Source organism: Ictalurus punctatus, chromosome 18 (assembly GCF_001660625.3).
Source record: "Ictalurus punctatus breed USDA103 chromosome 18, Coco_2.0, whole genome shotgun sequence".
Taxonomy (NCBI): domain Eukaryota; kingdom Metazoa; phylum Chordata; class Actinopteri; order Siluriformes; family Ictaluridae; genus Ictalurus; species Ictalurus punctatus.
The window spans coordinates 13,035,849-13,180,027 of NC_030433.2; the positions used below are offsets into that span (position 1 = coordinate 13,035,849).

Consider the following 144,179-nt stretch of genomic DNA (forward strand, 5'->3'; position numbering starts at 1 on the left):
GAAATTTCAACCTTTTGGATTTTGTGATGGGGCACAGTGGCTTAGTGGGTAGCACACCTGCCTCACACCTCTGGGGTTCGGGGCTCAAATCCTGCCTCTGCCCTGTGTGCACAGAGCTTGCATTTTCTCCCCGTTTCCTCCATGTACTCTGGTTTCCTCCCCCAGTCCAAAGACATGAGTTGTAGGCTGATTGGCATCTCCAAATTGTCTGTTGTGTGTGAATGTGTGCGCGATTGTGCCCTGCGATGGGTTGGAACCCTGTCCAGTGTGTGCCCAAGTTCCCCTGGATACGCTCTATTTTCCCCCTTGACCCTGTGTAGGATAAGTGGTATGGAAAATGGATGGATTTTGTGAGGTTTTGTTCATTTTCCTGTTCAGTAGTATGGCTTTCTTGGCGAGGATTCTCGCTTTGTGATTGTATATATACAAAAGGTGCCTACAACAAAAATAGCTCGACCCACTGGGAATCAGCTTTAACTGATCAGACTCAGCGGGTAAAGCCTAGACATCCCACAGCCGAGAAAGAATCACTAAGGGAGAAATAATCTATTCTGGGAAATCTGAAAAAAAGAAAAAAGAAACGAAATCTGCTTGAATTATGAATCAGACCCTTGACAGAGAGGAAGCAGCATGCTAAATTGTAAATAAAGGAAAAGGAAAAGGATGAAGGGACCACATGGTGTATTGCGCATCTTGCCTGGCAAGAGAAACATCTAGGCAGTCATGTGATAGTCAAAAGAGGCTTAATCAAATGAAACAGGATCGTCATGCAGAGCTTGCTTTATACTTCATGTACATTATTAAACACCGGGTTTTGTGCTGACCCTTTATTTCTGCTTCCTAATAAAGGTCAGGATTTCACTATCATTTCTTCCTGTGCATCTGGAGGAAGAATAATAGATGGAAAGGCCATGTGCAGAACCTCTAGGGAGCAGGTTTTAACCCTAAAAAAAGTAATAGGGATAAATCATGTGAGCTACTGATTCAAAATCTAGCCATATTTTTGGCTTTTCTTTCATCATTACTGCTGTGCTCTTGGTAAACCCCTATAAAGGTATACTAAAATCTTTACTGTGAGAGGACACCTTGTGGTAATGACAATATTAAACACTATTTCAGTACAATAAAAATGCTTGGTCCCCTTGACTATTGCTTGAAGCTATGATTCTTTCGTTCATACGGTGCCATAGTGACAAAAAGGACAGTGCATTTCATCAGCTTTATGTCTCACATCTTCACTGTCACATATTTGCACATATTTGCTGAGGCATTTTTAGCTAATCTTATTAAGGGTCATTCTCTCTCTCTCTCTCTCTCTCTCTCTCTCTCTCTCTCTCTCGCTCACTCTCTCGCTCACTCTCTCTCGCTCACTCTCTGTCTTCTTTCTCGTTTGTGCTTTGCTTTTTTTAAATAAAAAAAAAATTAGATTCTACACTCCAGAGCATCCTCCCTCTCTCTCTCTCTATCTCTCTCTCTCTCTCTCTCTCTCTCTCTCTCTCTCTCACTTCCTCTCTCTCTCTCTCTCTCTCTCTCTCTCTCTCTCAGATTCAGATTCTACACTCCAGAGCATCCTCTCTCTCTCTCTCTCTCTCTCTCTCTCTCTCTCTCTCTCTCTCTTTCTCTCACTTCCTCTCTCTCTCTCTCAGATTCAGATTCTACACTCCAGAGCATCCTCTCTCTCTCTCTCTCTCTTCATCTCTCTCTCTCTCTCTCTCTCTCTCTCTCTCTCTCTCTCTTTCTCTCACTTCCTCTCTCTCTCTCTCAGATTCTGATTCTACACTCCAGAGCATCCTCTCTCTCTCTCTCTCTCTCTCTCTCTCTCTCTCTCTCTCGCTCACTCTCTGTCTTCTTTCTCGTTTGTGCTTTGCTTTTTTTTAAAAAAAAAAATTTGATTCTACACTCCAGAGCATCCTCTCTCTCGCTCTCTCTCTCTTTCTCTCTCTCTCAGATTCAGATTCTACACTCCAGAGCATCCTCTCTCTCGCTCTCTCTTTGTCTCTCTCTCTCTCTCTCTTTCTCTCATTTCCTCTCTCTCTCTCTCTCAGATTCTGATTCTACACTCCAGAACATCCTCTCTCTCTCTCTCTCTCTCTCTCTCTCTCTCTCTCTCTCTCTCTCTCTCTCTCTCTCTCTCTCTCTGTCTCTCTCTCTTTCTCTCTCTCTCTTTCTCTCACTTCCTCTCTCTCTCTCAGATTCAGATTCTACACTCCAGAGCATCCTCTCTCTCACTCTCTCTCTCTTTGTCTCTCTCTCTCTCTTTGTCTCACTTCCTCTCTCTCTCTCTCTCTCTCTCTCTCTCTCTCTCTCTCTCTCTCTGTCTCACTTCCTCTCTCTCTCTCAGATTCTGATTCTACACTCCAGAGCATCCCCCCCCCCTCTCTCTCTCTCTCTCTCTCTCTCTCTCTCTCTCTCTCTCTCTCAGATTCAGATTCTACACTCCAGAGCATCCAGTTTCTCTCTCTAATGAGTATTTTGCTCAGTTGTGCAGCTCATCAAGCTGTGGGGGGAATAAAACCAAGTAGGGAGCCATCTGTCAAACATTAGTTTCATAAGAACTTCCTGTTGTTTGTCCTCCTTTCAAAACCCCTCTGGAGGTAAATACACCTTCTTTTAAAACTTCAGGCTCATTAAAGATTTCCCAAAGAACCTAATGTTAATAGATACAATACATTCAGGTAAGTTCACAAAGCCTCCTGTGTGGTTTCTATTGTATGATTGTGTATATTGCTAGAATGAAAGATGAGGTGAGCAATATTCAAGTCGTCCTCACATTACAGAAGCTGCAATAAAATATCTCCTTGGAGGGGAAAACTTTGGTCTTTGTTGCTTCACCCTCTGTACACAGGAGAAAAAGAAACAAACGATGCGGACCACCATCAACATCCAACCAGGATAAGAAAGTATCTCTATATGACTGTCAATCATTTTGTATGACAATTCATAAAGCTCCCTCTTTTGCATTAGAGAACTCAGAAAAAGACCAAATTGAGTACTATAAAAAAAAACTGTTCAAAGTCTCAAGTTTTCAAAATATGAAATAGCCCGGTTCCTTTAGCAGATCCTCTGTTGTGGTTTATTCGATCACAGGCAGTTATTTGATATAAATGTCCCTTTGAATTTAACCGAGTTTAATGTTGATTTAGCCATTCTAGCTTGGGTTGAATGTGTGGATTTGTTTTGGGGGTGTGGCTTCAGAGAGAACACCACAAGGAGGAGCTGTATTTCTTTCAATTTCATAACAGCTAGCTAGCTAACTTCCATGAAATTGCTCACTACAGCTTTACCCTTAATCACCTCTAGTAACTATAGCATGATAATTCCTACAGTCCGTACAAGATTTTATGGAGTTTTTTTTGTGATTGTTGCAGCCAAAAATGCTTGATTTTGCTGTGTTTTTTTTTTTTCTTCTAAATTTATAATTGCGGAGTTTTTTTGTGCTTTTTTTGCAGAAAACTTGCGAATTGCGAAACAGCAATTGCATCTTCATTCACAGTGATGTTTGTTGGTAAATAAGACCTTTTAGCTGTATTCATGTTCGACGTGCGTGATTCAAAGTGGGCGTTGTCTGAATGGGCATTGTGATGACGTCACATGACACATCATGGCCCAAATCTGTGGAAAATTTGCGGTATTTTTGAAAATTGTAAGCGCTTGTGAATATTGCAGAGTTTGCTTGTTTTGCATTAAATTCTGAGATTGCAAAATTGTAAAATCCTGCAGGGACTGATTACTAGGATTGGTGTTTAGTGACGAGATAAAAAAAAAAAAGGAGTTATGTTTTCAAAGACAACAAGGAGAACTTTGTTGTGGCTGTATAATATACAATTTCAACTTTAATGTAGTCTTCCATAAATAAGAAACCAGTGATTATGCACTACAAACAGAGACTCGTTCTTCATTCACCTTCACGGAACAGCTTCAGTGAGTCGACACAAATTCACGCCATCCTTCCACACACACATACACACTTAATTACAGCGTTAATTGACATGAATTGTTCGTTTCTGATAATATCAATGCCTATAGCACTTTGCTGTAATCCGTTTACTCAAAATATAATTTTGTCTCCTGTGCAGTACCAATCGAACAGTAATATCATATACTGAAATTAAGAACACTTGGCATTTAAAAAAACGTCTCTTAAAGCAGTAATTTATCAAATAGTAATACATAAAAAAACAACACAAAATTGTCACTTTTTGTAATTATTTCGGTGTTGTGCTTAAAGGAATAAACCTAAATAGACAGACCCGCACTCACACACATAGAAAAGACATGCTTTAGATTTGAGGATCACGACAGCACGTGTGACAGACTGAAATACGCACAGCATACATTAGTAAACTGACGATGAAACAAGCATGCAAGGAAAGGACAACACCCATCCCTCCTATACTCGAAGGATTTGTACGCATATGTTTGAAAAGAGTATGTTTATTAGCATGTGTGTGAGGCCAGGAAACATGCTTTGGCTAAATAACGAGCATTGCGTTGTGCTTAGTCTGTGTGTCATTATAAAACATGGCTTTAGGTCAGAGGCTGCAGCGGATGAAACAGTAAGGAAGAGCAGAGATACATCAGCTGTTCTTTTTTTTTTGTCTGTGCTATTGTTTTGTCTGTTATAATACCAGTCTTGATGCAGTGTAGAGAAAGTGTACTAATCCACACACACCAGTGATCAGAGATGGCATACACACATAACTCTTTCATCTACATGCTGTTACCTCTAATTAGATGAATCTTATTTCCTGCCCTGAAGGAAGAAAGCATGTTCTAAGAATAAATTCTGAAGAATAACAACTCATGCTGAAAACTAATGTTTTATGAAGAGGCCTAACTGAGACAACTCCTTTACATTTTAAGAAATGAAAGGAGCTGTGCTGGCTTTATCTTTCTACACAAATCAATCACTATCCCGGTCCCAAAAGAGTTATCCATGTGTCGGAGGAAGAGTGCTGATCTAGGATCCTTTTTTTTTTTTTTTTTTTTTTGGCAGCGATGTCTTAATGAGCACTTTTAGGAAGGAGGACTGCTGTAAAGCTGTGTCAGCACCAGTTCTTCGTTTGTGCCGGATCATGCTGAAACAAGATCCAGTCGCGCTCACATGTTGGAGAGCTTGCGTTCTGGAACTTATTTACGTAGATCAGACTCTAGAGTTCTTTTAAAAATTGTAATAAAAATGAATCTCTTCTGAAAATAACATTTACATGATGACCAATTGGTAAGTACTCACGTTATCAGTCACATGCTCACACATTATGGGCATGGGCAAAAAAAGGGCAACTTTGTCATCATTTCTTAAAGAAGTAAGGAAAATGATGGGGCAGATTAAAGACACATCATTTCTGTTTCTGAAAATTGTTTGCCCATCACTCACAAAATTCGACCCTGTGCCATGCTTTCCTGAAGTTTGTGAAATCTTACATCAGAAGAAGAAGAAGCCTTTATTTGTTACATATACATATGCTTGTTAGGAAGTTGGGGTCAGAACGCAGGATCAGCCATGGAGCAAAGAGAGCACCCCTGGAGCAGAAAGGGTTGAGGGCCATGCTCAAGTGCCCAACAGGGGCAGCTTGGCAGTGCTGGGTCTTGAACCTCCAACTTTCTGATCAGTAACCCTTACTAGCCTTAGCCCTTGAGCCACTACTACCCTAGAAGGATTCTGTACTACATTGTGGAGTAATGTGGATAATTACGCAGGCTAAGAAAATCATTCTTCATTCATATCGGTATTCGTGTTGTTATTATTTAGAGTAAAAAATAGAGTAATAATAAATAAAAAAACTAAGAGAGCGTGCTTATGCACTCTAGCGCACTGACATCAGACAACATGACTGAAAGACAATGACTCTGTGAGATGTTGCCTAGCAACAAGAAGCATAAAAAATATTCACTCCTGCTGCTTTTTATTCCTTTCCTCTTTTTTTGTACAATTCAGGGTAAAGTACACATGTTGAACCATTCTCATGTGATGCTGGTTTCTGGAGCTTCCACAGATGATGTGGGTCTGAAAATTGAAGATATGAGAACTTTCTGGGATTTCAGTGAATAAATAAATACCTCACTATTGGTCTCTGAGACAATGAAAGTCAGCACTTTGCTTTTTTCAACCTGACATAGATGCAAAAAAATAACCAGCTCTTTAAAATGCAGAAAGCGAAGTGTGCCTTAAAACGTCTACAAGAACTAGCCGAGTGACTGCTGACAGCAAAGAGCAGGAAACCAGCCAGAGCCACAAGCATTCTGAGGATTTCCGGACGCCTGGCTGCACGTTACTAAATAAAAACAAAGCCCTATTAGCAATTATATCAAATGAATGTAATACTGCAAACTCTGCATTGGGCTCGAGATGAGTCACGGGAATAATGTATCTGAGGATGAGAAAGGAAAAGACAGACTGAGGATGTGGCGAAGGAGGCTCCTGGGTTGCTGGAACTGAACCTAGTGTCATTACTTAAGAAACAGATGGGAGTAACTGATTAGAGCATGCAAAAAAAAAATCGATTTGAAATTCAATCCAAAATGCATTAAGCAGGCGCATACAGCAAAATGAAACAGCAGTGATGCAATCGGGAAGTATCAGTGCTTTGTTAAACACAAACAGGGCTGGATTAATGGGGTGAAGATTACAGCTCCACGTTTCAAAGTTTCAATAGCAGCAAATGATCTGTGCAAACTGTTATAATGTTGTTTAAAGATCTTATTTTTTTCATTTATCACTGCCCTTCAGAAGCCACATAAAATATGTAAATGTTTCCCGGAAGACAAAATAAAAACAATTTACACCTATCATCCTGTTCAAAAGTTTACACCCCCCTGGGTCTTAATGTATCGTTTTGCTTTCTTGAGATCCTGGAAAAGCAATGAATGTGCAGGACTTGGAAGATTTTTCTGAAGAACAGTGGGCAGACAAACAAGGGACTCATGAACAACTATCACAAAACATAAAAACACTCGTTGATCCTCCAGGTAACACACAGTATTAAGAATCAAGTGTATGCAAACTTTTGAACTGGTTCATTTGTGTAAACTCCGTTATTATTGTGTCTTGTGGACTATATGTCAACATTGTTATGTGAAATAGCTTATTCAGGGCAGGACTAAATACAAAACAAAATGCCATTTTTATGATCCCTCTTATTATTATTATTATTATTATTATTATTTTAATTATTAATATTTTGTAGATTCTGCAAGGTGCATGTAAACTCATGAGCACAAGTCACAATGCTATGGAAGCAGTAAAATTTAGAGAGCCATATTCAATAACCAGCTACACCATAGTATAGAGTATGGTCCTCTTTCTTAATTCAGCATCTGGTGTGAACACACCCAGGTATCCCTGTACGCTGCACGCAATAGTACTCTGTTTCTCTATATACTCTATAGTTATAATAATGATGTCTTCATGGGGGTATATGGAAGGTCATGAGGTAATTTTGCTGTTGAATGTAATCACATGTGAACGTGACACTAGAGCAGCATTTTCAGGACTTTGTTCAAATTTAAATTCTAATTAAAAAATTATCATTCAGACATAAATGTGAAGTTTTTCCCTTATAATTGTGCAGAATTCTAGACACAAACAAGAGAATGCTGCCACAAAATTATTTTATAAATCACAAATCGATAGTCAATTTGTAAACATGTTAGGTGGCAGATTATTATTATATGTGTAGAGCTTTGACAACCACAACTCCTAGAACTTTTTCTTTCATCCCCGCCCCTTATCCATCCACCTAGCTGTGCCCACTCAACTTTGTACAGACAACCACTTCGTTTTCACATTAATATTGTAAAAATATTGTTACAGTTCATAAAATTAGGATCTTATTGAGGCATGTATGGATTTTGACAGCAAAACAACTCCATAGTAATGCGCATGTATGTATGTATGTATGTATGTACGTGCGTTTGCATTTTGTTTTGTGTGTATATAGGATTGGAGAGCAAACACACCAGTAAGCATGCTTGGCATGCTTGTACTAAACACACCAGTGTCACTTTGCTTTTTGCTCTGAATACCACAATACTTGTCCAAAACATCATCTTTCTCTCTCTCTCTCTCACTCTCTCTCTCTCACACACACACACACCCACACACACCCACACACACCTGAACACACAATATACAGGCAAGGATAATAAATAGCAATTATCTTATGAATATACATCCATGATTTTTATGAGTTTTATCTCAACAGCATGTATTTTGCTCTCTTGTGCTATACTAGTCATTTTAGTGACACCTCTTTTAAGCAAAACTGTCAAACACACTCCATGATTTGGTTTCGTTTCAGGAGTAATTTAAAAACAAAAGAACTTTCCCAACACTTGCACAAGACGAGCACTTAACAGAAGAAGGGAGTAGAAATCAAGAGTAGCTGGAGGGGTTGGAAGGAAATTATGCTGGTTTGTGCAGGTGGTTCTGTGGGGATCTTCAGAGAAGGCCAAAGAGGAGGATGGGATGGTCTGTTCTAAATGGCTGAAGAAGCTATGAAGCACATCCACACACCTGGTAAACCAGTGGGTCTATTGATAGGGAGCCTGATGTGGCGGACGGTGAAGATATCGACATAAAGAGTGAAAATGTGAAAAAAGACAGCCCCAATACTGGATAAGGTGAAGTGAGTTCTCGATTGGCTTTCCCATGTAGTCGAGATTAGCACGTGCCAATAGTGTAAACCGTGTAGTATGCAATGTCTCTGAGTTCCCTCCATTTATTAAAAAGAATCTCAAGACACTCCACAAGCACAGAGAATCCACCTCAGTGCAAGCAAGAAGGAACTGGTCCCATTCCAAAAACACTAATTATGTGCAATAACAAATGTAAACATCAATTTGAACACTTTATAGATACAGTATGTCACAACAGTAGGGAGAATAATTAGGTGGTTGCACAGGAAGGAAATCTCTTTCTCTGTCTCTCTTTCTTTCTTTTTCTATATCTCTCTCTCTCCCCCTCCCTTCCTTCTCTGTGACTCTCAGAAGCCAGGCACGTAGCAGTAGGCCTCCAGCGAAGATAGCAAGATGTAGAAGAGCCACAGGGTGAAGAAGAACAGAGCGGTGAGCAGCTTGGCGGTCCGCGGCCCCCCGAGCTCTCCGCCGGAGACCGAGGCCCGACGGCGGTACAGCAGTGTGAGCACGCAGCCCAGTGCCATTATGGTGAAGAGTGTGACAGAGAAGGCCAGCGAACCAGGTGGCACATGGAACTGCTGGCCTTTGCTGTTCCAATAGACAGCAGCGATGGTCCACGCCACGCCGATGCCCAGGAAGACGTTCACAGCATTGCTGCCTGTCACATTGCCGATGGAGGCGTCGGCGTACTGGTCCTGGATGGCGGCCACTTTGCTGGCAAAGGTGTCTGAGGAGCACATAGGAAATTTAGTTAGTGAAATGTTTTCCCAGAGCAAAAAATGATCATATCTGGTTTGGTCAGGTGACCACTTGAATCTGTTTCAAATACTATTAGGAACACTCTCTAGATTTTTTTTTCTGTATGCGATTAACTTCACCGTTTGTAATTGTTAATTCTTTTATTTTACTATGTTTTTCAAGTTTTTATCAATCACTGTAGATTGTATCATTGTGCTTTACATTAAAAGTGCTCCATAAATAAAATTTTATTTAATTAAGCATCCATCCAACCATCTGTCCATCAATTTTGTGTACCGCTTATCCTACACAGGATCATGGGGAGCCTGGGGCCTATCCCAGGGGACTTGGGGCACAAGGTGAGGGACACCCTGGAAGGGGTGCCATCCAATCACAGGGCACAATTAATTAAGTATTTATATGTAAATTATTTATTGGATGAAAATAAAGGTAAATAAATAATAACAATTCTAATACAATTAATAAAATAATAACAAAAATAAAACAATTAGAACTTGATGCCAATGGCATCATTTGGGATGCCTCTACCACTAAGAAGTCTAGTCTTTCTTTTTACAAATTTGTAGGCCTGAAATACCCTTAAAATTGACTTAAAACAGGAAGGAAGGTATCAAAGAAAAACAATTTTAAACGTTTGACCTTGCTGTGACCTTGATCCTGTTTAGACCAATTCCATAATCTGCTGGTTGCAATGACACTTCTATATAAATCCTACAAACATCCAACCGCTCATTCTTAATTCATCAGGCTAAAATATCTCAGGTGGACACACTGACAAACAGATGCACAGACAGAAAACATAATGCCTGAAGGGCATTGTTACTGATTGAACAAAGTGCAACTCTTAAAAAGTTTCACGTTTGGCTCTTTTCTATCTGTGGAGAGGCCTGTCAGAGTTTTTAGGGGGGAAAAGACATTTTGGAGCGAAAAAAAAACAGAAACTCAATTGAAGGTCAAAAGAGTATAACGTAGGCATGTTGATGACCAAAGTTTATCTAATATCTCAGCATCTGTTAGATTTTTATATAGTTGCAGCACACTTACATCATATCTGCAGTGTTGCAGAGCAATAAGAGAAGTTTGTTATTTATTTATGGTTTTTTTAAAAAAATTTATTTATTTTATTTATTTATTATTTTTTTACTAACTTTACCTACTGTACCTCAAGCAATGATGCTTTTGTCAATAGCGTCTGACCGGCCAGAGTCCATTGAAAGGTATATGTTTCTTATTGTATCTAACTGTGTAATTTATTGAATTGCTGGCTATTGATAACATCACCTGAGCATTATATAATCCTTCAGTAGTATGCAGTATGGAGTGGCATTGCTTCCTGTATGTCACCATATTGACTGATGATGAAAATTCTCGCAAACAAAAACAGAAGGAGATGTAGACAAACCTCGCAGGAGATGAGAATATCAGACTCTGGAGAAAGTCATGAATAATTCATATGTGCATATGGTTTCAACCAATCTCATGGCAACAAGCTCTTAAAACTGAAGACATCATGGAAGAATGCCAGATAGATTGAGAGGCACTTTTAAACTTCTTCCTCTGTTTTTAGTTGAAGTTTGCTGACAGCACTAAAACTGTCTCCATGTAATCTGAAACCAACACAGACCCATGCTGTGGTTGTAGACATCAGGAAAGAGCTTTTGACAAAACCAAAATAAGGCAATAAAGTGTGCTGCAAAGCCGTCGTATAACTCTCTAGCTGGTACAGCATGCAGCAACCTTGCAGCTGACAGAAAATCAAGTCGCTAGCCAGACTTGAATAATATCATTTATGTACAGTGTAAGGACTGAACACCAGATCTCGTAGCCAAATTACTGATTTAACTGACCTTTTTTGAGGATGAAAACATGATGTCCTTCATGATCATACATTGTTCATTTTTAACCACTCTATCGCTTAAAAAATTATAAACACATCAAATTCTTCTCAGACTAATTCGCGAGAATGGTCGATCACCTTCACTGTATTGTTTTTCTTTGTCATGAGTGCCCATTAGTTGTTTTTTTATATATATATCTTTTTACTAGCAAGCATCGTGAACTGCACGGGAGTTAGCTAGCATTACATACATTTCTATGAAGGTGGTTCACCCAAAGCATTACCTTGCCTAGCTCTCTAAGCAATAAAAACTTTTTATCTACTTGATTCATTATGTAAAGCTACCCTTAACCCTTTACTGCATGGTGTTGCATGGCAACAATTAATTTATCTCCAATTTTTTGATAGGCAATAATATAAAACTGCTATTTTCCTATGTAACTGGAAAAAGGAGGCTTCAACTGTGACATAACAAAAAAAAAAGCCATCTCATACATTTTGTCTTATTTTTGACCATTTGATACTTTCCACCATTGCACATCGTTGCCATATTTACTAACTACATGTAATAATTCATGCAGTAGAGGGTTAAAACAGTACAATGTTTTATCCTTGAGCAACATTGCTAATTCCACACCCATCTTCACCCGCATTGCCAGTAATAAGTTTCTCCATCTAGGAAAAGCACTACCAATGTTTGTTTAAGTTTCACTATATATTCTTATCATTGGCTTTTTTAGGAAGCATGGCATATATTTTGCTCACAGTAGAAGCATTTTGCTGAGCCGGATGTTTACCGGATTCCAACAAGTTTTCCTTTCTGAAACTTTCTGACTAAGACATGGGAAGAGTGAAGGGATATTTGGGGAGTGTTATTAAAAGTCTGACAAGAGGTTGATGTAAATACAGACAAGCAGATTTTCCAAATGACTACTGTACCTTAAATTATAAAACAATCTAGCAACAAGGTTGCAACTTGTAATTCCCCACCGACAACCGGTAAAACCCATGGAAAATGTTCCCTTAACTTGTAATTTCAACTCACCAACTTGGGGTTGTTATTAATAACCACAGTTCCTTCCCCGTTTACAGAGTGATGTCAAATATAAATGGCTGCACGCGCTGTGAACAGTTCAAATTTCCCCTTTCTCTACTTTTAAATATGTTTATAGTAGAATGGGCTTTAGATCAGTTAATATACACACAGTACTTGGTTACATCCATAATATTGGTCATACTAATCGCTGTTTTGAGAAAGTAATCATCAACATTAGAGTTTTCACCAACGTTTAGCTTTCTGCCAACACTACTCACAATGGTCCACTGTTACTGTGCTGCAATTTCAGTCCACAATGTTGCATGAATGTTTGAAGTTCACTACAGTAGAACAGTATCAATAACCACTCAGGCCTGTAACTGTAAAAGTGCGGTTAAAGTAGCTTTTTATGAGCTTTACTTGCCGTGACATAACACGCTTTCGCGACACGCTTTTGTGGAGGCGCCCATGTTGTTTTCCACTTTGCAGAATGTTATACTCTATATAGTGAGCATGTACCGTGAACACAAAGCCATTTGGAATTTGGTCTAACTACATGAAGAGAATTAAAGATGTTGGATTTCAGGTTGTATAAGGAATGTATAGTCTAGTGACTCATGTCAGTGGCACAAATCTAAAATGTAAAATGAAAATGAAAAATGGAATACATTTGTAATGCTAACATTACTGCTAATGTTCACTCTGCCTGTGGAAGTTTTTAGTTATATTCAAATGCCATTAAATATAGTTTTTAATAAATGTGGCAATCCTAGAAGGCTTTGATGTTCCTCAGAGCTTTTCAGGTTGTTTATACTTTCCCTGCTGATAGCTAAACACTTCTGTCTGGGTTAAGAATGAATGGGGACAGAACCTTATAATACTACAATAAATGCTGCTGTTGTATGTTGCCAATATTTTGTCAGTTTAGATGGTGCTTTCTCATTTGGCAAATTTGTTTGTCCACACAAGGGATTATGGGACTCAGGAATATTATAGATCCTTTAAAATGTCTTTAAAATGCTTTTTAGTGTCTCGAACAACTGAATTAGTTTATATGACTTTTTCGATTGAATTACATTACTTTTAAACTAGCATATTAGCATGTCAGAAACTAGATCCTTGAGCTAATTTTAGCCTAATACAATTATTCTCTTAGACAGCAATGAACTAATTCTAGCTAACTGTTAGCTAATGTTGGCAAAACAAAGTAGCTGGTTGATATTGCGCATTTTGTTTCACCTAACTGAACCAACCATGATAATTTCTGCTATGAGAAAACATTGCATTAACTAAAATGGATATGTACTCTGAGGAACTGAAGAAGGAGACTGAGAAAGAGAAAGAGGAAAGGACAGAAAGGTGGAAAAAGTTGTCCAATGCTACTATTCATGTAAACACTGAATTTGTCGTCACACCAGGACTTTCAGTCAAGAAAAGAATGCACACACTGACACACACTCACCAGGTACAGAGGTACCGAGCGCCACAAACACCACAGCCGTGACCGAGTCTTTCAGGCCAACGGTGCAGCCGAAATGGGAGGCCAGGTCTCCGGTGACGGCGGTCAACACGCCGATGAGCACAATGGACACAAAGAAGCAAGCCCAGCCGTTCCAGTACTCTGTAGGTGGAACGAAGGCGAACAGGACCTTCCAGAAGACGGTCAGGAAGTGCATGATGTAATCAAAGCAAGAGGGCAAGCGCTCTTCACCACTCTCTTCTTCATCATCATCACCTAGAGGGGGCAGCAGCAGAGACAGGTTATGTAACCATAAGTAAGAGACGTGTTAAAAGATGTAGGGTTGGAAAGACATGCTGCATGCCATCTCATGTATGGCCCATGGATACTGGGGTTTTTTCAATTCCAAAATTCCATTTTAATTATACTAATATTGTATTTTTAAGATAAAAAAAAAAGATTTAGATTATGCATTTTATTTTGTTATGATGTGTGTTAAAACTTTAATAAAACCCCAATTAAAGCAAATTATACAACAGCACTCTCAAATCTGTTTATTCAGATGGTGTTGATTAATTTTCTCGAACAGCAGCTCTCACAGTGGTGCCAGCTGTAATTCCAATCACAGGTTTATATTAATGTGCTCATTCTAATATGTTATTGTATCTAAAGTAATGACTTACACAGCGACTTATATGACAGATGCACCACACAATCTAAGCCTTAGAATAGCCTTAGATTCTAAGGCTAATAATGGAAAGTGTTTTTAAGATTATGTGTATATTTAACAAAGAATATTTATGGAAGGCGGTCGAGTGTAAATGCTTCACAACAGGCGGTAAGTTTTCTGCCATGGGAAGGTCTTCAGGACAGAGGACTTTGCACTTATTATGTTTCTCCGTAGCAGAACTTCAACAGAAAGAATAAAAAGAGAGGCTATAGCTGCTATAATATAATTGATAACAAGAACCAAGTTGTTTTGTGGACATTTCACAACATTGCATGTAACTATAAATGGCCAAAAACAACCAAGTAACAACGTGTCATTCATAAATAAATTTTAAAAAGTCATTATAGACAAATTGCTTCAATATTTATCCACTTCAGGGTAGTGCCAGGTAGTAATTTTACTTCTTATCAGCCCAAATCTCCAAGTTGCCTTCATGTTTATGTTTGTATCTCAAACCCTCTATCTTCCCAGTATTGTGGTAATCATGCGCTCATGTGGTGATAAGCAGATGTGAACCTGATAATGAAGCAGATGTTTCTTTGGAATAAAAATGAGATCTGAAGCAATTATACACTCATGGAATAAATTCTTTGTGGATAGAAATGTGTGTGTGCCTGACTGAGTGTGTGTGTGTGTGTGTGTGTGCATGTGTGTATAATTACCCCGTCCTCGAAAAAATACTGTGATTTTTATAACTTATTTGACGATAAAAGAGGCAAAAAAATCACACTGGTTAATGAGGTTAGGGTTGGGTTTAGGTGTGTGTGTGTGTGTGTGTGTGTGTGTGTGTGTGTGTGCGTGTTTGTGTTGGGATAGGTGAAAAGGTGCATGTTTTTCTATTTTGCTGGTGTCCAAATGTTCTCACTAGGAGAGGAATATCTGTTTGATCATTTCTAAAAAGACCACTTTTATTAAAAACAAAAAAGCAACAAGCTAAGAGCCAAAATGTTTCCTTCAGCTAGGATAGTCAAAGGTGTGTGTGTGTGTGTGTGTGTGTGTGTGAGAGAGAGAGAGAGAGAGAGAGAGAGAGAGAGTGACACTGACCTGCACTGACAGTGACAGCACTGACAAACTGCTCTCGCCAGCTACTGCTGCCCACAACTAACGCAAGGTTAGTCTTCTTTATCAGCTTATCCACTGTGTTCTGAAACACACACACACACAGACACACACACACACACACACACACACACACACACACACAGGAAAGATAAACCAACGTGTCTGTTAAAAGATTAATCTAACCTTTCAGTTACCCTAGGCAGAGAGAGACCATGGTCAAACTAATATCGCACCAGTGAGGTTGAATGATGCCAGAAAAAAAACAACCCCTCTCTCATTCTGTCCACTGAGATCTGGTCTGCTGTCACTGGATTGTGTTTTCATTGTGTAGTCCTGTAATCATTGTCTCACATCTCTCCTAAATCCCATGAGCTGCTCCACTTGAACAGAAAATGACCAAAAGGACAAATTCAAAAGACAATTTACGCATCAACAAAGAAAAGGTGACCTTAGGGGTTTGGGCCTTGATTTAAACCCGGTATGTGGATCAAAAAGGAGCAAATGTCCTTATGACATGGTCCTCATTCAAAAATGGTGTTTATTAAAACATGAAAAAGTTAAAATGCTCCAGACATTAAAAGAAAACTCCATTATGAAACACATTAAACATACTTGTAACACTTTACAATAACATTCATTCAGGTATTACAACAATTCCTGAATTCATACTTTCATAGTTTACTTAAATGTGAACTAATGATGAGTTAAGGCAAGTACTAATCATGAGCTAATGCAGAGCTAACCTTAACTACAACATGAGTCTTATGAGTTCATGCATGAATAACGACCACCTTAAGTACATGTTTGTTAATGAATGTATTAATTAACACGGTGTTGACGGGGGTATTAGCATGATTGTTGAAGCTGATCTGTTTGAGCAGAGTGTACATATAAGGAGGAGAGCACTGGACAGAATAAAAGCCTAAAGTGCTGCTGCATTGCAGTCTACAGGTAAAGATGAACTGAGGTGACACTGAATCCCACTGATTATCAGCAAATAGTCAAACTGCTTTGTGGGTCATGTACGGAACTGGTGACCAACGTGAAAATAGTCCAACATGTCAATGAAAAAAATTTAAACTGGGTAAGTCATTAAAAAATAAATCGAATAAATCTTGGATGCCAGTGAAGATCACTTGTTAATTATGAAAAGAGATGTGCAAGTTGTTCTGGGTGGATTTTTCCTTTTAAAGGGGTAGATATAGGTGTAGCCATAGCAACGGTTATGCAAATAAAAGATAATTTGAAGTAAAACTGATATGCATGTGCACTTATTAGTGAAATCCAGGGTCACAGATGCTGTATTATTCTGCAGACAATCTCGAGTTTTTTTTAGAAGTTACCTTGAATTCGTAGGACTCTTCAATCACCACTTCCAGCTTGGTGTGCTCTCCCAGACTTGGGCAGCCCATCTTGGCCACCCCTTCCTCCTCGATCCCTACTGCTGGCTTGTTATCATTGGAATCTCCTGTTGGCAAAGACATGAGATTCTGCATTTAAAACTGATTGTCATGAACATGAATGTTCCAAAACAGACCCAAGGGGTGTTTATTGCATGCAATTCATTTGAAAGGATGGTCACTAATGTTTTAGGCTTCAAGGTTTTTCTCATTGCATATTCATTCATAAGGGATTCCTTGTCAAAGCACTAACATACTAGGTGGCGATTATGGTAATGAACCACTCTTATTATACACCTTGTCATTGTCTCCCCTCTTTAACAATCTTTTTTTTTATTATGTAAACATGGCTGCAGTAGTTATTGCTCGGATGAGACAACTGACAGCTGCTATAACTGTGTTCAAGAGTTCTTTCAAAGTGATATTAATTTATGTTTACTGAGCAAAGAAGCAAATTATCTGCCAAATCTCATTATTATGGATTTATTGGAAAAGCCATAAACACTATTTGGAACCCCAAACCTGAGCCTCAAGCAGAGTTACATAATCTCTGCATTGCCAAAACACTTTATTTCTTTATTTTTCACTTTATTTCTGTGTACTGTGGTCTTGGCTGGAATGGCTTTTCTGTGAGGAAAAAAACAAAACTTTACGACAGTGAATTAGGTGAATTAGGATGATTCTAGGGGCCCTGTTCAGACAGGGGGCCCAGCAGAACCCCATACTTTCCTGTATGATTTTGGTATTTAAATGGCCTCTTTGCACAATAATCTATTAAGAAGCAGGCTATAATGAATGCCCTCAGACTGTGCCAAGTGTGTGTGTCTCCTTAAGACGTTTGAGGATTATTCAGAAACGCGTCACTTCACTGCTGTGAGTCGTTACACGCATCAGGTAGATGGCAAGAGATGGCACAGACAAAATCATGATACCAAAAGGTGAAAGAAAACATGAAAAAGAGGAGACAGCAAGATGGGGAAGACAGCTAGTCACCCAGTTTTTCAAAAAATAAAGTGATTTATGGTATCTGTTTTGTGCTATGATTCTGAAGCTATCCCATATGACGCTGTTATAATTAACATCACATAGAAATTCTGTTTCTAAAGTCAGTTACTCACCCCGAATTTTATCCTTGGAAGACGGAACACAATATTTCCTAGAATGTATGTTTTTCCACGGAATCGAGCATTAGTAGTGGGGCAATGAGCATCAAAAAGGATGGAAAAGCACCAAGCAACAATAAAACTAGTCCAGTGTTGTATATATACAAACTTTCCGAAGCCTTGTAACAGCTTTCTGTGAGGAATCGATTGAAATTTAATGTAATCATATAAATCTGTTTTAATTGTCCTGAGTGAGTTTATGAGAGAAGTGTTGTAGTGATGACCGAATCGTAAGTGAATCATTTGTTTGAGTTGGTTCATTTCAATAAATTGAAGAATCCTGTTGATAAAACCAGTCTGAATAATTCCTTCATGAATAGAACCGATTTGATGCTGTTCAACTCACTGATTCAATGATCCTGTCACTGCTTTAGCTCATTTCCACATTACTTTCTGGAGCTGCTGGTGTGTGAAACTTATTATTCACTCGATGAATAATAATAATGAAAATAATAATAATAATAATAATAATAATAATAAAGTTCATTGTTCTTGGTACTTGGGGAATAAGAAATTACAAGTTGACAGCTTATAAAAACATCCAGACAGCGTTTCTATAGTGTCTGTGTATGAGAGAGAGAGAGAATACAATGGTCTTAATTACTTGTACTGTATATATATATTTACTTGTATATAGTTATAAATGCATAATTCTGGTTAAATTTTATAAACTGTTCAAATTTAGTTCTTTATAGTCTCTTAGTGAATATGCAACAATTGTTATGCTTTTTGATGATTACTGTTTTTACACGTGGCAATAAGAAAGGATAATTCGGGGTGGGGGCTTGGAGCCGGGAGTATAAAAACCCTAGCGGTGCCCATGGTTAATACATACACTAATCCTTATCACATCAGGAAATAATGAAGCATTTACATTAACAGCCTATTGAGGCAATATATGTATAACCAGTAATAATTTTAGTAATAATAGTTACATACCATTCTGTTAATTAATACCATGACTTGCAGTATTAATAAAGGTCACTGATGCTAAGGGTGTCCCAAAACTCTCCAAACATAGGTTAAATTAACACTTTTTAGCAAAATTGAAGAATGCTTTTGACAAAAGAAGAATGAATTGAAATCATTCTCATGGATGTACCAGGAAGCTGATGTACTTTAACAGGAAACATGAGAAGCACATCACATACAACTTTCTTTCCAAACCTATTAACAAATTCAAAAAGGCTGGAAGTGTTGCAGACCAACTGAGATGTGGACGCCCATGAACATCCACTGACGAAGGCAGAACTGACATGGTGCTGGAAATATAGTCTCCTATGTATGGAGACTTTTGGGACACCCTGTATTAAGATTATTTTTGGTACCTTTTGTAGGTTAACCAAAGTAGTAGTTAGAGATTGTTAAAGGTAGTTAACCAAAGCTTTAAGAGTATTATTTAAGAGTATTATTTGGGTAACTTGAGACAATTCACAATTTACAGTTTGAAGCCAGCTCCACTAACAAGTTGCTTTGAGGTACCAGGATTAAAATCAAACCACTTGGCTTTGCTGTTATTTTAAAAAAAAAAGGTTGTGGTAACAATTTCACAGGGGGTTTATCCATTCAAACTCACGGAAAAAACTATACTATGTTATGCACAGAGGTGATTTTAGAACACTGTATACTACTACTACTACTACTACTACTACTAGTAGTAATAATAATAATAATAATAATAATAATAATAATAATAATAGGATATATTATGACCAGGATGTATGGAATAAAGGTAAACATGACATTTTCAGCATTCAAGCATTTTTTGATGTTTGCTAAAGACTGAAAATGTTTAGATTGCAAAAGACTAAACATATTCACATAATCCCATCATCTGAAAAAACAACTACTGGAATATTTGCACATCAGCCATTTGTTAATTAGGCAAGGTGCATCTGTAGTCATTTGTATGCATGTTCTTCTTAGCTCAAATACTAAACTACCCCCAGCCCCCTTATTCCCCACCACAAATGTCCGCTAAAGCTGCTGTAATTAGCGCTTCTCACCACCCCATAGTGAAGCGATACTATAGAAATCGGTGCGTTCAAATTTGAGTTTTCTGTGCTTCCCTGTACATGCCATAGCAAGTAATAACAGAGAAAGAAGTCTAGGTTTAAAAATTTTTTTACAACATCAGGAACATTGTTAATAGGATCTTACAACAGCTTGGTGAATTCAATGGCAAAGCTGATTAAATTAGAGCAGTATAATTAATATGCAGAAATGGCCTGGAGATAATGATCCAACATGGCCATGTGTTCTGTGACCAGTGATTACCCTTACTGTTGGGACTAATGCATGTTCGTGCACTGAATATTCATCAATCCATCTGCAACTCAGGTTTAAATTCTCTCATATTTTATATTTCACAGACAAGGAGGCTGCTGATTATCCTTCCTCTAAATATACTTTCAATCCCTGCTGAAGTCCGCATTATTAGAACACAACTGCATTTTATAAAATTAATACTCATTAAAGTAGTCAATCTATTTATACTATATATACTGTACATTCACCATCCAAATCAGAACCAGATTGGTTCAATCGGACAGAAAGGTTACAGTAACTCAAATGACCACTCTTTACAACCGTAGTGAGCAAAAAAAGCATCTCATTATGCTAAAGGTTTGGGCTACAACAAAAGAAGAATGTCCAGTTTCATTTTTGTATTCTAATCATACAGACTTCAACAGGACTATTAGAGAGCTAAAGATCCCTAGATATGTATAAGATGCTCATGAAGGTGAGTTAGAATATGTTTTGCAGGTTTTTGTAGTAGATTGTCTCAATAACGGTTGGTCACCATTTTGAAAGGGAGAGCAAAAAATACTGTCGATCAGTATCTCTGCATTACGATTATGAAATTATTATGGTTGGGACTAATAGTACAGGCTCTCATACATCACATCCATCCAGTTTCCGTATCCTACAAAGTGGGGGACAACCGTACACACATTCACACACTACGGACAATATGGGAATGCCAATCAGCCTACAACACGTCTTTGGATTGGGGGAGGAAATCCGAGTACCCATAGGGCAAACGCAGGATTCAAACCCCTAACCCCCGGAGGTGCGAGGCAAACCTGCTAACCACTTTTTTGTTTTGAGTCAAGTCCGTAAACATGCTACGTTTCTTCCGAATAGCTATGCTTGCACTGGCTTGTTAGCTACTTCTTCCCTTCAAACCACATAAACATACATTGTTGTTTGTATTGTTTTTACATTGTTCTATTGTTTGTACATTGACTGTAGAATTTTTGCTTAGTCTATTTACTTCTAATTTCTCCTCCAAAGGCATTTTGTGAAATCAGTTATCTAGAGAGTAAACTACTTCATTCACGTTTAGTCAATACACTTAGTGTATTGTTGAATCTTCTCAGACACTGCTGATGATGTATCAGTGAAGTAAGCTTAAACAAATTTGCCCCAGTACAAATAAAATCTAAGGGGTGTTTTATCACACGTAATCACTTGACATGAATGTCACTAATAGGCTGTGTGAATCTACATCTGGGTTAGAAAGAAATCAGACCCAGACTCGCTTCTTCATACCGTTCTGTATATTTTTACTTGGTGCTATTGTTATTGGTTTTACAACAATAAAAATTAAAAACTAATTAAAAACTAATCCACCTGAAGATATTTGTTAACAGCAAATAAGATGATGTACTGTTTTCTTATTTTTCTTTTTTCTATCACAAATTGGAAGGCCTTAGCCCTGCTAATCTATTCATACTGATCAGCCCTAGTGAGACTGTTGTAGTTCTTGTTGTTTGAGTAGTTTAATTCATTCTGGATCTGCTCAAAAGAGAACATTTCCTTACCATGCTTCTGTCCAATCTCCAGCAGGATAGGCTCCCCCAGCTGGATGGTGAAGGTCTTGTTCTTCTCGTACTCCTCATCATCAATAATCTTCACCTCAAGCATCTTCCTGTACAGGACAAAGAAGTTGAGCCATGAATGAAACAGAAATCCTAACCATGGCTGGTTGAGCGAGAAAACATTTTCACTGAAGAAGGATTAAAATATGATGAAATATTAACAAAATTAATAAAGATTCAACTAATTTTTCCTAGATGAATGCCAATTTAGTGAACGTTGTCAGATCATTTTACATCACATTTCTTTTCTTTAGAAAATTACATGCATGTGCATATTGCTTTTCATTTTCCTTGGGCTCTGAAATATTTATTGAATGGTCAAAATGATTTGCTGTTAAATATATTTGTCATTGAGTGCATTCAATCTATATGGTAAACAGCCAGCTGAGGTATGTAAATTGCTTTTAAGCTGATTTATTTTCCTAATAACTCATGGTTGAGACAGTATTGTGTGGTGTTATATTATCGTTTGACTAAAATTGTAACAGGCAGCCCGATGATGCAGCGGGTAGCACGGCTGTCGCCAGCTCTAGGGTCCCTGGTTGGATCCTGAGCTTGGGTTACTGTCTGTGTGGAGTTTGTAAAGAAACATGCAAATGGTTATTCTAAATTTCTAGGTGTGAATGCGTGTCTGTGTATGGTGCCCTCCAATGGAATAGGCTCCAGATACATTGCCACCCTGACCAGGAGAAAGTGATTACTGAATATTCATGTATGAATGAAATTGTCTACAAAAGCAGTACAGCCCAATTTCTGATCAGACTCTACTGTGGAGGTGGTGCTGCTTTAGTCACCTGCTAGCTGTACATTTGTTCTCTCAGGTGGTGCCTATTAACCTGCTAAAGTGTAGCATGTAGCCTCTCTCTGATTCCCTCTTTACCTGGCATATACCTCTACTTAGTGGGCTCATCGAGGATGGACATCAAGAAATAATTAACTGTCGTGTTTGATGTGCCTCATCCACTGAAAATGTTCATAGAGTGAGCATGGGGGATGATTCCTGCTTGTTGTAATTACTGTTTTTGTCTACTATGTGCAATAGTAACTCAATGGAGTTAAATAGGGACGTGAGCATGCTACCCCACGATTGTGCAACATCGAGAAAAAATCAAACAAATAAATGGAACATCAGAATCAGCAGAATCAGCCTCAGACATCTTCATGTTTAAATTCCACTGAATTACTAATTACAAATCAATGGAACATCAGCTTATATCCATTTAAATTGGAATAAAATAGTTGATTATTTAAAAGTGGTAATTAGTAATTCAGTGGAATTTAAAGTGTATGGCGGAGTTGTGAATGAGAACTTCATGAAGATGAGTGGCTGATTCTGTACAATGCCACTGTCTGCTAACCATAATTACATTTTTTAATGTAACATTACTACTTTGTCTAAATCTCTAAATCTCATTACATTGTGCAAAAGCTGACAGAAGGTCACTCTCATTCCCCATCAGGTGTACTTGGTAGGAGGTGAATTCCAGAATTGACATTAAGCCATTCAAAGGGCTCATCACTTCCCATGCTACCAGGCTCTCTCATAAGCTCCTGGCAGGTACACTTGGACTACCCCAGAGAACAGTGCCAGCTCTACAGGAGTCTGGGCTCTGTCTTCTCCCAGGTCAGGGAATATGTTTTAGGACTCACTTTATGTGAGCGTTGTATCTCTCATTGCTATTTGATCTGAACATTTCATCTGAATTCCATCACTAGACCCACTGCCATCTCTGAACCATCCTCAACATCACCCTTTGTTGCCACACATACTCTAATCCAAAACAACAATATTTCACAGTATAAAGGTTTACAAAATCCAACTCACCAAAAGAAAAGGCCAAACACAGTATCAGTGACTGCTTATGTCATTCTTATTGTCCACTACTGTAACAACAAATATTCATTTGAAGATTAGCACAAGCTTTTCTCAGCCATGCAAATTATTGTCTTCTCCCTATTTGCATTTTACTCTTCTCTCCTTAATTCCTCTGCTCCAGTTCCAGCTCCAGAGTATTTACTGAAAAAATGACCTTCTTCAACAATTCTCCAAGATATTTCCAATGATTTCAGACCATTTATAATTTATCATTTTAATTGTAAATGGTCTGAAATCATTGGAAAATTCTTGGAGAATTGTTGAAGAAGGTCATTTTTTTCAATTTACATACAGCCTTCATCTTTGTTCTCATTCCAGTCAAAAACTAGAATAGACAGTTTTGGAACAGTTTTTGTCTACAGTAGAACAATCTCTTGGACAAGATTCAGCATAGTTACAACGCTAGGCATTTAGCCAAATCTATCCCCTTGGCGGTCTCTTCAGCTAGGGAGAACTCATATTTTTTCAGTCCTCATTCTGCTTTTCTGTCACCTTCATCAGAAAGTGAGGTGTATAAAAGTAGGAATGTTGTTAATTTAATTTCATTCAATTTAATTGATTCTTATATCTTCAATAATCGATTTATCCTATTAATTGTGGATCCGGCGACTATCCCAGGAACACTGGGCATGAGGCAGGAAATACACCCTGGATTGGTGCACCAGTGCACACAATAATTCACAATTAGGGACAATTTAGCAAAGCCAAAACATCTACTGGGATGTTTTTGGAAGGTGGGTGGAAACTGGAGAACTGGACAAAGCCTATGCTGTCACCGGAGAACATGAACAGAAATACCACACAGTCGATCTGAGGATCAAACAGCGGACCCTGAAGCTGTGAGGATGCACCACTGTGACACCATTTTAATGGAAATGGAAGGAGATGAAGAAGACGGAAGGGAATGAGGAAGTGATTAAGAAGGAAAGAAGGAAGGGAGAAAGAAGGGAAGAAGACCAGGAAGAGAAGGAAGGGAAGGCAGAAAAAAAGAAGGGACAGACAAAAAGGAAAGGTAGGAAAAAGAAACATCCATCCATTTTCTGTACCGCTTATCCTACACAGGGTTGCGGGAGCCTGGAGCCTAACCAAGGGAACTTGGGCACAAGGCAGGGGACAGCCTGGACGGGGTTCCAACCCATCACAGGGCACAAGTGCACACCCATTTGCACACTACAGACAATTTAGAAATGTCAATCAGCCTACAACTCATGTCTTTGGACTGGGGGAGGAAACCCATGAAGCACAGGGAGAACGTGCAAACTCTGTGCAAACTCCAGAGATGCGAAGCAAACATGGTAACTACTAAGCCATCGTGCCCCCCTATGAAGAGGAAACATTTATGCAAGAATTTTAAGCAGTTACTCTCAGAGGAACTTAGCACTTTAATCTTTTTAATTGGTTTCATTTATAATCAGAGTCTTGAGTCCAAAATATTTCTGCAACAGAGAAAATCTGATGGAACAACTACACACACCATCTGCTGTATACAACAGACAGAGAGGGAGGAGGAGAAATAAAGTGGCGATGACCAGAAGACTCTACTCAACTGTGTAAGCGGTTAACGCAGCACATTTCCCCAGCATTCAGAGCTTGACATTAGGCTTAATTTCCTGAGCTGACGCTTTGCCCTGAGTAATTTTCTAGTGCATTAACACTGTGCTACCAGAAAGGTAAAGCAGGTACAGTCTAATTACAGTCACCTCATTAAAGTCCATTAGCACAACTGCATCAGCACGATCAGGAGAACAGGCCATGTCTGAGTTCTACAGACTTTATTTTAGCTGGTGCTGCAATGCTTTGCCAACATGATCTCATGAGAAATGTGCATAGATTCACACATATCACAATTATGTGCCATGAATTGTTTTCATACAATTGAAATCATATGAACACTAATCCCTAACTCTAATCTTTTAAACTTTTCACATGACTTGAAAAAGTCATGTGTCCATAAGTATGTGGACACCTGAGCGTAAGAGTTGTACGTGGTTCCTCCCCAAATTTTTGCCACAATGTTGGAAGCACACAGTTGTCTAGAATGTCTTTGCAGTTTGTATCATTAAGAGTTCCATTCACTGGAACCAAGTGTCCTAGCTCTAACCCATTGCAGCACGAAAGGTCCATGGTTTGCCAACTCTGAAATAGAAGAATTCAAGTGTCCTGCTCAGAGCCTTGATCTCAACCCCATTGAACACCTCTGAGATGAACTGGAATGATGGCTATGCACGAGGCCTGCTCACTTGACATCAAAGTCTGACCTCACTAATGCTCTTGTGGCTGAATGAGTACAAATCCCCAAAGCCATTCACCAAAATCGAGAAGAAAGACTTCCCAGAGGAGTGGATTCTAGCAGCAAAGGGGGAACAACTCCATATCAATGTCTATGGTTTTTAAAGGGATGTCCATATAGTGTGTGATGCATGTTCATACATGACAAAACTTCACTTAATAAAACTAAATAAAAACAGGTTACATCTTATTTATATGTTTAATTTAACAATAATAGTGCATTTAAAATACAAATAAATGTTATGAGCCTGTTTGTGCTTTGATGAACAGCATCACAGCATTAAAGTCTGTGCCTCAGAATAAAATTAAAGTTTTGGTTTTGATGTCTCGGTTTTGTCGTTAAACATACAAAAACGACAAATCTGAACATCCAGTGGAGTCCAAAAGTCTGAGATGACTTGTAAAAATGCTTCTATTTATAAGGGCATTTGGCAGATGCCCTTATCCAGAGCGACTTACATTTATCTCATTTTTGCATTCTTTTCTTATTTAATACATTTTACATTACTAATCAACAAATAAATTAATATTATCAGCAATAAGTTAGTAAAATATAAGTAACATACAGCATCTTAGAAACATTTACATGAATTTCAGAATTTCTTTGTATTCATTTTGTCCCCCTTTAGCTTTAATGACAGTGCACTTGAGCTGGTACAGACACCACAAGTTTATATAAAATGAAGATCCTGATGTTTTTAGAGCAAATCCACCAGAGTGTCGTATTCAATGGAAAGGCTACGACACTAAGAAAATCTGATCCTAACATTTTCAGCTCTACAAACTTTCAATAATTTTTCAAAATTCACAAACCTTATGTGTATTCCAAGTTTTAAACAAACAAATTTCAAATATTCTGTTTGTTCTAGGATGTTTGGATCCCATTCAGACTCAAAACAGTTTAATATGTCCAGAAGTGTTGTATTTATCCATTAATCTCCAAAATCAGTGCATGTTTCTATGTGAAATCCATTTTTAAATCCATAATAACCTGTCTGTCTTTTTTATCACAACAATCAGACATTTAAAGTGAATGGACTTACAGTTATATTGCATCACTTAAAATGTAGACTGTTTATTGCAGAGGATAATAAGGGGGGGAGGGAGGTTGGTTAATCATCAACTGCAAGGCAAGACTGAATATGCGCAAAATAAAACTTTTTATTTGAGTGTTTTATTATTGCAGTGTGGAAATGAAGTCGAAGAGAGAGAGAGAGAAAGAGAGAGAGAGCGCGAGAGAGCGCAAAGAGGAGACAATGACAGTGAAGCCTATCTTTATTCAACAGCAATGCAGAAATGTGTTGCATGTAAACACATTATTCAGAAAATCCACTGCTCAGTCTGCAAGGAATTGTGGGAAAGGAAAAGTGCATGTATAGATGGGCATACTTACAGCAGCGATGTATATGGGAATATTCCGATGCCTGTACGCATATAAACATCGTATTCTGAATATTGCAGCAACCCAAATATAGACCTTAAACGGAACGAACGCAAACATTCTCTCACTCTCCTTGGCACTATTATTGAAATCCTGCATTTAAATGTTAGTCCTAATCTTTGCATTGTCTTTTTTTTCTCCTTAGCTTTACTCCCTGGAAAACCTTTGCCCAACATGTGTGTAATTAAATGCACTACATGTTTCCCATTTATTAGTCTACTGCGTTTCTCACATGACTACACTCCGTTATATTTCCAGACACCAAACACTCTCTTTCTCTTTCTCCTCGCTTTGTTTTGTAGTTCTTTGAATGCATTCCAGCGACACAATTAATATCACGTCTACACTTTGTGTCACAGTGTCTCAGTGGCAGCACCCAAGTCCAAGCTCGCTGACTGATGTGTCTTTTTCCACATAGCGAGAGAAACAGAGAGAGAGAGAGAGAGAGAGAGAGAGAGAGAGAGAGAGAGAGAGAGAGAGAGAGACAGATAGACAGAGAGAGAGATAGAGCAAGAGAAATGGAGAAAGGCAGAGATGTATTTTTCTGACCTCCTTCCCTTTAGAAATATCTGAAATCAGACTTTCTGAACTTGTTAACCTTATAAGACCTAAGGCACCGTCCGGGTTAAACTTTATATTTTTTAACTTGCTGATATATTACACCATCATCAACAGATCTACATTCTCTGATTCAGCACAAACTCAGCTTTGCACTTCTGCCAGTTATTGAACTCAATTATTTACAGTGCAAAAGTCTGTATCCCTGTAACTGAAGAAGGCAAAGTGAAGAAGGCAAAGTGAAGAAGGCAAAGTGAAGAAGGCAAAAAAAAAAAATCATTTATAGCACTAAAGACATTTAGTGTGATAAATGTCTTATGTCTCAATATCACAGATGTTCCGTCATTATCACAAGTGATGGTTAAGTAAAAACGGTTAAAGTACGTGTGGTAAGGTAGTAATAGTAAAAAAAAGAAAACCACAGATTCTGAAAGATCAGTTGAAAATTTCCTTTTCTCAATGTGATTTGAACACGGTGCACTGAGGCTTAGTGGTTAGCACATTTGCCTCGCACCTCTGGGGTTGGGGTTTGATTTCCGCCTCCGCCCTGTGTACATGGAGCTTGCATGTTCTCCCTGTGCTTTGTGGGTTTTCTCTGGATACTCCGGGTTCCTCCCTCAGTCCAAAGACATGCATGGTAGGCTGATTGGCATCTACAAATTGTCCATAGTTTGTAAATTGGTGTGTGAATGTGTGTTTGCTGAGCCTTGTGATGGGCTGGCACCCACATCCACAGTGTCACCCCGCCTTGTGCCCCAAGTTCCCTGGGATAGGCTCCAGGCTCTGCCACGTAGGATAAGTGGTGCAGAAAATGGATGGAACCAGTAGGAGAAAATACTTGAGTAATTCTACTTTGTTACTGTACATAAATATTATTTTGGATTATTTGTACTTCACGCCAGTAGTATTTAAATTGAATACTTGTATACTTATTCAAGTAAATTTGCACAAAAAATTTTTGCACAAATTTTTTGCACAAAATTTTTTCCTTTTTAGTAAAAGGAAATATCTGCCTTTAAAATTCACCATCAACTCTAAAGAAGTATGTTGAGTTAAATTTAAATGTATTAAATTAGCTAGTTCATTTTTGTAAATTAGTTAACTAACTTAACTAGTTACATTTTGCTTTTGTTGCTAATGTGCCTTAGCATTCATTCCAAAAGGCTAATTAAACATTAGAGAACCAGCATAACAAATTGTGTTAAAATTGTGGGTGGCTGTGGCTCAATTGGTACAGCAGGTTGTCCACTAATCATAGGGTTAGTGGTTCGATTCCTACCCCACATCACTCCACATGCCAAAGTGTCCTTGGGCAAAACACTGAACCCCAAGTTGCTCCCAAGCTAGCGGTGTGTGGGTGAGTGTGTGTGAATGGGTGAATGAGAAACAGTGTAAAGTGCTTTGTAGAATTGTTAAGGTTAAAAGTGTTATATAAATGCAGACCATTTAGTTTCTCTGAGTCAGCATAATATTTTCAATATAACTGATTGCTTAGCGAACTAGCTAGTCATACAGGATCAGGCACGATGAACTTTCCAGCTGTTTCCAGCAGTTCGAAACATTTACTATTTAATTCTTGAATATTTGATTTAAACATCAATATTTGATGTTTAAATGTGGATACTTTTTACTTTTACTCAAGAAGATTTTTCATACTCCTTTTTTTGACACTGTACCCATATTTTTTCTTAAGTACAGTTTCACTGTACCTTATCCATCCCTGCTTACTACAAGGATGGGTCGAGGCTCGCCAACCAGCCAACAGATGCGTCAGCGAATAATCCAACACTTTGAGAACAATATTCCCCAAACACAAATTGGTAGGATTTTGGTTATCCGGTTAAATCTTAGTGCGTAAAGGGCAAGGCTGAAAACCACTTCTGAATGTGTGTGATCTCCGATCCCTCAGAGTTTGCCCTTCGCGCACTGAGATTTGACCGGATTCCTTGAATCTTTTAATTATATTGTGCACTGTAGAAGGTGAAATGCCCAAAATTCTACCGATTTGTCTTTGGGGAATGTTGTTCTCAAAGTGTTGGATTATTCGCTGATGCATCTATTGGCTGATTGGTGAGCCTCGACCCATCCATCCTCTTGAAGGACTAGGCCTTATTTGGAGGCTCCTTATATACTATGATTAGATAATTGCATTAGACGATTGTAGTAGTAGTAGTAGTAGTAGTAGTAGTAGTAATAGTAATAGTAGTGGTAGTAGTAGAATTAGTAATAGTAATAGTAGTAGTAGTAGTAGTAGTAATAATAATAGTAGTAGTAGTTAGTAATAGTAGTAATTTTAGTAGTAGTTTTTGTAAACTAAAACAAAACATATGAGAGAAATGGAGGTCATAAATGGAGGGAAGAAAACAATTAAGCATGGGAATAGGCTGACAGATTTGTACAAGATGATTAAACAGGTGTTTAGACCTCACACAGTGACCCTCAGGTGTTCATCTACTGTGGCCTAGTGAGCAGACAATACGGAGCTCTCTGGAGATGCACTACAGATCAGACATAGAGATTTGCATGACACACATTGGTTGTTTCTGAAACAGAAGCCTTAAAGCCTTGCTACCGTCGCTGCGGAAGGTGTCAGAGTTTTATAATTTAGCACTAAGCTATGGCTCCACAGTCCTTATGATGTTTCAGGACAGGCTTAAAAAGCAGCAATATGTCAAAAATTTACTCTAAAATCTAAAAACCCCGAAAGGTCAGTACAGTTTGGGAATAAATATTCTGTGACCACACTACGTATTTCTCAATAGACAATTTTTTAGTATCTGTAAACAAACTGCTATCGCTTACCAAAAAAAAAGTTTTCTTCTGCCATTTTTGTCCAAACTGACTGCTGCATCAGAGCTGATGTACAGGATTATTGGCTATGGAGGACGATAAAGGATACATCTACTGTATATTCTCTTTAGAATTATCAGCCAGAGAGTATCTAGATGTCAACAGACAATATTTTTATTCAAACGTTCAATTTGGACATAACTAGATGTCTGATTGTCTACGAATGCAGTTTGACTTCACAGCAGTTTATACATTGAGTTTTAGTTATCTTAAATCAGTGTAAAGTTATTCAAATTCAATAAAGCTTTCAGTCTTAGCATTAATAATAATTTTCAGATCTGACTGCTAGAGCAATTACAGAGATGAGGGAAATGGGCATGATGATCAGAAAGCAAATAAACAATTAAACTTTGGAGAAGGCAGACCGATTTGTGCCAGGTATTTCAACCAGTAAATAATTAGAACAAATTTTTGTGGGATAAATTGTGTACATAAATTGTGTGTGTGCTTGTGTGTGTGTGTGTGTGTTTGGTTTCAAAGAACAAGTTCATGAATGACATTACATGCAAAGCTGAAGAAGGAAACAGTATGTAAATCAGGTTTTGTGTGTGATAATTACTCTCGCTGATGCCATGATGAGTACAGATGTCAACAAGACTCCCCGAAGAGTAAACAGAAACAGAAACCTGCCACATGCCCACTATAACATGTATTAAAAGCAGGAAGACATGTCAAACAAGTGTTCAATATAAACAGAAAATAGAAGAGTGTGTGGTTTAATTTTCTCTTCAAGTGGCAGAAACATGCAACTGCAAATCTAATACCCGCCTTTCGGTTGTACTAATTTGCACATATGATTGCCATTCTCAAATATTTTTGGGCTTAACAAATTGCATTGTGGGTTCTAAATTTATCTATCTGTACAAACACTGTCCTGTTTGCACTACACACAAGCAACTGACAAGATTACAATTTAGTGTGAAAGACGTAAACCTTTGCAAACCCTGTTTAAAACTAAATCAGCTTGCACTTGCATTTTTTGCAGGTATTTTCATGTCTACACATCTTCTTGCACACATAAAAAAAACCCTTTAGTAATCCAGGGCCTATGTGTGAAGGAACATATCGAACATTTCAGCATAAGTAATAACTATATACAGTTACTTGGAGACCCCACAGAGATACACGGCTCAGGGCAAGATTCAACATACAAAAAAATATTATGGGTTGGCATGGTAACAGGTAGCAAGCAAGCAAGCAAGCACACAAGGAAAGAGAAAGACAGTTAGATCGACAGAGTGAGAGGGAGACGAGACATAATATAAGATTACTGTATAGTAAGGTGTGTGTTATATTAAATATATAGAACAGAGTAAGAGTACAAGACAAAATAGAACATGAACATGAAAGAAGTGGAGTGAATCTCAGCACCAGCTCAACGTCCCTCCCCTCTCCTCATCTCTCCTTCACTCCCCCCCATTTTTGCTCTATATAATAAACTCATGAACCATAAGAAGTGAGCGGGGAAACGGCAATAGACTAGGAAACTTTGGAGTGACACATTATAGATAGGGATGGATGCAGATGAGGTACAGCTGGAGAAAATAAACAGTGACACAAAGGGAGATAATATGACCTGGTAAACAGACCAAGCCACTGCAAAAAGAGAGACAGCCAGACAGAGAAGAGAGCAGCAGGCTGTCACAGACAGGCGAGCTTGCATCTGGTGGACATACCCATTTAGTCCTGACTTTCAGTGCACGCTCAGCTGTGAGTCACTGAGGAGAAGAGCATCCATAAACACTGGAGATGATTTTTAGCACCTACAACTAAATCTTACCAGCTGACCACTGCACGCCAGCTACAGCTCACATACTCAAATTGTACTTACCTACGCCCTGTGCTTCTTACACTATGAGTAAGAATCACATGAGTAAGAATGAGTAGGAATCACAATTATATAAGTTTACATAGCCCCCTTAAAATTTTCTTATGTAACATTTTGTAGTCAGTGACCAATTTAATATAATAAATTCTGCAGATCCCCTTAACACACTTTATTTCCCCCATTTTTAACACCTGCTAAATCTCTCCCACCAGCCAGTTCTCCCCAAGTCCTGTTGCGCCTTGGACTACTAGAGTTTTTTTTTTTAATGTGTGCAAAACATATGTAACATTCTAATACCTGCAAAACATGTGCAAGCTGATTTAATAACAGGGTTTGCAAAGGTTTATATCTTCCACACTCAATGGTATTCTTGTCAGTTTTGCACATTTCCTTTAATGACTATACAGTTTGGGGGGCTTTTGTATATCAAAATGCAAAATACATGGCAGTGTTTGAACAGATAGATTAATTTAGAACCCACAATGCAATTTATTAAGGCCCAAAATATTTGAGCATGGCGATTACTGTATGTGTGCAAATTAATACAACTGAAAGGCAGGTATTAGATTTGCAGTCGCATGTTTCTGCCACTTGAAGAGAAAATTAAACCACACACTCTTCTATTTTGTGCTTATATTGTGTGTCCTCTGAGACACATGAAGCTTGCAATGTGCATCATTTCGAACTGCTGCTCATGCTGTGCCACAAGGCAGCATAACACACTTGGACAAAAGCGCTTTCTACCCTCTTCCACGTACATGAGCCCATGATTGGCTCTCTAGACATAGTATGCCACCCCTCTCACACAACTTGTTTTTCAGTTATTGGGGTTTGGATTAAACCAATTAAATTCACTTGACCAGTCAAACATGCTTATAACTATAACAATTCAGTGACTTGCACCACTGTAACTGTACCTTACGCACCCTGAGAACCACTTCCTTGTGCTTCCAGAGATTCAAGTTAATCAGCCATCTTAAACTTGTCTTCATGCTAAATCTTTGCCACTATTAAACCAAATGCCAACTGGCTTTATTATGGATTCACTACATATGCTCACTACATATTGTATAACATAATGCCATTGTAGCACACTCAAAAGAACCTCACATGAATCTTAATCCAATAATTCTTACATGTAATAGGCCCAATAGGGCACATATTTTGTCTGTGTTTCTTACATTTAATTAGAAAATACTTTTAAAAAAAATATGTGCAAATAAATTATGCCGTAATTGAACCACATTTCAGATAACACTATTGGACATACAAGTCTCATATGCAAAAACCACCAACTGTCCATTCATTATCCTTGGTAGCTTTTGTGCATTCATCTTTCCTTTGTCTCCACAAGAAGGTATTTTGGGTGCTTGTGGTTACAGATTCCTCTAGTGTGCAGTGTCTGAGATGCAAACGAATGAAGAAGAATCTGTCAGTTGGAACTACATAATAAATCCATTAGCTGCTAGCAAGGGGGAAATGGAGAAAATGAATGCATAATACTCACAAAAGAAAATGCTGATCCAAGACCAGCCAGATCACTCAGGGATGCTTTAAATAGACTTGGAGAATTTGGCCAGGAGGAAAGCAGTTCTCTGGTAATATGTGATAATTAATCCACAATGGCTACAAATAAGGCATTTCTGCAATCGCCATCTTGCACATAAATAAGTCATTACTCAACTGAGCTGTCAGAGTGAGAGCTGCTTAGATGGAGTGCCAGGCACTAACAAGAGATTACAGACAACTGCTTAAGCTCAGGAAATGCTTTGGTTGGACTGGTGACCTTCCCAAATGAGGCAGGGCTCACCATATCTCTTTCGTTGGTAACACAGAGCAGGATGTATGAAATAGTCCTGAACTTGAGTCCTGAGCTTTACTATAGCTAGTTATTTTACTTTAGTATACTTCTCTTCTTCTGTTTGCATATTCGCACTGACTTTAAGAAGCTATTCCTGTCCTAAAAGACTAGCAGTTACAAAAAAGCTTATCTAAGCTGGTTTATTTTTTCCCTCTTTTCTTTTTTCCCCATCACCTCATTCTTTACCTCCTTTGCTTCGTTGGTCTGATTGGTGTGTCTCCTCTGTCCGTTAATCAGCTATTGATTTTATCTGGCTGACTAGGCTGTAATCTTTGCAGACATTTGCATTAAGGTTGCAATCCTTGATCCTTGAAAAATGATTGTCATACTGGAAATGCATTAAAGGAATATTCCAGCATTTTCAACTTCATGTCCATGTACTGCATTTACGGTACATGGATGAACAAAAATGAAATGTTGACGGATCAGAAGCTGTGAGGCAGCAACTCTACCTGCTACAAAACCATGCTGCTCTCGAAATGATATTTGAATTGAATCCTGGTGTGTTTTCCTTTCCCTCTTCCTTTAGACAGGTCTGAACACTGCATTGTGTGTACCAACACAACTGGCCTGAGAGCATCTGAGCGAGGTGTTGTGAGTCCAATTCTAAGTGAACAAGTGCAACTGGATTGCAGGGAGAAAGAGGTTCACCCCTAAATCAACAAAACTACAGGAAGTGAACCAAACATGCTGTGTCTTTTGCGTTTGTGGGCAAAATTCCTTTGAGGTTACGAGTTGCAAAATGAGCCACATGATACAAACAAAGTGAAAGAAGAGAGCTGTTCTATGTACAAAAACTGAAAATAAAGGATGGATGCAACACCAAAATGTTGTAAACTAGTTGTTTATATCAATCCATCCACAAATTTTGCATGCCGCTTGTCCTACACAGGGGTGCGTGGGAGCCTGGAGCCTATCCCAGGGAACTCAGGGCACAAGATGGCGGACACCATGGACGGGTTACCAACCCATCGCAGGGCACAATTGCACACACGTTCACACGCTATGGACTAATTGGAGATGTCAAACTCCGTGCACATAAGAGGTGGGATTCTATTCCCCAACCCCAGAAGTGCGAGACAAATGTGCTAACCACTTATCGTACTTTTTTCCATTTTCAATTTCTGACCAACAGAGTTTTATGAAGACAATTTCAGCCCTTCGCGTCTCTCAGAATGTTTTTTGTGCATTGGGTTAGAGTGAACTCTAGTGGGGTTCAATATCGGTGAAAAGCGAGTGATTCAACTCTGAATCAACCCAACTACAGGGAGAGAACAAACATGACATGCATTTTGGGTTATGTTATTATGATATTTTTTGCAGTTGCAAGTTGCTAAGCTGAGCCAAAGAACAGACATATAGTGCTACAAATGCCTGTGCTGCTGGATATTTGGACCAATTGACAAAAAAAGAAAATAAAAGCTGCATGTGACACACAAAATGCTTTAAGCTAGTTGTATATATAATTATCTAGTCATTTATTTAGTTCTGGCTCCATGTTAACTGTGCTTGAATGAGGGTTTTAATCTCTTCGTGCACTTGGTAAAGGTTTATTTACATTTTTAAATCACCTTATTTCTAAAAAATGAATGAGAGAGTTTTATGAGTATGTTTTCACACTCCTCTAGCAGGGTTTTTTGTTCTTTGATTTATTTATTTATTTTTTTTGCTTTTTGGTTCATTTTATTGTGAACAGTGGACATAAGAACCAAACCAAATATAAAATTAACCAAAATTTTTTATATTGCTCTGAATCAGACACAGCAATACATGTGATAGTGCCCTTCAGAAGAAACAGAAGCATCTACAAAATATGTTTTCCAAAAAAAATATATTTTTGACTACTTTGACTTTATAATTGACTTTTCAGAAAATGGATTATCTGGACCTTTTTTACAGCAAAAAATATTGTCTGTAGTAATTCTCCACTTCAATCCACCATGCAGCAGTCTGAGATCATGTTGAAAAATGCTGGCTTATACCTTGAAATTCAAATGAGGCTTTCAGAGTATTAGGCTATATGAGTATTAATGAGCCTCTCATATTGATTACAACTTATTAGCAATGACAGATGTTGGACACTCTTGGTGTTCTCTTGACTTGACGGCAGAGAAACAAATCGCAGGCAATGCTCCCCACCATTATGACTCTCCAAGAAACGTTTTTGTGCTGTGGAAGAAAACATTACAGGAAAGTGAATCATGTTGTATTCTATGACAGTGGTTTTCAAAGTGGGGGCCGGGGGCTGCCAGGGGGCGCCCGGGGGGCCTCAACAATTTGGTGTGCCCATCCCTCCCACTAGTATGTTTTCTCTTTCTCACTCTCAGACAACCACACACACACACACACACACACAATCAATTCCTAATGTGATGTAAGATGTAATATTAATTTTAAAAAAGTGGGATATATTCAGAAGTCTGTATTTTTAATGTGTTTTAAAGACATCTTGCAAAAGGGGGGCCTCGGTCAAATGTTAATGCCATTTGGGGGGCCATGTCCTGGAAAAGTTTGGGAACCCCTCATCTAAGAGACTTTTTTTTTCATCTGTCCCTTTAATATTCAACCCGGTCAAAGAAAGACTAGCAAATGCAGAATATGTACAGTGTATGATCCTCTAGGAGCTTCTGCTTTGCCAAACAAATCTCACAAACTGAGATCAATGGCCTCACCCACCACATCGCACCTTCCACATCTCTCCTGGAGTCTTGCTTCGTCACCACATTCCCAGAATCTGTCCCTAGCGGTTTGCCATTCCAAGTTTGTAAACCCTAATACTCCATTCAGTACAGAGTAAACACAGCAACCCTAGAAAAAAGGTTCACCCACTGAGCAGTCTCTTTCTATGGTGGTCATATCTGTACGTGCAGATGATGTCTGCCATTTAGGTTAAGCTGAAAATACACTGTGTACTGCTGAAAGGCTTCTGTATGTTGCATATTGGATAAAAACAAGAAAACGGGGCTTGGTATAAATCACTGAACCTGAGAAGGTTTTATAGTTCCAATACACAATCCAAAAGACACCAGACAACAAGACCAGAGGATAATCCACAGAGTAGTCAACTGAACAAGCAAAGGGTCTGCACTTTGCCAAGAAATAAGCAAATGAAATGATCTTGAATAAGAGCAAATGTATCTAATATCTGTCATGAGATTATTATAAATCAAATATAAAATTGTTCAGCCTGTTTTAGATACTTTTATACATCCCAAGCTCCAGGAAAGATGTGGAAGGAGTTTGAAATTAATTAAAAATGTCTAGAAATAGGTTTAATAATCATATATTTGGTTTACTAGATAAAACTGAGCATATTTAAGGGTATAATATGTGTCTTTTTTTGCAGTATAGGCACATTCAGTGCTGACATGGAACTTATGCCACCGGAGAATTGGCAAGACTTCGCAATTAACTACTGAGAACTGTGTGAGTGGTTCAGCAATGCTGTGTTCTCACTCTGTATGTGATCATGAGGATCCAAAATGTTCAAGCCATCAACGTTCAGGTACAAAATGTTCAGGTCATGAAAGGTCTAATCGCAAGTGCTTAAAGCTGGCTAGTAAGAAAGGGCCAGCAATAATGAAATTTCTTCTGAAAGTTGTGTAACATGCACTCAGCTTAAGCAACAGGTTTAACAAAAGCGGTGGTAAAAACAGGGTGCATAAAGGTGTCTACACATACCATGCACTTTATTAGGAACACCTGTACACCTGCTCATTCATGCTTTATCCAATCAGCTAATCATGTGGCAGAAGCACAATGCATAATATCCTGCAGACACAGAACAAGAGCTTCATGTTCACAAAAGTGTGATCTCTGTGAATTTAACCATGGCAGGGTTGTTGGTATCTGATGGGATGGGTTGAGTATTTAATAACTGTTGATCTCCAGAGATTTCTGCAAACATCAGTCTCTAGAGTTTACACAGAGGTCAGAGGTTGCACTAGGACTCATGAAAGAGTGATATCTGCCGGTGGGGAGGAGTAACTGAGCAGGTGTTACAAAAGTTAGGAAGAGCGGTAGGACATAGTGGAAAGCCAAAAGACCACAAAACAGAAGACACAAAGGGATGAATTGCTTTTCATCAACAAAAGTCTGTGAGCCCCATGCGTGGTCTAACTGCAGCAAATAAAAGCGAGAGGAAAAAGCACGGGGTTTTGAGACTGGCTCGGTTACAAAGAAGCCGTGTAATTACAGACAGCCTGTATGAGAGATCTGAGGTATTATAAGATGAAGAATGTAATTAATTTCACTACAGCTCTCTTTCCCAGAACTGGAATCATACACCTCTGTCATCCCTAATTGTTTAACTTAAACCTAATAGGCTAGTGCTAGAGAGGGAGAAAGAGAGATAATGAAAGAACAGGGCCTAAAGGTATAGCTATTAATAGCGACGACAGATTTCTTACCGTCCACCTACCAGACTATTGTTTGCTATTTCAATCCTGTCAAACTGTTAATCTCAAGACCTTTTGACTACTGCGGAATCAGAGGCTGACGCAAAGATTAGTAATATCCTCTCAAAATGGGTGGATATAAATTGCTTGCTTTATAGTGTGCATACTGTAGCTCAGTGTTAGATAGAATGCATATATTACAGCAGAAAATAATTTTCCCCACTGACTCAATAACACAACTGGGAAGTGTGCAAATACCACAGCCTTAGTATTCGGCTATATTATACACTTAAACACAATGCAGGTGCCTTGAACAGAATATCTCAGTCAAAAATATTGCATAAGCTCATATATGTAGCTATCCTTAATGTACCTTTATACGTCTAGCCATGTCTTTGCGCGTTTGCTGAGAGTAGACTGATGGTTGACAGGTAGGAATTTGGCTAATAGTTGCTGCAAGACTTTTATAATTGACCAACTGGTGTGAAAGAAGGTGGGAATTACAGCGAGTGGTTAAATGCAAACATGTGCACACATGATGCAGTATTAGATCATAAGCATATCATAATGAAACTAAAGCCGAATCACGGACGTTTTCTCAAATTTAGACGCTTTTATAAAAAGAGGATGTATGGTCACCCTAACAAAAGCATTTCAGAGAACAATTTGTGTTAATTTCTACCAAATGAACTTTGCCAAAATTTATTTGCACATGCACCAGGAGGTTGCTCACGCGAGTCACGACTGGCAAGAGAGAACCAGAACTATAATCAAGCAGCTGTCTACATTGTGTCAAATTATTAATTTCTTTGGTTTTAAATGAAAATAATTGTAATCCTGATAGTATTCCCATTTTCTTACAAAATGTACCTGTAATCTTATTACTTTGTTTTTTGAAGTAACTGTATTGGATTACAGTTGCCAGTTTTTTGTATCCTGATTATGTAACACTGTTAAATGTATTCCGTTACTCCCAAAGCCGGCATATCAAACAAGCCTGTTGTTGATCATTTTCCATCAACAGCACGCTACATTGTGTTTTATTCCTTACTTATAATATACTTGATAAACATCATGACAGACAGAGACTCTGCTGAACTGTGAACAGTTTTACTTAATTTTTCCCATTATCCATTCAGAGCTAGCATTAGACATATGCATAAGTGCAGCATTCTGTACATAAGTATATTTGTATGTTGTTTCCCAATAAACCTTCACTGCAGTTTGCCAAAAAGTTCACAATTGCTGCTTGCACACACACACACACACACACACACACACACACACACACACACACACACACACACACACACAAACACACACAACTTTTAATAAGCATAACAAATTGTCGTGTGATTGCAATTATAACTGGTTATAATTGCAAATATAATTGCACACTTAGCCTAATTGTGATGTTCTATGCTATGGCTAGTTTAAGATTAATCATTCGTACTTTGAAAAGAGCATACCATTAAACACTGAGGCTATTCACACTGTAAAAATATTGTGTACGCAAGTTACAGACGTATAACTTCACAGTAGAGGTGGTGGACCTGGTTTATATACAAGTCATAAGTCCCAAATAAACAATGTGAATATAATGTATGAATATAGCACATGAATATAGAGAAAAGTACTTCAGCGTGTCTAGTGTGTAAAAAGAGCCCATGCTTATTGATTCTACCTTAATAGTCCATGATAGCACATTTGTTAGCATGTAGTATGCAGTGGCCTGTGTGGTTTCAAGCTTAGCTGTAGTCTTTAGGGGAAGCCTTAGATGGAACATTAGTCCCTGGTTCCTCATTATGAGTTGCTGTGAACTGCGTCGGAGCGGTGCTGCACAACGCTTTATTTTAGCGCCACATGTTTATGTGCACTGGGCGTGCAGAGCCAGCCACAGGGGAATACTAATATTGGTAAATAAATAACGCTTCAGAATCAGTAGCATGGAGTAAAATAAGAGCATGCACAATGTTTTGTGTGAAAGCACGAGTGTGTAAATGTATGTGGTACCATGAAGTATATAAGTCTGTCACAGCCATGCTAGGCAGCATGCCACATACACATACACACACACACACACACACACACACACACACACACACACACATACACAAGCACAGGCCTGAGATCATGGGGAAAATAATCAAGACTTAGATAAAGTACATTATCTCTTCTTTGTGATTTTGGATCATTGCACCAAATGTCAAAATATAGGCTTTTATAGGCTTTACTTTTGTATTACTTTATTATTATTATTATTATTATTATTATTATTTTCTTCTGAAACTTGTTTAACTGAAACAATAGCAAATATTTCTTAGGAAGAAAGTACACTGTTGGGAAATAAATTCAGCCTAATGCTTTTGTTGTTGGATGAAAAGCAAGTCATTGTACTGAATTACAAAAACAAACAAACAAACCCAACAACAACCCATATAAGCTTTTATATAATAAAAAAAAGAAATTAATATTGAGCAATGTTTTGTTAATTTTTGTTCTGCTAAGAGAAATAGATTCTGAGGAAAGCCACACTCACTTTATAGCTGGCTAGCTAGCTTACATTGATTAGTACATTCCTGTTAAATGTGCTTCAGGTTAAATTGGCAACCCTTCTTCATTTTCATGTTCAGCTGACTAGCTTTCATATTTTAAATCAAAGTTTATATTCCTGAAAAGTATCACTTGCTATGACCACTGATGATGTAGTAATGATTTAGAACTAGGCAGTGGAATTTTACGTGCTGAACACAGATGAGTGGAGTGATATACACAGTGAAATCTCAGAGTGCGGTTATAGGAAATATAGACACTCTTTGAACACCGCTCAACCAATCAAATTAGTGGACCAGAAGTAATCGTTGTGGAAACTAGTTTGTATCATACTGCTTAAACCAAAAAGAATGGTAAATTGTGTCACTTTCTTGGGGATAATTAAGTCATTTTTATGATTGTAAAATTCATGTAAAATTCATCATTTTGAACTCACCTACAGCAAACGGTCAAGCCCAAATGACTTCAAAATAAATACAGACTACATGAACATTACTTAGTAAATAACATATTTGTATTGTTAAACCTTTATAGTACACTGACAGCGCTACTACTCTTGTGCTGCCACATTGTTAGCAAACTTGTACATAATGATGCATATTGTGTAACATAGAAATCAAGTATCATCAAGTATTGTGATATGATATTTTTGTTACATCACTCACCTTTAGTCATAAATTGCCAGAAATGACCTGAGTGCATAAAGAATGAGATTCGGCAAGTGTTACGTTGTATCCACCCTCCTCTGCACTCGCTCACACTCTCCCTTTAACGATCTGTGGGTGGATGGATGGGTGTCTATTTCTGTCTGTACATATCTATGGGTACACAGGCATAGATTTGACTATCATAATCCTTTTCAAGCTCACTTTAATACCATGACTCCCTGAACAAACAAATAAATTAACCTACATTTTACACTGACCTTATCAAAACGTCACTCATACACATCTGTATGTGCTGTGTGTATGCATCAGATAGCAAGCATGATCAGCAGATAGAGAAATAAGTACAAGATAAGTACAAGTTTAGGGAGCAGGTTCAGTCAACTCAACACCACTGTGTGAAGCCTGAGCAAGTCTATGTTCCCAATAAATCCCCAGTGTTCCCAAAGCCCAATCACTGATCTCCATTGTTCCCAATGATCAATCACTGATCTCCATTGTTTCCAATTACAATCACTGATTTCCATTGTTCCCAACAACCAATCACTGATCTCCATTATTCCCAAATACCAATCACTGAACACCGTTGTTCCCAATGACCAAACACTGATCTCCATTGTTCCCATTGACCAATCACTGAACACCATTGTTCCCAATAACCAATCACTGATCTCCATTGTTCCCAATGACCGATCCCTGATCTCCATTGTACCCAATGACTACAGCTGATCATTGGGAACAATGGTGATCAGTGATTGGTTGTTGAATGGTTGAATGGCTTAAACAATAGTGCTTAAAGAACAGTGATTCACTCATAAATAAGAAACATCAATTTCAAGTGCTTTTTAAAAAATCACTTTTACCGAGCACCACAAATTCTGGACACATGACACACATCTGTTTTTACATTGAAACAGAGAATAAATGCATACATCTCTGTTCAATTGTCTTTAATTTTTTGTTTTCATGGTGAATTTTTTAAATAAGCCACATTAAAATCAACAAAAGTCTGCAAAAACATTCTTTTCTCTTTTTTTTTGCTACAGTATGTTTTTTTTTTTTTAAATACTGATCTAGAGGAGGGACTCAAATTCTGTTGGGAAAATGGCTACTTATAACATAGAACAATATCAAATATGCAAACTTATGCAAATATACAAACACCCACGCATCCTCATATACTCCGTTATAAGCGCACGCACACACACACACACACACACTAACTCAAACACAGAGAATAAGGGAGTGTCACTGTCTTCGCCACTGCCTGAGGAAGATACAAGCACTATTAGAAAATATCCATGGCATCCAGTCTAAACTTTTGGGTAACCTGGAAAATAGCTAGTCATGTATTTCTTCCAAAAAATCTTCACAAGCCTGAGAATTATCCCAACAAAATATGTATAAAATCTGTTTGACAGTCCGTTTTGTTCCAAGGGAATGAATACAAAATGAATCATACATTCAACATTTACAGTTCTGATCTCATTCCTGGTGGAATGAGTAAGATAGCAGAAATACACTAATCAAGGTACGCTATGAGATTATCTAAAAACTGTGACACCAGTGTCAAGCACATTAAGGACAAAAATGGATTACTTAATCCAGGCTGGTCTGTTTAATTTTATATCTTCAAAGGAATGACAGGCATATGATAATAATGTCATGGTAATGCTGCAAAACACTCTTTGGATGCTGTGTGTTAATTCATAATTCAGACTCAGGAAAGGAAGGATGGGAGAGATAGAGATGAATCTAAAAATAGGATAGAGAGAGAGAGAGAGAGAGAGAGAGAGAGAGAGAGAGAGAGAGAGAGAGAGCGAGAAGAGAGAGAGACACTGTCCAGCTGAGAGGTCTCCTGATGTTGTTGTATGAAGTGTTTCCCCTCCATAGCACAATCATTCCATTCGCACAGCGCCATTCAATCCAATCAAATGCCTTTTGCTCTTACAAAAAGCAGCTCATCATACACGCCATCAAATCAATGCAAGTCAAACTGATAGTAAATATAAACTACCTCTTCATCAATGTGTTTCTTTTTTATGAATCTAGTACACAGCTTGCAAGATGGGCTGGATGTTGTGAGACTAAATGGATATTAAATGTGTTTTGGGGAAGCAGTTCAGTCCTGTTCAGTGTTTTCAACATAGGACTAAAGGAAAACTCATTTCTCTTCATGGTTAATTAATGTAGGTGAACGTTAACTCCATTCAGCTGAGAAGTAAATAATTATTACTTACAGCACGTGATATTGTGTTAATTTTTATAGAAATAAGGTTAAATATTGTTAAATATATTGTGTATATATTGTGAATTGTTTGTTATTCTGTTACTGATATTGCTTTTAGCTGAATGGTCTTCCATTCAAGTCCCTTCCAGTCCCTCTATGATTTTGCGATCATAGAAATGAATGCAAAATCAAGCAAACTCACCAATATTCCAAAGAGGAGCTTGCAATTTTTCAAAATTATTGCAGATTTTCCGGACATTTTGGCCAAGCCGTGTCATGTGACATCATCATAAAGTGCATTCAGTCAAAGCCCTCTTCGATTCACATGCGTCGATCATGAGTGGAGCTAAAAGGTCTAATTTGCCAACAATCCTCACTGTGAAAGACCGTGCAAAACTATTTCGTGCAATTGCAATTTCACCAATTCAAGTAGTTTTACCACAGAAAAAGCAGAAAAAACTGCAAATTGCGTTGCAAATTTTTTAAAAGTCTGCAGCAAAATCAAGCATTTTTGATCACAACAGGCCCCAAAAAGATACTCTGTGAAATCTTGTATGGACTGATCTTTAGTCCTTTATCTTTGAGATAATTTAGAAACTTTGAAGCTAAAGTAAAACCAATACCGAATGATATTACATTACCTGTGGTTCTAAACCGTTTAAAAATACTAATATTTATGAATAATTTTGTCGTGATGTATTTGGTTTCTTTTTTTTAATTGACTTAAGGCTACAGAATGTTCACATTACCAGGATCAAGTAACACAGATCTGATTTTCTGACTCAATGTGACACAGATCTGATTTTTTTCAGAACATCTGAAAATCTGAGCCACTTTCCTATGTGGTCCTAGATCGGATACATATCTAATATGTGGCCATGCGACATAAATGAATACACAATACAATATATGGTACATTTTCAGATTGTAATTTATGTGGCTTTTCCTCAGTGAGCATGTGCATATCACCGTTATCATCATCACCCAGTGTCAGCAGTGCAGCAAAACAACAATGTGCAACAGCAACAGCAGCAACTATCAACTATATGCAGTGTAAGGAAGGGGAAATTGGTACTCGATATTTGTGAATCGATGCAAGCTAAACTGGAAGGAACTTAACAAAACCGAGTAGTGTAGTGAAACAACTGCGCAAAAAATCAATGTGTGCATGTGGGGGAATTTCAGGGGATTGGTGCGTTCTCACTAAAGACAAATATAGGTTATTGGCATTATGAATGTGACCCATCAAGATAGACAGATCCAACCTGAGCAAAAAAATAGAATTATGCAAAGAAGCTTGTAATGTGACACAACTCAAATCACTTCACCAATCTACCATGCAGAATCAGATGGATGTGGCTTAGAGTAGGTTCCTTCCGGTGTATTATTACGGTGAAAACATGGATATAATAAGGACCTTTTTGCTACTATCCATGAACTGCTGTTTTGCACGTTTTCCTTCAGTGCTTCTTTTTTCCCCCTCTCTAAAAATAGAGAATGGCCTTGCGCCTGCTTTCCTATTCACGACTTCATTCACATTCTTCTCCCGTCTTTCATTCTTATTGATTTCTGTCTTTCTCTGCTTTCTGTCTGTGCAGGCTGTGTGAAATTAAACAGTTCACCAGCTCCGGACTCAGGGCCATAAACCACTGCAGGTGCCTGACGATAAGAAGGTATTGATGAAAAACAATGGCCTGGCAGTTCAGGACTCTGAGAGAGAGATTGGGGTGAGAGTAATGGGGGGGGGGTGTTGTTGGCTGGCGGGGGTGTGAAGGGGGATTTATGGTTTACTTATGGGGGGTTATTGGGGTGCAGAGAGAGCTTGAGAAAATTGTCCAGTATGCCACCCTGTGACAGGACAAATAAAATGTGTCATGTGTTGCTGCATTTTCTCTCTTGCGTAGCTGCACAATGAATCATAGTTCATAAAGTTATCATTGGTTTGGGATTTTTCATTAACCATTTTCTATATATTTATATAGAATATATAAATAATTCTATATAAATAGAATTATTTATAGAATAATTTTTCTATAAATAGAAATATTCAATAATGATTTCCTGTTTTAATAATCAAAGTTATATTAAAATAGCTAACACTGAAATCTATCATTGTTTTAGCCAAAGGTTTTAGCCAAAGGTAGTGAATGGTTAACATTTATTTCAATAGTCCACGTAGTTCATCAACCAGCCTCTTAACTAATGGGTGGCTGAGGCTCAGGTGCTAGCGCGGGTTGTCCACTAATCGTAGGGTTGGCGGTTCGATTCCCACATGACTCCATATGCTGAAGTGTCCTTGGGCAAGACACTGAAACCCAAGTTGCTCCCGATGGCAAGTTAGTGCCTTGCATGGCAGCTCTGTTACCATTGGTGTGTGAGTATGTGTGTGAATGTGTGAAAGAGACAGTGGAAAGCACTTTGAAAAAAAGCGCTATATAAGTGTAGACCATATACCATTAATGCCAAACAATAAATAAAGAGTTTATGGTTGTTCATGTTTAGTAGATAATCTATACACACTTTATAGTAGATAATCTCTCTATATATACACACTCTATAGACTATCAACTTGCATCTTTTGCTTTCTTTATTATTTGGATGGTCTGACTTTTATTCCTTGATGTGTAGTAGATCATCTATAGATTCTGTATATTAAACTGTCAAGTGCAGTTAATGTGTACTCTGTTGAAAGATTGTATGGCTTTGTTCGAAACCAGATTTAAAGAAAGAAAAGAAAGAAAGCCAAACAAATATTATTTGACATGTTGTTGATAATCAGTTGCTATGTTGCTTCATGATGGAATATAGATTGTTTATAACGTGTCTAAATTGACTGTCCAAAAAAAAGTGTAACAAGCTGCATTGTCTTGAAGATAGCATGGTGGTTTCATTAAAAAATTTTGAAAAATTATAAATGTATAAGCTTACAACAGACAAATATTTCAACAGCACTCAAAAGATTAATACATATGTGTATTAATCTTTACATGTAAAATTAATGTGAGTAAGGGGAGTCTTATTTTGATTGTGACTGTGATGGCTAGACTACTGGGTCAGAGCATCTCCATAATGGCAGGTCTTTGGGGTGTTCCCTTAATGCAATGGATATTACCTACTAAAAGTGGTCCAAGGAAGGACAACCGGTGAATTGGTGACAAGGGTGCACAAGGCTCACTGACGCGTGTGGGGAGAAAAGGCTAGCCCGTCTGATCTGATCTCACTGAAGAGCTACTACAGTACAAATTGCTGAAAACGTTAATGCTGGCTAGGATAGAAAGGAGTCAGAACACAATGCATCACTGCTTGCTGGGTATGGGGCTGTGTAACCGCACACCGGTCAGAGTGCCCATGCTCACCCCTGTCCACCACTGAAAGCGCCTACAATGGGCATGTGAGCATCAGAACTAGACCATGGAACAATGGAAGAAGCTGACCTGAATCACGTTTTCTTTTACATCATGTGGACAGTCATCTATGTGTGTGTTGCTTACCTGGGGAAGAAATGTCACCAGGATGCATTATGGGAAGAATACAAGCTGGTAGAGGCAGTGTGATGCTCTGGGCAGTGTTCTGCTGGGAAACCTTGGGTCCTAGCTTTCATGTGGACGTTACTTTTACACATACCACCTACCTAAACATTGCTGCAGACCAAGTACACCCCTTCATGACAATAGTATTCCCTAATGGTAGTGGTCTCTTTCAGCAGGATAATGTGCCCTGCCACACTGCAAAAATTGTTCATAAATGGGTTGAGGAACATGATGAAAAGTTCAAAGTGTTGACTTGGCCCCCAAAGTCCCCAGATTTCAATCCGATCGAGTATCTGTGGGATGTGCTGGACAAACAAGTCAGATCCATAGAGGCCCCACTTCACAACTTACAGGACGTAAAGGATCTGCTGCTAACATCTTGGTGCCAGATACCACAGCACCTTCAGAGATCTTGTAGAGAGCATGCCTTGAGTGGTCAGAGCTGTTTTGGTGACACAATATTAGGCAGTGGTTTAAAAGTTATTTCTGATAAGTGTACTGTCTGATATAAAAGGAATGCCTGTTTCCTGTTTATTTAAAGTGCAATGAAACTGACAAATTGTAATGATTGGGATTTCCATGTTGAGTGAAATAATCATGTTTACCAGGTTAACCGTTGTCATACATTCCTGTACATTTCTAGTCACCCAACCACAATGCTTCTTTTTAAGCCATTCATTTTCTCGATTGCTTTGCCATTAAACATCTTAATTTGTATCCTCATTACTGAGGAAAGGCATTTCTTTGGTGGTCTGCCAAATGTAATTACCCAGAAAACCCAGCTTTCTTATTAAATATGACAAAACTGGAAAAGGATAAAGAGAACTCGGCTCCTTTCTCACTTGATGATGAATTAGTCGATTGGAAAACGTTTTCATATCAAGCAAATTTGAAGCAGCAGTTCAAGGTATTAACTGAAAGGCTCGAACTTTGCTGCCTTAGGAGGGCTATCCTGCTACGTTGCTTCTGTGTGTGTGTGCATGTGTGTGTGAGTGTGTGTGTGTGTGTGTGTGTGTGTGTGTACTCGGAGTCGAGCAGGGCATGCCATGTGTGGGAGCAGTAGTTTTCTGCGGCACACAGGCAGTATGCTAATCAATTCTGTCACTCCACAGGAAAGATTAGCTCAATTCAATCTCTAATTCCAATTTTAGGAGAAAATGGTGACAGAGAGGGGGTGTGCATGTTTGAGACATTTCTTCTCTTGGCAATAAGACTTGTCAGTGGCCACAGGGGTATGGATGTGCGATTTTCGCAGCAATGTATTTACCCTTTATCCACAGCCGTGTTTGCAAATGAGATACTGTGCAAGCAAATCTTCACTATATTCCCTAGATTAGGTTTAGCAAAACATAATTCCAGCTCCAGCACGGTTGTACGCATGCCTAGCCTACTGTTTCTTAACCAAATATAGCTCTTCTGTCAGTTGAGGCTCATAGTCCTGCTCATCCAAACCAGCCTACATGCAAAGCTATCTGCCTCAAACTCACGAGAGGCACGAGTGAGGGGATAAGTGAAGAAAAGGAATAAGGAATGCAGAGAGGATGCAAGGGTGAAATACAGGAGGAAATGAGAGTGGCTCACTAGTTAAACTCTTGCCTAATAACTATGTAACTAAGTAGCTAATGTGCTTTAATTAACAATGTACTGCATTTTTCAACCTAATGTCTATAGAGAAAAAAAATTATTCAGTGATTCAGTAAATATAACAAAAACAAATCTGTCATTTTTACACAAAATAGTAAATTATTAGAATAACTGTACTCAATGAATTCATGTAAATATGTGTCTAAAACACAAAGTGTATATTTTACTTACTTTACTGGTTTAAAATTAATATTACTTTGCAAATGCTCACAAGACTAGAAAAAAACCCTAATTGATTAAGTAATTGATTGAATACTAATATGGGGGCATGTTTGTTGAACTTGATTTGCATATATGTTTGCTTTAAACAGATATAACTTTAAACAGATTGACTTTTCAGCATTAAGGATGGGTTGTTTTCAATATTTCTTGTTTTATGTGGCTTTAAGGCCTAAGGTTGTTACATGCACAAACAGTGAGGGTAGAAATGTTAATAACATTATAAATCTTACCATTGATTAAGTCCTCATACATTTAAATGTGTTTATTAGTTTATGTGTAAATGTAGCTAGCTTGTTGGTTAGCTAACTAATGTAATCTGATCTCGAAACACAGATTCTATGATAGATGCAAAAAACACTGGAAAACCACTCAGCAAACAAAGACAAACAGTATTGTATTGCATTGTTTATTTTGCCTGCCATGTTATCCCAATGTCCCAGTTGGTTGGCTTAATATTCACTTGTGTGTAGAGAGCCAAAATATAACTTACAGTCCCAAAATATAAAGGCCATTCCAGAAGACGCAAACCACTCACCAAAAAAAAATCAAAGCCAGATTGGAATTCGCAAAGAAACACAGAGATGAGCCACACAAGTTCTGGAACCAGGATTAACTTCTACCAAAGTGATGGAAATACCAAAGCATGGAGAAAGAAATGATCTGCTCATGATCCAAAACCTACAAGCTCATCTTTGAAACATGGTGGAGGTGTCATGACTTGGGCTTGCATGGCTGGTTCTGGAACAGGTTCAATAATCTTTATTGATGACGTAACCCAGGATGAATTTTAAAGAAACATTTAATAAATGCATCCAAATTAATCGGGAGAAACTTTGTCATGTAGCAAGACAATGATCCAAAATACACTGCCAACACAGCAGAGGACAGGGGCTGTGGGGAGTGGAAGGGCTTAGACTGGCCAAGTCAATCACCAGACCTTAGCCCAACTGAGTAGCATTTCACCTCCTGAAGAGGAAGCAGAGGAGAGAAACCCCTCAAACAAACAACAACTGAAAGATGCTGTGGTAAAAACATCACAAAAGAAGAAACCAACAATCTGGTGATGTGGCAGGCTTTGCAGTTAGGGTTAGGGATATGGAAACAAATATTAGTGTTATTTATTGTCATTTACTTTAAGTCTTATCTGGTCCTATACTTTTACTCGCCTAAAAATTGGGTGGTCTGATACAAAACGTTCCAAATTTTATGTTTTTCAGCACATCCATCCATCCATTTTCTATACCGCTTATCCTACAGGTTAATGGGAAACCTGGAACCTATCCCATGGAGCATGGGGCATAAGGTGGGGTATAACCTGAACAGGGTTTGTTCAGAACATGTAGATGTAAATCCCACAAAATAAAGGCTTGTCTCATGTCTATTTTTTGATCTCAAACCCAAATGTCTTCGGTGTATAGCACAAACAAAAAATTAATTGGCCTTGCCATTCCAATAGTTTTAGAGGGGACTGTATGCATATTAACTCTACATTAATTGATCATTAAGAAGAAGCAGTCACATATACATTACAGTGAAATAAATTTTTCACATATCCCTGCTTCTTAGGAGGCTGGGATCAGAGCACAGGGTCAGCCTGAAGTGGCGCCCCTGGGGTGCAGGGGGTTGGGGGCCATGCTCAGGGGCCCAGCAGTGTCAGCTTGAACACCTGACCTTCCGATCAATAACAACTGTTTAAATCTGTATGATTTGTATTGGTGTAGGTTTTTGGGGGACAAGTTTGAATATGTCTGTCACAAGGCTTTATTTTAAATTTCTTGCATAGCTAGCTAGTTTACTCATATAACACAGGTTCATCAACAATTATACAGTCAGTGTTTAAAATTGATAGCCATATTTACTAAGAGAATGACAGCCCAAAATGTGGCCTGTGAGTGATTTTTTTTCATGGAGAGTGAATTTTTTCATTCACTCTCAATGACAATCTTTCTCTCAAGGACAATTTTTTACTTTAGGTTGCCAAATTTCAGGGTTTAGGACAGCATTTGGGAGAGGGCCAGAGTCAGCTTTCCTTTTCTGATATATAACACTATAACACACATAATCATGACAACCTGGGAGCAATACTGAATTGTCTTCTTCACCGTCCATGACCTTTCAGCATATCTGGGTTCCATATGTACCAGTTATTCTATTTATTCTGATATTTCTCACTTGTTCACAAACTCCCACAAAGGGAAAAAGCTTGTTGGCTAACAAGTATAATTAAAATTAAATAATAATTTAAAAAGGTAAGACTTAATTCATACAATGTTGGTGCTATGAGGAGTATGAAAGAAGTTGAAATGAGCAGTTGAAATGAAACCAATGTCACTAATCAGCCCTTTCAGAGATGGAACTACTTTTTCAGACAGAATGTTAGATGTAAATGTGTGGGTCTGAGCATACATGGATACTGCCTCAAAACCTTTGGAAAAGAATTTGAAATATTTATTGACAGATTTCGACAGCCGATCCCATTACAAGTGAGTTTTGAGTAAACCGGTTTAAGGAAGATATATCAAATTTCTCATTGGCAGTAGCTTGAGATTAAGTTGAAAACACTTGCATATTCCATTTAGAGGAAATATGCTTGCTGTGAACATTTTCATGTTTCAGAATGCAGATTTAAATGAGCTCTCTCAACCCAATCCCACACACTGTAAAAACCTTCAGCTTCTTGAATGTAGATCGAGTGTGTCAGAATGCAAGGGTCGCCATCGATCCATCATTTCCAGGCAAGCACACAGTCTTACTCATGTAGAGTCTCTTCTGAACTCGTTCTAGTCATGACTTCAGCTTCATCTTAAAATGTGGGCTTACATAAGTGCCTCCTTTCCCCACTCCTTTGCCTTTCATCTCAATCTTTCCAGCTTGGTTTTGGTACAGAAGCATGCTGGAGGAGAACAATCATCGATCACAGTCGCACATACACAGACATGACTGTATACACTACCACACTCACTCGCATACACGCTATAATACAACACCCTGTTGGCTTGGAGCTTGGAGCCTGGTGTATTTACTAAATGCCAGGGCTTAGCAGTGTTCAATTTTATATCCATTTTCACTGTCATCTATTAGCTATCTCAAATAATGCTCTGCTCTACACACATACACAGAAACAGAATTCCCCAGACTCCTGTAGTCTTGTCTCAGCTCCCTTGAATTGCCAGGGAAATAAGTGAGCTAAACGTCAGTTAAAGCTGCTTCCTAGCATTCGAAGCAAAATTCTCTTTAGGGGTTTTCCTTACCTACAGCAAATATATACTCACTGCCACTTTATTAGGAGCACCTGTACCCCTATTCCTGCAACTGTCCAAACAGACAATCATGTGGCAGCAGTGCAATACACAAAATCATGTACATTCAGGTCCTCAGTTAATATTCACATAGAAAAAATTGTGATTTAAGTGACTCATTGGCATGGTTGTTGGTGCCAGACAGTCTGGTGTGAATATTTCAGAAACTGCTGATCTCCTGAGATCGCTCAATTCTGAATTGAGAGGCAAGCAGAGACTGCTCTTTGTCCTGACTGGTTGTATGTTACTAGTCTACGTTTTTTCTTCTGCAGTTGAAATAATCTATGATGCCACAGAGACAGAATTTTTTCCACTGAGCAGATTTCTATTGAAGCTGCCGGAATGTGAAGACTCTGTGCATCAAACGTTACAAAAACAACACTGACCCCACCTTTAACTCTGCCTTTTTGCATCGTGTGTCCATTTCTAAGAGCCGTGGGTAGATACAGGTCAAAGCAAGCTGACCCATGCTGCACTGACAAACATGTACTGCTTAGGTTTTGCACATCATACACATATACTGCCAGAATCATTTCTGCGGTTACCGACTCCCAGGCTTATCCACTCAATCCGCCCACCCACACACGCACTTCAATTGAGCCCTTCTCACACACACTCTGCAGTGGCTGTACACATGAACACACTGATTTAACAAACACATAAATTCAGCGCTACAGAAAACAGCAGACAGCACACACGGTGGCTTTTTCCTTTGCATAATTAATAATAGCATTTCCATCAGGGTACATATGTGGTTCACACACACAGACACACACACACACACTCACACTCCCACACACAGCCTCGTTCTCATCTCAACTACTCCAGTCAACCAACGCTGTGAACACTGAGATCTAACTGCTCATACAAATGCCACTTTTTCTCTCTCACATGTATCCCTCCTCTCTTCCCTACCTTTACTCCCACCTCTATACCTGCCTCTCACCTCCTCTCTCCATTTAATCCCTTTTGTTTTTATCACAACAGTGTTAAATTCTGCTCAATTCACCCACACCATGCACTTCATCCCATTGTACTGCTCACTCACTCATGTAGAGCTATCCATCCTTCTCACTTCTGTCCACCCATCTCGGATATATCCCCTCCCTTTATCCCTCTTTTGACCATAAAATAATTTCTGAGCCATGTTCATCATTGATTACAACAAAACAAGGTTATGTTTACTCAAATAACCACTCTTTACAACCATTGTGACCAGAAAGGCATCTCAGAACACACAATATGTTGAACCTACAACAGCAGAAGACCACTTCGGCTTCCACTCCTGTCAGCCAAGAATAGGAATCTGAGGCTACAGTGGGCACAGACTCACCAAAACTGAATAGCTGAAAACTGGAAAAAGGCAACATTTCCCCAATCTTCAACTGTTCTGTTTCAGTAGCTTCAGATTCCTGTTCTTTGCTGTGCAATCTTCTCCCAGTGTGGTATTCTGCCATTATAGCCTGTCCACCTTAAATATTTGATGTGTTCTGAGATGCTTTTCTGCTCACCATGTGTGCAAAGAGTGGTTATTTGAGGTACCATATACCTCCTGTCAGCTCTAACCAGTCTCTGATCTGTCTCATCAACAAGAAGTTTCTGCCCATAAAACTGCAACTTCCTGAAAGATCACAAGACCAGATACTGGTGCAGGTAGCTATACCTTTTGGAGGTCAATATGTTGTTCCTAAAGTGGCTGGATAATTATAATAAAGAGCTGTGATTTCAATAATGTGCAAACAATATATAATGTATAAATTATGCCTATCACAAAGCCCTGCATTCAACTTAGCTTTCTTCACATGGCTCTCTCCCCTTAGTCAAGAAGTTCTTTTCCTTTTTTAAAAAAAAAAAAAAAATCATTTGACCCTTCACTCCATCTGTTTCAGTGTCAGGCAAGCTTAATGCATAGGTCAATCATGAATCTCAACTGTGAAAAAAAGACCCACTGTGTTTCTCTCTCTGGGATTCTCCTCCAGCCCTTATCCCTCACTCCCTCAGATTAACTTTCTCTCTCTCTCTTTGGAACGTAATCTTCCAGTATCCTGCTATATCTTCTTTATCCCGCCAATCAAAGACAGCAGAAATCCCCATCACTAAAAGGTCAAAAGTGAATTGGGGGTAGGGGTGGTAGTTTATCTTAAAAGGTGGTGGGGTGGAATTTGATGAACTACCTGTGCTAGTGAAATCCAATATCATGTCCTTATGAGACATTTTGCCAGATATTTCATGGTATTTCCTAGATGTCACAGTCACACAAGCTTTATATGAAGACCAATGTACTTTTTGTTATGGATTTTTCTGGGTTGAAGGTTACGTAATGATGTGGAATAGTTAGTATGTAAAACCTATCACCACTTGTTTAAACATAAATTTATGGTTAAAATGATGTTGTCAAAGTATTGCCATCTATTTCTCTCTTCTAAAATAATGTAAAGTTGAACAACACTCTTTAGACTCTTTAGTTCAATTATATGTTATAACTGACATTTTCTTAATAAAAACATTGATATACACTGACAATATCTTGTAATTAGAATTATATTTGAAAAAAATTTTCCCCTGTATATCACTTTTTGGTTAAAAAAAAAAGTTGTATATATTCCTGCCACTAAATATGAGTGAGATTAAGTCCAAAATATTGCTTATGTCCAAAACTGGTACAATATCCTAAATCCACTGAAATGTGAGACAAATCCATATACTCAAACCCAACATATAAATGATTCACATACATCATTCTGCACAATATTATAATATTACAAATAGAATTTTGGTGGCAAAATCTATACTTAATCTAAATTAAACCTTATGTAGCATCTGAAATGAATGGCACCTAAAATAATATACCTATCCAGATCATAAGAGGAGGTTTTTCTCTCTTTTCCTAACCAACAAACAATATGTCATTGACTACACTCACAAAACCTAGGTTATGGAAATAATGTAATAACACATTTTAAGTAAAGGTTCATTCATCCATCCAACCATTTTCCATACTGCTTATTGTACACAATGTCATCGGGGAGTCTGGAGCCTATCTCAGGGAACTGGGGGCACAAGGTGGGGGACACCCTGGACGGGGTGTCAACCCATCACAGGGCACAATCACAGACATTTACACACCCATTCACATTCTCCGGAAAATTTAGAGATGCCAATCAGCCTACAACACATGTCTTTGGACTGGCGGAGGAAACCGGAGTACCCGGAGGAAACCCTTGAAGCACGGGCAGAACATGCAAACTCCACCCAGGAGATGCAAGGTAAACGTGCTAATCACTAAGCCTCAAAACAGAACCTAAAAAGGTAGCAGCAAAAAATAATTAAGATCAATGTTTATAAAATTTCAGTTACTTTGATAGCTTAGCCTGCAAGCGCACACCATTTTAATAATCTTAAGCATATTATTCACTACTATAAATGATTCACTACCTATAGGAAAACTATTAGGATGAGTGTGTAAGGAATAAGAGAGGAATCTAAGTCCGGTGGGTTCTCAGAGTTTAATGGGTTCACTGGTTCACTGCCACAGAGATTGACTGGAAATCTGTCAGAGGAAAAATTTGTTTTTATTTTACAAATAAAGTGAGCATAAAGTCAATCTGGCATTTCTGAAAAGCGCCTCTTCAAATGCCAGCTCAATCGTGTAACTCCAGTGGTGATTTATGGGGCAATTTTCAGATATTATTACCACAATTGAGTCCACAATTCTTCCTCCTGTTTATGGTTTTAAGATTAAGTGTTTTGTATAAGGCTTTATTAATTTTGTGTAGCTTAGTTAACAAGCCAAACTGCCTTATAAAACCAAAACCAAAGTTTTAGAAACTTACATGGTCTCATCGTTGAGGAATTCCAATTTTCCAGCCACCTCCTCATAGTCCTCTCCAGCCTTGGCGGTCCCCTCACTGGTGTGGAACGGCACTGCCACCTTTCCGCGTGCTCCAGACGTTCTGTGCACCTTCACCTGCATGATGCCCACGCTCTCACTCACGCGCATTGACGCACCCTCGAATGTGAAGATCCCCGCATGGTCATCATCATAGATGGTCACCGTGGCAGTATGAGCAGCACCCAGCGCAGCTTTTGGCTGGATGGGGACGGAGCCTAAAAGGCTATTACCTGGGGCGTTTGGATCGAGAATGGAGACCTCGGCTCGATGAACGACACGTGGGTTACTGAGGTGCACATAGAAATGCTCGTCTTCCTCGAAGATGTCATCATCAATTACGCCAACTGTCAGCTCCTTTATGGTCTCGCCTGATTTGAAGACCAGTGTCCCCTCAGCAAACTCATAATCAGAGCCAGCGTTAGCTGTACCATCCTCAGTTCGATAGTCCACCTGGGGAAAGGCACAGCACAGGATTTTGTAGTCACAGATCTGTGGATGCTCAGGTGATACAGGTCAACAAAAAACAACAACTTTTAAGCACTGAAATATCTGAAAACGGTGGAGCAGAGTTTGAGTTTTCATACAGCAGCAACAACATTGCTGAGATTGTGGGTCGTAGGCTAAAAATTTAGAAATCCACTGACACCCTCTGATGTTCAAACTCAGTTCGATACACATCCTTCCCAGCAGGTAATTAATGCCTGACAAGATTTATGCATGAGACATATGCTCACCATTCATTTTATTAGGAACACCTACACATGCAATTATGCAGATAGTGGACAGTTGAAAGTTGAAAAATTTTGCCTGGTCTTATTCCAGTCTTCAACAATTTGCATAAATATGCACTTCCTAATAAAGTGGTCAATGCATGTATAGTGTATATATCCAATATTTCTTTTTGCTGTAACCTTTGTAAAGAAAAACAGACACAGGGTTAAGTATATTAGCAAAAAATATAACCCTCATATTTAGAGTATATAAAAAAGACACAAAAAACGACAAGAATCCACCAATGTGATCTTATTTTCACAATTTGCATTCTTTTCCTCAAAATACATAATATTTGGTGCTTAGTAAGTAAAATGCCTGAAAGATCATTCAGTTAGAGAATTACAAATGATTCTAAGTGAATATAATATAATTCATTAAAATTTAGTGATCCTTCTTGTGGCTTTTAGGGCCGATATTTTCTTAACAGTCATTAAGTGACTTCAGCATTTAATGTGCAGATTTTTATTAATGTTTTCCTAATATTAATGCTCACTTTTACTGTGCAGCCACTGTCTCCTCCATGTCTGCCCACAGCCAGTTTGAGGGAACCACAGTTCTCGAAGCACTGGTAGTGAGAGGGCTCAAACTCCAAGTAGATGGTGTTAGGATCCTCTTCTTGTGCGTTGGCCTCATGGCAGCTCACCACTTTCCTGGCCTGGTCTGCAGCATGCTTCTTCAGTATGTTCCCTGCGCCGATCATCATGCGTGTGGCCTGAATGCGGTAGAACGCCCTGCTCTTCTGTTGCTGAACCAACACTTGGTAGTTGGCCATTTCTATCAGCTGCTCCATGTCCTTCTCAGGGTGCCTTTGCTTCAGCTCCTTCAGCGTACGAGCCATTTCCCTTCGCGCCTCTTCTTCTTCTCCACCTCCTCCTGCTCCTCCGCCTCCTCCCTCCTCCACGCCAGCAAGCATGCCATCCAGAACCTCCTTGTGGTGAGAGTTGGTGCCCTGCCCATCCATCTCCATGTCCATCTTGGTGAACATACCATCACCCTCCGTTTCGATGATGATGCCTCGATTCTTGTCGGCACGGTAGCGCTTGTGAACGTACTTGTAGAAGAGCAAGCGGCGGTCTGCAATCCAGGCTTGGAGCACACAAATGGGAAAGAAGAGGAATGTTAACACAGCTTCCCAGACCTCCACTATGCCAGGGGAAAATACGGAGAGGATCAGGTAGAGCCAGATGTAGGCGAACACACTCCAAGCCGCTGTCACAAAAAAGACCCTCAAGTGTTTTATCTTTCTCACTTCACCATCAGGCACCACGTAGACACAGATAGCGATGATGATAAACATGTTGAAGGCAGCACTGCCTACTATGGTGCTGGGACCAAGATGACCAGCTTCAAACTTGTGCCCACACACTTCAATCACAGACAGAAGGATCTCCGGCGCTGAAGAACCCAACGCCATTAAGGTCAGGTTAGAGACTGTCTCGTTCCAGATGCGGACCGTGGCAGTGGTAGTCTCTCCATTGGGTTTCTTAATTGTGATTTCCTTCTCTTGTGAGGTGATGACCTCGATGGAGGACATGAAGCGATCTGCAATGATGGACATTCCCAGGAACATGTAGATGAGGGCAACGAAATAGACAATGGCACGCGCCACCTTATCTCCCACTGATGGGTTCTGGGGGTTCCATACAGGGAGTACCACACCCTCAGAGCAGCTGTCCTCCCCAGAACAGTTCCCAGGGCTACTGTGGGATACATCAGAGGTGGCCTGGGAAAGCTGGGTAACACTCAGGATGATGATGAAGAGAGCAAACAGGGTATTCGAGGTATGCAGGGCACAGAGGTGATGCATGGTGTTGCTGTTCTGATTATGGAATCCAGTGAAAGTTCAACTCCTAAAATCTGGTAATCAGCCCCACTATGTGCACCTATGAAATGTACAAGAACAGAAAATGGCACATTTTAAACTTGATCCCACATTGTACCATAGACAACATGAGCATCTGTTACATCTTACAAAAAGCTTTGTTTAAGGTGCAAATCAAATTTGAATCTTTCTCTATGAGGGCAATTAATATCTTTATACTTTTGGTTATTGACAAATGTATGTATCATACTCCATAGATTTGTGGAGAGAAAAATTGCAAAAAAAAAAATAAAAATTACTTCTTAGCAAGTGGAAATACACTTTGTCCAAAAGTAGGTGGACACCTGACCCTCACAAATATATGTGGTTCTTCCCCAAACTGTTGCCACAAAGTTAGAAGCACAAAATTGTCTAGCTTGTCTTTCTATGCTGTAGCATTAATATCTCCTGGAACTGGAACTAAAGGGCCCAAACCTGTTCCAGCAAAAATGTCCCTGTGCACAACATGAAGTCCATAAAGACCTCAGGGTTTGCCAAAGCGGATTTAGAAGAATTGTGGCCTGCACACCTCAACCCCTCTGAACACTTTTGAGATGAACTAAAATGACAGTTGTGCACCAGGTCTCCTCACCTGACATCAGTGCCCAACCTCTTGCACTGTTGTGGGTGAATGCAAATCCCCACAGCCATGTCCCAAAATCTAGCTGAAAGCCTTTCCAGAAGAGTGGAGGTTATTATAGCAGCGAAGGAGGGACAAAGTCACTATTAATGCCCATGATTTTAGAATGGGATGTTAAATATGCAGGTGTCCACATACTTTTGGCGGTATATTGTATTTTGAATATAGTGAAATTTATCTAGTATTTCCTATGATAATATAAAAGGATAAACGCTAAACCAAATATAAGAGTCTGAAACCTTTTTCTTAACATTTTTACTAATATCAAACTTGAAATTGTCTTGTTTAATTGGCAGATAATTTTGCTAATTTTAAGAATGTATTTTTTAGAGAGATGAAAAATGATCTATCAATAGAATAAGAAAATTTAAAGTTTGAAATTAGTAAAAAAATAATAATAATAATTGAAGTTGAAGTATTGTGTTTCTGTATCAAGTGACAAGTTTGCATCCTTCTTGTTCTCCATTTTGTTAAAGATTAATTTAGCTGCTTTTATTTTATTTTATTAGCAATAAAAACAGCGTTGTTAGAACCCTTACATTTGGGGCTAAACTGGGAGTGGAGGAGGGGATTTAGTGCTCAACATGTGCCTGGCTGCACACATGTTGCTTGATCTACAAATTCATAATTTACATTCAAGATTTCACAAGCCAAGTTTATATTTTTAGAATGTCCCAGTGAAAAATACATAGAAAATCTTGTATTTTTTGATGCTTCGAGTATAAGGTACTCGTGCACCACATGTAATCATAAATGCGTGTTTATTTTATTTTCACAATTGTTTGCCCATTAAAATGTACAAAACACAAATTGAGAAACATTTATTTTGAAAAAAATTGAGTTTCATTTTTACCCCACAATATTATGGGTCTTAAATTAATTGCTTAATGGTACATATACAATACGGACTCTAATGCTATCATTTTTGTGTAGCACTTTCATGAGCTGGATATGTCCAAATAGGTAAATAAATCAAATATTTATGAAAAAATTACTTCAGTAAACATTGAAGAAGTGTAATCATCTCAGAGTAAACATAGTCAAATTACACAACTTTAAAGTACTCTGATAAATACTTATACATTTTTATAAGCTGTTTATAGAAAACTAATTACTAACCATCTCTGCATACTGCATACCATATATGCAGGCTTTTATTAATTGTCACAATGTAGAGGAAATATTAATATTGCATAAATAGCTTATAAATTTTAGATTACAGCCTTGGGTTATTGGTTCTGTCGCAACTGCTCATGACTTAACAGAGGAACATTTTTTTTCTGCTTTTGGTGGTGTGCAGCTATTGATCTCTCAAAGAGTGTTTTTATATTGCACCTTTAAAAACAAGAACTGGTCCAATAGATTACAATGACTTCAACAAAATTATTGATGAAAATGTTTTTTTTTTTTTTTTTTTTTTTTTTTTGCATTTCGTCAACAGACTAGTGAAAGAAAAAGGAATATGTGGTCAGTCAGATTTAAGAGAACATATTATGTATAATTTCTATAAAATATATTTTTAAGTTTCTAATCAAAACATGATTTAATTGCTTATATGGAATGTAATTAAACAAGTTTCTAATGACTTGTTTCAATTATGTAGAGTGAAAGTGATCAATGTAAATAGCATTGCTATAATCCAATTACATTATGAAATCTTGCAAGGATATTGGTGCTGATATGAATTACTAGTCTGTAGTATTAAAGATAACTTAATTACAAGGACCCAGGGTCGATCCTCAGCTTGGGTGGTTATGCAGGCTTCAATATTATTGAAATTTGAAATGACATGATCAAATCATGTTGGATTTTTTTTTAAAACTGCGTTAATGTAACTCAATTTAATCACGTGGAACCAATGTACGCATTTGAATTATGTAAATGCAATTAGTTTTTGTACATACAGAATAAAACTTTTTATAAAAATTCATAAGCACTTATAATATTTACAAAAATTAATTGTAAGTACATTACAAATATTATATTCTTGCTATAAAAACATTGTTTGTGCTGGTACTTTTTTGACAAAACTCCCAGGATCCATTGGTCAGCTGAAACACTGACCTGTACTGAAACGGAGCACTGCACACAAGAAGTAGCTTAGAAAAATATTACCAAAGTAATGCTTACATAAATGCTTGAATCATGTATGGGCAACCGGTGCAGTTGTCTCTTTGACTCAAACATACACAACACACCTCCATCCTAAACGCCATGCCCTTAGCACTTCCTTGATTTCTGAGTTTCTGCCTTACCTATCCAGCAGTGTAATGAGTCAGGCTTGTTGCTCAGTGATCCAGAAATGTTCTCTTTATCTGTCATTCCTTAGTCAGTGGTAAATCAGACGTAACCATACACAGTGGCCCTTATTAACTCTCTTTACAAGATGCAAAAAATGGAATTTATGTCTGTTTGAGGGGTGCCCGTGTTCAGCATTGAAATTATTTGTGATGCCACACTCTGGAGAGATTAATGGCTCATAAATAATGAATCATTTTCCTAAGTATTTATTTATTTATTTGTTTTTACTATCAGTAAAGCTTTAGTTGTGCTGTTTGTGTTATTGTTTTACCAATGTTATTGTGGAGAGGTATGAATTATTTGCCCAGCAGGGGGCTCACACCCCTCTCCTTTCCCATTGCCCTGCTCACCAGCAGCTAACCCCCGGAGTCACAATACTCTACATACAGAAACCCAACATTGTCCTGACTGATTTCATAACAGACTTGCAGCCATAATTCATTTGAAAATACTGACTGAAATCACCAGTTTACTGCAGAAAAGGCTTAATCAAACCTGCATATGGTCAAATCCTATGCAAAGTACCCTGTCAGTTTCTTTATTTATCCATTTCATATGGGCATATCTGGACGAGCAAACTCACTTCTAGTCAGAGTTAGGCTTGCGTCCCTACACAATTTTACTCTGTCAGGATATCCAGTGACATTTGTTCAGATTATATGATTTTACCAGACTTTTACACAATTTGTGTAGGAGCTCCTCAGTTTAAAATCAGAGTACGCTAGTATGTTATCACTCAAAAATATGCTGAAAGAGCAGTCTTTTTCTCCCCAATAAAGCAGGTGATGAGCCAGTCAACATACCAATCTGGAATGTTTTGCACAAGTGTTTTGCACTCGTTTATTTGATATTAACTTAACACTAGAGAATGTTTTGAGTTCATTAATGTGAAATAAAAGAAGTCTAGGTATGTTTAACTTAGCTAAAATCCAAAAGTTTATATAGTATCGGTTAATTGTATTTATAGGGATGCTGTTGAAAAATTTCGGCTGAAAATGGTCAAAAAAGGAGAAAAATGGCAGAGAATTTTTATGTAAAAAGCGTAAGTAGACCTAAAATGAAGTGTCAGGTCCAACACTATAACGATAATGTTTCTAATGTTAATAATTCAAAAGCGATTTTGAATTGAAATTCATTTCGAAGTGAAATGTATTTTTTGCTCTTCTGCGCTGGACACCATTCAGACCCATTCAAAAACTTTCTACAGTAGATCAACAGTGAAAATGACCACCATGTGGACATTATACAACCGATTTGTAAAAGGATTACACAGATTTTTTTTAAACGCATCACTGCAAAATCACTTAAAAAGCCACCAGCTCCACCACCTCCTTCTGAGTTTTTGTAAATGCCACTTTCAGCAAGCATTATATTACTCCCTTCCTATACACTCCTTCAGCATTAATGTTGGAATTTCTCATTCTCCTGTCTTTTCTTATTTTCTTATCAGATGTGGATTTTTAAATTGTTTTTCATGATTTTTAAGAAAATGGTAACTCACAAACAGGGAAAACTCAATATAAAGCAAACCCCATAATGTTTACATTTATAAGCTTGATTAGCAATTAAATGATCAAAATCAATATCATTATTATAGCAAATATAATAAGTAGAGTGGTTTAAATAATAACAATCAACAAATAATGTTAATAATTAAGCTTTTAATTAAGCCACATTTATAGCCACATTTATGTAGAGGCACCATGAAGCTTTGATCTGGAGGCAGAGTCATACAAGGCTATCTATCTATCTATCTATCTATCTATCTATCTATCTATCTATCTATCTATCTATCTATTTATTTATTTATTTATTTTCATCTCAAGTGGTGAGCAGTGGTTGCTCAATGGCCTACGCTTTGGGTTACTGAGCAGAACATCAGGAGTTCAAGCCCCAGTACAAGTCAGGCTGCCATGGCTGGGCCCTTGAGCAAGTCCTAAACCATATCTGCTCCAGGGGTGCTGTATCATGGCTGAGCCTGTGCTCTGAACCCAGCTTGCTAACAAGCTGAGATATGTAAAGAAAGAAAAGAATTTCACTGTGCTGTAATGTATACATAACAAATAAAGACTTCTTCAAGTCTAAAACATTTTTCATTCTGGTTCAATTCATTTCTTTCAGTAGTTTGTTTCTATGAATATGAGGATATTTTTCATTTGTTCATGATGGAAACTTGGCATATATATATATATATATATATATATATATATATATATATATATATATATATATATATATATATATATAAGTCAGGGAGATAAACATCTCCCTGCAGTCTAATCTGAGTGATTCGAGTACTAAATTGAAACCTTGCTATAAATAATTCACAACACTACCTGCAGGTACGGCTGGAAAACGGTCCAGTCTGGCTTTGAGAAACTTTAGACAGAAACAGAGCACACTTCCATAATTGTGATACATGATACCATTAGTTTCAGTAAAACATAAAGTATTGCAAAATACAAATTAGGCCATTTTCCCTCAATTAAAACTGTGTTAACTTTATTTAAAGTTTTTTCAGACATCCGGAAAAAAAACAACAACCTTTTTTCAGCGTTTCTCTTAACATTCTCATAGCTCATTTTCTGAATTACTGTTTGTTTTTTCCCTCCTTCATTTCCTCCTCCTTTCCATCAGAATGATGCTTGCAGTCAGCGCAAGCCGTGCTCCCCCACTACTGCTGCACATGATGCTAACACTATTTATAGCAATGGAAGGATTGCTCCCAGCATCTCTGGCACCAGTGCTGTGTAAGTGTGCCTGTCAAAGACCTAGGTGTGTCTTACTTAACATCCAACTGCGAGTTTATTAATCGCCCTGAAATCCTGTTCCGGCATACTAAGTGGAGATCCTCATCACAGGCTAGTCAGCAATGTGAGTCAGGTTAAACTGACAATAGATACAGAACTTAACTATGGCAATACAATTGGAAGACTACGCTTCTTATCTTCATTGACTCCTAGATGGTGTGTACTGCTCCTCATGGTGCCATTGAAGCCTTACGAAAGTATCTATCAGGCAGACTATTGCTTTCATGATTGCTTTAATTGGCGGAGCTGGAGCAGACTGGTCATAGCAGTGGAGGCAGCTGCAGATCTAAAAACAATGTCCCTTAGGCTTCGTTCACACAGACGAGCAAATCTGATTTATTTCCTAAATCTGATTGTTTTCAGACCGAGTGTCCTCATTTCATTGGTTGTTATAGTAACAAAGCAGACGGGCATACCCTGAGGAGTACCAAAGAGGGAAGAGTTATCTAGTTAGCTTGCTACAAGCAGCGATCTTTTGGCTAAATTATACTACAATTTCATGAACCTGAACTACAGTAATCTGATTTAGGGAATGATTTTTTTTTTAAAAAATTGGTCGCTACCATTGCATCACATAGTACTAAACCCAACGCTAATCCATGCAGGTCAAGTGCATTAGTTAGTGTTCACTTCAAACATCAGTACATCAGAATGGGGAAAATGTGATTTCAGTGACTTGTTGATGCTAGATAAGTTGTTTCAGAAAATGTTGATCTCCTGTGATTTTCATGCAGAATGGTCTCTAGAGTTTAATGGTTTGAGCTGACAGGAAGGTGACTTAAATAGTACCACAAATAATCACTCTTTACAATCATGGTGAGCAGAAAAGCATCTCATAACTCACAAAACACCAAACCTTGAGGTAAAAGACCAAGTAGAAGACAAGAATAATTCCATATTTTCATTTTGAATCACCAGGATACTCATATCTATGCAATGACATTGAAAATCAGCATTTTGAGCTCTACTTTCTTCTTTGTCCATCCTGTCAAGCCTACTGCAAGCTTTCCTTCTACTAACACAATATTGCAAAGCCTGTGTAAATCAGTGTTTCATGTAATGTAAGTGTTCTGCATATGTTGCTACATCAGGGCATGTGTGATATGGTAAGAGTATGATACAGTGCTATGAAAAAGTATTTGCCACCATCCTGATTTCGCCTGTTTTTGTGTATATCTAATACTAAATTGTTTCAGAAATGAAAACAAAATCTAAGATAAAGCAAATGCAACCAGAGTAAACACAAAATAAATGTTCTAAATGATAACATTATTTATTGAAGCAAATAAGTTATCCAATACCAACTGGGCCTGTGTGAAAATGTATTTGCCTCTATAGTTACTAATTCCCCAAATCTTTGAAGTTGCATTCATAATGGGGTTCAGCTGGACTAGATGCAACCAGACCTGATTACTGCAAACCCTGTTCAATCAAATCAACACTTAAATAGAACTTCTTCAACAGCATGAAGTTGGTTAAAATGTCTTACCCAGTTACACACTATGCCAAAATTTAAATAAATTCCAGAAATGATGAGGAAGAAGGTGATTGAAAGACATCGGTCTGGGAAGGGTTACACAGCTATTTCAAAGGCTCTCCTTAGAACTTAGGACTCCATAGAAACACAGTGTGAGCCATTATCTCCATTACAGTAGTGAACTTTCAAAGAAGTGGCCGACCTTCCAAAAACTCTCCAAGAGCACAGGAACGACTCATCCAGCAAGTCACAAAACAGCCGAGGATAACATCAAATTACCTACAGTCCTCTCTTGCATCAATAAAGGTCACTGTTCATGACTCCACTATCAGAAAGACACTGGGCAAAAATGGCATCCATGGAATTGTGGTTGCCAAAGCACACCTTGATGATCCTCAAACTTTTTGGGAGAATCTTCTGTGGATTGATGAGTCAAAATTGGAACTGTTCGGAAGACAGGAATCCCATTATATCTGGTGTAAATCAAACACAGAATTCTACAAAAAGAACATCGTACCTACGGTCAAGCATGGTGGTGGAATTGTGATGGTGTGGGGATGCTTTGCTGCTTCAGGGCCTGGGCAACTTGCAATAATTGAGGGAAACATGAATTCTGCTCTCTACCAGAAAATCCTAAACAAGAATGTCCGGGCTTCAGTCCATAAATTGAAACTCATGCGCAACTGGTTTATGTAGCAAGACAATGATCCGAAGCATAGGAGTAAATCCTAGTCCTAAAAGTATGTGAAAGACTGATCTCCTTGCATGGCAGCTCTGCTGCCATTGGTGTGCGAGTGTGTGTGTGAGTGGGTGAATATGAAACAGTGTAAAGCGCTTTGTAGAACCATTAAGGTTAAATTAAAGCACTATATAAGCACAGACAATCAGATGTCTAAGAGTTTGTATATGATTTCCAAGGTTTAATGAATCAGGGTTGATTTATAGGAGCTAACAAGTTCCTGATTTTGACATGGAGGAGAAACATCCTTTAGCTGAAAACTCCCTAGAAGCCATCTTCACTTCATATAAATAGGAAATTCTGTTTGCTTCGGTTGGTGATGCAGTCCAATTCTTTTGAATCAAATTCTCAGATGCAATCTGTTTTCAGCCTGAGGGATTAGGGATTAGCAGCATTATACAGGATCATACTGAAAGATCTGTGATCTGACAGAGATTTAGTCAATGTAATGCGCATAATCTGTTGACAGTTATAAGATTTAGGTTTGGTGTGAGAAAAGTATGATTAAACTAATGCATTGTATCATTTGTACAATACACAAACACACAACACTGTGAAGCACTACCTCAGCACTGTTAATCGCCACTCAGCACAAATTCATTTCATTAACTGTGAATACATTGGTATCAATGCTGTCCCAACATTGTGTGCATTCTCACTTGTGTGTGTATGTGTGTGTGTGTGTGTGCGTGCGCGCGTGTGTGTGTGTGCATGTGCGTGTGTGTGCGTGTGCGTGTGTGCTCATGTATTAACGTGCATGCAACCAAGAGTAACAGCAGCATTTAAATTCGCTGGTTATAATCCTATGTGGGCAATCAGTGGAGTCTCCCCTCAATTAGTGAGTCTGGCTGCTAGCCATTGCAATCCAACCCCATAACCCCCACCTAACACACAGACACACACACACACACACACTTACACACATTTATGTGGAGAGCTTGCATTCTGCTCTACAACTAACATTACTACACCGTAAAACACAATGTAATGTGTTTATTCTGCATTCTACTTAATGCATTAAGTAATTCTACATTAATAAAATAACACTGTTTTTGAGTTCTAAATAAAGTACCTTCAATTTTAATTCATATTTTAGGATTAACTCACTAGTCCATTAAAGTCAATGCACTTGTCCGACTTAGACACTCATTTGCAGTATAAACCCTCAACCTAACACCAACCGTGGCCAAACAAGGAAAAATGTATTTTCTTCTATGGCTGTTATTTTGAGGGCAGATAACTTTAATTTACTTTAAAATTAATTTACTTTAAATGCCACACTTTCTGGATAACACGTCACTCCAGAATATATGGCACAGAATATGTGACTCACACCATCAGTGAAATGACAGGACAAAGCAGGTGGATGTCATTCATTTTCAACATGACAATATCTTATGCAATTTAAAGTAGGAGGGATCCAAAAGAGTCTTTTACTCTCCAATACTTAAGTATGTACTTGAGAGGAGGGATCTCAAGTACATACTCAAGTACCTGAGAGTAAAAGAAAATAATTTTAACTAATCAAAAATCAACAATTCTGATATGATTTTAAAAAATCAATCAAATATATTCAAATATTATCAAATATTTCTTAAATATTCCGCTAACTTAGACAAACCTAAAATTTAGCTTGCTGCTTACCTAATGTATAATAACCCTGCTTAAATTAATGATTTGGTATTAGCAACAAAAAGAAATCCATCCATCTTCTACCACTTACTCCTTTTTCAGTGTCACAGGGAAACCTGGAGCCTATCCCAGGGAGCATTGGGCACAATGCAGGGTACACCCTGGACAGGGTGCCAGTCCATCGCAAGGCACAATCACATACACACCCATTCATACTCTACGGACACTTTAGACATGCCAATCAGCCTACCATGTCTTTGGACTGGGCAAGGAAACCCCCACAGCACAGGGAGAACATGCAAACTCCGTACACACATGGCCCCGGCAGGACTTGAACCCTGGTCCCTTGAGGTGTGAGGCGAACGTGCTAACCACTAAGCCACCGTGCACCTAAAACAGCTAGCAAATTGAAAAAAATACCTAATAACTAAAACTAAACTAAAAACTAATTTACCTCAACAGGAATCTTTAGAATTAAAGCTAAGTTTTTATTTTGTTTTTAAATAAACCAAACTGGATACAAAGGAATCATGTCATTGTGTATAAAATGTTTGTAATTCAAGTACTGATTCAATGACCAATCAGCACATTTGTGCAAAGCTTCATTTGATGTTGATGTGAATTTCACTGGATAACTACGTTTAAATAAGTGAGAACACAACTGATTGGCAAAGCAGCTGTTCAAGAATAATATCTCATGGTATTTGAGATTTTTATCAAGTACTTTGAAGAATAAAATTAAATGCTAAGGTGTACAATGCATGTTTTGTCTTTACTTTACTTGAGTTGGAATACGAGTATTCAATTTCAGTAATACTTGAGTAAAATACAACTCCTCCAAAATATTCAAGTACAGTAATGAATACCAATTACTCAGGTGTCTTCTACCTTTGACTTTCAATGACAGCTGGCAAGCTACAGCAACAGGAAGTGAAACAATGGCATAATTGACCTAATAATGATGTAAAGTGGGCATGGTGAGTAACAAGAAAAACTTGACCAAACTTTAACTTTATGCAAATGACAAGCAAAATGTGCAACTACAATTTTTGGTTTGCTCAGAACAGAATGATGGTAGCGTGTTTTGTTTGTTTCTTTGTTTTTACAAATAAGAGGTAGCTATCTCAAAACCTTTTGGTTTATTCCAACATGATACACAATGACTACTAAGCCTGTCACGATAACGTATTTTATTGGATGATATATTGTTGATTTATTGATAGTTATTGTCATTTGAAGAAGATTTTATGCCAGTGATATAATGATAATATAATAGCATAGTTTTTGTCTTATTTAGTCAATGTTTCTTCATGTGTATATAAACGTAGTCAATGATGCAAAGAATGGATGCAATTTACACACAAGAAAGTTCCTCCAGAATTTTTATTTTAGCAGGAATAAAAAATATATATATTTGTAATAAAAAACAGACAAGACGTGTCAGATTTAACTGTAACACATCTGACTGATTGTCAGATGGCTGGTTTCACATACGGTCTGTAACGTGCTGTGTAGTTAGTGTGGCCATATTGCATTACTCTGGCACAACCAGTGAAACCATGGCAACCGACACTAAACTAAATATTCAACCGTTCATTGGCAACCCGGGCCGTGTAGAGTATTTTGCCGGTGCCAGTGCGAAAGCCTTCAGGAAGGACGGCTCAAAACGAGAATCGAGTCGGGACAGAGCAGGTAAGCTATGTATCAGGGGCGTAGGCAAAAGCGTAGTGAGAGACGAGCGTTAAGTCGAGCACCAGGGAAAACACTTCTATGAAAATCAGCTTGGTAAACAAACAGAGACAAGGCTGCTGAGCGGTTACTTCGCAAGCGGCTAATGCTAGGGAGGCCCTTATATAACCTTAGGTGTCTGCAGGTGTTCGTAATCAGAACTCCGGCGAACTCGAGCGCGGGTAGGGCTGGGAAGTGTAGTCCTCTTCCGCCAAGTCCCTGAGCAGCACTACACGTTATGAGCTGCCGCGCCGATTTTGCCGTGTCGTAACAGAAGCACTGTTAAGCACGTCATATATCAGCGTTTAATGCTGAAGCCTTGTCATTTACTTTGTCCATTCACTGTAAGCTATGGCTATGCTAATTTCTGCTAAAGGCAGCTATTGTATTTTCAATAAGTATGTTAGTGCTAGGTTATTGGTGGTGTTTCCATAACTTCTGGTGTAACAAATAAGCAAACTACAATTACAGTGAAGCAATAATTATACCATGTATACTGTTGTGCTGTATAAGTCACAGCACCTTATAATGCTAAAATATGTTGCATGCATTTAGAAGTGAAAAGTACTTCTTTTCAGAAGTACAAAGACATGCATTGTAGGCATTTCCACATTGTCCATAGTGTGTGAATGTGTGTGAATGTGTGTGCAATTGTGCCCTGCGATGGGTTGGCACTCCATCCAGAGTGTCCCCCACCTTGTGCCCCAAGTTCAATGGTGTGAGTGTCTTGTGATCCTGTGTAGGATAATCGGTACAGAAAATTGGTAGATGGATGGATGGATGGATGGACTGAAGAAAAACTATGTAAGATATTTGACCTTGCTTTGACCTTGATCCTGTTTAGCTGAAATACAAAATCTAATCAGTTCATCTGGTTGGTTGCAATGATAATTCTATATAAATTCTACACACACTCAACCACTTGTGCTAACGAATCTCAGACAGATGGACAGACAACCTGCAAACATAACAATCGACGGACAACCTTAAAACAGAAAACGTAACATTAAAAGAAGAAGAAGAAGAAGAAGAAGAAGAATTTGCCTATTTTTTGTTGCTGTTTTCCAGAATTCAGCAACATGAGCGTACGACTGGTTTTCCCAGACCGCCACACATATACTTGCTTAGTTCTTTCTACATCTGTTTTGCACTGGATGTTGGTCAATTGGTGGAAAGCTGCAGTATTTGTATCACTGTCAGCTTCATTAACAGCAAAATTTCTGGACTATATTATGACTAAGTTGTGCTGCATAAACGCCTGCCAAATGAATAAATACAGCACATACAGACCTGCTAAATGCCCTACTGAGCATTTCACACCTCTCTTCTACAGTAACAGTGTAAATTTAAAATAAATAACTTGAGTCTTAAAAGTGCAACTTTTTCCAAATCTGCAGTTATTTTAACAGTGTTTAATTTTTAATCTAACTGTGTTTAAAAGCTCTTAATTATTAATACATCTGTCCATGTGTAGTTGTTATATGGACAAGAAGAGGGAGAGTAGGTGTGCATGTTTAGTGAAAAGAGAATAAAGAAAATGATTGAGAGAGCAAGTACATATTAGTAAAATGGGGAAAAGAGAATTAGATAAGTTGCCATGATTATTTAGTGGGCTATAGGATGAAAAAATAAGATTGGAAGCCTGTATAAACAATTTGATCTTTAGCATCTTAATGTCTCTTTTACATCTGTATTAACATGCACTGAGCATATTTGTATAACAAGCAACCTCATCTCTCCCTTGCACTTACATTTGGCATATTATAGCTGTTTTTCTTGTCTCCATTCTGTCCACATTGTGATCTGATTTTATTTGTTCCAGGCAATATGCACAAAAGCTACGTGGAGTATAGGAGATTGGCCAGCTGTCAACACATACTCGAATACTGGTAAATTTTATTATTATTATTATTATTATTATTATTATTATTATTATTATTATTCCCTTATTTTTTATTACTATTATTAATAAATAACTGATAGGATTTAGTTGGACCAGACAGCTAATTATTGTATTTTCAGCTGAAGGGTAACCTAAATCTAGGCATTAGCAAGTTAATTTAGCTAGTTAACTACCATTCTTGTTTGTCTAACAGGAACCTTTTATTAGTAGATATTGATGACTAGACAACTCATACAATTACAAATATTTTTTATTTATTTAATTTAGAAACAGACAGTTAGCATACCCCCATCAGCCATAACATTAAAACACCAGTCTAATATTGTAATGGTTCCCCTTGTGCTATCACTGACCCTTCGAGGCATGGACTCACAAGACCTGTGGATTCATCAGACCAGGCCACCTTCTTCCATTACTCCATGGTCCAGTTCTGATGCTCACATGCCCATTGTAGATGCTTTCAGTAGGTGGATAGGGGCCAGTATGGACATTCTAACGGCTATGCAGCCCGATACGCAGCAAACTGAGATGCACTGTGTGTTCTGACATTTTTCTATTATAGCCTGCATTAGCTTTTTCACCAATTTGTGCTACAGTATAGCTCTTCTGTGGGATCAGCTCAGACGGGGTAGACTTCACTCCCACAAAATAAATAATTCCAAAATGAGCCTTGAGCACCCATGACCCTGTCCAAGTAATTCAGATCCTTATGCTTGCCCATTTTTCTTATATCCAACACATCAACTTCGAGAACCGACTGCTCACTTGCTGCCTAATATAGCCCACCCCTTGACAGTTCCATTGTAATGAGATAATCGTTATTACCACAGGTAAGGTTGTAAGGTTGTAAGTAAGTAATTTTTTAAGTTCAGGTTATATTAAACTATATTTCAGGATTCCATCACAGACATTTTATCCACTGGTATATGATTTAAGTGAACTGATCTGTTATGCTGTGGCATGTAGCTACTTGATCAAACTCTGCCCTTCACTGTGTGAGAAAATCACACTTAGTTAGCAAGGTTTTAAACATCTTTAGGCTCTTTACCCAACATGATCTTTGCAACAAGATAGCCTACACAATAAATAAAAATATTTCCACATTGATTTGGTGAAATACACTATATTCATGGTTTCATAATGGAGGCATGTCAAAGTATAACTCACATTGATATCCAATGGGTTTTCCCAGACTACCATACCTCTATTTACTTTGTAATTTTAATCCATATTAATATTTGTCTGCTTTAATTGGGTATTTGGGAAATACACCTATTCCAATGTGGAATAATAATGTAATAATTTAGACGTGTGTGTTGCAGACCCACAGAGAATATAGTGCTACGGTTTTAGATTATAATTCATATAAAGAAAAATTTTAATTATTATTTAATTTAAATTTTAATAATCATTTTAAATAATAGGCATACAAATATTTCTTTTTGGGATAAACAAATAGCAAAAATTGTTTAAATTCACCATCCTGCAGGTGAGAAGGCTACAACAATGAAGTGAAAATGTTTGCTGTAATGACAGAAGCTACTGAAAATGACTACAGTGAACTGCTCGCTATGGATTCATTTACCAACCTAAAGACATTTCATTTCCTGCTGGCAACAGAAATGGGATTCATATGTTTTCCCTCTCTATGGTTTTTGGGGATCATTTTATTTAATTGTAGCTGCAGGAGTGTAACTTCTTCGTAATGACAGCCTGATGTGAACAGAGTATTCAGATTACATATACACCTGCCTAGGTTTTAATAGATGGTTTGATTCACTTCACTTTTCACCAAGCTGTTATATGATAGAGGTGAATTAGGTAACGGGTGGAAAGTGGCAAAGAGTAGAAGAGTTGCTTGTATCTTTCTCATTTGTAAGTCGCTTTGGATAAAAGCGTCTGCTAAGTGAATAAATGTAATGTAAATGTAAGAAAATGGGGAGAGAAAATTTTTAGGCTCACACAGATATAATTAACTCACTCTTTATCAACAATTTTTAAAAAAAAAATGTATCTGATATAACCTAAAAGAAGTCATCCATGCTTTTATTTAATTCCACATGGATTATTATAACCTTTTATTATAACCACATGGATTATTATAGCCTGTCATCTCTTTGACATCTGCAGCTAGTTCAAAGTTATACACCTTGAATTTCCTTGGTTTTAGCTGCTGGTTAGAATTTGATTGAAGCTTTTGTTTGTTCTTAAAGCTCTAAATAGTCTGCGAAGAAATCTTTTCAACCTCTTTTATTTGTTCCTTATTCACTCTGTAAATCTAAGGGAGATCGGGCTTTTTGTGTTGCTGTCCCTAAGCTCTGGAACAGTCTATCTTTTAACATCAGGGCATCTCCAACATTGAGTGTTTTTAAAGTTAGTCTTAAGACTTATTTTTATTCTTTAGATTTTGATTAATTGAAATGTACTGTTTACCATTTAACACAACTTTTGTTGGGTTAAATGTGCTCTATGTGACTTGAGTTTTGCCTTGACTTCTTCCCTTTACACCCTTCCATTTATACCTTCCTGATCCTCAAAACTGGCTAAAACAAAACGTGCTTTTGCAGATGTTCCATCCCTTCTTAAGTCCAAGCTCAAAACATACCTTAATTCAATAGCTTTTGGGAAAGGTTTAATGCATATTGTGTGATTCATGTCTATGCGTTATTGTCTATATATATAAATATATACATATAGCAACTTGTTTAGCTTTTTGGTCAAAACTCAGTGTTTTAAATGTGTTTTATAAATATTACTGACTTATTTATACTTATGTCACATCATCTGCATTGTCCATTTTTAGTGACAGTGGTGGCTCAGGTCAGGCTACTCATCAAAACACTGTGAGTTTGAATCCCAGAATGGGCAAGTTAGCACTGTTGGGCCCTTGAGCAAGGACCTTAATCCTCAACTGCCCCCAACTAGGCCACATCATAGTTCTGACCCTGAATGCTGATTGCAGTTTCCTAACAAGTCTTGGTATATGAGGAAAATTCTTTCACTGTACTGTACTGTATAATTAACCATCAGTAACTACATTACCCATGATCCCCAGTCAGACACAATGTCAGCTGAATAACCCCATGCTCTGTCATGCAACCAATCACTGGATGCATGCTCTCTGTCTTCTCATTACACAATCAGTACATGCCTTTTTAAACTCTGAACAGGTTCCTATAACGTTGTCCCACAAATTTGGAGTTGTCAAGTTTATGCCTTCTCATTTCATGTTTCTTGGTTATTGTCTAGTCCTCCTGTTTTAATTGCCCTGCATTATCATCTCTCTGTCTGTGTGCTGTGACTTACTAGGTGTAACTTACTTGCTCAACCATCCCCAGTATTACGTAGTGTAAATTATGATTAATGAAAAACAGTATGTTCCATGATGTTATGTTTCTACTCCTACGGACCAGTTCTCAATGTTTTCACTCCATGCCTGCTGACTACTTTAATTTAAAAAAAATAATAATAATAATACCACACAGTAGGATGACTCCAATAGGACAGCAACTTTTACTGATTACTCTCATTAGCAACAAGTGATGATACACAGTTGGCACCTTGCTTTGGATCTCAGGTGCGCTAAAGAGAGAAGATCAAAGTCAGCTCGCCTTGAACTGGAGCAAGTCCCATCATATCTCAAAGTCACATCTCATTGCTGAGGGGAAAAAAGCATGTAAAAAGAGTTGGGGCTTGTGGGCTGTGGAGTGAAGGTGGAATCCGAAGAAGACTCTTTATACTTGGTTAAGCTAGCTCAGAGAATTGAGGTGACAAGTTAAATAAATTGAAAAATGTCATGTCAAGGATAGTTCCTAAATGATTACAAACTGAATCTTACACTGACAGGATTGAGTATATTTCTGAAAAGTGTATGCTATAAATTCTGGTATTCTAGACTCCAAGCCTGGCAAACCTCAGTAGTATTTCTTGCATTAAACACCCCCTCATAACAATATGTCCCTAGGAATACAGTTGAAAGTCTGAATTTCTTAAAACAAATTGATTCCCAGAAACCATGCACATTCACTGCTCTGGGAATCTATTTGTCTGGGAATCTGTTATGTCCCTTCATGCAACCTCCATCGTCTAGCTACTATTAATCCTTTGATTCTCTTCACACTCTTCCCTAAAGCACCGTTTTCTCCATTTCCTTAATTTACATTTACAAAAATGCAATAAAGCATCCCACACACACACTGAAGCAAATATCTTCTGTCCTAAACCAGGTTGAAACGTCTCAAAGCAGACAGTAAAATATGTGTGCATTTTGATTTTTGACGGTTGTGAGGACATGTTCCAGAAAATGCAGTCAATATTTACAGCACCTCCACTAACCCAATTTCTTTTTTATCCTCCAGCAGTCAATATATGCGTGGTGTTCCCTTAATCTTAATTGAGCTCCATCCATATACACATCCAAACGCACCAGAGCTGAGTTTAACCAAGAGTGCAGGTTTTAAGCGAAATGAAATGGCACATCAATTTTCACTTGGTCGTGTCACCAAGGCCAGCTGAACCACCTGTCTGTCTGAAGGTCTCCAGTAGAACAACACTCCTTGCATTACACTAGAATAACACGTGTTGCATTTATACTTTTTTAAAATTCTTGATGACAAGACTGCTGATATGAAAAAGCAGGCCATTATTTGTCAGTTTCCTTCCCTGAAAGAGTATAAATATTTCTGCAAGCATAATAATGACAAACTATTAGAGCCAGTGCAGGTGGATCAATGGGGTACACGGTGGTGTAACGTAACACACACACACACACACACACACACACACACACACACACTCAATCATTCACTCACTCACACAACACAGCCTGCTAGAGCTGAGCCTTGCCATTTAATAGAACAACTATGCGGGGTCAACAAAGCATTTAACAACAGAGCACAAGCTTGTACCTACTGGCTGCATCTCCATATTAGGGACAAAAAACCCTGTTTTTCTTATCTGTACTTTTCATCAGTTGGCTGTGACTCCACAGCAGCCCCTCATCAGTATCCATCTGTAATTGCTGTGGAAGGAAATCAGGCTTTTCTAATGGCAATTTAATGTGGAGGGCATTATATTTCATCATTAGGGGTGTATTCATTTACCATTTTGAGATCAGAAAATGGGGAAGTTACATATCCTTCATGTGCACACTAAATTGGAAACAGCTAAATGAAGCCAAGATGTAAGTAGTACTTGGAGAGAAAACATCAGTTGACAAATAAGATGATAGGTAATTTCATAAAGCAACAATAACTCTTAGGAGGGATATCAATAGCCGGATGTGTGCGTGTGCTGGGGGGGTTGTCTGATAAACTGAATTGCATCGCATCAGTAGATCAGACTGTTCTCAAAAATAAAAATCACTGTGTACATTGATAAATGCTAGACAGGAATGACTTTGGCATAGCAAACTGAGTTCAAGTGTAATCTTCTCCAGCTGATTCAGAATGTTTACTCTTTATGTACACTTTGGATGAGATGAGGGTGAGAAGAAACAACATGGGTATTTAGACAGAGAGGGAATGGGAATGACAGTATAGCATAGACAATAGTGAGCCTCTTGACTTTGGAATGATGAATAAAACCGTAAACTATACCTATACATACACCGATCAGCCATAACATATAGGCAGCAAGTGATTTGCACGACTTTAACAAGGGCCACATTGTGATGGCTAGACGACTGGATCAGAGCATCTCCAAAACAGTAGGTCTTGTGGGGTGTTCCAGGTATGCAGTTGTTAGTACTATCAAAAGTGGTCCAAGGAAGGACAACTGGTGAACCAGCAACAGGGTCGTGGGTGCCCAAGGCTCACTGATGCATGTGAGGAGTGAAGGCTAGCCTGTCTGGTCCAATCCCACAGAAGAGATACCGTAAGACAAATTGCTGAAAAAGTTCATGCTGGCTATGATAGAAAGATCTCAGAACACACAGTGCATCACAGTTTGCTGTGTATGGGGCTGTGTAGCCACAGACCAGACAGGGTGCCCATGCTGACCCCTGTCCACCACCGAAAGTGACTACAATGGGCACGTGACCATCGGAACTGGATAATTGAGCAATGGAAAGAGGTGGCCTGGTCTGAAGAATCATGTTTTCTTTTACATCATGTGGATGGCCGGGTGTGTGCGAGTTGCTTCCCCGGGAAAGAGATGGCACCAGGATGCACTATGAGAAGAAGACAAGCCGGCGGAGGCAGTGTGGTGCTCTAGGCAGTGTTCTGCTGGGAATCCTTGGGTCCTGGCATTCATGCGTTTGTTACTTTGACACATACCACCTACCTAAACATTGCTGTAGATGAAGTACACCCCTTCATGATAATGGTATTCCCTAATGGTAGTGGCCTTTTTCAGCAGGATAATGTGCCCTGCCATACTGCAAGAATTGTTCAGGAATGGATTGAGGATAATGAAAAAGACTTCAACGTATTGACTTGGCCTTCAATTTGCCCAGATTTCAATCTGATCGAGTATCTGTGGGATGTGCTGGACCAAGAAGTCCAATAAATGCAGGCCCCACCATGCAACTTACAGGACTTAAAGGATCTGCTGCTAACATCTTGATGCCAGATACCACAGCACCTTCAGAAGTCTTGTGAAGTTCATGCCCATACCATGCTATTTTGGAGGCACAAGAGGGACCTACTGGGGGAAGAAAATTGGGGCGGGGGGGCTTTAACAGACAAACTTTAATTATCCATTTTCGTTGAGCCTGTACTCACTGTAGGCTCATATCCCTGTAATTTACTGCAGCAGTGGAACCCTGTGTGTTCTTCTCCTGCTCAATGTGCTTGTAAAGAGTTGATATTTGTATGTATGCATGATTTGGGATCAAGCTTAAGTTAAACTGGTGCACCTAGCTGCATGTCAACAAAATACACACATATAATACATTTCTTTTTTAGACAACACATAATGTTCATACATCATTTGAAGCCAATACTTAAATGCAATACTTGCATTTATATTGGTTTCTCAAATTCTTTGTAATTCTCCACATGTTTGACGATTATACATTAATATTCATAGAACATGAATATGAGTGAAGAGCATCTCAAATAATTAATCTCAAACAACAGACTGGACATGCAATATATCTTTGTCCTAGGCTGTGTGTTTTATTCAAATGGCTGTCTCAATCAGAAGTTAAATGGTCATCACTCTCTATGCAGCTTTCACAGACAGGAAGGGTATAGCTGCTCCTAAAATGTGCAGTGGTAGACTGTGCTTTAAATGTATTATAATAAGCTGTGTTGAATAAGCAAATAGCTAGGCCTTTGACCAGAACCAGGCTATTGAGCTGACTGTTGGACCACCTTGCACTTTCATTTCCTCTGACTGTGATCAGTACTGGGTGGTAACATGCTTTAACCGCCCCATTCACAGCTTCAGTAAAATATTATGCACTTGCAAAACCAATCGCAAGACTCTGTAATGATGGTGGCACATTACTGCCGGGGTGTTGCTGTGCGATGTGAGAAAAGGGGCTTTGTGAACTGTCTAATAGATGTTCGGCTCAGGCAGGCTTTAATGACGCAGCTGTCTCGGTTCAAAATACTCCCAACAAGAACAGTGAGTGTTAAGTGAGTTTCCTCAATAAGCAAATTTGCCACCATGTACTCATTTTCATAATCACCGTCATCAGATCAGGAGCACAGTGAATGTCTTCATCAAGCAGGCATTACATAGCTGAACAAAAAATGAGCAAATATGAACCAGCTCAATGTCAGTCCCCACTGAGCCCCTGTTTTCTGGTGGAAAGTACTTTTGTTCATTATAATCGAAATGCCTGAGCGCCAGCTGGTCACCTAAAGGCAGGGCTGAGCACTTTTGGAAAAGGTCACCTGCTGCTTGCCTTCAACTGGCTGCATGTGGCATTTTCCAGCCAAAAGTAACACCTGTTTCTCTTTTTTCCAAATCCAGCTCCTTGCAGCATTGTGACATTTGCCCAAAGCATTTACTCAGGTATTCTCTATTCAGCTCGGTGTATGAGGCTGTACACAAGTGGCTGTCTTTTCAAAAGCACCACCAGGCAATCAGTTCACCATTTAATTTCATTACACACATGCCACTATTTCCAGGCCAATCCCTAGGGCTACATGACCAATTATCTCTTTTATCACAATTCATTATTATCAAAATTATTCAGCTAATTTGCAGACTGGCTTTATTGCACCTTACCATTTTGTCCTTTTAAATTAATAGAAATTGCATTTAATTTTATACTGGTCATTTGAACTCATATTCCTTCACATGTATAAATATTTAAAACGCTGATTAAAATAAAATAAATCCAATTTGACTCTAAATATAAAGTAACAAATAAATATGCAGTACAATATATCATACAGCAGCTACCAGAAAAAACACCAGATCAGGATTTCAACTCCCGATCTCCCAGCAGTAGGGCCGATAGTTTTCTGTTGTGCCACTCTGAAGCCCAATAAAGTATGATTAATTGTGTCTGCTCTACTCTCTGGGATTTGAAGCACTATTGGCATCAGTGACATCTCTTGAATCTGCATTTTTTAATTGTGCAATTACAGGTCAGTGGCCATGCTTAGCTAAGCAAGAAGTGGTATGATGATGGAGATTTTTCAGTCCCCCACTGTTATACTGCTTTCCGATCTACTGGATCTTCATTAAGGTAATAAGCATAAAAACACAGCACTTGTGTGTTGTGAATAGTTCAGTGTCATTTTTACAACTAAGAGATTCATTCAATCATGTATTCATTCATGCTTTATCCAGGTCAGGGTCATGGTAAATCCAAAGTCTTTCCCAGGAACACTGAATGCAAAGTAGGAATACACTCTGGATGGGTGTATAGATGAATATAACTTAATCTGAGAATTAAAACAAGCACGCTATAACTGAACCAGGCTTCATATCACCTGCTTCAGAAACTGGTGAAAGGTACTGACTGCCTGACTGCCAATTTCTCCTTTACAAAATCAGAAAGAATCGTCCATTTCTATTCACACAGGCCACTCAGGTGCTGGTTCATGTCATTTCGAGACTGGACTGCTACAACTCACTCTTGGCAGTTCTGCCTCTGAGCGCGATTCGACCTCTGCAACTGATCCAGAATGTAGTTGCAGACTTGTTTTCAACCTCCCTAAATTCTCCCACACCACCCCAATGCTACGCTCCCTCCACTGGCTTCCTGAAGCTGCACGCATCAGATTTAAAACATTGAGCTCAAAGCACTTATCACACCTCGCACTGCACCACGCTCCCTCCGATCCTCTAGCACTGCTCGACTGGTCCTACCATCTCTCAGGGTACAAGGAAGGCATGCATCAAGACTGTTCTCTGTTCTGTCACCTAGGTGGTGTGATGAACTTCCCCTAGATATCCAAACAGCTGAGTCACTAGCAGTCTTCAAACGAAGTCTAAAGTACTTAAATTAGCACTGAAAAAAATGGTATTGTCTGTGTGCTTTTCTTATTATAATAGCTTCCCAACCGAGTTTTTCGACTGATGATATTCTTAGTCTGTGACCTAGTGAACCAGTACTTATTGATAGAGACTTCAAAGCACTTCTATAACTTGCTCTAGATAAGGATGTCTTCCAAATGCCATGAAAACTTGCAAATAAGGTATATCTCTCAATCCTAAATAGTAGTTTGCCACTCATAAAAGATGTGAAAAATTTGAAGATATGTGGTTTGAAGTTCGCAGAGTGGGGCAGCAGTATTTTTGGGACCGTGGCACTATGTTGAGCAGACCCACTGAGATTGCACAGTGATGTGTGACAGTACTGTATTCCACATTAATGTGCTAGTGAGGGAGAGAGGGACACCACATTAAGTACATGTAGCACTTCCTAATTTACATTCGGAGAGTGTACGAGAGAAGAGCAAAGCCAGACAAATGCTGCACATATTGCATCTGTTAAGCTCAAAGAAGAGGGACAGTGAGAGAGAGAGAGAGTGTGTGTGTGTGTAAATATACATATATATATATATGTATATATATATATATATATACACACACACACACACACACACTGATCTACAGTGAATGTGTTGACTGATCAGCCCCCAATAAGAGTGACCAGATCATAACACAAACTGGCTGTGCTCCTACAAATGCCTCAGTCCATAGTGGGACCAAAACCTTATTATGCTTATGCCAAATACCATCTCATTAATAATTTGTACAAATGTGAACAAGGGCATGTATGAAGCAAAACATTGCCTTCTCTTTTTCCAATGCTCAAATTCCCAGATTTGGAGAGCATGTGCCCACTGAAGCCTCAGATTCCTGTTGTTCCCTGTTTAGCATGTTGTGCATTCTGAGATACTTTCTGCTCACCACAGTTGTAAAGAGTGGTTATTTGAGCTACCATAGACTTTCTGTCAGCTCAAACCAGTCTGGTCATTCTGCTCTGACCTCTCTCACCAACAAGGCATTTAAGCCCACAGAACCACCACTCACTAGATGTTTTTGTCTTTTGTACCATTGTGTGTAAACTCCAGAGACTATTGTACTTTAAAACCCCCAGAGATCAACGGTTTCTGAAATACTCAAAAACATTCAAACCAAACTGTCTGGCACAAACAACCATTCCATGATCAGTGTCACTAAGATCACATTTCCCCCATTCTGATGTTTGAAGTGAATATTAACTGAAGCTCTTGAAGTGTATTGGGGTGATTTTATGAATTGTGCTGCTGCCATATGATTAGCTGATTTGAATATTGCATGAATAATCGGGTGTACACATATTCCTTGTGTGCATGTAAGTGTATAAAGCTGTAAGAAATGGTATATCCACTCAACTCATAACTTTTCATAAAACCTGCACCCAGTGTTCCAATATAACCTCCAGATCCATTGCAACATTGACTAGAATAAAATTGTGTATGATGACAAGTAAAGTAATGCGTGACTTGGGTAAACTGTTACTAATTTGAAAATGTAAAACAGTGTTCGTGGCATAAACATCATTTCACACCTACAGAGTGCAGAACCAGAACATTTCATTCCACCTTTACTTAGTAATTGGTAGAATAGTTTCTTCCACTTATTCTGCATTGTTAAAGCCTGAGGGAACATAAATCCTTGATTGCTCTTTGACTGGTCTACAATATACACCATGCATACACAAAATGTGGACAGTTGGAGGAAACCCATAGGACACCCATGAAAGCACAAGGAGAACCAAGAGGAACCCCACTTGGACATGGTTAGAACATGTGGTACTCCACACAGACAGTAATTCAAGCTCAGGATCGAACAGGGGACCCCGTCACTGTGAGGCAGGCCAAGCTATCCAATGAATCACCTTGCCACCCAAGTGCAGCTTGCATAAATGTTATCCACACCAATCCCTAGACTACTGTTTCTTGTTCCTCCCATTTATCTAAACTGTCACCTCAAAAACAGTGACTGTCAGCAACATAGTAAATAAAAGAAAACAAGCAATGACAAAGCAAAACTAGCAAGTATATCATACTGTGATTATTCTACACTTTGGTAGGTTTATACATGTATGGCTGCATCATTTAAATCCTCCCTGCTGGCACCAATGTACTTCGCTTTGATTGAATGCCGTAAAGGGATGTCAATTAAACAAACTCATTAGTGGTGTTTTTGTGGGTTTTTTTCATTCAGGATTTGGTAAAGTTCTTTATTTTTAACAAGAGATTAATATAAGCATTTTTAATATTGTACACTATTTTCCAAGGAACATCCGCCCAGCTCATGTAGATTCAGCACCATGGATAGCAACCAGAACACCATTTATGCATGCAGTGTATAAACCCATGACCACCCTCTGGTTTTTGCTAAGATTCTACTTATCTTTTGAATAAACAAATTTCAGCCCTATAAACACTGCTTCCATTTACACATTCAGAATTTTCAATGTGGCACCTTATGTGAGGAGCAGATTTGCTCTTATTATTACCAGATGCCAAGCTGTTCCTCAGCACTGCAAATATTGTTTGTGCCACTGTCCATCTAGCCTGGAGGAATGCTCCTAGGCATATGCAGCCTGTGTTTATGATGGTTTAAACCCAATGAACAAAGCAAGTCACTTGTAAAGGATAAAAGGGTCAAGCTGTTTTCTTCCCCTCTGTGCGCTGGCTGAGGAGCACCCGACTTTGACGGATAGTATGCAATAACTGCGCTGTATTTAGATGAAAGCCCAGCGATTGTTTGATCCTGGAGGCTCCCAAAAGAATAAGCAAAAAATATTTTATTAATGCAGCTTTCTAAGTGGCCAACTCTGGCATTCATTAGTGAATTTAGAATTACTGCAGAGAAAAGATAATATGCAAAAGTTAAAAGAAGCAGTTTTCTGTTCAAAATCATACATGCATATATAAAATGTTGGTAAAGAAAGGGGGAAATAAGAGGGCAGAGAGAATGCTGGAGAGATTCAAGCACCAATCAAGTGGAAATAATCAGCTTAACGCAGAGAAACGTTCACCAGGTTTGCTGATCAACGCTCCAGCAACTTCACACAAAAATGCTACCAGCAAGCAGCATGCAGATATTTAACCATGAAAACAAGAGAGCTAATCAAATTGATCCACTGTTGATGGAGTGTATAATAATATTGAGATAGGCTACACTGCACCACTTGAGAAGTGCACACAAATGCACTAGGTGAGAATGACAGAGCTCTTCACACAGTTGATCTTTTTGGGATTTGTTCATTTGTCTGGGATTTGCATTACAATTTAAAAACTGCAAATTACTCGACAATGCAGGGATACATCATAGGCTTGTAAAGGCTTTCGTTATGAAAGTGGCAAATTTCTAAAAGAACACATTTCAAATCATATATATATATATATATATATATATATATATATATATATATATATATATATTTTTTTTTTTTTTTTTAAAGGCAGTTATCCAGAGTACCACTTGAATGATAGCACCATTTTGGCCCAGACTTATGAAGTAAAGGACATTTTAATTGCAGTCAGTGGCTCACTTAACTGGATTTATGGGGCTGGAACGTTAAATGGGCATATAGGTCTTTAGACAAAGCTCAGAAATGAAATATGGTGGTTTGGGTGTCAAGCTATAGACTAAGAATTCTGACAGAGCTGATGTTAGAGCAGTAAGCTGTGTGTCCTCAGATGACCACACTCTATTACACCAGAGATGGTAAAAAGTTTACAGACATATACACCGCAACAGCAAAACATACATACAGAAAAACAGCGACCTGTGCTTCTGACATCAGCTAAAAACCATAGCCTTGGTTAGTTAAGTGTTTGTTTATTGGATCTAACAGATAATTCCTCAATTTAAACAAATTATATCAGCTGAACAAACCCCCCCCCCCCTGTCTTGAGAGTCTTACTGTTCCCAACCCACTAGCTAACTCCCTATCACATGACACCTCCCAACTGGATAGGGTTGGGCAAACATATGCTTCCTCCAAGGCATGTGAAGCCAACGTACACCTAGAAAGCATGGCCTTTTTTTTTAATGCTCTCTTGACTCCTGGTCTTAGATGATTGAAGACCACCATGGATTTATACTCGCAATCTCCTGATGATAGGGCCAGTGTTTGGAAGTGCTCCCCTTACATGTACCATTAGACACCACAATATAAACGATATCCAGGTTTCCACCTCCACCAAACCCCTTGTCACTAGCCCTTCCCCTAATATCTCCAGAACTCCTTTTTGTGTACAGCCAAAGTTGGATGACTCAGTCTCCTTTATGTGTACAGTCAAAGTTGGATGACTCAGACACAAGCTGTGCATGATAAAAATCTGAAATACTTCACACTGGTAGTAAATCCACACAATCCAGATCCCCTAGCTCCAATATCCCTAGCACAATGGTTCACTTTTCTTCCAGTGTAAAAATTCTAGGTTGTCATCCTAGAACCAATCCTTTGAGATCTTTTCAGATCCATATCAGTTTTATTATCCTAGCTCCCTACCAGTACCTGCACAATATTTTCAGACTCTGACCTTCTCTCTCCTGGTCTAGTAGTGAAATATTTGTGCATGCATCATGCCAAGATGAATGTAGCTGCATTCTTTCCGGCAATCATCCCAATCCAGTCAACTCAAAAATCACCTGGAATGCTGCTTATTATCCTCTTTTCATTTCATGACATCACGCTTATTCTTAAAAATTTTTACTGCCATCAGATCTACACATACTTAGATTACAAGATTCTCCCCTTCACCTTTATACTGGATGAATGTATGTCCTTGCAAACAGCAAATATGGGGCTTTGTCAAATCATGCACTGTGCAAAAAAATTTTAATCCATACATTATAAAAGCAGTTGGAAGAACCGATATGGCGCACAATGAAAGCATCGGTGATGGAAATGAACCGCTTCTTGAATTCTGCCCACAGCAAGACTGTGATTATTTTCAGTCTGTTAAAAAACAGTAAGATTAACTCAAGCTGTGAGTAATGGTTCTCAATATTAAGGAAGACATGAAGCCTGCAAAACTATGAGCTCTAACATCAGGAACCCACCTTTACAAGAACGCTGGCTGATGCTGAACTAACTACAGACTGGCCTGCTTGGATAACATAACAATGAAATGAATATTGTGTTATTTCCGCTGTTTACTCATAGATCTGTCTAAATTATTTATCTTCTTTAGAGTCACTTTAGAGATGTTAGAGACATGGTTGGAGCTGTTCCTATTTCCTCACTGATCCTGCGAAACTGGTAATGTTATAAACAGAAATGAGTCTTATTTAGTGCGTACAGGATGTTGTGGCATTTTTCTGCACTAAATTGTTTTGCACTGTCTTTAACAATGATGTTTGTTGGTAAATTAGACCTTTTAGCTGTACTCATGTGCGACACACATGAATGGAAGAGGATTTGGGCTGAATGTATGTTGTTATGATGTCGCATGGTGCGTCTTGTCCCAAATCTGCGGTAATTTTGAAAAATTGCAAGCTCCTCAGACTATTGAGGAGTTTCCTTTATTTTCAAAATCCTGGACGGACTGCTTATTAACAGATCATAGTTTTAGCAAACAACTTACTTCTTTCAGTTACTTTAATCAAGAATACCTCATTTCACAGGCCAGAACGGAAGACAAAATATCAGATCTGATACAATATATAGCATCTTTATATTCATGACTGCATCACTACATGGAGATGACCTACGTAACAATTTTACGTTAATAAAACATTTTCAGAATGTTATGATTCTAAGAGCTTTTGCCTCTAAGAACATTCAATCAGTCCTCTGGGAATCTGTATAACTGTTCCTACAACATCGCTGCCACAGTTTGTTCTCGTAGAAACATTAACACAAACCTTTTCCAAAACTTAGACTCTGGAAAATGCAGTAACAGGAATTGTAATCTAATACATTTTGTGCTAACTATATCATAATTTCCACACTGTTGCCATACGGCAACAATTTACCAACTACCCCACCTGAAGTAATTCAAGTAATAAAAATCCATAAAAACATTTTTTGAAATGTAAATGTAATAATTCATGCAGTAGATGGTTAATGTTAGTGTGTGTCTAACTGGAACATTGTGGAAGGAACGTTTTAAGAACATTGTGATGCAACACGTTAAGAATTTTTGCAGGAGCGTTATTTTTGTATTTGACCTATTGAGCTGTTGAAGTCTTGAATCTGACTGGTCAGAAGGTGTTGATTAATTTTCGATAACAGCAGCTCTGACTATACTGTCAGCTATAATTTAGATCACAGCTTTATATTAATGTACTCATTATAATATGCTGTTTCTATAGTAACAGCTAATTCACAGGGATTTGTACAGAGGACGTGCCACATAATCTAAGGCTAATAATAAACAGATTTTTTTTTTTTTTTTACATTTTTGTTATTTATAATCATTGTTATGGTGAAGCTTTCTGTAATAGACATTTAACATTTATGTAAGGAGTCTTGGGTGTCAGTTCTAAGGAGTTTCCTGTTTCGTGTGATATGACAAGATGCATTGTTTTGTCTTATTAACTTCAAGAATGAGAAAAGAAATGAGAGGCTGGTGCTGGAATGACTGTATACACGGGGGGGGAAATAGGTATTGAATGTGTCAACATTTTTTTCAGTAAATATATTTCCAATGAGTCTATTCACAACATCAAAGTCCATAAATGAAGTTATGTGTAATAAAGTGGACTGACAGGGAAAAAGTATTGAACACGCTAACTGAAATGTATTTAATATTTAGTGAAGAAGCCTTTGTTTGTAATGACAGCTTCAAGACACTTCCTGTATGAAGAAATTAATCAACCGCATTGTTCAGGTGTGATTTTGGTCCATTCTTCTAAACATATTGTCTTTAAATCTTGTTCAATTGGATTCAAGTCAGGTTATTGACTGGGCCATTCTAACGCCTTGATTTTTTTCCCCCTCTGAAACCAATTCAGAGTTTGCTTTGCTGTATTGTTTGGATCGTTATCCTGCTGGAAGTTCCACCCACATCTCATCTTCATCATCCTGGTGGATGGCAGCAGATTCTTCTCAAGAAACTCCCAGAAAAGAGCTCCATTCATCGTTCCTTCAATTATATGAAGTCTGCCAGTACCATGAAAATAACCTCATTGGAAATATATTAACTGAAAAAAATGTTGACGCGTTCAATAGTTCTTTTCCCCACTGTAGCTGCTGTAAGGTAACAGAGGAATGCACAAACTAACTTGCTTCCTTAACGTTAACATAACCATAAATGGTGAAAAAGCTTGACATGTTTATTAATAAATGAAAAACTGTAATCTTTGGCAAATTGCTGTCGAATAAAATGAATAAAATACAGTTATTGGAAAAGAATCTACATCAGGGTGGTAACATGATCTCTGCTCTGTGTAGAGCCACATCACACTATCCTGTCATTGATTATTTTCCTATAACAGCGCACCACATTTGGCTTTATATACGCACACAGCATAACCTTTATCACACTTCTTTAATACATGACTCAATGTTCTGATGATGTTCCCTGATAGCTGAGGATGCGCCCAAATATCTTTCTTCTACGTAAGCTAATCCTGCAACACTGTTATTTGGTGAAACATTAAACATATGCAGAAGATCTGTCAGGAGATATCTAAGAGACTGCTGGTGTATCTTGATCATCTGAATGTGTTTATCTGAAACAGGTGGGCTGTTTCTATAGTGGGAGAACAGGAGCGTTTCCATGAGAACGGTGCCTCCTAAGTGCATGTAGCCACTTTGGAAATGCCACAGGCTTTATAAGTAGGAAATGCACTATATATATTTTTTTTAAACAAAAAAACCAACAACAACCTTTTAGCTATTCATAATACATGCATTAAACATTCACTCGTTGTTTTCGCACAAAACGACAAAGCAGTTCAATTACTCACTGTGTGATTGTTCAATTCTGTTAAAAACTCAAGAGATGATGATGTTACCTGGAGAGACGGTCTTTTTCTTAATATCAGAGATCCATGTCGGGAAATCAGGCTTGGGAAGGGGATGTTGTCTTCCTGTAAACAAAGGAATGCACGTGAATTAGATGCTTATAAATTCATTCCACTTAGAAATAAGGCGGGGAAATGGGGTCGGTATGCTAAATGTAAATGCACAACACACACACACACCCCTTCATGTAAGCCCACAAAGCATGTTCATTTTTAAAGTTCAAGCATGTCAGCTTTGTGACTGACACGTGAAAACGTGAACGCGTGAATTCGCTGCATTCCGTGCAATATGATCTCGTAACCAGACAATAAGAAGGACCTCAGTGGGCATTTGTTGGCAGGTTAGGTCTACTTACGGTTCGGGGATGGTGCTCGCGTCCAGTCGCTGGTGAAGTCGCGCAGTGAGGATGTTCCGTGTTCAGTCAGTCGTTACGCAGAAACGCATCGCGGCTGCGCAACGGCTCAGGAGCGTGTGGATTTTCCCGCTTTAACGGGGCTTAAGGAAAAAAACAGTAAAGTAATGCACATCTCCAAAATCTAGCTGGAGGGCTGATGGGAAACAAAAGTGCACCTGCAGAGATGGAGTGTCTCAGCTAAGACATGGAGGTGATTGGAACAAGAAAAAAAAAAAATCTTGAACAGCACAGAGATCTTGTCCACGCCAAGACTCTATTTTGATTCAGTTCATACCGGAGAACGAGATTTTGTTCAACTGAGGTTGTCACTGAAGTTATTGAATGTTTGGACACACCAAGCGAGCTAAGCATCACCAGAAACACATCAATATAAAAATGGTTCCCTGGCAATCAGTTGTTTTTGCAACAAATCCATCCAGCTCTGAATACCAAACGCAGTTTCTCTGAGATATTGAGAGAGAGAGAGAGAGAGAGAGAGAGAGAGGGAGATGACGCGCCAGGCAGGCGGAGGACGCGCGCTGAATGCTAAAGGTGCGCTCCTGTGAGCATCAGCCGCGCGCAATTTCCATGAAGATGATGGACTTTGGAAGTACAACTGGAAAGGCAGGGATGTAAAATGGTGGCAGCTCTGGTTTTCTCCTCACTGCTTTACTGTGGAACGGAGCGGAGAAGCACAGGAACGCAGTTAGTCAGCAGTGAGACTGCAGAGACAGGGGAAGGGAGGGGACACATTCCGGCATCGCGCCCGCGACCCTTACTAATAACCACAGCACACAGGATCAATCACTGACGAAGCAAGTTAGTCCGACTGGTCATAACGGAACATGGACATAAGCCGACTAAAAAAGATTAAACAGTGACTATCAGGATAATCATAAGAATATCCTAATTCCTGGTTTAGCTGATATTCTGGATATTGTCATTACTCAGGCTCAGATCCATAAGAGAAATGTAGCATAAACATAGAAAATATAGCACCTAGAAATGAATGTAAAGAAAACTTCTCAGAGAGCCTTAGGATGATCTACGAAGTTTGCTAAAAAATACATCATGCAGTTTCTAAGATACGACTTCAGTTCCTGTCTGGCGCCTTCACTATCAAAATGTTTTGTGCGTTATGGACAAACCATGCTGTATATTAAAAATCAGAGAAACAAGGTTTCTCTGAGGTTAGTCTCATAATGCTACCTGGCAAATCTGGTGACAATTGGACTAAATTTGTAGAAGAAGTTTTTTTAAAAAAATCCCAGAAAATTCATAATGGTGGACAATCCATTATGGCGGAAATGAACACCATGGGCTGCGTCCAAAATCACATATTGTGACATACTACGCAAACATACTACGCGGCATGGATTCTGATTAGTTCTTCTGGACCAGTCCCGCTGCATTATGGGACAGGGTAGTATCTACAGTGTCCAGTGGTTCCATACTGCAGAATCTCAGCGGAAGCTGAAGGTCATCCGGGTATTTCTCGCCTATTCTTTCATGAATACTGAGAATTCTGACATACTACTCCTTTGGTGTACTGATTTTCGCCTACTGTAGAGGGGCAGTAGGGTTATTTGGATGCAGCCATGGGGTCCCTGAACTCAGCTTGACCCAAATAATTAGAGGAATGTAGAATAATTTTTGTACGACATTCCGTTGTGGAGTTATTATTGTAAAAGTATGTCCAAATTTGCCCTATTGGTGGCACTAGAACAACAAAATTGCTGTGAATCTAACTAAGACTGTCATCTATCACCAGTGCCAAATTTCATAAAAAGTCTACAAATAGTTCTGTGGACTGCCAATGTTGACCCCCTTGTGGACGTATAACAAGAAGAAGAGGAAAACAAACCAATAGGGTGCCTACACACATTAAGTGCTTGGCCTCTTAAAAATCTTCTGTAATGCTATGCATGGTTATACAACCAGTTTGTCACTTGATCATTCATTCATTCATTCATCTTCAGTACCTGCTTTATGTTGGTCAGGACAACAGTGGCTCCAGAGCCTATTACAGGACTACGGGCCGTGCGACAGGAACACACCCTGGATGAGATACCAGGCCATCGCAGGGCACCATGCACACACACATTCACACTTAGGAGCAATTTAGTAATTTAAAACAAACTCAGGCTCAAAATGAGGATCCTGTATCTGTGAGGCAGCAATGCTACTACTGCACCACCATTGCCTCAGCTTGTCCCTTGTGTCAAGCCAAATTAATGGCTTTGGGTCTCTTGGTTGTAAAACCATTAAAGCGAGTTATTCAGGGGTGGAGAAAGTACTGAGAAATCATACCTAAGTAAAAGTACAGATAATGTGTCAAAATCTCAGTTAAATGAGGAAATATTCAGGATGAAAATGTACTCAAGTGAAAGTTTTTAAATGTTTTTTAAATGTACTTCAGCATTTAAAAATGAAAAATAAACGTGTTTAAATTATTACATTAATTTAATGTCACGTTTGCATGTGACAACTTAACTTTATTACATATAGAAAACTGTTAGGAGATGATTTTCATCTTTCTACCTCTAAGGTTGCTAGTCATATACATGACTAATGCTTAGTAGTTTGCTAATGAATTAATCAGAAGTAAAAAATCATGTAGCCAATTTATGCTAGCTGCTGGAATCGATGCTAGTCTAACCTGGCATTAGCAAAGAAAACAGGCTAACTTAGTTAAATATCAACTGTTAATGTTTACAAATTAGAGGGACTTACGTCAACATGCTTTTTTCCCAATTAGAAGGAGTTAATTCTTTTGTGGAAGGCAAAGGAGACGTCTCATTCTTACTCCAGGATATTGAAACATTTTCTTGAGGTAGGGCCAGGGTGCTCATCCTCAAGCTCAACACTACAGTCTAGGGACTTATCCATATTCAAGTGTACATGGATATCTATGACACTAAGTATGTTGTGTAGCATGAGAAAGTCACTGGAGATAACAAAATGGCTACATTTCTACATTGATGAACTTTATTGAATGCTCAACTGAAATGAATGGATGCTAAACTGAGCCTAGTCTATTTGACATACCGTAACTTTGAAGGTATTTTGAAGGTCAAAATAAAATTGTAAGGAGAAAAATTTATTTGAAAAAAATGTATTAAGTGGGTATACAACTACTCAATTTAATAATACTCAAGTAAAGTATAAATATGACAAAAAAAAATAATAATATTTAAGTATAGTAACCCATGTATTTTTCCCCTCTGGAGTTATTAGATTTATTAGTTCAGTATTAGCTTTCAAACTTTATATTGCTTTATTCTATACTCATATTTTATCCTCAACACCAGACAGTCATGTATCAGTGGTTGAGGTTCTGGGCTGTTGATTGGAAGTAATAGCAACACCAAGGTGCCACCATTAGGCCCTTATGCAAGGCCCTTAATCCTCAGTTCTCCAGGGATGCCATTCCACGCCTGACACTGTATCCCATTTTCCTTTCTTTCTAACAGATATTCTCAACTAATTCTGTCCTCTGACTAAGGAAGCCAAGGAAGGCTTACGGTTTGGTGACAAAATAAAAGTGGTTTGCTTCTACAAAGTTAAAATAATGTTTAATCTCAGAGCTCACATTTAGCACACACAGGTTTAGCAGGCTTTAAAAGGATTGGAATATGATTAAAGTATTAAAAGTTACTATGCGGACGAGAATGAGTGCAGGTGTAACAGCTAAAATTAAAAAGTTTGTCATGACCTGTAAACTCTTCCTGAGGTTACTGGGGAGTATAAAACTCTACAGATCACTGTACTGCCAACAAATGGAGCTTGTCGCTTCTACTGTATCTGTTATTTATTTTTCATGTCTTTATGAAATGTACTGGGTTTGTACTCCAGTACATTGGGTTTGAAATGAAACATAGTCAATGTAGAAGTATAAAACCTCAGGTCAGCCTTATCTTAACATCTATACTGATAAGCCCTTTTTAATCAAATAAGCAAACAATACACAGCCATAAACCCAAGTAATCTTGCAAATACAATCTAATGCCTGTCACCAGACACTGAATATATTCCCTGGTTATGTTGTCAGGTTGTAATGCAACAATGTACAGTTCCTGTTTGTTGTTATTGAGTTATTGAACATTATTGAGTTTCAACCCTAAATGATTAACACTATGAGAAACTTAGATAAAACAATAAAATAAAAGCATAAACATGTTAATAATCACAGAACTCTAACGATTAATTATCCTGAATTAGATGTAAGCAGATAATTGACTTATGTGTACTTCAGGATTCAGAAATCTTGTCGATGTCATTTACAGTCACATTATCACTTACTATAATAATGCAGTTGCACTTCATGCCATGCCATGCCATGAGGTATAGCCTAGTTTTAGGCTTGACATCTCACACTTGAAAATCTTTACAATGTGGGCCATTTCATTCATATGAAAGGTTAACAAGCAGGGTTGGGAGAGTTACTTAAAAATTTGATCCCATTACAATTACCAATTACTTCATACTAAATGTATTCATTAACGTAGTCCAGGTATCGCAATGTGAAAGTAGTGTAATCTGATTACTTTTGGATTACTTCAAGGTCACATATGTAAATAAAGTCAAGCAGTATGATCTAAAATACTTTTATTTAGAGCTTTAAAACATTTTCAGTGTTTGGATTTGTCCCTGATGTGTGTAACATTAAATGAATAGCATTAAAAAATAACAGTGTTACTATGAATGTAGACTTTAATACACTGAAAAAGACACATTATTAGCATCACATAAATATAGATAAATAAAATTGGTTTAAATTGGCCCACGTTTTACATTTTTTCCTACATTCTTTTGAATGTCCATGGAATAAAATAAAATAAAATATCAGATGCCATGAGTGAACCTTCTGCCATCATTTACCCATTTGAATGACCATGTAATACGAAGCAATGAGTTAACATGAAATAAAAATTACCTTATATGGCCATTGGCATTGTTTCGACTCAGGACAGCTGTCATTTGCTGCTATTGTCAAGCAATTGTCTGATGCCGTACACAACATCACTTCGTCTTCGCACGTTCATTGAGAGTAGGCTAATGGTTGAGAGGCAAGAATTTGGCCAATAGTTGCTGCAAGCCTTTTATAATCGACCAATTGGTGTGCAAGAAGGCGGGAATTACAGAGAGGGGTTAAAGCAATGCAAACGTGCACATATGATGCAGTATTAAACCATAAGCACATCATAATGAAGCTAAATCCCAATCCCAGACTTTTTCTCAAATTTAGAAATCCCGGCCGGTCACTTTTTTAAGGTCCGAAAAAGAGGACATGTCCAGGAAAAAGAGGACGTATGGTCCCTAACAAAAGCATTTCAAAGAATACTTTGTGTTCATTTCTACCAAATGAACTTTGCCAAAATTAATTTGTGCATGCACCAGGAGGTTGCTCACGTAAGTCACGAATGGCAAGAGAGAACCAGAACTATAATCAAGCAGCTGTCTATATTGTGTTATGTCGAAATATTAATTTCTTTGCTTTTAAATGAAAAAAAAAAAGGTAATCCTAATAGTATTCCCATTTTTAACAAAATATACCTGATTAGTTTGTTTTTTGACGTAACTGTAACAGATTATAGTTACCAGATTTTTGCATCCTGATTACATAACGCCGTTACATGTATCTCATTACTCCCCAAGGTAAAGGTTAGGGACAAGGACAGGCTTAGCATTTGTAGTATTTATTTCTATGGAAAACAGTCAAACAAAATCCAATTACACTGTACTTGCTTGTTCGAATTTTCTCAGGGGATCAAGCTGACAGGATTTTTTCCCCATGTAACTACCAGCTTATAACCTCATTGTTTTGAGGCTCATCAGTGTTTTTTTTTTTGTTTTTTTTTGCTATACACTCTGGGTGCATGGTTGTTTATTTTTCTTCTCTTTGTGGTTGCCTTCTCTTAATCTGTATCTGCATCCAGGCTTGTTTTAAATGAACAATTTAGCAGTTTGTCATCATTCCTGAAAGAATTGAAATTGTGGTCTTCTTCTGTGGTTGTCAGGTTGTTTACTGTTGCTAAGCTCACTACTGCATCTTAACAAGCAGGCAAGCAATTGATTTTGGCACAACCAATATTTTGGCTTTCTCTTATTGATTTATTCAGACCTTTCAGATGTTTTATTGCCACTGGAACTTTGTTGGTCCTTATTTTCAGGGATTATGTTTTCCATCTTGAGTGACAACAGTTATTTATTCAGTTCTATATGGTTCAATGAAGTATGTATATCTATAAAAAAAGATGCAATTCTTATTTCACCCAAACCCTAAGCTGAAACCTACACAGAGATGCAACTATATAGTCGGGCTGTGGAATATAATAATCTTATTATACTCCTGTCTAATTATTGGTCCTACTAGAGTGTGAGCCATTTTAAGAAGAAGAATACATTTAAGGTTTCCTAAGTGGTGCAAAACAGACGCATTCTCCATATTATCAGGAAATTGTGAGTTCAAACCCAGTAATGACACAGCCATGCATGAGTGGGAGTCAAAGGAACAAAATTGACCGCACTCTCTTGTGGGAGGGATGGCATACTATAGTATCTCTCTTTTAGCAACACTAGCCAATCGTGGGCATTTGTATGCAGAAAAGGGCAGATAGCACTTTCCTCTGAGTGTGTTACACTGCTCTGTGATGCAGCATGAGCAGCACTTTGAGAAGACACAGTTGGCTGGCTTCATGTGTCTTGGAGGAAGCATGTGTTAGCCTTCATGCTCCCCAGTTGGTAGATTTTGTATGGCAGGGGAGAGATGGCTTTTGGGAGGGAATACTAGTTGTTATTAATAATAATTATTATCATAATAGTCTACACCCTAAGTAGAAGTTTAGATAAATCGTTAACAAGGATCAGATGATGGTGCTGATGAGGAGGTGTTAACCAGGTGGAGCCAGACTAAGAAGATGAAGCCAAGAGTGTAACAAAAATAAAGAAGTACAAACCAACAAAAAAAATGCGTACAGAAATACATAAAGAGTGACTTATTATAAGTTAACGACCTTAAGGCATCCTGAAAAGGACACAAGTTTAAGTTTCCCTAAGATATGAAGTGAACCAAGGCGAATACATGTGCCACAGTGGAAGATTTGTATATTTCATTAAACTTTGTTCAGCTGACTAGTGACACTTCACACTGGGTGCTCGAAAAGATGCAGTGAACATATACATGTTTTGGTGTGAAGTGCATATTTGTGAATATTCTGTCATTTATCCAGCTGGCAATGTTTAAGGAATAGTTTGGCAAAAAATAACAGAATTGATAAAATAACAGAATTTTCCACTTACACCAAATACAATCAGCCAAGACATTTATGTAACTAGGACTTTATGAGACCCAGAATAGGAGTTAAAGATACTGCATTCATTTAGGGGTACTGTATGTGACGTGCCACGGACTTGGCAAAATCCTCCATGATAGTCTTCATGTGGAAAGGACTGACTAGCCAACCCAAGTCCCTCTTGTTGCATGCTACTCCTCAGGTAGGACTATAGACAATGGCTGTAGCTCAGGTTGTAGAGTGGGTTGTCCACTAATCGTAGGGTTGGTGGTTTGATTCCCGGCCTGCATGACTCCACATGCCGACGTGTCCTTGGGCAAGACACTGAACCCCAAGTTGCTTCTGATGGCATGTTAGTGCCTTGCCGTGCCTTGTCAGCTCTGTTACCGTGTGGGTGAATGAGACACAGTGTAAACTTTGGATAAAAGCACTATATAAGTGCGCCATTTACGATGAGTAACAGTAATGCAGTTATGGATAGTAGAATGTTATCTGTAGGTCATTTAGATAAAATAATCATACGTGATAGTCTGACATTTTACTGAGAAAATAACCAGAACACATAAGTTTATAGTATTTTCAGAGAACATTTTTGTGGTTAAGATATTGGATTTCTGATTGGAAGGTCGTGAGTTCAAATCCCAGCACCAATAAACTGCCACTGCTGGGCAGTGCTGAGCAAGGCCCTTAACCCTCAACTGTTCAGTTGTATAATGACATAACGTAAGTTGCATGGAACTATGATGCTCTGTGCTGTTTCATTTTTTCCTTTCTAATTGACAGTCCCATCAATAGATTTGCGTGTGTCAGAAAGGAGCATGGCATATGATCAATCACACTCATTCTGGAAATGTGTCACCTATTATAGGTCAATGTTTAAATTTCTTGAATGATACAACACAGGTATTTCAGAAAATGCTAGACTAGTGACTGGCCCTAGTTAACACTAGGTCCGTGTGCAACAAAACTTTAATTTTAAATGACTTTTCTGCCAGACATAACTTGGATATTTTATTCCTGACGGAGACCTGGGTTAGTCCTGGTGAGTCAACAGTTTTTGAGGAACTCTGTCTGCCGAACTGTTGTTTTATTAGTACTCCAAGTCCTTCTGGTAAGGGCAGTGAGGTTGCTATGGTTTTTAAACAGTCACTTAACATATGGACAGTTTCTGTTGGGATTTACTCGTCATTTGAGGTACAGTGTGTTGTGTTAGAGTCGACCTCCTCCACGTTATTCTGTGCTTTGATCTATAGGCCACCTAACCTGGACAATGCTTTTTTAAGTGGTTTTTGTGATTTTTTACTTCTATTGTTCCGTTGTATGATCGTTTGTTATTATTGGGTGATTTTAATGTACATGTCTGCTGCCCTGGTCGACCCTTGGTTACTGAATTTTGTAATATCTTGGATTCCTTTGGTCTTATTCAACTTATAAATCAGACAACACATGTCTTTGGTCATACTCTAGACCTTATACTGTCATATGGAATCGCTGTTGATAATGTTAATATTGAAGATGCTTTCTTCTCTGATCACAAGCCCATTGTTTTTAATGTCCCTGCTGCCAGCTCTGCCATTGTGACTAGGCCTTCAGGCTATTACTCCCGTTTTATTAATTCACTCACTGCCTCTCAGTTTAGTGAAAGTTATCTAACTAATGCTGCTGAAAAATCTATCTTGAGTGCTGCAGAGTCTTCTTCTGGGCCTGATGATTTGATTGCCTTATTTTACACATTTTGCTCTAATATTTTAGATTCCATTGCTCCTTTTAAGCTGAAACAACCAAAGCATAAATCTTATTACTGGCTGGACGATAATACTCGTTCTCTCAGACAGGCTTGTTGTAAAGCAGAGAGGAGATGGAAGCATGATCATTTAACTGTGTCCTTTCAGATTTTTAAAGATTGTTTAAGTTTCAGAATGCAGCAAAGTCAGCTAGGTCTAGGTATTTCTCTGATTTAATTACTACACACTGTCATAGACCTAAGATTTTATTCACCACGATAAATTCAATTATTAATCCAAGTTGCCAATTCCATGGTGAACCCTCGGCTGAACTTTGTGAGAAGTTTTTAAAGTTTTTTGCTGATAAAGTAATTACCATTCATTTGTCCTTCACTTCACAGTTCTCAGACCTGTCCCTGAATTCATTGGTTTTACCGGTTTCCTTTGATCAATTTCAACATGTTTCTCTAAAGGAACTGTGTGATCTGGTTAACCAGATGAAAATAACGGCCACAGCATTTGATGTTGTTCCCTCTGTGATTATGAAAGCAACTTTTTCTGAAATTGGCCCCAGTATCCAGGTGTTGATAAATTCATCTTTGGATGCTGGGGTGGTCCCAGATTGTTTTAAGCATGCTATTGTTCAACCTTTGCTTAAGAAACAGGGTTTGGATGAAGCTTGCTTTAATAATTATCAGCCTGTCTCTAAGCTATCGTTTCTGTCAAAGCTGTTAGAGAAAGTAGTACAGTCACAATTGCTCCTGTTTTTAAATTCAACTAAGTTATTGGAACCTTTACAATCTGGTTTCACTGCTTTTCATAGCACGGAGTCTGCTTTGCTAAAAGTGTCCAATGACATTTTACTGGGAGTGGATGCAGGAAAAAATACTGTGTTGATGGTACTAAATCTTACAGCTGCCTTTGATACTGTAGACCATAACATACTTCTTTTCCACTTAGAGCATCTGTTTGGTATCAAGGGTACCGTCCTACAATGGTTCAGCTAATATCTTAAGGACAGGTCCTTTCCGGTAGTGTTGGGTAATTTCTCCTCATCTTCCGCTCCTATTATTAGTGGTGTACCTTAAGGCTCCATTCTGGGCCCACTTCTTTTTAACTTATATATGCATCCGTTGGGGACTATTATTAGGGCACACAATGTCTCTTTTCATTTATATGCTGATGATACCCAGTTGTACATACCATTGAAAGCTGGTGACTCCATTCAGCCATTGTTGGACTGTCTGGACGACATTAAAAAAATGGTTAACAAATAATTTCCTCCAACTTAATGAAGACAAAACCGAAATAATTGTTTTTGCCCCCCTGAGATTGAGAGATGGTCTCATTAATGAGCTTATAACCATTTCCCTTCAATTTCTTCCCAGGTTGGAACCTTGGCATCATTCTGGACTCAGAAAACAAGCAAATAAATTTGGTCGTTAAGAATAGTTTTGATCAACTACGGATTATTTCTAAACTTAAAACATTTTTGTCTTTGAAAGATTTGGAGAAGGTCATTCATGGTTTTATCACTTCGCACTTAGATTATTGTAATTCATTATACTTGGGTCTTCCTCAGTCATCTCTGGCTTGTCTCCAGATGGTTCAGAATACAGCTGCATGGCTGTTGACTAGGGCAAAGAAATTTGATCGTGTCACCCCAATGTTAGCATCGCACCATTGGCTCCCGGTCCGTTTCAGGATTCAGTTTAAGATTCTGATGTTTGTTTTTAAAACTCTAAATGATCAAGCTCCTTCCTATGTCAAGGATCTTCTTACACCACATTTACCGAACAGACTTCTAAGATATTCTGATAGATTTCTTTTGCATGTCCCTCGGTCCCGGTTAAAAACAAAGGGGGACAGAGCTTTTTCAGTTGCTGCCCCTTGTCTATGGAATCAATTGCCACTGGACATTGGGCTTGCACCTTCTATTACCACTTTTAAAAGGAGGCTTAAAACATATCTCTTCTCCCAGGCATTTTAATCTAATTTTTACTATTGTCTATTGTCTGTTTTTATTTGGTTTTATTCTGTTTTCTATTTTTTCTTTCCTTACTCTTTTCCTCACTCACTTTGGTCAGCTTTGCTGTGTGAAATGTGCTATATGAATAAAATTTACTTACTTACTTACTTACTTAGACTGATGTGCACATAGTACACACTTATACATCTCATACACGACAGACTTAACACCATGCCTTTAAAACATGCTTTGTAAACAATTAAAAGTAATTAATCAAAAACAGCACAATCTCCATGCATAAAAATTCTTTATATTAACTGTTAAAAAAAGTAGTACCTTCAAATGATGTTCTGTAGTATGTATGAGGTGAAAGAGGTATTTTTCCACACACTGAATATGCAGTGCTGAGAGGTATGTTTGTCCCAGTTGCTATTCATGCCTGGAAAAATAAACCTAGATTTATTTCATAGGAAATTCTAGGATCTAATATTGAAACAGAGGTGTGACCACCATGAGTGAGATGTCTCTCTGAGAAGTCTTTTACTATATATTCATGAAAAATTAATGTATTATAACTAGCTCATAATTCTTGATTAAGGAATAATAACAAAATAATAATTTTAGCATTAATTAGCACTTTCTGAACTATCAAAATGAGTGCTATACTATAAGTAAGGAATAAAACATGACAGGGCTGCTGTTATAGAAAAAATAATCAATGACAGGACAGTGTAATGCAACCGAACAGAAAAAAAGAAATACTGTAATCACCCTGAAGTCGATTATTGTCCAATAACAGCACTTTCTGAAGTGTTTTATTTCTCTTACACCACCATTATTTGCCACCTCTAACCATTTTCTGTTAATTAAAGAACAACACATCATACTTTTAATATATATTTGTAGATCCATTTAATGCTGTCAAACTTTCATGAAGTTAGTTCCTGTTATCACTTACATGACAGCAACTATTAACATTTCTGTATCAGCCTCTCTTTTTTAAGAGTGCTTTCACCATACAAGTCCCTGTGAATTACTTAGTATTATAGAAACAATAACATATTAAAAAGGGTGCATTAATTTAAACCTATGATTTGCCTTGCAGACTGCAGTATATAAGATGTGTGTTATAAAATAAAACAATAATCGATTAAATAATAAATGTAGGATTTAAAGCAAATCTTTCATTCATCATATATTCAGTAACCACTTTATCATGGTCAGAGTTGCAATGAATCTGGAGCCTTTCCTGGGGTTTGGACACCTTGGTTTGGACACCGGTCTATCGCAGGGCACCATATACACACACATTCACACCTAGGGGCAAGTTAGACTGGCCAATCCATCTACTGGCATGTTTTTGTGATGTCAAGGAAAACCAGAGAACCTGGAGCAAACCCATGTCAAATACACAGAACATGCACAAACACTTCCAGCTCAGAATCGAACCAGGGATCCAGGCTACACCACAAGTTGTGCCACCTTGTTTTGACCAAATACTTGAGTATTATTAACTGGACAACTTAGAAGCCAATACAGTATTATCATATGTGACCCTTCCTATTGCACCAAGAATAAATTCACTATATGGCCAAAAGTTTGTGGAAACCTGAGCATCATAACCATGTGTGCTTGTTGAACACCTCATTCGAACATTGGTCCCCTCTTTGCGGTGATAACAGCCTCCACTCTTTTGAGAAGGCTTTCCATTAGATCTTGAAGCGTGACTGTGGGAATTTCTGCCCATTACACAAGACCATTAGTAAGGTCGGGCACTGATGTCAGGTGAGGAGGCATGGTGCACAGTTGGTGTTCCAGTTCATCCCAAAGGTGTACAATGGGGTTGAGATCAGGCCTCTGCATAGACAACTTGAGTTCTTCCACACCAACCGTGGCAAACCATGTCTGCATGGACCTTGCTTTGTATGCACAGAGGCATTGTAATGCTGGAACAGGTTTGGGCCTCTTAGTTCCACTGAAGGGATTGTAACACTACAGCATACAAAAGAAATTCCAAACAACTGTGTGATTTCAACTTGGTGGCAACAGTTTAGAGAAGAACCACATACAGTACAGGTGTGATGGTCACGTATGTTGACATACTTTTGGCCATATAGAGCATCTTTTAAATGCATCCAAGATCTTTAGATAAATAAGCAGTGGCTCTCTTTACTCCATGTTTTAGACCAGTGGTCACCAACTCTGTTCCTGAAGATCTACCTTCCTGAAGTCTTCAGCTCCAACCATAATCGTGCCCACCTGACCCTCTAATCAAGTAGTTCTTGATCAACTAAAACAAGTGTGTTAGATTTTGTTTGGAGATGAAACCTGCAGGAAGGAAGATCTCAAGGAAGATGGTTGTTGACTGCTGTTTTAGAACCTGTATTAAAGGTGAGTAGAGATTTGATTATTGAGTTGTAGACCAATTAAAATGTTAAAATGCCCTTTGTCGCCATCTAGAGAAGAAAAAAGGACCATGTTGTGTCTAATTCCACCACACGCTTGTTCCAAGCTTATGCTTTCAAATTTACTTGTGATTTAGTCGCTGGAATCCAAAATCATATTCAGGAAAACGAGTCAGACTTCAGCGTGTTAGCAGGAAAATTAAACTGAGGTATATTTAATATTAGTGAAATTTTGAAAATACTGTTATACATTTCCCATAATTTTATTAGATACACCTTTATGGAACGTATCGAGTGATGAAGCGAATCATTTTCTTTATTTTTACTCTTTATTTTATTTTATATATATATATATATATATATATATATATATATATATATATATATATATATATATATATATATATATATATAATTTATTTATTTATTTTTACTTTGCCTTTGTGTGTTTTATAACCATAGGAAGTAAACAAGTGGCTCGACAGCGCGAGCTGGTACAGCCCTATCGCAACAGTGACGTCTCACAGGACAGCCGCGAAAGAAAGAAAAAAAACAGCCTAGCAGCGGTCTCTGATTGGCTGTGCCAGAAAGCCTCCTCGCACCTGATTGGCTGTGAGTTGAAACTGTACACTACTGTACACAGATAACAACAATAAACCCGAGGTGATATGAGATCATCAGACACGCCGCTTCACAAAACAAGAGAGGGTGAGAAATTAGACGGTGCCACCTGTTAGACAGTCGGCGAAGACAATCACTTTGACTAGATGTCGCGTAGGGCGCGGTGTTTTGTTCTTTATTTTCATTCCGTGATGTCAACATTAGAAATCGGGAGAGCGTCTTTGGGTGTGAAACTTGCAGATTAGCTAGACATGTTAGCTTTTGTTATCTGGGTGTGTCGCGTGCCATGAGCAATCAATACCTACTGAGACTGAGGAAAGCTCGTTTTAATTTCGATAAGGAGGAATATACAAAAGTAATAAACACCAGAATAGGAAGTGAAGGAGGAGGAACCATTCTGAATCACTTCTTCGGGAATTCATCAAGAATTACAGGTAACTTTTGTGGATTTTTCTTTTCTTTTCGTTTCTAGGCAGCTTTCGAGATTTCCTAGGTCATTTTAAGCTTCCATATTAATATGAGTTCTGAGCCAGTTGGAGATCTCCTAACTAAAGAAGTAATGTCAGTCTACATGTAATCTACAAGCCTGCAGAGTGAGATCAACTCCTGTGATGCTGGACATTGTTATTTCTGCACTGACTCATTTGAATTTCAGTTAATACTGCTCATGACTAACAGATGAACCTGTAATAATTCATTGCCACCAGCTTTCACAATGGATGAGACACCACAAAGCGTAAGAGGAGATGCCGGTCCTGTGGATGACAAAGAATCAAGATGGTCAGAGACAGTCGAGAATACTGACTCTCCAAGTAAGACAATTGTGCCTTACACTCAGAAAGTCCTAAAGACTACATGAAGCTTAGATGTTAAAATGTTATCCCTATCTATCTATTTATCTATCATGACTGTGGCTGTTCACATTTATGTCTGCTGTGAGGATGATCTCATCGTGACACTGAAATCTCAGTGGAATATCATTAGAGGACCTTTTCAAGATCATTTCTACCAAATATGGTAAAGCAAAAAAAAAAAAAAGATCTGTAACGTCATTTATTGTAGATATCATCTTTCTCAGGTGCGGGCTCTGGTCATATAACACCACCAACATAAAAATGTAAAAAAAAAACAAAAAAAAACAACAACAACAAAAAAAACTGCTCATATAAATTCAGTTTATGTTGAATTCTCGAATCGAATTCATCAGAAGGCGCTGATTCATTTTCTTAACCCTCGTGCATCAATTAAAAAAAGTTACACATGGGTTTTATATATATATATATATATATATATATATATATATATATATATATATATATATATATATAACCACCATCAGTTCTAATCATAATTACCAAACATTCATGCATTTTTAGAATTGTAACCTTTTAAAAGCTGGTTTGTTTACATAATGCCTCAGATGTTTTTTAATGAAAAAAAAAAGAAAAATGATTTTTCATATACAAAATTCTAAGCAGATTTTTTTCTTCTATTATTACAGTCTTTACTATGTCAATGATCAACAATAACATTAATTTTGATGCATTTTTTTTAATGCAGTGTCAGATTTAAAAAACAAAACAAAAATCTACCACTCAGGTCCATAAAGGACAAAAATGTCAAAAAAAACTGTCATAGAAATATTATATATTAATTTTTCTTCACCAGCATCAGTTCTGATTATAACTACCAAACATTCATTCATTTTCAGAATTTTAACCCTTTAAACGTCGGTTTCTTTACATAATGCAAATAATCTTCAAAGCTCAATAACCTTCTCTGACTCATATTAAATGTTCACACATACAAACCACAACTCTGATATCCATACAAACACACTCACACAATTATAGCTGCATCATTTATTCAGTTGGTCTGCAGTGCTCTATAATACAGCAGAATCAGACAAAATGAAAAGCATGTATTTTCCCCAGAGGCTAAACCTGAGAAAATAGTGCACATTTCAGAAAATAAAAATATTTTAAAAATCAATGTTTTGAAACCTTGTGAACAAAATAAAAGCCTATTAACACAGAATACATGGTTTTGTGCTTAAACGTCGCAGGGATTAAATATTACAGTGTGAATGGGTTTCAATGGGGTCATTTTCATCCTTAAGGTCCTGAGTGTAAGTATTTTGTGTATCTAGTTTAAAATAGATTTATGAAAGCAAATGATGGTGAAATATTAAAATTTCAATAAAAATACACACCTTTTGGAAAAGTTATGCTGTTTGTATTAACACAGACAAAATGTTAAAAAAACGAAAAGACAAAAATGTCCATAAGAACGCACACGGGTTTAAAGCAGCTTGGACAGAATTTCTAGCTATAATTCAAATCAAATGAATACGTTCCTTCTTATATGTTATTGGCTCTTTAGTAATAGTTCATTCGCAGGACTTGTATGGGTGAAATGCTGATAAACTGAGTAAAACAAATGGTTAATTCACAAAGATGTACAGTATAATCGTTGATATGGTGATGTTCTCTGTAAGGTTATGATTATTTATGGTCTATTTTATGGTATTTATAGTATCCAGTATCAGCAATTCTAATGTAATGGTCAGTTCCTCCAGGATTTCATGTTTTGGGATGGCAGAAATGAACGCAAAATCAAGCAAACTCCGCAATATCTGCAGGAGTTTGCAGTTTTTTCAAAATGACAACAGATTTTCTGCTGAGATTTGGGCCATGTGACATCATCACAACACGCACTCAGCCAAAGCTCTCTTCAGTTTACGTGTGTCAAACATGAGTGCAGCTGAAAGGTCTTATTTACCAGTAAATATCACTACGAAAGGCCATGCAAAACTATTTTGTGCAACTGCAGTTCAAGTAGTTTTCCACAAAAAAACGCAGGAAAAAACTCAGTAAATTGCATCACAGATTTTGAAGAAAGAAAAAAAACAGCCATAGTAAAATAAAGCATTTTTGGCTACAACAGTCACAAAAAACTCTAGAGCTTCTATTATGTAAGTGATAGAGCAAAACCTTTAGCTTACAATTGAAAATGTTCTGTGGTATAAGAGAAATAAATCTCTTTTTATAGCAACATTTTAGAATAAATTTTCAGCTGTGAATGGTGGAATTAAAGGCTAAAATAAAAGATTATATTTATCAATGTTATTCTAATCCCTCACTCACTCTGGTGTGGCTTGTGGCTTCAGGCGTCGGAGGTCGAGTACGACTCTACTCTGAGTCCCAGGTGCACACGGTGAGCCGCTGGGAAGATGCTGAGCTCCAGGATGGAATTTCAGCTGAAGAGAGCGGAGGAGCTTCAGACGGAGCCCCATTCCGAGGCCGATCCCAATCTGCTCCTGCTGCACTGTGGAAAGCTAAGAAGTATGGACGACAGCTGAGGAGGATGAGTGATGAATTTGACACCTGGCTGGACAGAGGGGTGAGTTTCAATACTAATCATGAGAAGGGATATTAATGATGCATGACATATGAGTACATAATGGACACTGGGAACAAATAAAACTATACATGTACTCATAAAACCAGCAGAACGTTCGTCTGTGTTCGTTCCCCCCCCTTTATTTATTCTTTTTGTCTTGATGTTGCCAGGACATAAGGAGAGTGAGCAGTCCTGGGAAAGTGTCACAGAAGCAATCCAACCGTGGGTGGTTCTCCTTCCTCTGGGGATCTAGAGAGGAGGAGGAGGAGGGAAGAGAATAAAATTTCACACAGCTAAAATAGAGTGAAAAGTGAAGCAACAATCATCAAGACGAAGGCTGGTCATGTTTGTCACCAGTATGGCCTTTTCATCAAAGTGCTAGGCCAAACTCCTTTTAGAATTTTTTTTTTTTTTAATTCTATGAAATTACAGGAGAAAGGTGCTAAACATTTGACCACTGCAATACCTAATGTAACGAATTGTTTTTAGATTTGACAATCTTAACTGACAATCTGATATTTATGGACAATCTCATACTTACTGATAAAATTCAACCCCTAAATATTTATGAATTATTTATTACTTTGTACCCTTTAATATTTGGTAAGAAATGTGATATATTGTTCTATGATGTCTATGATTGTTCTATAAATGAATATATATATATATATAAAAAAATATGTTGAGTTTTAAACATGTGTCTTATTGAAGGTTTTAAAGGAATTGTTGGGAAAATGTAAATATATTGCAAGTGACTCCAAAAGTCACTGAAACAGCCTGTGAAAGTCGTGTGTAGTGGTGGTTAATGATGCGGGTATTGGTCTAATTCAGTCAGGTTCGTCTCAGGGTTTTCTTTTATCACAGCATTTGCTGTTGCTTTCGTTATTGTTTCCATTTTAATAAGACATCAACTGGAGACCTGAGTGCATAATGTGTTTATGAAATGTTTTTGGATTTCACACCTTTTCATGTTTCAAGAGCTGGTGGTTGTCTTTGGCCTTTTATATACACACACAGTACTGGACTTTAGCAGATTGGGTTAAATTGCTTTGTATGCAAAAGTACAGTGAATTCCAGCCAAACGTTTGCTTCAGCAAATCATTACAGATGGAAAACCCAAATGCTGTGTAAGCTGGTCTTGAATCTCTTATTCATTTTGTTGATGCCTTACTTGAAATGTGTTTCTGTGTGTCTTTTTCACAAGCTCTTGGTAAGAATTTATACTGCATTAAATATATTGTGATGAAGCTGTTTGTATAACAATTTGTTCTATTTGTGTCATTGTTTAATTTATTATTTGTGATCGAAAATAAAATTCTGAACTCCATAAATTTCTGCTTTTATTTAGCCAGGTATCAGACATTTTTACAATTAACAAAGATTACCAGACCTAGAAAACTTTAGTGTTACGGCCAAATGCTTGAATTTGGTGTGGCTCTTTTCAAAATTTTCGATGCAACTTGCAGAGGTTTTTTTGTGTGCTTTTTTTTATCTGAAAACTACTTGAATTGGCCAAATTGCAATTTCACAAAATTGTTTTGCCGGTCTGTCGAAGTGATGTCATCGTAACCAAATATTGGATGAAATCTATGATAATTTTGAAAAATTGCAAGCTCCTGCAAATATTGCAGAGTTTCCTTTCATTTCTGCAATCGCAAAATCCTGGAGGGACTGACTTTCAATATCTACTGCCGCGTTTACCCAAACTCTACAGTGTTGAAGCTTATACTGTGTTAAACTTTGATCTAGTACTCAATAGCACAGTCACACAAAAATAATTTTATTAAAATACACCATCTTTCCAAAGACCAGGGGCATGTTACAAAAGTAATACAAGTGACCATAGGCAACTTAATACAGAGGGCACTTTTAACCTGGGCTTAAATGTTAAAGAGGCATATCAGGCATATTTAAGCCCTGAATCATTACTCAGTTATAGAATTATTTTATAACAACTTTATTATTGTATGGAGGTTGAATCTCTCGTACAATACCTAGTTTCACAGTTTAGGGCATCAAGTCTCTGCATTTCTTTTTCGCTCAGCTCAAAGTCAAAGATTCTGATGTTTTCTTGAACGCTTTGTGGCTGCGATGAGCGAGGCAAAACAGAAATGCCCTGCTGAACGGCCCACCGGAGTAACACCTGAGCTGGAGTTCGTCCACAGCTCTCAGCCACGTCCTTCACCTCCAGATCCTCCAGGAGTGCACCCTTTCCAAGAGATGAGTACGCTTGGAAGTGAACACCTGCCTTTTTGCACATGTCCCTGAGTTGTATTTGAATAAGTTTCGGGTGACACTCCATCTGCAGCACTGCTGGAGGCACACGGCAGCTTTTAAACAACTCTAAAAGATGCCTCTCAGTGTAATTCGAGACCCCTATGGCCTTAAACTTCCCACTATCATAAAGTTCCTCCAGTACAGCCCAGCTCTGCGAGCGATACTTGGCATGTAGGGGATCTGTTGGTTCTAAACCCCCAATCCCAGGCCAGTGCACCAGATACAGGTCTATGTATTCACAACCCAGCTGTTTCAGACTCCTCAAGCATCCCTCTTTGGCTCTGGGACCATGGTCTTATGGTCCCAGCTTGCTGATGAGGAACACGTCTGAACGCACAAGGCCATGCTTGGGCAGGAGCTCCCTGATGACTTGCCCTAGTTGACCTTCGTTGCCGTACGCTGCAGCCGTATCAAAAGCACGATAGCCTGCATCAAGAGCAGCACTGAGGGACATGTACAGCTCTCCATAAGTGCGCAGCTTGTACGTGCTCAGACCCAAGAGAGGAATCTGTGTTCCAGAGTTGAGAGGAACTGCACTCATAGTGGACTGCATCTGAAAATAGGTTCCTCAAGTGAGACAAAAGAAGGAACTTAGTTTGCCTTTAGGTTCTCAACCTTGGGGTCGTGATCCCACATGGGGTTTCCTGAGGTATTTTACCAACACTTATTCATAATGTAGTTCTATGCATATAAACATTAAACAAAATGTAATAATGTAATAGTAATTAACACCGTCTGTTCATTTTTTCAATTTCACTAGCCTTCAATTCAATTTGGAACTTGTTGTAAGCTCACTTTATACCAGACTGCAGCGGCACCCATCCATCATGCGCATGTTATTCAAAGACGCCTTTTCACCACACGCTGCTTTTTAAAATGAAAATATGTGTACGTGTAATTAGTATATTAATCATGTGTGTTTATATATAAATAAGTGTATTTTTGTATGGCATGGTCATGTGTTATAGTTAGAAATACTACAAAATACAATATTCATGCTATATTTTCTCGTGTATGCCCAATATCTACACACATGGGTGATGTATCATTCTGTAGCCTACTGCTGCAGTACATGCTGTAGCTTAAAAAAATAATAAAACTTTGTAAGCATATACAATGGTAATGAATATTTATATTAATTACAGATATTTGCATGTAATATTTACTAAACCAGTGCAAAACAAACAAACAAACAAACAAAAAAAGCATGAATGAATACCACAGAACTGGATGTGGACAGGCTGCTATGCTTCATGCTCATGATATTATTACGTGAAATACAATTCGTGAACCTAATTAAACTAACAAACCCAACCATTTGCTACAACTTGTTTAGTTGTTGCAGGTTGGAGGTTTCAGTGGCCTTGTGGTCCTGTGGCGAACTCGTTTGGAGGTGACATCTCGACTAGATCTCCTGACTTTGATAAGATGCAGTGAGACACACAATCCCGGGCCGCTCATTACACAAGGTGAGTGCAGAGCAGCTGCAGTTGTAGGCTTTTACACAGACATTCATAAAAGTGTCATTAAATGTGTAAATAAAAATAATCCATGTAATATATATATATATATTTTTTTTTTTTACCTTTGATGTATAACAAACAATTAAAATGTTGTGTGATATGTTTTTATACTTATTTGTTGAGATAAATGTTAGTCTTTAAATAAGAAAGTTGCCATACATCTTGTGGACTGGATGTATGAATGAATTCTCAGTGCATTACTGTAAAGTAGTATGCTTAACATTTCTACTAATAAGGACCAAGGGCCATTAAAATGGTGTAATTGGCTACAAAATGTTAAAAACAGCTGCTTTAGGGTGTCACAATATTACTTCAACAAGAACCTCCCTGCTGAAAAAAACAATAGAAACCATCACAGAAATTCTAATGGTTTCCACTACAAATACCATCAGTTAACCATTAAAACCAATACCATTATTGGTCCTAAATGGTATCCAGCCATAACGTCAACAGAAGGCAACAAATTACCAATAGAGACTCAGAGGGACCATTAAAAGCAATATAATTCCCATTAAAAATTCTATGAGGGTTTTTATAGTTTTGTTTTCAGCAGGGCTGGAACAAATAGTGCAGTCTCTCTCTCTCTCACGCACACAGAGTTTGTCTAATACTGCTTTCTAGACAAATGCACAGCTAGAAAGATGTTTTCTCTGTACTCGTGTGACCTTTATCTTACCTCAGTCTACCAAAACCAACATAGATACTTACGCTTTATGTAAATCTGTTAGTATTCAGGACTTTAATAATGCCGATTCTCTTTTAAGCCATGCAGGAACTTCCGCTAAATGGCTTCCGGTTAATTACTTGCAATGCGTCCTTTCGCCACAGGAGGGCACTTAGTGTAGGGGGTGGGGGGTCATGAACGTTTTTCAATAAAACACAAAGACGTTGTATGGATTTCTGTGCAGTCCACCCTCCCCTTTTTTCCTTCACTATGACAAGTACACCTTATACTAGATCTCAACCACTGATATTTATTCACGTTTGCCTAACCCTGGTCCTGTCCTACACATCTTAACATATTCCCTGCTCGAGCAAACCCACTTTGGCTGTTATTTAGCTAATTAGTTGAATCAGGTGTATTGGGAGCGCAGGGATAACACCAAATGTGCAGGACAGGGGATTCTTATGGGCCAGGATTGGATACTCAAAGAACTCCATAAGTTAGGCTGGTGCTTTTCAAACTTTTTTGCAGAAGCAACCCCTTCCATTTATCATCAGTAGCAGCATGGTAATACACACTGGATGGGACACCAGCCCACAACTGTTCACCATGCACACACAATCACACCAGGTGCCAATTTAGAATAGTCAATCAACCTTTTTGGTAGGCGAGAGGGAACCAGAGCCACTGGAGGAAACCCATGAAGAGATCTTGGGAAACTGACAGTAACCCAAGCTCAGGATCGAACAAGGAACAACTGGTGCTGTGACACGTCAACTTTTCCAGTGTTTTTTGTTATTGCTTTATTAATCCACTAACTCCATTATGCTCAATAAAAAGTATTGTATGAGCACAGTCCAACTATTCAAATATTAGACATACTAGGCAAATGTGGATCAACAGTTTAATTTATTGGAGCTATGTAGTATTTCATTTATAAAGTTCCCACCCATTGAACGTTGAAGATACGCTGTTCTAAAATGTAGATTCAGAACATTCAGTTAAAAAAAAAAAAAAAAAAAAATGCAGTTGGATTGAAGCTGACATTATTTGGATAAAAGCCATTTAATTAAAGTGACCAAAAGAAGTCATAGCCTTCTTAACATTCTCAGGAAAAACTAGACTTCCCTGAGCAGGTATGCTACCTTGGTACTTATTCTACTAAGTGAATTTACTAGTATAATTTACAACTATAACTTTCTGAAGGTACTTAACTGATTGAAAGCGTTTGAGAGTGCTTATATGTTATATTTTACATTGAGTAACAAATGAACCTGTGTAACATTTTTTCACACTGAAAGACAATGGAAACTATTTTGCCACCTTCAAATCTGTCCTGCTACAACTGCCCCAAATGACATTATTAACGGGATTCACCATGAAGTAGCACAAACTCCCAAAATGGGAACTAAGTACTGATGCACATAAGGTGTAAAGATGATCTAGCCTTGACTGAAACACTTCTCCCAAACATCCAACCTTTTTCTGGAGGCACAAGAACTGGTTATCAGGATACAATGGTTTACGATGATAGAACCACACACAGGCCTACAGTAGGAGTCATAACTTACGTAAAAGAATGGCATAAAAGCTATTGAACTCAAGCACAAACAAGAATTACTCGTCTAATAATCTTTTTTTGTAAAAATACAGAAGACATCCAGCACATAATAATAGAGCTGTCTTTATTCACATGTTCCATACATGAACAGACACACCCTGTAAATTTACAGGAGACATGTTTGTTGAAGACATGTTGGTTAACTAAGAACAAAAAGAAATGATTGTTCAGTTGAATTCACAAATTTTCAAATATTGTTCTTGGTTAAATTTTGCAATTTAGATTGAAAGTGAGTCATATGCATCCAAGCTCCTATTTAGAAACATCCCTTTGAAAGTGGAGAAAATGCCTTAATTTCAAGTGCACCTTCCCTGATTTCTGAAGTAGGGACAATAAATCTTGCAATCTCTAAATATAAGCACAGAACAGCAATTTATTGTCAAAACATTCATACTACATCTATAGCTGGATGACAATCTGACTTTATAATTCTGGTACACAAGTGTTTAGAAAATGTGGCTATAAAAGACTAAGATAGCTACTAATCAAAGAGAGCTCTTCAAGGCATTGGTAAACAACAGACAAATTTGGGATGCAGAGCCATTGTGTTTATAGAAACCTGGTAGTCTGGTTTGGCCAGTACATGCCAGTGTACAGTTGTTTTATGTTACAATTTAGATTAATTAGTAGAACAATGTTTTTATGAGGCAACTGATGCATTGAATCAGTTGGTATTCTTAAAATAATAAATGTAATTTACACAATTTTCCATCTACTCCAAATATTACACATCAATTTTATACTCAAGTGATGAGGCAAACACAACTGTCAAGTAATGATAATCTATTTTACCCCCCAAAAAAACCATACATGTATAAAACGTCTTTGACAGGCTTCAAACATTCTACAAGCTACAAAATCAAAAATTTAAAAATAGTGGCATCATCTATATTCACTATTGTACCATTAATTTATTTTCTTATTTTACAATTAAAGTATTTTCCCATAGAAAGTAACCCTAAGTGGTCACCTTAAAGCCTGTTCAAGAAACTACCAAGAGAAACTACTAAGGAATTCCTAGGTTGTGGAAGGGTGGGGTTGACCCCATTTCTATGAATGACTGCATGTTTCATCAATGAATGTCGACAGGGATTGGTTGATGCAGTATCAAACTGCATGTTGAACTCAAACAAAAGCCCATGTCTCACAATAACTGGCATTCCTAAAAATTCTTATGAACAAAAAAAAAAAACCAGAGGGTTATTCAAGTTTATATTTTAATTTAGATTCACCTGAAAGTTTAGGAACTCTTCAGCAGTCACCAGGATATAAATATACAAGAGAACACAGAGGCCAAAATCATTCAACAACATGGGGAGGATTTGAGAATACAAAAAATAAATTAGGAAAAAAAGTGTGTAGACATTCATAAATCAGACAATGGCTATAAAAATAGCTACATATGCCCAAAAATACCCATATTCACGATCAAGCTTATGTAAGAACCTTAAAACATCTAGAGCTATAATGCTCTTGCCTGGAAATGGATACAACTGTATTTAACCCCTCACACACGGTGAGGAGGATGGTTATAGTTATAGAGGCATCATGGCTGGAAATTTGCAGAAGATGGCAGCATTTTGGGGTCACCAAATCTCCAATTAGACACTACCGCCATGACAACAAACTATTTGGAAGGCATAGCAGATTATAGCCTTTTCATTCATCTAACAACAAATATAAGTACCTGGAGTTCAGTAGACACTACTGGAACTGGGTTCTATGGTCTGATGAAACAAAAATAGTTTTCTGTCAATTCTCAACATGGATTTGGAGTGGGGGGGGGAAAAAAAAAAAAAAAAAAAAAAAAAAAAGGATGTTTATACAGAAAACAAACTAATCCCCACTGTTAAGCAGGGTCCTGGGCCCTGGGAACCATGTTAGGGTACACAGTATCATGAAATTCCCCAAAGTATATTTTAAATGAAAATTTGGCAAATGGGCCATGGTTGCATCTATCAGCAGGACAATGATCTAAAACATATGTCCAAATCCACACAAAAAGGAGTGAATGACCACAGAATCAATCTTATGACATGACCATCCCAGTTTCCTGAACTGCACTCCATTGAAAGGCTGTGGGCTGAGGAAAAGAGTCCACAAGCAAGAACATAAGACCATGGAGTATTTGGACAGATTCCTTGCTCTGTAACCTCCAATCTCATTAAGCACTATATGTGAAGACTCAAAGTATTAAAAGCAAGAATGCCAATAATTATGTTTTTTTTATTTAAAAAAAAGTTGAGGATTTTTTTTTCACATCCTTTGAATAAATATACTTCAGTTAAATGTTAGATTTCTCTTTAGTGTGAGATATATCGAAATAACCAAAGACATTGTTTCATAAACGTTTTACCCACATTTACCAATGGCACCGATAATTTTGTAGCTTAAGTTAAACATATTTTCTGCCTAAACTGTAGTTTATGCATGGCTTTGTAGTTTCTAAACTTTAAAAAGAAGCAATGATTATTCATTTTATTATGGCACACTTATTAATGTTTGTAATACGACTTGGATTTTATTTGAGTTTACTGTAAAGAATTCAACATAAGCCAATCACTGTTGACATTTAGTTATGAAACGGCATTGTTGAAAGCAGTCTGGGGAGGGCATTTATTGTTTGATTCCAAACACGACGATGTTTGTGGTTCATCTGCGATGCATAATTGCAATTTTTATGTGGCCAAGCACTGAGAAGCAGCGTGAGCATTAATATTCCGCTAATATTTCATGTTCAAGCTTTGTTAATTTTTTTTTATAGACTGCAGTACTATGTCCTAAATCACATCAGCAACTCCTTCCCTTTGCTTTATTTACATGATATATAAGTGGAGAATTGTAATATTTGGCAAAGTTGTAAACTATATAGTTGTGCTGGCAGGGCCCAGTTCGGTAACCAAAATACAAATATGTGGATTACCAACATCCGACTAATGAGAGCAACTGGTTGCAATTCTCTACTTACCAGAATCCTGTTGTAAGAGGGTGAACTTTCATACTGACAGAACATATGACTGACAGGGATTCTAACCTAGGCAGATTGCTTGTTTCAGGGTGTGGCTTTGGCATAAACCTACACCAAAATCACTACTTACATTGGATGCAGTGTGAGGCATATAATTACAGTGTGTGGATATATGGCCAAAAGAGAAAAAGTATGTAGACACCTGACCATCACACCCATATGTGGTTCTTCCCCAAACTGTTGCCATAAAGTTGGAAGCACTCAATTGTCTAGAATGTCTTCGTATGCTGTAGCATTAAGATTTTATTCACTGGAACTAAGGGGCTCAAACATGTTCCAGCATGACAATGCCCCTGTGCACTGTCGAGGTCCTGAAAGACATGGTGTGTCAAGGCTGTAGTCGAAGAACTCGAGAGGCCTGCACCTCAACCACGGGACACCTTTGGGATGAACTGTGCCCAACTACACTAATGCTAGTGGAGCCGTAGTTTTGGAATGGGATGTTCAATGTCAGGTGTGCATATACTTTTGGCTAGATAGCATATCTACTGTATGGAAAAGATTTTGGACCAGACTTCCATGGCTTCAGCGTCGCAGTGCAAAGCCAAACAACAACAAAAAAAATACTGTACATTTGTCGAAAATGGAAAATTGTGTAAATTTGCTGTTTCCCAGATCAGTGTGAGCTGCTCTGTTTTAAAAGCAAATAGGATATCTCTCAACCTTGTCTCAAAACAGGTAAAATTTAAAATCACTGAAAATCACATGTTAAGATTTAAAAAATAAAAATAAATAAATAAATAAAAACAAATTACAAAATTACTCCAAAAACACTTGCCTGACAATCCGATGACTTGTATGGGAATGGAAAAAAGAAGGAAAAAAAACCAAACAAACAAACAAAAAAAAAAACAAACACAAATTTGACATGAGTGCTTCAAAAAACATGTAAATGTTTAGACAAAACCAAACATTCTTTCCAGTGTTACTTACCTGTGCAATTAACTTACCTGTATTTCGTGTATGGCAACACAGTTAGCCACAAATTCTTTTAATAATGCAAATATGGTATGAAACTTTTGGCCAGGGATCAAGGCAAGGCAGTAGAGTAATAGCAGACCTTGAACCTGTGGTGGAAAATTTGGAGTACTATAGGCCCCTATTAAGACCATTTAATATTAGCTGGTTTCTTGGCTTTCTTTGTAAGAGAGTGGTCAGGTCAACAGGTCACTTGAACGAAACGAGTGTTAACGGGTGCGAAATGTGTGCGACATTCAAAGGGAAAAAACGTTACAACGGAAAAAAACGGTAGTCAGAGCACTCGGTTTTATTTAAACGACAGCGGCTGTTATGACATAACTAAATTTCTTTTAAAGTAACCACACCAAGCACAGAAATCGACTTGCGTTCGGACACCTGTTAAAGAGCTCAACCATTTATAAAAGACATCGGTTTGCATCCAGTCGAGATATGGGTTCAGAGGTACATTTTAACAAAGTTTTTAACAAAATGAATGTAGGGAAACACCATCACACGTAGGATAGGCTACAATATTTGGGTTTTGATCATAGTTTTAATCACAAGCAGGTCCATTGTATCGAGATGTTAAAACGTCTTGAATATAAAGAAAGGCTACAAAGTCTGTGTGAACGATTAATGGGCTGACCACAATATTTTAGGAGCAATACCGACTATGTGGTTGTAGTTTTTGTTTTATGTAGCGGATGGTCATTTGTTTTCCCCGAGTTTCCTTTAGTTGACGCTGCTTTTTCCTAGGAGGCGACGTTGTTTCCAAGCGTGGTGTGTCGAGTCGATGTTGTGTTCGGGCGGCTGTTAAGATGCGATTTGATGATCAGTTGTCGTCCCCCGGCTCTGCCCACTACCGCATATTTAATAACGTCCTCCCTCTTCCTCATGCGGGTCCCAGCTCTGGAACGCAACGTAACTGTGTGAAAGCTATCTGTCCGCAAAGTCTGTGTGAAAGCTATCCATAAGATTGTTGTATAACCTCAATTTAGAGCCTTACCATTTTTAATCATGCTAGTCACATACAATGATTTAGGAAAAATCTAATGAAATAGCATATGCCTTAATGTTGTACAAAAATGTAACCATGCTGGTATGGGCTAGGGTTAATTTAAATAAGGAGCACATTAAGCCCCTGTAACAAAAATCTATGATAACAGCGCACTCACTAGTACTAGGCAGTCCTTCACAATCTAAACTGACATACATGCAAAACATACCACTTAATTAAAAGACAATTTGAAGAAATCAAATCTTCTAATTTTGAAAAAAATACTCAAAATGATAACACCTACAGTCTTTACACAATAAAAAAAAAAAAACGTGTCTAAATTCTAAGTCAGCATTTGATTCTCTAATACACTAAGTTGAACAGTTTAACAGAATATTAGCTGCGCTATACCCATTGTGAGAATTAGCTACAAGCATCATAGAATATTTCCTAATTCCTGCAGATATGTCCCTGTTTATTAGCTTGCCTTATACAAAAAGGGAGACGTATCGACTTTATGGACAAAGCAAGTTTAGTAGCCACGGCCGAAGCCATTGCTGTACTTGTCCTCCACGTAATCATCTTTATCAAAGCCTGAGCCGACCGAGTAACGCTGATAGCCGGAGGCCGCGGCGGAGGACGGGGGAGGAACTGCGGCGCCCGAAGCACCACGAGGATAGCTGCGCATGTAGCTAGGAGGCGGCGGCGGTGGCGGCGGAGGCAGCAGCGACCGACGATTGCCCAGAGGGCTGCGCTCTCGGTAGTAGCGAGGGGCGACGGGAGGCGAGGCGGTTTGCTGCGAAGGCGGAGGACGCCGCTCGAAGGGGTCCCGGTCGTAAAAATGCGGGGCGGCGGCATACGGATCGTGGCGAACACCTCTCTCATATGCTTCGCGGTCATAGTAGGAGCGGGGAGGTGGCGGTGGGAGTGGTGGTGGCGGAAGACGACCTCGAGGCGGATAGAAATCGCCGAGTGGAGGACGCGGGGGCAAGTAAGGAGGATGGTGCGGATGGGGTGGATAGTGATGGGGAGGAGGGGGGAAATAGTCATCTCCTCTGCTATTTTTGGCTTGATTACTGCGAGAGAGTGACACAAAAATTTTTTGATCCTCCAATTTCGTATGATTAAGCTCCCTGATGGCCTCCAAGGCCTCGTTTTCCCTCTGCATATGAACAAATGCATAATTCTTCACAATATCACACTCCACCACCTTGCCATATGGCTGGAAGAGCTCCTTGATTTTGGAAGCTGTGACACCCTCAGGTACGTTGCCCACGTAGATCTTGGTGGCGTTGCGCACCTTGGTGGTGGCGTACTCGACGGTGATGCGCGAGCCATTGAGAACTTGCTTGTGCAAGGCAGCAACAGCTTTCTGTGCCGCATCCTCCTCATCCATGTGCACAAAGCCATAATTCTTCAGGATGTCACAGTCAGAGACAACACCATGTTGTTCAAACAATGCACGCAGCTCTGCTTCGGTGGTTGCTGAAGCTACATTACCAACAAATATCTTCACCATTTTTAGTGGCTGCAATGAGGTTGGATTTTGGACAGGATCCTTGGCAACTGGACGCAGTCCCTAAAAGCAAAAAGAGATGTCAGAAATAACATAAAACTTTCACCAAACATCTGTGTTAACAGCGTTGCAAAATTGGGGAATTTGTTGCTAAATTTGGAGACTTTTTAGACCTGTTTACTGACCTTTGTCTCTAGGCTCTTATTTGAAATAAACACACTGACTTTTTGAGCAGACATCAATACAGCTCTTGTGGTGCCATGACTAAAGACAAGCTTTTCTTTTCAGTAATAAAAAAGCTATATTATTTCCTATTCTGATAAAACTCTTTGCATCTATTGTTTTATTTTATGTATCTTCGGAAAAGCTTCCCTTTTCATGTAGCGTAGTTTAATAATGTGTCAAATGATAATGACGCAATGAATATGCAAATTAGTCCATGACGCACGTGGTGACTTCTTGAGCTCGGATTAGCTACTTTCCCCTGAACAGAGCAGACAACACAGGGTTAACTACAGGGCCCCCCTCCCCCAAATATGTGTTAGTAGTTTCATTTTTGTGAAACTACTAACATATTTGTGGATCTCATTCGATGAATTTGTTTAATTTTTGTAAATCTCGCTGCGTTTATTTGTAGATCATAATCTATTTATTTGGATTTATAAAACAATTCTAACCTCCATACAAAATGGCCGGAGAGATGACTCGTGACGATTTCATGTCGAAGACTCGCGATATTATATTCTCCGCATATCTCCCACCCCAAAACAAAACAAAAACCGCTTTCTCACAGTTTATCCATCAGGCGAAGTTATTTTTTTAGTGCACGTAGTCTCCGCCATGTTCATTGATATGAACGGATAAGAAATAGATACAAAATGGACTCTTGGCGAAGAGGCAGAAACCACAACACAGCTAAACAAACAAAAAAAAGCTTGACAAAACTTAACATTTCTTATTTCCCCCCCCACACACGATGCTACTCATTCAAACCAAGAGTTCTAACACAAACCAATTTTTAAAACGACCATGTAAAACCATGAAGAAAAAAAACATTCAAACAACTGAGCGCATGTCCAATGGTACAGCTATCGTACAGCTAACATAAATCTATAGCTATTGTGATTTAGCAATCATGTTAGCTACAGTCTTGACATCGCAAAATACCAAAAATATACGGTTATAACGTCTCAATACGGTAGCCAAGCTGTTTGAGTGATTAAAACTTGTGAGAATAACACAGACAAACGATTACTTTAGTAAATATAAACGAATTCTAGCTAGCTTAGCTATCTAGCTAACCTTTCAGTAAATATATGTTTGCATGAAGTAAACGGAAATCGTTTGTACATTGCATATCAACACAACGAAAACGTTTAATGGATCAAACACATGAAAACTTACCACGAAAGCAGAACTACAACAACAAATACCCACTGGTTCCTTATTGTCAGTATTTCATTAGCTGTAGAGCCGGGAGTCGACCTTCAAATGAGTTGATTCTCCGTTCCCGCGCATCGTGACTCGGGAATCGACTCATATGCTTTGATTTGGCTCAAACAACATGAAGTTAATAAATGTGTTAAGATTGACACATCTAAATCTACTGTCAATCAAAATAGTATACTGTGATTATTATTATTATTAGTAGTAGTAGTAGTAGTATTTGTATTAAGAATCTACTGACTCAAATGGAATCTTTAAATCCTATGACCGGGAGCCGACTTGGAGTCAACTCCCAAATTTACGGAACAATCGACTCCAGCTCGCTCTGTTCCAATGAGATAAGTTTACCTCAAGTTGATTGCTTGCATTTGGCTATCGCTCCCTAGTGGTGGACCCCTTCATTTACATCCATCAACTGAAATGTATTGTTATAAATAATCCGTCTCTTGTTATTTTTAAATTTAAAGACGGTCGGAGGAGGAAATATGTTGTATGTTGTTGACGCATCTCGAAAAAACCCCTTTTGTAGTCTCTCTTTATAAATAAAAACTCGCTTAAAAATGGCAGTAAAACTGCATTGCATTTTAGCCAATTTTTCAAACATATGTATGGTATAATCGGTAAACTTTCTTAGTGTGTGTGTGTGTGTGGCTCAGGAGTTTTGACATCATATTAGTCCACAGACTCCTCAAAAATCGTATATCAACCCAAATAATCGTCAAAACGAGACATGTGCAGAAGTCGCACATAGGTGTAGACCCCAGGCTAGCCAATAGAACGCGTGGAAAATCCGAGAGGCAGGTCGGACGGACCTATCGAAAAATAATGGTTCGACTCCCACCTTGGCTAAAAAGTGATTTTAAAATTTTTTTTAATGTGGAATCCATAACGAAAATGTGAAAAATTAAAAAAAATAAAATAAAATTGAAAATGTATTGCAAATAAGAATTAAGAGTTTTAAGACATTTACGAATACAAGCAAGATAAAACATATTTACAAATACACCAGATAAATAACTTTTTTTTTTTAAAAATACAAAGATGTCTACACAATTCCACAATGGAGAGAGAGAGAGAGAAAGAGTGAGAGAGCGAGCGAGCGAGCGAGAGAGCGAGCGCGGTGAGCACGCACAGAACGAACAGAAAGAGATTCTTGGACAACAGTATTACACAGTAAGTGTTTGTGGATTTGTAACTATTTACCAAAATCCAACCTTGGCTTGGAATCAGACATGCCATACACAGACCTTAAATGCTGTGTTTCACAACAGAGTTATTTTCTTTTTTCAACAATCCACCTCTGCCTCTCAGCCTTATAGAATGGAGACTGCTGAAACTCTGCCCATGTCATCTCTGCATTCCTTCCCTGTGCCTGATACAGAGAGAGCACTTTAGCAGGACAGTAAATGTATTTGCCTGCCACTCCAGGGAAACCAGTATAGATATGAGGGCTATTGGGTCCTTGTTTTAGTGGCTGGTGGCAGAACCTGCACAGACGACCAGAGGATGGTCCACTAATGATTTCTTCTTGCCTCTCTCTTCAATCACCCTCTTCCTATCTGCCCCCTCTGCTTTGAGGCCTCCAGCTCCCGCTGAAAGAAGGGAGTGTCTGCAAAATCTTCAAATGGCATCCTGGGGTTGGTCAGTCCCTCTGCAGAGTATGCCTCAAAGACTTCTCTGGAGCAGTAGAAGTATTTAACATCACCAGCCTGATAAAAGAAATGCACGAGGAGCCATCACCCAGGTAACGAGACATTGGCTGACCACAAGCTAAACAGGATCTAATTTGTTTTTTTGGTGTCTGCTGCTGTTGTTGCAGGGCTGCCTGGTGCTTCTCTAGGATATCTTTAACCATCTTCTCAACTGCTGCCTGTGTCAGAGGAATGTCTTTAGGAACATTTTTGAGGTGTTGACTTGTCTTGCAAAGAATGATTCTCTTTAATCCTTCTTGCCTCATCAGATGGGTCCCGATGTAAATGACCTGATGGGCCTCCCCTGAAGGACACTTTGATTCTCCCAGTGGAAAAAAATGTTTTCTTCATGCTGACTGCCTCAGTAGTACCCATAGATATGAACAATTGAAATAAATAAATAAATAAATAAATAAAAGCATTTACATAGTTATGCATAATGTTTTATAAACTAAAAATATGGCAATTGATTCTTTTAAAATGACTTGACAGGTTTCATGTTAGAGTAAAAGATCAATGACCCATATTTAATTATCCATCCATCCATCTTCAACTGCTTACTCCTTCTTCAGGGTCACGGGGAACCTTGAGGCCAATCCCAGGGAGCATCAGGCACAAGGCGGGGTACACCATGCACAGGGTGCCAGTCCATCGCAGGGCACACTCACATACACACTCACACACCCATTCATACACTACGGACACTTTAGACACGCCAATCAGCCTACCATGCATGTCTTTGAACTGGGGGAGGAAACCGGAGTACCCGGAGGAAGCCCCCGCAGCACGGGGAGAACATGCAAACTCCACACACACATGGCCCCGGCAGGAATCGAACCCCGGACCCTGGAAGTGTGAGGCGAAACTGCTATATTTAATCATATTATATTTAATTATACAACTATTGAAAAGATACACATCTACTCTAATATAACCTAACATAATATAATATAACCTAATCTAATATAATTGTGTGATCTGCTCACTTGTTACCAAAAGACCTTATTTTCATGTGTTTAATTACTGAACAAACAACAGACACTGAACAACAGACAACAGAAATGTCACTCGGCATACAAACGTATAATAACGTTTCTGAACTGACCCTATGCATATAGTTACAAACCATTCAAATGATATTCATAATATACCGATTTTTCTTTAGAGTAAACAATTGTACAGTTCACTTTACCTGCTGCCTTATTGTGCTTTTTTTCAGGTAAAATGGCGAATGTTATTTTCGGGGGGGGGGGGGGGGGGGGGGGGCAAAAAGAGATGAAAGCCGAAAAAATAAAGCCGATGAAGTATTAACTGGTTGATAGGCAGCGGAGGCATTTCAAATTGTAGGTCCTTAAAAAAAAAATAAATAAATAAAAATCGGAACAGCACGATGGAATCAACATGTGGCCAAAAATATATTGCATCCGTAGTGATGAGAACTACCATTGTAAATGAAGTGGAAAAGTTAAAGAAAGCTGCGCAGATGCAGTACATGTCAGTTTCCGTAGTGTAGTGGTTATCATGTTCGCCTCACAAGGTCTCCAGTTCGAAACCGGGCGGAAACACACGATCACCATTTCCCCCCCTCCGAGTTATGCTTAAATACGTTCAGTCTGAATTTGCTAATAACTTTGAATAACAACAGACACTAAAGTCCTAACTATAAAGACAGCCACAAGGGAGACACAGATGTTACACTTTATTTCATGATGAAATTTCCACCTTGCCAAAAGTCTCATTTCCCCCATAGCCTTTCATTTTGGCTTCATTAGATACATATCCGACCGTGACACTAAAGTAGGGTATGATGTAAAAAACGGTTTTAGCTTTTCAAAGTAGATCTACTTTACTATCTATAGTATACTGCTGGTCGCCATGGTTTCCGTGGAAAGGCCAGGCCAAGTCCTCCTCTGTCCACTCGGCGGCCATCTTGGCAACACTACCAGGCAGTTATTCTGAGTCCTAAAAGACCCTACTTAAAAGAGGACAGACCTATATTCCAGAAATGGATTGACAAGATGGCGTGAATAATGTGCGGTCTTTGACTTAAAGGTGCAGTAGTCGATTTTTAAAAATTACTTGTACAAATAACCTGAAAGGTATGATAATATATGATTTTTTTAAAAAACAAAAAAAAAAACAATAATGGGTTAAGCCATGACCTTAACAAAAGTTTATTAAGTCAGTGAGAAAATGACTTCCGGTCCGGAGTGCTTGTTTATGTTTGGCTGTGCCTCCTGTCAATCATTTTATAGACATTATACTGTATAGGCCACCTAAGATCCTGTCGGCAGAGCTTTGCGAAAATAGTACTGTAGCCGCCATGTTGAGCTTGGTACACTGCCTCAGACCCTTCATATTTTCCTGCCACTGCAGTGGGTCAGCTAACACAGGCACACACTAAGGCCTGGTTTACTCTTCCTCCTTTTACAGGATGCCATTTCATTTGTCTTAATTTATGGATATGGTTTAGATTGCTTTCTTTCAAGGCAATCGATTGAAAACTGAGTTTCACCAAATTTGCATTGAATTCAAGTGAGAAATCTATGCTATTTATTGACAATGCAATTCTTATATAAAATTGAAATAACTCCAGGCACTTATATAATTCGAAGCCTGTAAGTCAAGGTTTACATTCTTGAGTCTTATTAGTCAGTACATCCAGGAGTTTTTTTTTTTTTTTTTTTTTTTGTGCAATCATTTTGGCCAAAAATGCTCGATTTTGGTGCGTCTTTTTTCAAAATTTGCGGTGCAATCTGCGAAGCTTGTGCAGAAAATTACTTTAATTGGCAAAATTGCAATGCACAAAATTTATTTGCACGGTCTTTCGCAGAGATGTTTGTTGGTAAATGAGACCTTTTAGCTGCAGTCATGTTCGACGCACGTCAATCAAAGAGGGCGTTGAGTGAACGTGTGTTGTGATGATATTATATGACACATCTTGGCTCAAATCTGCGACAATTTTGAAAAACTGCAAGCTCCTTTTATTATCGCAGTTCAATTGATTTTGCATTAATTTCTGCGATCGCAAAATTGACTGATTAGGGAGTCTCAAATCTATCCACTTTTTTTTTTAATGAAAGCAACAGATATACAAATAAAATCATTTGTATCCAGCTTCATAAATGAGGCCCAATGTGACTAAAAAGCATGTTTCCTGAGGTAATGGTACAACATTTGTTCAGTGAATACTTTCATTAACATGCCACACCTGATACCATTAAAACACATGAATCGCAATAACATTTAGTTGAAAAGCAAAACTTTTTGCAAAACAAGAGACAACAAAATCATCCAACTGTTTTATTCTTATAATATAATCTTCTCCAGAAAAAAAAGGCAACAAAAACACAGACTCATTCCAGTGCAGCACATTGAAACCAACCAGCAACTCTTAATTACACTACAATCCACCAATAATTACTTAATTGGCCCTTAATTAGATTTTGACATATGACCCGTGCAGCAGGAAGTGAAAAGAAAAAACATAATTGTCTGGACTTAGAGTGCAGAGAGGTGATCCACCTCCAGAGCACCGAGGGTTCAAGTCTGCGCTTCCATTTCAGATCAGATAAGACACGTTACTGTGATGTACACGGGAGTGTGGAGGCTGAGAATGTGAACCACAGTAAGATGAATAAATATTCAAATTTCACTATGGCTCTACTAAAATGTGCGTAGTACTTCAGTCTCAGTTACCCATCACTAAGCGTGCTGTACATTCAGTGTCAAAACCACCAATCTACCTCTGTTCAAAAACAGTAATTTGGAACTGGAAGAAAGAAAAAAAAATAAATCAAGTAAAGGAGGGGGGATTACAGCGTATTGAGACAGTTGCTGGTTTGAGTTTGTAGTATAAGAATCGCCAGCAAACACTGTTCAGTTCAATAATTACATAAATGTCCTTCCTCCATCACTATACTGTTTAAACAGAAAAAGACTTGAGGAGCAAGGAGAAATCACAAAACTGGAAACAAAACAAAATCGCCACAAATAAAAGATGACAACAAAATACAGGTGGGGCGGGGAGGGGGGTGATGTAGGGACAGAAAACCCAAACCAAGGAAGCACCTCCCACTAAAAATAATAAAAAATAAAAATAAATTCAAGGTGGCCCTCAAAACATCTACACACACACACACACACACACACACACACACACACACACACACACACACACACACACACACACACAGAGACCAGCCTCCCCACCAAGCTGTGCTAACCATCCTGCATCATTTACAGTCTTTAAACTCTTCAGTGTCCATGCTTCTGATGGCACCACTTTGTCCATCTTCTCCTAATGCACATATGGGCTACAGCTCTCACATCTGCCACAATTCGGTATTAGCTTCATCCCCAAATCATGTTTCTATGCTCACAGCTTAAGCTCGTTGGCAATCTTGGAGGCGATGTTCTTGAAGGCGATGGAGCTGCCCGAGATTCGTTTGAAGCGCACACCGTTGAGGGAGAGGCGGGGCAGCTTGCACACCTCCATCTCCCACTGAACGAAGTCATCACGTGAAGGATTCCCTGAGTTGCAGAGCAGCATGAAGCGCTCGCGCAGCTCATAATCGCAGCTGTTGGAGTCCAGAACTTTCCGGATCTCCTTCATCATCTCGTTGGGCTCCATGGACGAAGTGGTCTTCATGCTCCACGTGAAGCGCAGCGAACGCGGTTTGATGTCCTTGGAGGACTGGGTGGACGAGGGTGTGCTGGACACAGGAGAGGAGGATGACACCGAGTCCCTGTTCTCATCCCCCGCTGATCCCTGGGTGCCTTTCTCCAGCTTTTCTGCAGTGCTCAACATGGGTCTTGGGCAGAGGTGATGAGAGGAGACAAACAAAGGAGAAGGTGAACGAAAGGAGGATAAATTAGTAAAGACACAGTAAACATAATGCTCATTTAGGACTGCACAATCTTATCCACTGAAGCAACGCTCACATACTTATAAGAACACAGACATTTCCATCTGAATTGTACATAGGGAAACATGATTAACTCAAAAATAAAATGTGACATTATGATGGGGAGCTACAATGCAGTCAAACCACTTTGGCATCCTTTTAACAAAAATCAATTTGAGTTATATTAAAAAAAAAATAATAATAATAATAAAAAAAGTATTCACTAAAATCCTTGAATTGACTAGTACTAATGCTGATCTACTGGTGGTTAGCTGGGTGAAATTTAACAATCAAGGTTAAGAACTCTGCAAGTCTATAGATCCAAGGGATTCTCTTCATAGGGACACACCGTCAAGCTTCAATTCTCGTTCATTAAAATGTTAGAAATTATTCATTAATTCTTAGAGACAAATTAAGAGTTATAACCAATTACATTCAATGTATTGATCATGTTTAAACATTGTAAAGATCATTACTTAATTGATGTCCTCACCTGCTGGCCTCATCTCGACCCTCTCCCTCATACGGACTCCTCAAAGAAAACCGGCACAAGTTTAGTCTATTAATCACTTTTCATGTTCTTGTTTACTGGCCATTAAACAGAACTAACGCCTGTATTACTACCTCTGGCTACAGGTTCCTGATAAGAGTTTAGATTCTTCAAATAATAACAGTATTGGAATAATATTAAAGTACCTCTGAACTACAAACAAACAAAAAAAAAAAAGATATATTTTAAATGGTTAAGACTCCATTAACACTGACTATGTTCCATCATAGAGATTGGTATTTGGATAAACTTTGTAAAATTAATTATTTAGTTAAAAATAAATAAATAAACTTGCATGAAAAAAAGTTCTGAGTGGTGTTGCATACGAGTTTAATTTGGGAGGTCATAAAGTGACTCAGCTAATGTTAGTGATAAATAAAACTGTGGTTATCATTCATATTTTTTATTTTACTTATAGCCGACTAGCTATTATAGATGATCCTTGGGGGAAATATTTTTAAAAATAGGATTGTACATTTATATATATATATATATATATATATATATATATATATATATATATATATATATATATATATATATATATATATAAACAAGGTTCGTACAGATGCTTCATAATGAAATTATAGGCCTTTCAAAGACTTTTCATGCACTATTTGTTTTCAAGGACTATACAAGAGATGTCATTCAAACATATTCTTTATTTCTTCTTTTTAAATTATTATAATTAATAATAATAAATAAATTTTTATATGGCACCTTTTGCAGCAATGCTGGACAAAATGTGCATTTCCCAGTCATTGCTTCATCTTCACCATAACGTTAATGTACAGGGTGTCCCAAAAGTTTCCACACACAGGAGAAATTGCCATTTAGTAGCAAAATGTCTTGCAAAATATTTCATACTTAGTTTCATTTTTTTTCCCCCAGATAGTGTTTAAGACTACCTTTGACAAAAGAAGAATGTTTTGAAATCATTCTCAGGCCTGGGTCGGGAAGTTGTTGCCAGGTTGAGATGGACTTTAACAGGAAACATGGCAAGCACATCACACGACACTGTTGCCAAACTAGCAGCCAGAGTTGGGAGAGACGACTCCATGTGTGTTTACAAAGAAATGGCAATCATGTAGAGAATGTTTTGTTTAAAAAATTATTATTTATTTTTTTTAAATAAAAAAAAGTTAAATTTCCCTAAAAAAAAATGTAAAAAAAAAAAAATTTTCCCCTATGTATGGAGACATTTGGGACTCCTTGTACTCCAGGTGAGCAACAGGAGAACTGTTGCCAACAGATTTCAATGCAAAGTCGCTAAATGTGACTAGATGATGTCATGCGCTAATTAGCATATCCATTACATCATCGCGTCGCAAGAGAGCTGTCTCTTAAAATGAATGAGTGAATAGTGGGAGGAGGGGGAGGGGCTGCAGCAGGGAGTCATATATTGAGTGAAAGGATTGTTTCTTTCAAAAATAAAAACTAAAGTTATTTAGCGATTTCGTATTTATTTACTTTTTATAATTCAAGCACTTTTTAAAGTACCACTAGATTAAAAAATGGCTATTTTCAAAGTTTTGCAGTACTTAAATTTCAAAAAGCCAAATTCAAGCACCTGGTACAGACCCTGTATAAATATATATGGTATAAAACGACATTTTCAGGAGTACTTTAATATTAGACCCACACTGAGTATAACCATACAATTTTAATAGGTTACCAGGCTAATCTTACATTACCAAGAACTAATGTACTAAAAGCTTAGCATGGTCTAGACACTTGCTTCAACAGTGATTTCAATAAGCATTAGCAGTCTTGGGAGTAAAGAAAATAAAAGGGCAATAAACATATCAGCACAAAAACAGACTTCAAGTGGTGAACCACTTCCATTTCCTCACTGCGGAGAACCGGGAAGCGCAAGCCAGAAAGCATTGCTGCAACAGTCCCTCCACCACATACACCGTAGAGCCTCCTCTCTCAAACCCTCCAACCTTCAAGGAGTAGCACACACCCCTTTACTCACTTTACACACACACACAGTACAGTTCTGTAAAATTCGACATCGTGTTTATTAGTACAAACACACTTTAAGCACTAATTTTCGAGCCATTAACCAAGAACTAAAACTTAAGCTAGGATGTTTAAAAAATCAGCTAAGAGATTCCGACTTGTAAAAAGCGTTCAGGTATTTGTAGAACTTGTAATTATAACTGCTGCAACGTCATACGGAAACACTCAAAATGGCAGCAGATTCAGCAGTAAAATGTAGTTAGGTTGTTTTGTAATATTTATGTAATAATTCATATAATTGACTATTACTAATGTCTTAATGCAAGAGTAATCTAAAAATAAATGAAATACATACATGTACAATACATACATGTAATTACGTATTTTGCAGATCGTCTCACACGGATTCATTTTGGAGTACAGAACCCAACATTGTCAACTAGTAATTATGGTAATTCCGACATGGCGTTAACGCAGCGTTTGTTCCTAGTAAAAACTCACTCATTAGAACATTAATTTGTAAATCATTATTATACCAAAGCACTGTTGAATTCTCAAATCTGACTGGTCAGAATTCATTCCAATCGCAGGTTTATACTAACGAGTCTCCAGTGTCCGTCATCAGACTAGAGAACTTTTTGCTTTGCGGTTTCTCTAAGGCCTCGTTCACACCCTGACATTAATGTGCATTCTGGGTGACCGGATCAGAAGTCATAGCCGAGACTCAACTGGACTTATGAACGCGTCTTGACTGACCACTTGTATTTCATACATTGTTTCCTCTGGAGAATTGCTGTCATGTACATTTATTACATCAGCCAATTTATTTTCAGGTAGAAGTGTCCTTCGAATCGTATCTCGTACCTTTACAGACGGTCTCAAACATTTGAATTGTGTGGTTTTAAAAATAAATGCAACAAGTTGAGCTATGAAAAGCTGCTGAATTCATCCCTGCTGATATAGCTTCACCTTTATCCATTAACCGAGTGGCAGTGAGCTCATTTCCAAACTGTCTTGTAATGATTACGTATTTTCCGGCTAGGGCAATGAAGCAGTCGATTAGTTGGTCCTTTGTTGCTGTCTGGGATAGAATGAGATGCATTCATGTTTACACTACAAATGTGACGTTTGAGTGAACTTAAGTGCGTCACTTAGAGTGACCACTGTGAGCTGTGAGCCGATCACCCAGGACGTCCTGCACGTTAATGCCACGAGTGAAGAACTTAACTTCAAGAGAGAGAAAAGTGAAGGAACCGCTTCTATCTGCTATAATGTAAGTAATAACAGGAACTAACCTGTTTTGTGGACATTCGTCAACATTAAACATAACCATGAACCGATAAAGTATGATGTGTCCTCGTTTAATAAATAAAAAAGTGTTAGTGTTGGCAATTTGTTGTGGTGTAGGGGGGGGGGGGGGGGGGGGGGGGGTGTTGGCAACTTTGGGGTGGTCGTGACCCTCTGCTTCGCATCATGTTGCATAACACCACCCCATCGTTGATTTATTTCCTATAATAGCATGAACCAAAGTGTTTTATTCCTTACATATAAACTGCACTGCTTCCCCATACAGGGCTATACAATAATTTGGTTTGTTCCACTTGAGGCTTGCATTTGTTGTTCTTATTTAGAAATATCATGAGTGGAACCATAGAAAGCCTTGCGATTTATACCATTATGTTATAGCCAAAAATCTAATTTCATTCACTGTGTCTTGCAAACCCTGTATCGAAAGAAATTAATATTAATATGCATAACATCACATCCCTTCAGTACATTAATTTTTCCTAAAGGTGTGAATTCCTTACTGGCAGCCATATAAGGAACTGTAGTGAGGTGCGTGCATACAGACTCCGAGAGGCTGAGAAGGCGAATACACCGAGGGCAGACAAGACGAGGCCAGAAGACAGACAAAAGCAGCACATCAGCTCCTATACAGGTGGTTTAGTTTAGCCATTAGGGCAACTTCAGTAATAGACACAGAACTAGGTTTGTCAGGTTTCAGAGTGTTTTCATCTGAAGCATGTGTGACTTTGAGGAGTCGGTCATTGTAGTTACTTAACTGCATTGTAGGAGATTTGCATGAAAACAGCACAGACCATGGCACAGGGAGACCTATTCACGAGGTCTGAGGCACAACAAACACTGACCAGAGTCAACAGCCCCAACAAAAGGGTGAGATGTGAATGGAAAAGGGATCAGAGTTATTCACTGAGGGAGGAGAAGCGAAGGGAGGAGGAGAAGACTGGAGAAGGAGCGAGCTGGGCAATGGACGCAGGGTATTAGTGAAAGGCAAAACCGTAGAGAGATGTATGAAATATTCACAAAAAAAAACAAAAAAAAAAAAACATCCCTTGCATTGAAAGACCACAGAAGGAGAAAAAGAGCACAAAAACATTTTTGCGATGATTCAAGGGTTTTGTTATTGCCTACCTTCTGGGGAATCTGAATGAGAGATTTCTACAAGGAAGAAAAAAAAAAAAAAAAGATGGGGAAGAAAAAAAAAGTGTGTTCTCAAATGTGAAGAAAAAACATAGGAAATCTGCAACAAAAAAAATATTAAGTAAGACATAAAATCCCAGGTGGCCTGTCAGGTGAACTGAGAGCTGCCGTGAGAGGAGTTAAGGGTTAACTGGAGGTAGGGCACAGAACAGGGGTCACATTGAGCAATTATGTTATTATAGCTGGAATTTTGCAGTAGTTATGAAAAATGGATTTATCTTAAACATTGGGTTTTTTTGAGGAATCACAAAGATTAATGAGATTTGGGGGGTGGGGGCGTCCATGAGCATGATTAGATCCATTATGGCATTTCTCACAGTGAAACCCATCCCTGCTCCAAGAGCCCATCATTACGAGGAACCAGTTCATAGCCACAGATATCTGTGCCACTCCAAACCAGCTTGTCCTGAAAGAAGGGAGTAACTGCAAAGTCAACAGGCCAAAATCGGTGAACTCTGATCGGATATCCTCGCATCCCACAATATGATCCGGCAAATTTTAAAGAAGCACTTGGTAAAACGTGTTGAAAGAATTCAGCCAGCATTTCTTCTTAATACCTGGACAAAGTGAGCTAGTACTGATGCAACTTTGGAATAAGGTGATAAAGACCTCCATTGCTGACAATCATGCCCTGCTTCAATACTGGGTTTAAGACACCCTTGTCTTTGGTCTACACTGAAACACAGCTGTGTCTACCATTCTTTATATAGATGTGAAAAGGAAATTCTACTCATGAAGCCTACATGAAGTCTTCACTTGAGATATCAGAGCTATGCAAGGGCCCTCAAGAAGATGTTGAGGATTCTACCAAGGAACTGCATTAATACAGGGCTTCAGAGTTATAGTGAGAGAAGCCTAACACAAACCTAAACCTGAACCTGAACTGGACATTCTGATGGATTTTAATGGGAAAATGAAATGTGTTTTGGGAAAAACCCACAGATTGTCTGCTTTTCCTGAAAGTTGTTTATGATTTGTCTAGTAAATCCTAGGCAGACAAGTGTCTTTAAAAGCCTCCAACTCCAACAGATTAGTATCAGTGGCTAAATTAAGGATAATCCAACAATCCAGTGTTCTAGAAAGTTAAGCACACATTACCAAGAACCACCTACACCCACAGGAAAAGGCCATTTGAGTAAGGGATGACCAACAACAGACCTTTTCCAGTAGCCTATCAGCAAACATACAAGTTTCTCTCGTATCTTCACTCAACAAAAACTACATTTGAAGTCCAGGGAGTGGCAGGGGACAAAACTGTCCATGCTCTCTTGGTGAGAGAGACGTCATAGTGTCTTCCCTGTCAATCACCGCAACACTAGCCAATCACCGCAACACTAGCCAATCACTGGCATATGAGAACTCATGTAAGAAGAAGAGGGCAGATGGTGCTTCCCTCAGAGTGCGTTACACCGCTTTGCGATGCAGCATAAGTAGCTGTTGGAAAAGACATGCTTGGATGGCATCACGTGTCTCTGAGGAAGCATGTTAGCCTTCACCGTACCCAGTTTGTACCTGTCGTATGATGGGGATAGGTTGTTTGAGGGTGGGAATTGGCAGGTGACCAAATTGGGGGGGGAAGAGTATAAAACATTATCATACATGGAAGTGCTGAGAGCCAGTCAGATTACCTTCAAGATCCTAAGATGCTCTCTGTGAGGCTGGTAGGTTTTGACCTTTAGAAAACGGCAACATTAAAAGACAACTTAAACAGCATCCTAAAGGTTTGCTGACTCCCTAAACCCATACCAGCTCCCATAGCTTGTCAGAGGAAATGAACTTTGTGTCCTGATTGCGGACAAGGACGTAAATATAGCCACTGAAGGTCTTGTTGCCCTCTCCTGATTTATTTATTTATTTTAACTGCATAAAGCGCCTGTGGAGATTCCCTGACAACTCTTCCTGTCAGCAGCCTGCAACATCTTAATTCCTCTGGGAGAAAAATCCCAAAGCATTAAACTAAACATTGAACCTGCTTTACCTTCTGTGCCAAAAGGCACTCGTATGGTTCAGTTGATAGCCAATTCTACTAAAGGAGGCATTTACTTCCTTATCCCAAATTTGCTCAACTAGCTCATTTTGTCAGTTTGCTTGTTGTGCTCAGATGCACACTATTTGTAAAAAAAGATCAAGTACTTTCACGTTGCCTTGATGCTAAACCTTTGTTCGAAACGTTGCAATTTTTCAAACTGTGACTGTCCCAAAAATGGGAAGTCGTGTTTTTTCTCATCCCTCGAATGTACATAAACATTTTATATCCAGTAAATGAACTGTAATAAAGCTAAACCGTCTCCACTGTTTTGAACTCACCTGCGCACAAATTTGGAGGTGAATTTGCTGAAGATGCCAGTACCAGTGCGACGGACCTGGCTGTTCCCGTGAGAGAGCGAAGGGGAGGCTGGGGGCCCGTTGTAGGTTGAGGCATGCTGGTCGCGTGAGGCTCTCTGTTGGCCTGCGTGGAAAGTGCTTCTGCTCGTCACCCCTCTGGGGAAGTTGGTGCGGTCTGCTACCGTGGAGTTGCTTATGTTGTTGGTTGAAGGAGACACCACTGGAACTCTTTGTGGAACGGTGCTGTTTTTAAAAACAAGATTAGTTTATTAGTGTTGCCATGCATATCCTCATCATCATATTTTCTCACACTGGAAGCAGCTGATTTAGTGTAAAAATTTACAACATTTAAAATTGCAAAATGAAAAAAAAAAAAAATAATAATAATAATAATAATTAAAACTTAATACTTTTTGAGTATTAAATAATGTAATTTTTGTCACTGTTGAAAGAACAACTGAACTGCATTTAAAAAAAATATATATATATATATATATATTTTTTATTTTTTTTTAAGTTTTAGAAAACCTGAATATCACAGTGATGTGTAGAAATGTTTTCAAATATCCTAAAAATTGTTTGTCATACCATCCACCCCTAGTCATGCACTTAGATTTTTAATATGAAATATGAATATTTTAGACTTTTCCCTTAGTAAAAATCTATCATTTTCAGCTTAATATTAATTTCTTTATAAATTATGCTGCTTTAACTGATGGCAATTTCAATAATTATTACACAGCACATGAAAAATAAAGTGCATGTATGTATAGCAAGAGCAATTAATGTATGACATAACTTATAGCCCTGGCTGATTGTCCATCTCCAGAAAGTCCATCTCCACTGCTTTGAAAATTTTAACAAAAAACTTCCCCAACTTCCATAACTAACAATTGTACTTTCTCGCTCTCTCTCTTCTCTGCTCATTTCAGCTGTTTTGGAAACTAAGTGCATTGGCATGGGGGGGGGCTCCATTTCTGTCAGCTTGTTTTTCAAGTTATTGTATAGGTCAGATACACCTCTAATTCATTAAACCATTCTTATTTGCACATAGGCTAAGCACCTTTAATACTAATTATACTCTTAAAACAGCTCCAATTCCCTTAGCCTCATGTTTTCCAAAAATAAACTTGCGCACTAATTACATTATATTGTGGCTTACAACTGGAGTCTTCATTCATTCTGTCGTTATTATATCCACTAATGTCCTGCTTCTTCTTCCACTAATGTCCTGCTTCATCATTTCTTCATTATATCCACTAATGTCCTGCTTCTTCTTTTCTTCACATCGTTTTCCCTTTTGACTTCCTGACCGAGAAGTCTGCTTAATTTTGATGCATACACGTTCACTTAAACTCACGCAAGTCATGATATCAATCGAGACGCTTTAGTAGGGATCTCAAATTCTTGCACTGAAGTGAGGATTTGGGGCACGCTCAAAAAAATGCTCAGGAGCAACTGCCTGCTTTCTTGGATCCTCCTTTTTCTTGTAGTTATTCATGAAGTATGAAGTAATAACCACATATTGAGCTAAAATGGTTGTGTATCATTATACTTAACCAACTGGGCTAGCAAGTCCTAAGTAACTACTTAAATCCCAGTGAACCAATTAAAAATAGCAATATTGTAGAAAAGTTCATTTCATGCTATTAAATATAGCTGTTCTACAATACAACCATTTTGAATTTCATTCATATTTTGTACAGGGTTTGTTTGTGGAATTTCTTGACCAAAGAATTTCAGTATTCAAAGACAAACAGACATGAATGAAATAAAAACCAGGCATGCAACATGGGCAGAATCTTAAATCCATGCCAGGCCGGAGTTTAATGGCAAGTTATCAGCCATGGGCATAAACCTTAACTTACCATGTTCAAACCACTCACATGCATTTTAATGTTAAGTCACAGATGTCCCATTCCATTAACAGAATCAAACTCTGTGTTGTTAGTTAGTGTGGTTTGAATCAAAACTCAAGACAGCCACTTGAGGAGGAAAGGAAAGGAAACCTAATATCATGCAGAACTGTAACCATACTACTTTAGTGAACTAAACTCACGTGTAGCACAATGCTGTGACATACACCGTCTGCGCATATTAGAATGTGCATGCGGAATGAGGATGTTAGCAGTTCATCGGTGTTCTGTGTGTGTGAGTGGAAGATTTTTCTCAGGAGAAAGAGTGAGAAAGAGACGGACGCAGGCTGATACAGGGGTGCACTCTGAGGCAGAGAGTCGAGGCAGCAGGCACTGACGAGTGTGTGGGAGGAGAGCTATAACATACTGCCGTCTGATGCCAAACCTCAAACCACATCACAAATGCTGTTAGAGATGAGCGGAAAATGCACTTTCACACTGATCCGACCGAGACCATCACTACCATCTCACAAGAACTGGAGCAGAATTTGATGTGAGAAGCAGTTCTGTAATCAGTGTGAAAATGCAACTTCCGACTGGATTCGTCCGCTGGGAATGAGGGTGAGATATGAAGCAGGAAGCAAGAAGCATGGCGTTATAATAGACCAGGAAACATATGAAAGTTTTGTGAAAGGTGGTGAAAGTTCAATATGAAAGAGGTTCTTGAGGTAAGGAGCAAGTGGTGGTCTGGTGTCCAAAGCATCTGCAGCACACTTTGAGCATGCTATTACTGACAACAAAGCAAAGACAAACAGTCAGTGAGATAATAGAGAATAATGTAATCTCTGTTATCTGAAGATCCTGGTGTCTTGAGCAGGTCTGCTCTTTGGCTCCAGCCCAGCACGGAAGCTGTGCCGCCACTTGCCTGGGAAGATGTGCATGGAGGTCTGGGGAGTTGGGGTGGGCCGAGGTGGACAGGGACTTGTGGTGGCGGGGGCGGGAGGAAGAAGCGGAAGTTAGAACAGCAGCTGCCGAGGCGGTAGAGGCGCGGGACCCTGGTGTGCTCAAGCTGGGGGGAGAAACATCCACAAACTCCCTCCTCGAACCGCCACACAGGGGGGCGGCGGGAGAGGAGTGTGAGGTGCACGTGTTAGAGAAAAGCTGATGGAAGGATGGATGGCTGGAGGGACACGGAATTACAACATAAAGTTCAACACGATGTTGTGTTATATGGTGTTGATAATGCAGGCTGGGCTTTGCATGGGCCTAGTTTGGTTAGAAGCACATTACTCTTAGTCATTCAGCACAAAGACAAACTTCAAACATCTCACTAAAGCAAATAAACTATAGGGTATTTTCCACTGCACAAAGCACCAAAAAGCTGGAGCGGTACTTCTTGCAGTACCAAAGGTCTCTGGTGTACGGTTTCTGCTCGAGATAGCGTTAAAAGTTACAAAAAAAAAAAACGTTAACGTCAATTTCTCACGCACAACAGTTTCTCTACACAGTCATGTCACTATTCTACACTTACAAATACATTTGTGTCAGCGCAATTCACGCCACCTTGTGCTCATTTTTAATGGCCACGCTCACCAAGTCAGGTTACTTGTATTGTACAAAGACGCTGTAGTTCCTCTGCTTAATACACTACATGGCAAGTTTGTGGACACATGACCATATCACTTATATGCACTTGTTGAACACCCCATTCCAGATTTATTCTCCCTTTGCTGTTATAAATAATCCCCACTCTTCTGGGATGGCTTTCTACTAGATTATGGAGTGCGGCTGTGGGGATGTGTGACCGTTCAGTCACCTGAGCATTAGTGAAGTCAGGCACTGACGTCTAGGGTGCAATCGGCATTCCAGTTAATCCCAATGCTGCTCAGTGGGGTTGTGATCACGGCTCTAAGACAAAGACATTCTATACAACTGTGTGCTTCCAACTTTGTGGCAACAGTCTGGGGATGAACCACGTGTGTGTGACGATCAGGTGTCTGCATACTTTGTGCCATATCATGTATTTTCACAGAGCACAGTGTATCGTTTGCTTTGCTTGGATTGCAATCGTTAATTGTAAAATACATACGGATCACCATCATTTTATGGTGTCTGTTCATTAGAGCAGAAACAACATACACTAAGCTTACGTCCTATTGCATAGCAAATGTTGGTATTGGAGTGCATGTTGCTGAACTGACTGATTGTTTCAGTTGTCTTTCCGGTTGTTGGCCCCCGATTAGGAAGAGCCTTGTTTTACCAGTGTGCAATGAAAAAAAATGCTGCAAATCACTAAGCACAAATCAAGAATCAGACAGGCATAATGTGTACACTTTGATGGTCTGACTGTTCATCAGATAAATTAAACTAGGTCAAACAAATGATAATTCAATTATTTGGTACATTTGCCTGGAAAAGCAAAAGAAAAAAAAAAGGGGGGGGGGGGGGGTCAACAGGCTGAAAGATTAATGCATTCAACTAAGAGCAGACAGAATTTGTATATTAAAGCAAATTTGCATGCAGGTGCGTGTGTGTGTGTGCACCACAGAAGCGTCACCTTAAACACCAGGTGCACAGGCATCAGGCTATGAGGAGGTAAATAGATGAAAGATGATTCTTGCATGTAAATAAGGTGTGTGTGGGTTGGAGAGGACTGTGCTTGACTCAGCACTATGGTACCCAAGTCCTTGCTATGCTGCAATTTAAACACACTAATCCCATGCAGTGTGGTGTATCCTTCTTCCTTCATCTGCCAGAAGTAGAGTGCATGCTCCACTCGCACCCTCCCAACCCACTCACACGTGCACTGCCTAATCCACCCGCGTACTGCCTAGTGCATTTCCTAATCCAACCGTGCACTGCCTAGTGCACTCCCTAATCCACCCACGCACTGCCTAATCCACCCGCGCACTGCCTAATCCACCCGCGCACTGCCTAATGCACTCCCTAATCCACCCGTGCACTCCCTAATCCACCCGCGCACTGCCTAGTGCACTCCCTAATCCACCCGTGCACTCCCTAATCCACCTGCGCACTGCCTAATCCACCCGCGCACTGCCTAATCCACCCGCGCACTGCCTAGTGCACTCCCTAATCCACCCGCGCACTGCCTAATCCACTCACACTATACACTTGCGCACCCTAACCACTCGTGCACAATGCATTCAATTGCGCTCTCCTTTTATCCACTCTCACACGCACTATACAAGCTAAATCTTTTTCTATCTACTCGAGCACACTCTACCACTCGCATCTATAAGTAAACAACTTACAAAAGAAAGAAAGAAAAAAAACAGCAGTCTGTATTTATTCATTTAAGTTCACAGCACAACTATATTACCATCCACGTAACTTTCTGGTACAAATTTGCCTTCGAACTTTAGGAGACGAGGCCTAGAGCGCAGAATGATGCAAAGTTCAAGATGGCTGCTCCCATAATGATAGAGTTTTGCTTGTTGTTGCGCATAACAGTAAGTAATGCTATGTCCTAAACCACACTGTTTAGCCTGCGTAACATTACTCGAGGATGGATTTGGCTTGAGGCATATATTTAAACTGTGAAAATATTTACAGAAGACTTCAGGTGGGACTTTTTTTTTTAGTCAGTAACTGCACTAGCTCCAGTGCAAAACTAAAGGCCTTGGTTGATTTGGGGTAAAAAACACAGGCCAGATTTCAGCCTCATGCTCTGCTGAACATGCACGAGTGTGAGCCATTCCACTTCACAAATATACAACACCTCAAACATAGGGTGCACATGCAAAATAAGACACCCACAACATGACCGTACAAGCGTACCGGTTAGTATAATGCATGTGTGCGTGCTTTTCTTCACTATAGTGTGTGTTTAAGGATTTAAATTCGTACCTGTCCTTGCCATTCTGTACACCGAGGGTAGATCTCTCAGGACCTGGAGAGCTTCTCCCACGACTCGTACCAGTTGAAAGTATGCTGTTCTGTATGGCACAGAAAGGAGCGATCAGCATCAATCAGGGTTACGTTAGAACTGCCAACTCCACTACTGTTAACAGGAAGGAAACGTGAACTAACGGTGGACGGGGTCGGGGTTTTCTTTCGATCGGCTGTAGTCAGCGGGCTTGCAGGAACTTTAGCGGAGCTGCCTGAGCTTTTCCTCCCGTAGTCTTCAGCGATGTGCTTACTGTCGCCCTGAGAGCGCTTAACCGACACAGACAAACCTGGAGCAGGGACAGAGAGAAAGAAAGAAAGAAAGAACATGTATAAATGTAAGCATGAAATGCAAAATTGAATCCAAACAACTTCTAAATGATCTCAACACATCTTACTTTGGTCTGTGGATCGGCGCGGCTTCTGGTTGGAGGTACTGCGTTGTACCTTGTGAGAAGGTGATTGTGCATTGTTTGTGAGGTCAATGCTTGGGCGGGGCTTTATGGAGAGCTCATCCAGCTGGGGTAGAAAGCATTGAGCATTAATACTGAAAGAAAGTAGGGCTGCCACAACACTGAAATCATGATAAAGGATTTGTTTTCATAGTATACGTCTTAAACCTGTATTCCTTCACACGCATAAATCTCAAATCACAACAAAACTGCCTTATGTCATATCAATACCTTTATACAGACATACAGCGTGACAGGGCAAACGGATGTACAATTAACTAACGCTGGTTCAACACATCATTAATAATGTTCAGGATTACAACTGAAATCTAATTATGCAGAGTGAAAAGAAAATAAACTATACCCATAATAGATACACATAATATATAAGTGTGAGAATTAACATTTACATTCATTTGCAGACCTGCCAACCCGGATAAAGAAACATGTACGACGTGTGAGAACTACAGTTTATTTTCTAGTGTCTACAACTTAATTACATTTGTTTTAGTTAAGATTAAGACACTAGAAAATTTTACATGCACACTTGATCTTTTACTATTCTAGGGAGAGAGAAAATGAAAATTAAAAAAAAAAAGAAAGAAAAAAAAAAAAAAAAAAGAATACAGCACACAGCAATTAATAATTAAAGGGTCTCCATCTTAATTAAAACGGCGACAGCTTTCCTCCCAAGCTGCTGGTGGTTACCATAAAACCCCTTATATATGCTCACTCCAGTTTCTATCACAACCGTGCCGTCACTGCAGTTGCAGTCAAACATGTGCAGGAGCGTGAACAACTTTAATTATTCACTTTCTATTTAATCAGTAAAATGTTAGTAGTAAAAACTTTATTGTAGGCCTGTTTAATCTTTTTTTCAGTCAATACTAAACTTATGGTTTAAAAATGTGACATTTTTGACCACTTTATTCAGTTTATTATCTTTATTTAGGGATGCCACCAAATATTTTCTGATTTTAACTATATACCCATCTAAGGTTAGCTAAAAATACATTTACAGATTTTATTTTGCATTAACAAACTCAAAAACAGACTCCAATTTCCTTGCCAGAAAGCGAGGGGTGGCAAAATGATTGGCAAAAAGATTACTACAGTGAGATGGGGGAAGGGGACACGGCTTCCAAGGGCTGTCAGGTAATATCAGAGACACCTGCACAACTGTCAATCATTTCAGATTCATATGTCGATTGGTTCATCTGCTGTTTTTTCTGGGGAGGTGACCTTTTGAGTGATAACTTGCAGCATTGTATTCCAGTGTTAAAACGAGGAGCTTCCATGTAAAACAAGTAAAGTTTGTCAGATCTAAATTTGTTGCGGAAAAGTTCAAGAAACATTATCCAAAATACACACAGGACGTTTTTATTTACACGTCTGCATACCTCTGAATTCCTATAGTCCAGTAATAGGTAAGTAGCCATGATTTCATCATACTTCTGGTTGACAAGGGAGTCTTGTATCTCATCCTGTGCGTATCCCATTTGTAGCATGATATCTGGTGAGGGTGGAAACAGATAAAACGAAAAGTTACAATAAAAATAAAAACAAACAAACTGGCAAGTAAACACTACAACTCATTAAATAGGAGACACTGAGGACACTAAAATGGACAAAAGCACACACAAGCAATGCCAAATCTGCACCTCTGAGGCTGCATCCCCTTCCACCCTCTCGCCCTCCCACAACTGCCCGGCCCACCAACACCAGACGTCTGCCCCACCTCTCTTCCAACCCCCTGCATTGCCGGGGTGCTGACCTGTCCTCTTGGGGTCCTTGTAGTCGGGCTGCGGCTCAATGTAAGGCATCAAT

At 38.5% G+C, this 144,179-nt stretch overlaps 5 protein-coding genes across 19 annotated transcripts in view; 1 reads left to right on the forward strand and 4 right to left on the reverse strand.

The window, feature by feature from the left end:
- Window positions 1-3,812: 3,812 nt before the first annotated feature.
- slc8a4a (solute carrier family 8 member 4a) lies at window positions 3,813-91,187 on the reverse strand. Its single transcript, XM_017491975.3, has 9 exons — window positions 90,712-91,187; window positions 90,347-90,421; window positions 58,370-59,759; window positions 57,044-57,552; window positions 21,911-22,017; window positions 16,864-16,988; window positions 15,503-15,602; window positions 13,732-14,004; window positions 3,813-9,364 (listed from the first exon to the last, which is right to left on the reverse strand). Exons 3-9 carry the CDS (start codon window positions 59,681-59,683, stop codon window positions 8,985-8,987), a joined length of 2,808 nt encoding a protein of 935 aa, XP_017347464.1. The 5' UTR covers window positions 59,684-59,759; window positions 90,347-90,421; window positions 90,712-91,187; the 3' UTR covers window positions 3,813-8,984.
- A 13,568-nt stretch (window positions 91,188-104,755) lies between these two features.
- bada (BCL2 associated agonist of cell death a) lies at window positions 104,756-109,497 on the forward strand. The gene is made up of 4 exons (XM_017492278.3): window positions 104,756-105,198; window positions 105,472-105,576; window positions 107,934-108,166; window positions 108,337-109,497. Exons 1-4 carry the CDS (start codon window positions 105,051-105,053, stop codon window positions 108,445-108,447), a joined length of 597 nt encoding a protein of 198 aa, XP_017347767.1. The 5' UTR covers window positions 104,756-105,050; the 3' UTR covers window positions 108,448-109,497.
- A 428-nt stretch (window positions 109,498-109,925) lies between these two features.
- zgc:110782 (uncharacterized protein LOC541358 homolog) lies at window positions 109,926-118,377 on the reverse strand. The gene is given in 2 exon segments (XM_017492277.3): window positions 109,926-110,996; window positions 112,675-118,377. A coding segment is annotated over 1 exon segment (870 nt). The 5' UTR covers window positions 112,675-118,377; the 3' UTR covers window positions 109,926-110,126.
- Window positions 118,378-118,531: 154 nt separating this feature from the next.
- zgc:77262 (RRM1_2_CoAA_like domain-containing protein) lies at window positions 118,532-122,285 on the reverse strand. The gene is made up of 2 exons (XM_017492279.3): window positions 122,157-122,285; window positions 118,532-120,815 (listed from the first exon to the last, which is right to left on the reverse strand). The coding sequence occupies exon 2, from the start codon at window positions 120,753-120,755 to the stop codon at window positions 119,769-119,771; it is 987 nt and encodes a 328-aa protein (XP_017347768.1). The 5' UTR covers window positions 120,756-120,815; window positions 122,157-122,285; the 3' UTR covers window positions 118,532-119,768.
- Window positions 122,286-127,178: 4,893 nt separating this feature from the next.
- Window positions 127,179-144,179, reverse strand: part of mark2a (MAP/microtubule affinity-regulating kinase 2a) — a 43,516-nt gene continuing 26,515 nt past the window's right edge. For 2 of the 15 annotated variants that reach the window (XM_017492282.3, XM_017492280.3), the window contains exons 10-19: window positions 144,091-144,179; window positions 143,753-143,865; window positions 142,299-142,419; window positions 142,045-142,190; window positions 141,862-141,950; window positions 138,920-139,063; window positions 136,121-136,381; window positions 133,745-133,771; window positions 129,290-129,328; window positions 127,179-128,703 (exon numbers count right to left, since the gene is read on the reverse strand). The exon at window positions 144,091-144,179 is cut by the window's right edge. In XM_017492282.3, coding sequence (XP_017347771.2) covers window positions 128,268-128,703; window positions 129,290-129,328; window positions 133,745-133,771; window positions 136,121-136,381; window positions 138,920-139,063; window positions 141,862-141,950; window positions 142,045-142,190; window positions 142,299-142,419; window positions 143,753-143,865; window positions 144,091-144,179 — 1,465 coding nt within the window. In that variant the 3' untranslated portion in view covers window positions 127,179-128,267. The other 13 variants (XM_017492285.3, XM_017492286.3, XM_017492294.3 and 10 more) reach the window with 11 other exon arrangements.

Coding starts and splice junctions, on each gene's coding strand:
- zgc:77262 (XM_017492279.3), bottom strand. CDS start 120,755: ATGGTGAAGATATTTGTTGGTAATGTAGCTTCAGCAACCACCGAAGCA.
- bada (XM_017492278.3), top strand. CDS start 105,051: ATGAGCAATCAATACCTACTGAGACTGAGGAAAGCTCGTTTTAATTTC. Junction 105,577..107,933: donor CGAGAATACTGACTCTCCAA/GTAAGACAATTG, acceptor TTGTGGCTTCAG/GCGTCGGAGGTCGAGTACGA. Junction 108,167..108,336: donor ACACCTGGCTGGACAGAGGG/GTGAGTTTCAAT, acceptor TGATGTTGCCAG/GACATAAGGAGAGTGAGCAG.
- slc8a4a (XM_017491975.3), bottom strand. CDS start 59,683: ATGCATCACCTCTGTGCCCTGCATACCTCGAATACCCTGTTTGCTCTC. Junction 22,018..57,043: donor TTCCTCAACGATGAGACCAT/GTAAGTTTCTAA, acceptor TGTCCTGTACAG/GAAGATGCTTGAGGTGAAGA. Junction 9,365..13,731: donor GCTCGGTACCTCTGTACCTG/GTGAGTGTGTGT, acceptor TGTGCTCCTCAG/ACACCTTTGCCAGCAAAGTG.